Source organism: Geotrypetes seraphini, chromosome 6, assembly GCF_902459505.1.
Source record: "Geotrypetes seraphini chromosome 6, aGeoSer1.1, whole genome shotgun sequence".
NCBI lineage: Eukaryota > Metazoa > Chordata > Amphibia > Gymnophiona > Dermophiidae > Geotrypetes > Geotrypetes seraphini.
Window position 1 is genome coordinate 225,158,946 of NC_047089.1, and position 144,179 is coordinate 225,303,124.

The 144,179-nt window shown below is 43.2% G+C and overlaps 2 protein-coding genes across 11 annotated transcripts in view; both read right to left on the reverse strand.

The window, feature by feature from the left end:
* Window positions 1-29,729: 29,729 nt before the first annotated feature.
* Window positions 29,730-110,182, reverse strand: GYG2 (glycogenin 2). 3 transcript variants are annotated; one of them, XM_033949969.1, is made up of 10 exons: window positions 109,866-110,182; window positions 73,822-73,963; window positions 70,073-70,247; window positions 63,272-63,434; window positions 59,507-59,633; window positions 56,190-56,406; window positions 50,759-50,890; window positions 38,982-39,104; window positions 34,449-34,565; window positions 29,730-30,336 (listed from the first exon to the last, which is right to left on the reverse strand). In XM_033949969.1, the coding sequence occupies exons 1-10, from the start codon at window positions 110,167-110,169 to the stop codon at window positions 30,172-30,174; spliced, it is 1,665 nt and encodes a 554-aa protein (XP_033805860.1). In that variant the 5' UTR covers window positions 110,170-110,182; the 3' UTR covers window positions 29,730-30,171. The 3 variants fall into 3 exon arrangements, with proteins under 3 accessions (XP_033805860.1, XP_033805862.1, XP_033805861.1); XM_033949971.1 differs by lacking the exon at window positions 109,866-110,182 and adding an exon at window positions 109,588-109,837; XM_033949970.1 differs by lacking the exon at window positions 34,449-34,565.
* An 8,635-nt stretch (window positions 110,183-118,817) lies between these two features.
* LOC117362176 (CD99 antigen-like) overlaps window positions 118,818-144,179 on the reverse strand; it is a 161,698-nt gene continuing 136,336 nt past the window's right edge. For 5 of the 8 annotated variants that reach the window (XM_033948126.1, XM_033948124.1, XM_033948122.1 and 2 more), the window contains 3 exons: window positions 141,431-141,550; window positions 132,889-132,939; window positions 118,818-119,257 (listed from right to left, as the gene is read on the reverse strand). In XM_033948126.1, coding sequence (XP_033804017.1) covers window positions 119,235-119,257; window positions 132,889-132,939; window positions 141,431-141,550 — 194 coding nt within the window. In that variant the 3' untranslated portion in view covers window positions 118,818-119,234. Of the gene's footprint in view, window positions 119,258-132,888; window positions 132,940-136,327; window positions 137,138-141,430; window positions 141,551-144,179 lie in introns of those variants that run through there. The other 3 variants (XM_033948127.1, XM_033948123.1, XM_033948121.1) reach the window with 2 other exon arrangements.

The following is a 144,179-nucleotide window of genomic DNA, read 5'->3' on the forward strand; positions in this document are numbered from 1 at the left end:
TAATTCCTTCTTCTACTAAACCGCGCTAGCGGTTTTAGCGCGGGGAGCCGCGCTGAATGGCCCGCGCTGCTCCCGACGCTCACAGAGTTCTTATGAGCATAGGGAGCAGCGTGGGTCATTCAGCGCAGCTCCCCCATAGAAGAGGCCCTACGTGGTTAACTTTTTTTTTTTTTTTTTTTTTTTTCTAACGATAAAAGATCAGAAGGTGGAATTTTCTATGCAATGGGAGGTTTTCGCTTAACTCCACTGACTTTTTAGGCAGGAAGCTCCTTGAGGCTTTTTTTCTTCCATTTTTTTGTGTGTTTCATGTAGCTGCTTATTTGTTTCATTACAGAGAACAGATGTTGAGTTATGTAGTGATAAACTTTCTATCCTAGTTTGAAAAGCAAAAGGGGAAACACCAGGTAAAACAGTGGCTCTCAAATACATCCTCAGAGCAAAGACAGCCGGGAAACAGAGGAATCAGTGGCGTAGTAAGGGAGGGGCGGTTCTCCCCACTGCCTCTCCCCCCGCTCCTTCTCAACCCCTATGCCGCATGCGTGCACCACTTCCCTTCCCTCCTACCTCTTTAATTTTCCCTGTGCAAGTAACATTACCAACTTGCTGCCCATGTCGGTGTCACCTCCCTCTGAGGTCACTTCCTGGCCCCGCTCCCAGGAAGTGACGTCAGAGGGATAGGTGACATGACTTAGGAAGCAAGTTCGTAATGTTGCTTGCAACGGGAAAATTAAAAAGGTATGGGGGGAGGGAAGGAGTGGGGAGGGAGGGGCCACTGCCCTGGGCATCGCTCACCCTTGCTACACCACTGTGGCTCACAGGGGCATTCACTGGGTTTTGAGAGAAGGCCCTGTGCAGTCCCGTAACCACTTGGAAACAGTTCTATAATTAGGCACCTATGATTTTGCCCCACCTGTGCAGAAAATGCAGCACTGTTGCAGCTAAGAAAGTGGCAGCAGAGCAGCCAAGTACCATTTGGCTGATTAACTTAACTGGTTAAAACCTGAATATTGGCACTTATCTGGTTAAGTGCCAACTCCACCCTAAGTCACACACAATAGCCAGTTTCGTCTTTAGGGATTAGAAGGCGTATTTAGTGGCACTATCCAGGTAATTAATATTTAATAAGATTTTATAAACCGCTTTTCAAAAAAAATATCAAGGCAGTTTACAATTAATCAGTTAGCAAGAAAAGAAGTACAAATCAATTAGAGAAAGGGAAAAACAGGGGAAGGGACAGCAAGAAAGGGGGGAAAAGGGAGAGAAACCACCAGAGTAATTAAGAACATAAGAATAGCCTTACTGGGTCAGACCAATGGTCCATCAAGCCTAGTAACCTGTTCTCATGGTGGCCAATTCAGGTCACTAGTACCTGGTCAAAACCCAAGGCGTAGCAACATTCCATGCAACCGATACAGGGCAAGCAGTGGCTTCCCCCATGTTTTTCTCAATAACAGACTATGGACTTTTCCTCCAGGAACTTGTCCAAACCTTTCTTAAAACCAGCTACAATATCCGCTCTTACCATATCCTCTGGCAACGCGTTCCAGAGCTTAACTATTCTCTTTGTGAAAAAAAATTTCCTCCTATTGGTTTTAAAAGTATTTCCCTGTAACTTCATTGAGTGTCCCCTAGTCTTTGTAATTTTTGACGGAGTGAAAACTCGATCCACTTGTACCCGTTCTACTCCGCTCAGGATTTTGTAGATTTCAATCATATCTCCCCTCAGCCGTCTCTTTTCCAAGCTTAAGAACCCTAACCGTTTTAGTCTTTCTTCATACGAGAGGAGTTGCATCCCCTATACCATCTTGGTCGCTCTTCTTTGAACCTTTTCTAGCACCACTATATCTTTCTTGAGATAAGGAGACCCGAATTGAACGCAATTAAAGTGTCTAACCCACAGACTCAGCTCTCCATGCCAAACGCCAGTGTAAACAGAAGGGTTTGACATTTTGGATAGGAGAGCTCAGTACAAAGTTCAAGTGGAAGAGAGTTCCAAAGCGAGGGGACGATTGCAGAATGCCGTGAGAAATTTAGCGTACTGCTGAATATCTCCTTGGAGCCCATTCAATGCCAGTTAAGTGGGCATGAAACTCTCTTACACAGTTAACTAGCTTTGAATATCAACCTCCTGGATTTAAGTTTGGGTTTTTTTTGTTGTTGTTTTTTTAGTTAGCATGTCTAATTGGGGGTAAATAGTTTGATGGGATTAGGACAGAAGGAGTTGGGTGGATTGAGTCAGTAGGAGGGGTCAGAGTAGAAGGCTTTTCCAATGTTTTATTGATACTTGTAACACACTTTGAAGGCTTTTGATGAGGTAGGCCCTAAATATATAAATAAATCAATTCCATTCCATTAAGACCCCAATGCTTTATAGGAGTCAGTCCAAAGATCCAAAATTTTGTTCTTCATGAGTGAAAATAGCCAGTCTGTCACTCACTCTCTTTGGGGTAAGGACATGTTCTGTGATAACTTATACAAGTCTTTGAAGGAGTAAAACTTCTCCAGATAGGCATTTTTGATTCATACAAATAGACCAAGCAGCAAGAATGGTCTATATGGGACATCAGGCATCTATGTGCCTTAAATTACATTTCTTTCCCTTCTTTTGTCCTGAACTTTTCACTCTCCTTACCACCTCTTCTTACTCTCCCTTTACCACATCTCTCTGTTTCCATCCTGTGCTGATCCTGACCCCATCTCTCCAATAAGGGATTCAATAAATGTGCTGAACAAGAGGGACTCAATGGCACCAACATAGCCTCTTCCACCTCTACAAAAACAAGTGGGGCTCTGCAGCCCCTAACAATAGAGGTGACAATCCTTATTTTTCAATTTAAGGGTGACATAAACATTTGGGAAGAACATTCTGTTATGGGCTGACCTAAACAAGGCATTTTTTTTTTTAGAGGCCCTTTTACAAATCCACAGAAGTGATTAACCCATGGCAAATGTTCCAAAGCCCATAGGAGCCCGTGGCTTTGTAAAAGGGGCCTTTGGTTTTTACAATCCTATACGTGCAAGGGAGCAGATATATATCCCAATACTGGAATCAAATAATAAAGTTAGTTGATTGCTTATAATCTATAAATATAAGTGAAAAGTGCTCAGATATAGTGTTGTCACATGCAAACAGATATTACTTACATGACTTCCATATGCATCACCGCACTTGTCACACAACTAATGCGGCAAAAGGAGTCAGATTTTACTTGTTCAATGAGCAGTGCAAAACACTCGCGCACCAAGTTACTCGCAATCTATGGTTTTACTGTACTTATCTTTAGAAACATTGTTACACTGGGACACATGCATGCATTTCCTTTTCTGACCCTGGGCCTACACGTGTAGATTTTAGTTCTACCCAAGACCCACAAAAAAAAAATTACCCCCCCCCCCCTTGAAGCTACACAAGTATTTCAGGAATAGATGTGTTTTCAGGCGTTTCCTGAATTCTCCATAGGCACAAGCAATTGTTCAAGGTCTTTACCCCATAGCTGCTTGATGTGCGAGAAGATGTCGATGATGACTTTTAAATTTACAACCTCTAACCGGTGGAGAAACGAAGTTCAGGTGTGAGCTTCGCTTGTGTCTGTTGGTTGAGAAAGAGAAAAGGTCTGTTATGTATTTAGGGCCTAAGCCAGAGAGTACCTTGAAGCAAAAACAACCAAACTTGAATTTCACACGTGCCTCCATCGGTAGCCAGTGTAAAAGTCGATAGGAAGGTGTCATGTGATCAAACTTCTTCAGTTCACAAAGTAGTCTAACCGCTGTATTTTAAACTAGTTGCAATCGCCGCATGTACTTCTGGGAGAGTGCCAAGTAGGTGATGCTACAATAATCGAGTTGACTCAGAATAAGGGATTGTACTAGAATTCAAAATGATAAGGCATCGGAGTAAGCTCTGATGGACCGAAGTTTCCAGAGGGTGTGAAGGATTTTTCTGAACAAGGAGTCTACCTGGTCTTTCATGGTCAGGTTTTGGCTTATGGGAGACATGCACTGGCATCCCACAGTGCATCTGTCTTTTTGCGCAGGTATAACACGCAATAAAATTTTTATTTTTATTTTTTCCCTCGAAGGGGACGTGTTAGGGGTGGAGAATAGGCGTGACAACACTAATCAGCTAGCCCAGGGGTGTCAAACTCAATCACATAAGCAGCCAAAATCTAAAACACAGGCTAAGTCGCGGGCTGAATTTTTTATTAAGATACTAAGGGCTTTTTTTACTAAGTCGCGTTAGGGCTTTAAGGCGTGGAACAGTGCGCGCTAAATTGCCACCCACACTAGACCTTAATGCCAGCATTGAGCTGGCGTCAGCTCTAGCCATGTAGCGTGGGTTTAGCGCGGGCTAAAATGCTGCGTGCGCTAAAAATGCTAATACGGCTTAGTAAAAGGAGCCCTTAGTCTTAGTAAAAGTATAGATCCTTCCTCACCCTCAGACACCTGTGGCGCGGTCGGGCCCTCGTGTGGCATGCCCTGCTCCAACCTAGGTTTTACACTGGGACTGGGTCCTTCTGCCTGCAAATGAGTACTGAGGCAGCGCGGTGGGGAGCTTGGAGCATCGCTGGGACCGGGGCTGCATGGTCAGGCGCTTAGATGCGGCACAGTCACTGCGGGCTACAAAAAACAGCCAGGCGGGCCGGATTCGGCCCCCAGGCCTTCTGTTTGACATGTGTGAGCTAGCGTATGAGGCATTGGCGCATGCTAATTGGTTAGCTTGGGGTTAGTGCAGGGACCCTTCCCACCTACAAAATAGGTGGCAGTAGAGGCTCATGGGAAAATCTGCCATTTTCCATCCTCAGTACAAGTAGCCAGAGCCATCAAGGCCACTTTTGCCATGGCTTTAGTAAAGGGGCCCCCATGTGCCTTTATAACGTGCTAGCAAAAGTCCTGCAGAAATCGGTCGAACTATGAGTGTAATAAGTGAATGAACATAGGAACATAAGTATTGGCGCTGCTGGGTCAGACCAGTGGTCCTTCGTGCCCAGCAGTCCGCTCACGCGGCGGCCCTCTGGTCAAAGACCAGCACCCTAACTGAGACTAGCCCTACCTAAGTATGTTCTGGTTCAGCAGGAAGTTGTCTAACTTTGTCTTGAATCCCTGGAGGGTGTTTCCCCCCTATGACATACTGCGGAAGAGCGTTCCAGCTTTCTACCACTCTCTGGGTGAAGAAGAACTTCCTTACGTTTGTACGGCATCTATCCCCTTTCAACTTTAGAGAGTGCCCTCTCGTTCTCCCTACTTTGGAGAGGGTGAACAACCTGTCTTTATCCCTTCAGTACCTTGAATGTTTCGATCATGTCCCCTCTCAATCTCCTCTGTTCGAGGGAGAAAAGGCCCAGTTTCTCTGATCTTTCACTGTACGGCAACTCCTCCAGCCCCTTAACCATCTTAGTCGCTCTTCTCTGGACCCTTATGAGTAGGATTAGTAGATGGATGGATATGAATGGGCTTGTGTTGAACGTACCAAAGGTAGATTTTTATGATTGTGGGAAAAGTGAGTGAACATTTTTGGCCCAAGAGTTTGTGTGTGAATGATCATCTAATCACAGTTAAAAAGGAAATCACTCTATTGGGGGTTATACTTGATGCAAAACTGACACTGAGTGCGCAGGTGGTGAGGGTAATTCGGGTGGCATATTTTGCACTAAGAATCTTATGTCTGCTGAGGGCAGTTCTTACTGGATGGGATTTTTGACAAATGCTGCAGAGTAATGATGCTGTTAAAACTGGATTATATTTAGGCATTACGACTACTCGTGTGCGTGCATTGCAGGTTTTTCAGAATTATGCTGCTCGAATGTCGATGGGTGTGTCACGTTTTCACCATATCTCACCTATACTGACGAAGCTTCACTGGCTTCCAGTCCAATTCTGCGTAAAATATGAGATAATAAAATTGGTAAATCAGGGGATATATGTTAAATTGCCCAGATACTTTAATGAAATCTTACACATACAGTAAACATACCAGGATGAACATTGAGATCTGAAAGTCGAATGTTGTTAGATGTGGGAAGACGCAAAGAAGTGCATTATGTAGATACAGTAAAATCGTCCTTTTCAGTGGCTGATCCAGTTATGTGGAATGATATGCCTGGGAATTTATGTTAATGTGATAATGTTTTGAGGTTTAGGAAACTGTTAAAAGCTTTTTTTTTTTTTTTTGTCCAGGCATTTAATTGAAAAGAAGAACTATGGCCTTGGTGAGCTTTTCTACCATTATTACAGCTTATGGATGATGTAAACAATGTGGTATTTGTTTAATGTTCATTTGTTCCACTGATTATGAATGTTTTATCATAAGCCGCCTAGGATTTAGGCGGATAATAAATATTTTAAATAAATAAGTGCATGCACTTCTAATAAAATAATCATTTAAATTGTGATGCTGACAAATTCTTTCCAAACTCCTCCCCTGAGCATGCCTACCTGTGTACTATATGTGCCTATTTGCTCATGCACACTTTTAAGTTTGAGGTAATTGTATAAAAGACCTTTTATGCATGCAAATCAGTGTTTTACATACAAAAAGAGGCTCATAATATTACCTGCATATCAGCAATAAAAAGTCATTTTGCCTATTCAAAACTGGGTCCAACTTTGGAGGCTATATCCTGGTCAAATATCAGTACGAATAATCCATGTATAATCCTTCTCCACCCTCTGGTGGCCAAAATATTATTTACATTACATTACATTAGGGACTTCTATTCCGCCTATACCTTGCAGTTCAAGGCGGATTACAAAAGAGCTAACTGGACATTTCCAGTGAAGTTACAACAGTTTTGGGTTTTTTGGGTTTTTTTTTGGTTATTTCAGAAAATAACTAGCAAACCAAGGGCTCCTTTTACTAAAGTGCGCTAGCGTTTTTAGCGCACGGAGGATATTAACACGTGCTACACGGCTAGAACTAACGCCAGCATTTTTTGCCTCTCTCTTCCCATCTCTGTGCAGCATCTCTTCCCTCTCTATCCCCTTTCTTTCAATCCCTGTGCAGCATCTCCTCCCTCTCTCTCCCCTCTCCTTTCCACAGTCTGGCATCTCTCCCCTCCTTCCCTTCCTTCCTTCCTTCTATCCTCTTCCCCTCTCACCTACTCTTTGGATTTCTGCCAGGTACTTGGGACCTGGGTTGACCACTGTTGGAAACAGAATACCGGGCTTGATGAACCTTCAGTCTGTCCCAGTAGGGCAATTCTTATGTTCTTTTATGCTGGTGATTAAAATTGGACCAAGGTTAGAAACCTGAAGATCTCCGAGGTTTTTTTTTTTCCTTCTTGGCCATATGGGTGCTCTAATAGTAGTGTTTCTCAAGGAATGCAAAGCAAAAAAGTAGGGAAGGGACACCACACATCAGCCACAGAGACAATCAATTTATTTCAAACATATAAGTAATAAAAGCATATGCATATAAATGGCTAAAACGTAAGGCAAGCTTCATAGAGAGTTTTAGCCATTTATATGCATACTAGTCTTTAAGCCCGTTAAATTAACGGGTGCTAGAATAGATGTCTGTCTGTCTTTCTTTCTGTCTGTCTCTCTGGCCCCCTGTCTGTCATTCTTTCTCTCTCTCTATCCTTGGCTAGTGTTTATCTGGGGAGGGGGAGGTTTCTTTCTCTCTTTCTCTGCTGTCTGTCTGTGTAATGTAATGTAATGTAATGTAATTTATTTCTTATATACCGCTACATCCGTTAGGTTCTAAGCGGTTTGTTGAAAATATACATTAAGATTATAAATGAGAAGTAAGAAGGTACTTAAAAAAATTCCCTTACTGTCCCGAAGGCTCACAATCTAACTAAAGTACCGGTACCTGGAAATTAATAAAGAAGAGAAAATAAAGATGGTTGAAAAAAGAAAAATTCTATGTGAACTTATAGGATGGAAATTAAACTGACAGTGAAGAACTGTATGAAAAAATACATATGGAAGGCAGTTAGAGAGGGTAGGTTACAATCTATTTATGGTATTTGTTTAATTGGAAGGTGTTAAGGTGGGTAATTTGGGGGAAGGTTATCTGAAGGTAGGTGAATCTTCTGGAGGTAAAAGAGGAGGGGTTAAGATATTTGGATGAATTTTTTGAAAAGCAGGGTTTTGATTTCTTTTCTGAATGTTTTGAAGTTGTCTGATATTGTCATAAGATTGGAGATGGAATGGTTGATTTTTGCTGCTTGTGTTGCCAGAAGGTTGTCAAACATTTTCTTGCGTTGTGTGCCTTTGAGTGGGGGGAAGGCGAAAGGGTTCGAGGTTCTTCTGTGTCTTGAGGTGGAGATTTGGTTTAAGCGGTTGTTTAGATAGGAGGGGGAAGAGCCGTGTAATGCTTTGAATATCAGGCAGTGGAATTTGAATTGGATTTGTGCTTGTATGGGTAGCCAGTGAGAATCTAAGAAGGCAGTTGTTATGTGTTTATTCTATCTGTCTCCCTGGCCCCCTGTCTTTCTTTCTGTATGTCTCTCTGTCTTTCTCCCTGGCGCTCCTGCCTACCTGTATTTATCTGTTGTTCCATGCCTGACTGTCTCTCCGTGGCCCCCTTCTGACTCCCTACCCCCTCTCGAAAGCAAGCCCGTTACATTAATGGGTGCCCTGTGCAGCAGCATTAGCGTTTCCTCTACCCCCTTTCCCTTCCCGCGGTCCCGACTACAAAGCTGTTGATTCCAGCAGCGTGTGCAGCAGTCTTCACACGCTGCTTCGGGCCCTTCTACTGGCCTGATTTACTCTGGCACGTCCCTGATGACATCATCAGAGACGCGGCAGAGCAAATCAGGGCAGTAGAAGGGCCCGAAGCAGCATGTGAAGACTGCTGCACACGCTGGAATCGCAAGGTTGGTAGTCGGGTCCGCGGGAAGGGAAGGGTGGGGTGGCAAAGGACTTGGGTCCCGGGCGGCGGGGTCAGTTTTTCGGTTCGTCCTGGGGAGGGGGGAGGCGCTCTTTGTACCCCAGTCCTGGCTTGTGGAGGCGATCATCAGCGTGTAAAGAAACTTCCGTATTGTGAGGTGGAGAGCAGGGAAGCTTGTCTGGCACGCATGCGTAGTCGTGTTTCCGCGACGGATCAGGGAACGACTTTTGAGTGCGCATGCGCGACCTAGCATTTTATTATATTAGATGCTTTTATCACTTATATGTTTGAAATAAATGGATTGTCTCTACAGCTGATGTGTGGTGTCCCTTCCCCACTTTTTTTGCATTGCATTGCTACACATGGGGTTGTACTTTCTATTTCAACCATTTAAACATGGATTTTGTTCAGATTTCAGCACCAAAACCTTGCTGATCTCCCTACTTTCAAAAATTCAACACTTACATTACATTAGAGATTTCTATTCTGCTATTACCTTGCGGTTCAAGGCAGATTACGAAAGATTTATGGTTGGTCTGTTACAAAAAGAGATCAGTGGTCATGACTAGTGAAGGTAAATAATAGGGCAGGTAGTTTCGGAGAGACAGGAAGGAGATAGGAGGAAGGAGGAATTCGTGATGTTAAGACGTATTCAGGGATTTCTTGAAGAGTATGGTTTTTATTTCTTTTCTGAATAGCTTGTAGTCTGTGATTGTTATCGAAAACCCAAACTGCCAAGTTTTGAAAATCCCTCCAGGCTCCCAGACTGTCCTCTAAAAAGAGGACATGTCCGGGTTTTCTTGGATATCTTGTAACTAGGATACACTATCCAGTTAATGTGTTCTGCTATACTGTACAGTAGCTGGCTTAGTGTTTTCGTAAGATGGGAGCTCTTAGTCACAACTAAATGAAAGGTGTAAGCGTGGCTCACTCATTTCATTTGAGGTTATGTTCGTTAATGGTATTTATATGATTTTACTTAAGAGTATGCTTTTTGTAAGAGTGAATGTTTCTTAGTATGTTTGCTGTTTTTATGGGTAGGTCTACACTATCTAATAATGGAGTTCTTTTTTATATATGTTTTATTTTATTTTACTTTTATTGTATTTTGTAAAATGAACGAGCGGTACAACAAGTTTAATAAACCATAAATTGTGCAAAAAAAATATTGCACTAGTTTGAGTGTTCCAGAAATGGGTGGGAATGCTTGGATACACTCATATTTCACCTATTCTGAAAAGCTTTCCACAAACAGAGGATAACATAACAAAATCAATTTCTAGACCGCATAATCGTTAAGTTCTATGCGGTTAATAAAAGATTAAATAATAAAGCTACAATTGAATAAGAAACAACCTGAAAGTTAACGGTTAATTGCCCAAAAATCTGAAAAAAAAAATAAGTTTTTTAGTTGTTTCCTGAAATGTAAATGAGAAATCCTTATCCCAAATGGCTGCTTGATAAGAAAGAATGCGCTCATGTTATTTTTTAAATCTGCAGCTCGAAGCAAGTAGAAATGTGAAAACAGCATTAGTTTTACAAGAAAACCTTTGTGTCGAAATATAGAAAGAGTATGCCAGATATTGCGGGACTGGACCTAAAGATACTCTATAATAGATACAGCCCAATTTGAAGTTGATACATGCAACCAATGCAAATCCCAGTAGAAAGGGGTAATGTGATCAAATTTCTTTAGACCAAAAATGAGTCTGACCACAAAAGGCAGCTTATGACTCTTGCCACAGTCTCAGATATCCTCCATTCAGGGTGCCTCTCCTTTAGCTGAGGAGAGACCAATCTTCACCGTTCTAGTGCTCACCAGCTATAGAGTCTGAGCTTGGATCCCTCTGTCCAGTCAGGGTGAGTTACTCAATGTACAAAGAACATCCAGGGTCACCCTACAGTCCTGGAGAGCTCTAGAACACCACCCCAAAGACCCACCCCTTTCAGGCCTAAAAGGGTCCTTACTCCGTTTTGGAGGGAGAGTGTAGTTTAGTGGTTAGAGCTACAGTCTAAACCCCATGCTGCTCCCTGTGACCCTAGGCAAGTCACTTAATCCTCCACTGCCACAGCCGCATTAGACTGTGAGACTACCCTGCCAAATAAAGAAAATGCTTAAAGTGCCTGTGTGTAAACTACTTTGTGGCTATAAGACTACAGAAAGGCAGTATACAAGTCCCAATACCTTTCTGCAAAGGCTAATTCTCAAGGTCGCTCTCTTATGCAAAGCAGTTTGCAAATGATATTGTCAACACCTCTATTGGGCACTAGTAAGTCATTCCCAATCTTCAGGGCAAATTGGTCACCCGGCATTTGAAGGTTAGCCTATCCCATAGCCTTCCCTGTTCAGCTACCGCCTCCCACAGCAGGGTCTTGCGAGAATTTGCGGGAGCTAGTAAGGAAGCTGCTGAGCAGCACCGCCAAATTGCACTGCTGCTTGTGCCGCTCAGTGGCTGAAGAAACTCAATCTTGCAGCAGCAGGGCAGGAGCCGCCTGCAATAATTTTGGGAGGGGGGCTCAAATATAAACCAGGACCCCCATTAAAAATCCCTGTTTATATTAGAGTATATACGGTAGCCAATTCCTGGGGGACTTTCTCCTGTAGGAGCCCCTCACTGTATGTCATTATATAAGCCACCTAGAATTTTTGGGTGAAGCAGGATATAAAATTTGAAAAATAAAGACCACTATTAGCATAGATCAGGGTGTCAAAGTCCCTCCTTGAGGGATGCAATCCAGTCAGTTTTTCAGGACTTCCCCAATGAATATGCATGAGATCTATTTGCATGCGCTGCTTTCATTGTATGCTAAGATATCTCATGCATATTCATTGGGGAAATCCTGAAAACCCAACTGGATTCCGGTCCTCGAGGAGGAACTTTGAGACCCCTGAGCTAAACTAAGTGCTACACAGCCTCCCTTATAAAACACAGTAAAGAAATATCAAATATTAATATCTTATTTGACATACTATCATTGAGTTCTTTAATTGTATGAAGTCAGATTAAAACCTACTTAACTAAAAAAAAAAAAAAAAAAGCACTGTTGGCATCTGTGAAAGCTTTTAAGTCATAGTCCTACTTGCAGACCGGTGTATAAAGCTTAAAATGCAACTTGTCAGCAGATTTATTGAAACCGAAGGACATCTTAATTGCAAGGCGAAAACAAATGTTTTCTCTCACTTTGCCAAGGCTTTTCCTTATAAAAACCAACAGAATTGCTTAGTTAATCATAAGCTGACTACAACAGTTTACAAAGTCAATACTTAACCCCCACCCCAGTCAGCCTTTATTTCAACTAGTCACAACAGTTAAATGTTTTACATGCGGTTACCAGTACCAATATCCATACAAGTAGTACTATTGAATATACGTAGCGTTGCGGCCATGAGCCATATAGCCAAGCTGTTTAATTTAGGAGAGGCTACTGTGAAACAACTCTACAGATACAAGAGGTTGAAAGGTCCATATTCTACACCGCCTCCTGCTATCTGGTTAGAATTTTCAGTGGCTCACTCAGTACTTTTGAATATCCACTGTCATCTTGAAATAGGGACACTGGATCATTCATTGTTCTATTGTCCTTTGATACTTAACTTTTGGAAATCGATATGGGGACATATTAATTTGATTCTGGAGACTGTGGCTCCGCTGTCGTATGAAGTGGTAATAATCTGTGGGACATTGTTATCTCCTACACCTCCAATGGATAGGCATAAAGCAGATTACTTGGTATAACGACTGGGGTAGCCATGCAAATGGTCACTAAAAATTGGAAGAATTTTGACAGATTAAATTTCACTTTTTGGTGGAATTCATTATATTTGTGTTATAAATACGAGAAAATGAATTCTGAACAAATGGGTAATAAGTTGTTCGAACTGACATGGGGTCCATTGACCAATTTTATTAATTTTAATTAAATGGATTATTCCCCTATTACCGGTTTGATTTGCACATTTAGGGAAGGGGGGAGAGAGAGAGGGATATTACATTGGGACTTATTAATTACATTTATGTACTATTGTATGGTTTTATTATATACATTTGAATTAGAGAGGGTGGGAGGGAGGAGAAAATGGTTTCGCATGTATTTATTGATGGATATAAGTACTGTTTTTCAAATTATTTGTATGTATTCCTTTATGCAGTGTTTAGAATGAAAAATTAATCAAGATATATAAACAAATTTTTTTTTTTTTTTAAATCTACGTTTCAGACAGACAAGCATTCTCCATTTCAGTCAATATACTGTATATTTATATGGGGCCCTTTCTTCAAAGCAATTGAAATGGGTAGAAAAGGAAGTGCCTCAGCGTACGCTGTTCTGTGCCACCATGGAAGTTGTGTCAGTACCCATCCTGACCTCATTTCCCTGAAGTAGCTGTTATTCTTCGGTGAAACTTGGTTTCTTGTTGGAGATATGTTTTTAGCATTATGTAAGCTGTTTGAGAGCTATTCCAAGGGATGGCCGGTCCATTAAGTCGCAAGCCACTTCTCCACCGTGTTTTCAACAAAAGTACAGATACGTGACAGGCATGCATGCAAGGATGGTTTCTGTTTTGCATAGTGACAGTTTGAAGAAACAATTAGTGCAGGGGTAGGGAACTCCGGTCCTCGAGAGCCGTATTCCAGTCGGGTTTTCAGGATTACCAAATGAATATGCATTGAAAGCAGTGCATGCAAATAGATCTCATGCATATTCATTGGGGAAATCCTGAAAACCCGACTGGAATATGGCTCTTGAGGACCGGAGTTCCCTACCCCTGAATTAGTGGAATATTTTTGCCTATGAGAAGGCAACAGCTATAGCAGGGGTGTCCAATGTCGGTCCTCAAGGGCCGCAATCCAGTCGGGTTTTCAGGATTTCCCCAATGAATATGCATGAGATCTATTAGCATACAATGAAAGCAGTGCATGCAAATAGACCTCATGTATATTCATTGGGGAAATCCTGAAAATCCGACTGGACTGCGGCCCTCGAGGACCGACATTGGACACCCCTGAGCTATAGTTTTGGGCTGTATTCAGCAGCACTACCTGACTTACCCCCTCTTCAGTGCTGGTAGTGGCAGTTTCAAGTTTATTTATTTTTGATATATCGTCTATCACAGGGGTAGGGAACTCCGGTCCTCGAGAGCCATATTCCAGTCGGGTTTTCAGGATTTCCCCAATGAATATGCATGAGATCTATTTGCATGCACTGCTTTCAATGCATATTCATTGGGGAAATCCTGAAAACCCGACTGGAATTCGGCTCTCGAGGACCGGAGTTCCCTACCCCTGGTCTATCAAAACAAATGTCTAGATGGTGTACAATATAAAAAAAATTGTACGAAACAATTAAAATAGGTAAATAAAAGCAATATTTTATCAAATGTTAAAAATACTGGACAAATTCAGATTAACTTACATGAAATGGAAGGAAAGGAGGGAAAGGTTGTTTAAAACAGTGATTCCCAACCCTGTCCTGGAGGAACACCAGGCCAATCGGGTTTTCAGGCTAGCCCTAATGAATATGCATGAGAGAGATTTGCATATGATGGAAGTGATAGGCATGCAAATTTGCTTCATGCATATTCATTAGGGCTAGCCTGAAAACCCAATTGGCCTGGTGTTCCTCCAGGACAGGGTTGGGAACCACTGGTTTAAAATACATAGAAGTAAAATTAATTTTAAAAAAAAAGGGACGGTAAATGGGGAGTGGAAAACACATTAGGAGGGGAATCATTTAAAAAAAAAGTATTAGATGCTTCAAAGCTTCACATAAATCAAGAAATTAAGAGGCGGAAGCTGATACTAAGAAATAAAGGCATCTTAGCATCAGAGCATTTACCACCACCGCAGGAGCTAAAACCTGCACTATGTGTTCATAAAAGTGGGTGTTAGTGCTGCTGAGTATTAGTGTCTAGCCCAGGGGTGGGCAACTCCAGTCTGCGAGGGCCAGAATCCAATCGGGTTTTCAGGATTTCCGCCATGAACATGCATGAGATCTATTTGCATGCACTGCTTTCAGTGCATATTCATGAGGGAAATCCTGAAAACCCAACTGGATTCCAGCCCTCGAGGACCGGAGTTGCCCATGTCCGAGCCAGAGCCTCTCTGGCCTGCTTCCATCACTCTGCATATCAGGCCTAAAGTGCTGCAAATTTCAGAAGAAAAGCAATGTTACTCTCGCTACCCATTACCAACTATGTTAAGTGCTTTTTGATACTGAAGCCAATAGCTCCTACAATGAGTTGAACAGTCACATCCAAAAATATCCCAGGAGTTGGAGGTAGGAGAAATAGCTTCTATAGCAGTGGTTTGCATCCCTGTCCTGGAGACCACCCAGCCAGTCGGGTTTTCAAGATATCCCTAATGAATATGCATGAGAGAGATTTGCATACCTGTCGCTTCTATTATATGCAAAATCTCATGCATATTCATTAGGGATATCTTGAAAACCCGACTGGCTGGGGGGGTCCCCAGGACAGGGTTGAAAACCACTGTTCTATAGGAAATGACAGCACCTAAAGACCATGGTCCATCCAGTCTGCCCCAACAGTCATACTCATTATATATTCATCTTTAATAGTTCTAGGCAATACACCACAGAAGATCACCCGGTACCATCTTTAGGTTCCCACTGCAGCTTACTCCAGCCTAGCCTAATCATCATCCCATCACTGGAGCTCCTATCAAAGCCCTCCCAAGCTCATCCTAAACCAGGGGTCTCAAAGTCCCTCCTTGAGGGCCGCAATCCAGTCGGGTTTTCAGGATTTCCCCAATGAATATGCATGAGCTCTATGTGCATGCACTGCTTTCAATGCATATTCATTGGGGGAAATCCTGAAAACCCGACTGGATGGCGGCCCTCAAAGAGGGACTTTGAAGACCTCTGTCCTAAACCAAATCACCATATATGGGATCCACACTTTTAAAAAATTCTGTCACCGTTTTCATCTCCACCATCTCCCTCAGGAGGGCAATCAGGCATCCCCCCACCCTCTCCATGAAAAAGAATTTCCTAATATTACTCCTATGTCTGCCACCTCGCAACCTCAATTCATGTTAGATTCTTAGAAAGATTCCATTCCTTAAACACCTGGCCCACCTATCTACAGCCGCCCCTGAAGCCATGTGCTAAAAAGTTGAGTTGCTCCGACCTGCAGGAAAATCAGAGTTTACCATTGGGCGCTATGATGTATTCTATTTACCAATAAAGAGAACTTAAAAAAAAAAAAAAAAAGCAGCCACATGAATTTACAGCTGAAGGCTTATGATACTGAATTCCAGCACCTATTCTGATTCGGCTGACTAGTAAGAAACTGCTGAGCTATGCCCCCTACTGAAAACAAAAGGGCTGAAGTGGGGGAGAATCTCAAAGACTCTGAAAAACTTTAAGCTGATGCTGCTAGTGCATTACTAAAAAAAACTTAAACTAAACCTTCAGCTTATATACTGCCATCTTCTCTGTAAATATAGAGCTCGACACAGTTTACAAAAATTAAAATGGAAGTACAGTGGGAGTTGGTGGTAGGAGGCGGAAATTTACATTTTTGAAAACATACTAACATTTCTGCTCATACCACTGCAATTAAGAGAATGGCATCAGTAGTCTTCATGTCATGGCTGTAAATCTTTCCTGGATAAAAGTTGATCAGGCTATGTATTCAGTGATACATGTAAAACGTTTTGTTAACATTCTAACGTTGGAAAATTTTTTTTTTAATGAACCAAAATTCTTTTCAATGTACACCCATACAACTTAATATATAAAATTTCCTACCTCGATCACTTATGTTCAAGTATTTGCTGCCAGACTTTTGCACCTTTCCATGCATGCTGCAAAGTTTGCAAATACGGTAACATGTCTTTTCCCTGGGGGAAGGGGGGAGGAGAAGGACAAACCCGATATTTTGCCTAAATATATTTTAAAAATTGGAACACACAAGCATGCAGGTCAGATACCTATAACACTAAAGATAAAAATTCAGCTACAAAACACACAATCACACAGAAGATTGAGTTCACTAAATAAAATCTGTTTTAAAAATAAACCACCACACACAGGTATCTAGGTACAGGCAAAAAATCTTTATTTGGTTAAGAAATGGTACAAGTAACCTTCCTAAGGCCCTTCTTCTGAACTTTCAGCAGCCACTTAAAACTTTTTTTTTTTTTAATTTCCTGAGTGCAAAAAAATATTCATCTGCCACCTTAGATACTCGTATGCTTTTATTTGGGCTACATTTTCTTCTGTTCCAAGTCATGCTAGTTCTGAATAACCAATAACCACTGTTTTGAGTAAGCTCAAGTTCAAGGGCTAGAAAGAAAGAAGGAAAAAACCCCCCCAAAAAACGAACATGCTTGAAGGATAATGGGGTCTACTATCTGCTGCTTCAAAGTATAGCTTTATCACAAATCACAAACAGACAGCAGGTTCCTATAAAGACTTTGGGATCCTTTTACTAAGCACTAATGCATGCTTACCACAGCTTAAGAAGGCAGCCCAAGGTAAATCTGCAATTTGCGCTTGTACATCATGTGCTAAAAAGCACAGTTACTTACCGTAACAGGTGTTATCCAGGGACAGCAGGCAGATATTCTTGACTGATGGGTGACGGCACCGACGGAGCCCCGGTACGGACAATTTTAGAGTGATTGCACTCTAAGAACTTGGAAAGTTCTAGTAGGCCGCATCGCGCACGCGCGAGTGCCTTCCCGCCCGACAGAGGCGCGCGGTCCCCAGTTAAGATAAGCCAGCTAAGAAGCCAACCCGGGGAGGTGGGTGGGACGCAAGAATATCTGCCTGCTGTCCCTGGATAACACCTGTTACGGTAAGTAACTGTGCTTTATCCCAGGACAAGCAGGCAGCATATTCTTGACTGATGGGTGACCTCCAAGCTAACAAAAAAGAGGGATGGAGGGAAGGTTGGCTATTAGGAAAACAAATTTTGCAAAACAGATTGGCCGAAGTGTCCATCCCGTCTGGAGAATGCATCCAGACAATAGTGAGATGTAAAAGTATGAACTGAGGACCAAGCAGCAGCCTTGCAGATTTCCTCAATAGGAGTGGAACGGAGGAAAGCTACAGATGCTGCCATAGCTCGAACTCTGTGGGCCGTGACAGAACCTTCCAGTGTCAGTCCGGTCTGAGCATAACAGAATGAAATGCAAGCTGCAAGCCAATTAGACAACGTACGTTTAGAAACAGGACGTCCCAATTTATTCGGATCAAAGGACAGAAAGAGTTGGGGAGTTGATCTGTGGGGCTTAGTACGCTCTAAATAGTAAGCTAAAGCCCGCTTACAGTCCAAAGTATGCAAAGCCTGTTCTCCAGAATGAGAGTGAGGTTTCGGGAAGAAGACAGGCAGAACAATGGATTGGTTGAGATGGAATTCAGAGACAACCTTAGGGAGAAACTTTGGATGTGTACGCAGAACCATCTTGTCATGATGAAAGACTGTAAAAGGAGGATCCGCAACTAGTGCATGTAGCTCACTGACCCTCCTGGCAGAGGTTAGAGCAATCAGGAAGACCACTTTCCAAGTGAGAAACTTGAAAGGAGTCATAGTCAAAGGTTCAAACGGAGGCTTCATTAAAGCAGAGAGAACCACATTGAGATCCCAGACTACAGGGGGTGATTTAATAGGTGGTTTCACATTGAAAAGACCTCGCATGAATCTGGAAACTAAGGGATGAGCTGAAAGGAGTTTCCCATGGACTGGCTCATGAAAAGCAGCAATAGCACTGAGGTGGACTCTGATGGAAGTAGACTTGAGGCCAGAGTCAGACAAAAAAAGAAGATAATCCAACAATGTCTCCACTGCAAGGGAAGTGGGATCAAGATGATGAAGAAGACACCAGGTTTCCTGGATGCGTCCAGAATGGAACGAACGGGCTGAGACAAAAGAGTATCATTCGAAGTCAGCCCGAGAGATACCAAGCTGTCAGGTGCAGAGACTGGAGGTTGGGATGTAGAAGGGTCTCCTGATGCTGTGTAAGCAGAGAAGGAAACAGTGGAAGAAGAAAGGGTTCCCTGGAACTGAGTTGAAGTAGAAGGGAGAACCAATGTTGCCTGGGCCACCGTGGAGCAATCAGAATCATGGTGGCTCGTTCCCTCTTGAGCTTGAACAAGATTCTTAACATGAGAGGCAGAGGAGGGAAAACATACAGGAACAGATTGGACCAGTCGAGGAGAAATGCATCCACTGCCAGACGGTGAGGAGAGTAGAGTCTGGAGCAGAATAGGGGCAGCTGGTGATTGTGAGGAGCTGCAAAGAGGTCTATCTGAGGAGTGCCCCACTGAGCGAAGATGGATTGTAGAGTGAAAGGATCGAGTGTCCACTCGTGAGGCTGGAGAATTCTGCTGAGCTTGTCCGCCAAGGAATTCTGTTCTCCCTGAATGTAGATAGCTTTCAGGAATAGATGGTGATCTATGGCCCAAGCCCAAATCTTCTGGGCTTCCTGGCACAAGAGGCGAGAGCCTGTCCCACCCTGCTTGTTGATGTAGTACATCGCAACTTGATTGTCTGTGCACAGCAAGAGGACTTGAGGAAAGAGAAGATGTTGGAAGGCCTTGAGGGCATAAAACATCGCTCTGAGTTCCAGGAAATTGATGTGATGCTTCATTTCCTGGGCAGTCCAAAGTCCTTGAGTTTGGAACTCGTTCAAATGAGCTCCCCAGGCATAAGGGGAGGCGTCGGTGGTGATGATAAGTTGATGAGGAGGTAGATGGAACAGAAGACCTCTGGAGAGATTTGAGGATATCAACCACCATTGTAGAGACTGACGAAGAGATGATGTCACAGATATGTGACGTGAGCAAGGATCCATCGCTTGGGACCACTGGGTAGCTAGGGTCCATTGAGGAGTGCGCAGGTGAAGACGTGCGAAGGGTGTGACATGAACTGTGGAAGCCATGTGACCCAAGAGTATCATCATTTGCTTGGCAGATATGGAACGTTGTGGAAGCACCTGCTGACAGAGATTGAAGCTTTTGAAGACGGTTGGATGGCAGGAACGCTCTCGTGAGGACTGTGTCCAAGACTGCTCCAATGAATTGAAGTCTCTGAGTGGGGATGAGATGAGATTTGGGTAGATTGATCTCGAACCCCAGAAATTGCAGAAACAGGATGGTCTGGTTGGTGGCCTGAAGAACTGTCTGAGATGAATTGGCCTTTATCAACCAATCGTCCAGGTAAGGAAACACCTGAAGGTGGTGGGAGCGTAGAAAGGCAGCCACCACAATCAGACATTTGGTAAACACTCTTGGAGAGGAGGCAAGACCGAAGGGTAGCACCTTGTACTGGTAATGACAACGATTGATCATGAAGCGTAGGTACTGTCTGGAGGCCAGATTGACCGGTATGTGAGTGTATGCTTCTTTGAGATCGAGGGAACATAGCCAGTCGCCTTGATTGAGAAGAGGATAAAGAGTGGCCAGAGAAAGCATTCTGAATTTTTCTTTGACCAAGCATTTGTTGAGATCGCGAAAATCTAAAATGGGTCTGAGATCTCCTGTTTTTTTGGGGACTAGAAAGTAACGGGAGTAGAATCCCTGCCCCTTTTGATCTAGAGGAACTTCCTCTATGGCGTTCAGAAGGAGGAGGGATTGAACCTCTTGAAGAAGGAGGGAAGACTGGGGAGTGTTCAAAGCAGACTCTCTTGGTAGACCTTGGGCAGGAAGAGTCTGAAAGTTGAGAGAGTAGCCATGGCGGATGATGTTGAGGACCCACTGATGTCGAGGTGATGGTTTCCCAACGGCTTATAAATTGAGTAAAGCGTCCTCCTATAGGCAGCGGAAGATGGGTAGATGGAGGGATACTGGCTATGTCCTGGAAAACCAAGTCAAAAGGGTTGTGAGGATTTTTGTGGAGGAGGAGGCTTCACCTGTTGTTGCTGCTGTGCCGGTCTATTGTTTTGCCTCTGCTGTTGCCTCTGACGCCTGGGTTGTTGAGGTGCCGGTGGCAAAGGACGAGCCACAAATCGACGTTGGTATGCCGATTGCTGACGAAAGGGCCTGGTAGGTGGGGTCTTCTTTTTTGTTTTGAGGAGAGTATCCCACCTAGTCTCATGAGCTGAGAGCTTTTGGGTAGTGGAGTCCATGGATTCTCCAAACAGCTCATCCCCCAGGCAAGGTGCATTAGCCAGTCGATCCTGATGATTGACATCAAGTTCTGAAACTCTGAGCCAGGCCAGTTGACGCATGACCACCGACATAGCCGTGGCCCGAGAGGTCAGCTCAAAGGTGTCATAGATCGATCTGACCATGAACTTACGAAGTTGTAAGAGCGATGAAAAAGTTTGGCGAAAGGCAAATCTTTTACGGTCAGGGAGGTATTTTTCAAAAGATGACAAAGTCTGAATGAGATGCTTAAGGTAGAAAGAAAAATGGAAAGCATAGTTCCCTGATCTATTAGCAAGCATCGCATTCTGATATAACCTCTTGCCAAACTTATCCATGGCTTTACCTTCTCTGCCAGGAGGGACAGAGGCGTACACACTAGCCCCCGTAGATTTCTTTAAAGTGGATTCCACCAATAAAGATTCATGAGGGAGTTGCGGTTTGTCAAAACCTGGAATAGGTATGATCTTATATAAGGAGTCCAGTTTGCGAGGAGCTCCTGGGATGGTCAAGGGCGTCTCTAGATTTTTGTAGAAAGTTTCTCGCAAAATATCATGGAGAGGCAATTTTAGGAATTCCCTTGGAGGCTGGTCAAAGTCCAGTGCATCGAGAAATGCCTTGGATTTTTTAGATTCAGCCTCCAAGGGAATAGAGAGAGAGTCACACATCTCTTTGAGAAAAGAGGTGAAAGAAGTTGCATCAGGTTTGGAGGACGGATCTAAACCAGAAGGATCCTCGTCCCCTGACGAACACTCTCCTTCAGAGAGGAAAGGCTCCTCTGAATCACCCCACAGATCAGGGTCCCTCACTTGAAAGCTACAGTCCCGTGACTCCGGTGTGGAGGGTTCCAGGTGTCGAGTTTTATGAGTCGACTTACCAGATCTCTGTGAAACGGTACCGGGAGATGTTATAGGGTGTGCCGGTGCCGAAGTTTGTACGGCCTGGTGTAAGGACCTCGGTTCCGGCGCTAAGATCGGCATGGATGCTGATGAAGCCGTATGTACCGGTACCGACAAAGTGGATACCGATAAAAGAGGCTGCTCCACTGCTGGTACTGGTGGCTCAGACCGGACTGGGACTGGAAGGCTCGGTGTCAAAAGAGCAGGAAGGAGCTGTTGTAATTGCTCCTTGAGCTGCACTTGCAGGATGGCAGTAATTCGCTCGTCCAGCGAAGGCACCGGTACCGCTTTTTTCTTCTGCGGTACCTTTGGTGCCGCTCTACACTCCGAAAAGGAACCCGAGGTCGAGGGGCTCACCTCAATCGGAGCGGAGCGCTTCCGTGGGCGCCTTGAGGTCGGCAGGATTGGGCTCGCTGCCACTGAGACCGGAGGGCGCTCCAACGGGGAAGGCTTCTTAACCGGCTTACTTGAGGGATGCGACGCCGGCGCGGTGTCGCGTGGCGTCGATGAGGTATGTGCCGACTGCGTCGGGGCTGGTGTCGCCGAATCCGACATTTCGGTACCAAATAATAACCGCTGTTGGATCTGGCGGTTTTTTAAAGTTCTCTTTTTTAGAGTGGCACAGCGGGTGCAGGTGGACGCCCGATGGTCAGGACCCAGGCACTGTAAGCACAAGTTGTGGGGGTCGGTGAGGGAAATGGGCCTTGCGCACCGCTGGCACTTCTTAAAACCGGGTTGGGGGGGCATGAACGTGAAAACGGCTTCTGCCAAATCGAAGGCTGAGGCCTCGATGGTGGCAGCAGGCCCTGCCGGGGTGAACCCGAAAAAAGAAGAAAAAAAGAAAAGAAAATTATTTTTTTTTTTTTTAGAAAATAAGAAAAAGAAGGGAATACAATTCCGAAAAGGTTTACGCGAGCGGGAAGGCGTTTGAGAAAAAATTTTCAACAGCCGTTGAAAGTGCGTCTTCTTAGCTCCGCGGAAACTAAGAAACTGGGGACCGCGCGCCTCTGTCGGGCGGGAAGGCACTCGCATGTGCGCGGTGCGGCCTACTAGAACTTTCCAAGTTCTTAGAGTGCAATCACTCTAAAATTGTCCGTACCGGGGCTTCGTCGGTGCCGTCACCCATCAGTCAAGAATATGCTGCCTGCTTGTCCTGGGATAAAAATATTTTCCGGGGTGTGTTTGGGGATAAGAATGGGTGCTACAACGCAAATTCGCATGTAGGCCACTGCCGCACACCGATTAGTACGGTTTAGCGCAAGCCTTTACTGCCTACAAAATGAGTGGCAGGAAGAGTCATGCAGTAATATTTTTAATGGCCCTGTGTTAATTCCACAATTAAGACTAAGGGCTCCTTTTACTAAGCTGCGTTAGGGCCCCACGCGTCAGACCTTAACGCCAGAGTTGAACTGGCGTTAGTTCTAGCCACGTAGCGCGCGGTAATATCTTGCGTGCGCTAAAAACGCCAACGCACCTTAGTAAAAGGAGCCCTATAATTGGCCTATTTCCAGCCACAATGCAGCAATGGTGTACTAAATCCATTTTTGCCATGGTTTTAGTGAAAGGACCTAAAAATTGTCCCGCTCCAAAGCAATGAGCAGCACCCACTACTGAAATTGTTATATGGCATTAGAACACATAATCAAGTGTATTTATATCTTGGACAAACAAGAGCTTAACCAGAGGGAAGGAAAAGCCTCAGATTTTTAACAGGAGTAATTTGGAGAAATTCTCCAAACTCGGTGCTCCAAACAATTTTTCTTCAATTAAACAAATCTTCATACTGTGAAAAAACAATTTTTAACTTTTTCATTTGTTTACTATTTTCTTCTCTGCTTTTTCTTTTTTCTATTAACCATATAGAAGTTTCAAAACATTACTTTGGCTATCAGACATGCAGCAAACATTGTATTTCACAAAGCTTTTATACTTGTTACTAGTGTTTAAGCCCGTTACATTAACGGGTGCTAGAGTAGATGTCTGGTTTTTGGGGTTTTTTTTTCTTTGGTCTCTCTCTCCTTGGACGCTGTCATTCTTTCTGTCTCTCTCCCTGGCCCCCTGCCTGCCTGTATTTCTCTGATGCGCCATGCCTGCCTGTCTCTCTGTGGCCCCCTTCCTATGTCCTTACTGCCCCCAGTGCCGCCTTCCTATGTCCTTAGCGTCCCATCCTATGTCCTTAGTGCCCTCAGTGCCTCCTATGTCCTTAGTGCCCCCAGTGCCTTCTTCCCATGTCTTTGGTACCCTTTCCTACGTCCTTAGTGCACCCAGTAGAACCCTTGAGCAGCATCTTTCCATGTCTACCCCCCATCCCCCTCATAGTAGAACCCGGCATTTTTTTTATTCCTCCCTCCCATCCCCCTGTGCAGTAGCACCGTTGAGCAGCATGTTTCCATCCCCCCCTCGCCACTACCACCACCGTGCAGCCGACCCCACTGACCCTCCCATCCAACCCTCCCACCGCGAGACGACTAAACCTTCCGGCTCCAGCAGCGTCCACAGGACTCTAAACACGCTGCTTCGAGGCCTTCAACTGCCCTGATTTCCTCTGCCGCGTCTCTGATGATGTCATCAGTGACACGGCAGAGGAAATCAGGGCAGTAGAGGCCCGCGAAGCAGAGTGTTCAGCGTGTTTTAGAGTCCTGCGGACACTGCTGGAGCCAGGAGGTTTGTGATCATCTTGCGGTGGGAGGATCGGATGGGAGGGTCAACAGGGATTCGGGTGCGCCGGGGAATGGTGCCCCGTGGGGGGGGGGGGGGAAGACGATACGCATGCGCACTCCTACCTGCCACGGACATACAGATCACGGAACATGCAGATAAGAGTGTGCAGGCGCGCTTAGGATCTTATTATTATAGATAAGCACTTTCACCCAGAGCTTCCCAATAAATCTAACAGGCTTTCTGCTCTCCAATGCTGACAGTGTTTCACGGTTACTCACGCCACTACATCAGGGAAATAACCACTTCAAAACATTAATAATGGTCTCAGTACATTTTTACATCGAGTTCAAGACTTAAAAAAAAAAAAAAAAAACACAAAAAGAAACACACAACTAACTGATCGGATGGGGCTTTACGTCAAGGAATTATTGTCTGGATGGGAACTTCTGGAAGGAGGGGAAATGTAGTGGGCAAAACTGAAAGGAACGATTGTAAGGGTGACAAACCTTTTTGTGAGGCAAGTAACTAAGAGGAAAAGAAGGCCACTTTGGTTCTCAAAAGTAGTAGCTGAGAAAGTAAGGAATAAGAGGTTAGCTTTCATAAACTACCAAAGATCGCAGAAAGAGGAAGACAGGCAAAAATATCTGGAAAAGTTAAGAGAGGCTGGTCGTGTAGTCAGGAAAGCAATGATGCAAATGGAAGAAAAAATAGCTGACAGTAAAACAGGGAGACAAGATATTTTTTAGATACATTAGTGATAGGAAGAAGTGCAAAAGTAGCATTGTGAGACTCGAAGGGGAGGAATATGTAGAAGCTGACAAAGAAAAGGCCGAATTGCTTAACAAATTTTTATGTTCTGTGTTCACAGCTGAAGCACCAGGAGCTGGCAGAAGACAAAACATGAATAGGGATGGAGGAGTAATAGACCTCGATTGATTATCAGAGGGTTGTGTTATGAGGAGCTAGCTAAAATAAAGGTAGACAAAGCGATGGGGCCGGATGGTGTACCTCCGAGGGTGCTGAATGAACTTAGGGAAGTTCTGGTAGCTCCGCTGACTGACCTTTTCAACGAGTCTCTAGATTCGGGAGTGGTATCAGAGGACTGGAGAAGGGCAGATGTGGTTCCTCTCCACAAAAGTGGAAGTAAGGAAGAAGTAGGGAATTACAGGCCAGTAAGTCCGACTTTGTGGTAAGCAAATTAATAGAAACATTTTTTAAAACAGAGAATGGTCAAGTTTATGGAATACCATGGATTACAGGACTGGAGGCAACATGGATTCACTAGAGGTAGGTCTTGTCAGACAAATCTGATAAATTTCTTTGACTGGGTGACAAGAGAATTGGATAGAGGATGTGCGCTAGATGTGGTGTATTTAGATTTTAGCAAAGCCTTTGACAGTGTTCCACACAGACATCTAATAAATAAACTGAGTGCCCTTGGGATGGGTCCCAAAGTGAAGGACTGGGTCAAGAACTGGTTGAGCGGAAGACGACAGAGGTTAGTGATCAATGGAGATCACTCTGAGGAAAGGAATGTTAGCAGTGGTGTGCCTCAAGGTTCTGTTCTTGGGCTTGTTCTTTAACATTTTTATAAACGATATTGCTGAAGGATTGTCACCAAAATCTGCAATAGAGTAGACACGCCGGATGGTGTGAATAACATGAAGAAAAGCCTGGCGAAGCTTGAAGAATGGTCTGAAATTTGGCAGCTAAAGTTTAATGCTAAGAAATGCAAGCCCATGCAAAAACCCGAGGGAATAATAATAATAATTTTATTTTTATATACCGCCTTACCACATAGTTCTAGGCGGTTCACATACAGTAAAAATTATACAATCAATGAATAAAATACAATTTGCTAAAATACATTAAAATCTACTAAAATGTGGGGTGAAGTACTTATGTGCACGACGGAAGAGCGGGACTTGGGTGTGATTGTATGTGATGATCTTAAGGTGGCCAAACAGGTTGAAAAGATGACAGCAAAAGCTAGAAGGATGCTGGGTTGCATAGGGAGGGGTATGGCCAGTAGGAAAAAGGAGGAAATGATGTCCCTGTATAAGATTTTGGAGAGACCTCATTTAGAATATTGTATACAATTCTGGAGGCCGCACCTTCCAAAAAATATGAAAAGGATGGAGTCGATCTAGAGGAAGGCTACTAAAATGGTGTGTTGACTTCGTGATAAGGTGTATGGAGACAGACTTAAAGAAGGAAAGGCAGGAGAGAGGAGATATTAAGACACATTTAAATACCTACATAATGTAAATGCGCATGAGTCAAGTCTCTTTCATTTGAAAGGAAACTCTGCAATGAGAGAGCATAGGTTGAAGTTAAGAGGTGATAGACTCCGGAGTAATCTAAGGAAATACTTTTTTACAGAAAGGGTGATAAGATGAGTGGAATACTCTCCCGGACAAGGTGGTTGAGAGAGAGACTGTCTGAATTCAAGAGGGCCTGGGAAAGGCACGTGGGATCTCAGAGAGAGGAAGCGATAATGATTACTGCGGATGGGCAGACTAGATGGGCCACTTGGCCTTTATCTGCCATCATGTTTCTATGTTTTTATGAGTCCTCAAGCCCCAAGTAAAATGAACAGCTATTAGCATCTTCCACCCATAAATGCTCCATTTCCATTCTTAGGCTTCACCTTCTCAAACCTTCGATTGACAGACTGCCTGTTCTGATGTTGTCATTGAGTGGAACAAACAGGTGGTGACGTCAGGACAGGCAGTCTGTCAATTGAAGGTTTGAGGAGGTGAAGCCTGTAAATGGAGACAAGAGTATTTATAATACTGGCTATAATATTTTATAACATTATAAGAATAAAATGATAATGATTTTTTATTACATTAAAAGAGAGAAGGTTAGTGAAAAATAATACAATGAAGAGCGGAATTGATCGGGTATATATTCACCGAAAAAAACACCCCCCCAAAAAAAATATTCTTATGATTGAGTCTGCTGAGGATCAAAGAAAACCAAAGAAAAAAATAAAAGAAATTATACTACGGGATTGTTATACAGTTGATAATACACGATGGCATACGTTGTTCTAACACAATATGCATCAACATAGTATGTATCAAAGACTACAATCAGGTGGTAAGGAGTGACTGAGTGGTAACGCTGCTACCTCAGCACCCCGAGGTTGTAGGATCAAATCCCAGCGCTGCTCTTTGTGACCCTGGGCAAGCCAAGTCATCCTCTATTGCCCCGGATAGAAAATAAGTCCCTGTATATGTAAACCCCTCTAAATATGTAACCACAAAAAGGCAGTATGTAAGTCCCATTCCTTTTCACCCCCGTTTGTTCAGGGGTGACATCACTTAAGGAGTATGAAATGTTAAACCATAGATCCCCATGCTGAAGTTTCATCCTTGTATCTGTAAGCAGCATCAAAATGTGGATAAATACTTGTTTCTCGTCTACCAGTGGGCATTATTCTGTACATGGACGATTCTTCAAATTACAGACAGCATCACCCTTCCTCGTCTTTGTCTATTCACCTGGAAAGCCTCCACAGTTTATCTTCCAGCATGTGGCTCCCATCACCAACAACTGCAGCACAGTAGATGCACTAGGCTGGAAGAGATCTCTCAGTCTGCATTCACCAGTCACCAGCAGTTGTTAGTGAACAATTTTTAAAATGCTGATGCATTCAACAAAAACAGAATAGAAAAAGCTATGTAATGTTGCCCCCCCTCCCCCAGGCCTTTGAAATGGTTCTGGGCATCATACGGGCCGGCTTGGGCCAGTTTTGCATTTTGTTCTTTTGCATCATCGGACTTGTATTTTTAAGAAAACTGGGCACCACAAAGGCATAGATGGAGGCCAGATCCAAACCCTGTTCATATGACCTGAAGCCATTAAATAACTCCAAAAGTAGGAAAACAATGCCATTGGTCAACAGAAATTGAACCAATCCCATGCTGGGATCAAAGCTATTTTGCTGTATACCAAGAAGCATTTTTAAAATGAGCAAATGAAATAGGAGAGGTGAGGGGGTTCCCCTCTTCCCTAGGGTTCTTGGCTAGAGAAAGAGGTGTTGCTTACCTGTTAATAGGGTTTCTCTAAATACGGAAAGGGAATACAGCCACACTCCCTGATGATATCTTTAGAAGCAGAAAAGACGGACACAGTGGCCCTTAGCTTGGAACTCACCGGAAGTGTCCTTGCATATTTCCTGCTTTTCCGCAGAAGAAAAAAAATAAAAAAAACAAACAGATTATGAATGGTGGGGTATTTGGTCTTGACTAGAAGGCGAATGCAGTTTTGCTTAGAACGAGCAAAAGTGGAGGACTAACAGTTTGGCGTCCTTGTTGTCTCATGTACATTCATCGTTGGTTGACCACCTTGTGTCAGCAAGTCTTCCAGTGGAATCAGAACTGAGCTCATGGGAGAAAGACGCTATTGGCAGTGGCATAGCAAGGGTTGAGTGGCGCCCGGGGTGGTGGCACCCCTACTTCTTCCTGAACACCCCCCCCCCCCCCACTGCACATCCTTCCCTCTAATTTTCCCTGTGCAAGCAGAATTACAAGCCTGATGCCCGCGTTGTGTTGACTATCCCTCCTAGGAGCAGGGCCCCGGAAGTGACAGGCGACACCGACATGGGCAGCAAGTTCGTAATGCTGCTTGCGCAGAAAAAATTTGAGGTACGAGGGAAGGGACATGCACGGTGGGGGTGGGTGGGAGGGTCAGGAAGAAGCGGGGAGGCAGAGAGGATGATGGGTGCCTGCACCCTTTACAAAGGCCGTATCCGGGGCAGATCCCACCCCCCCCCCACCAACACCCTTTAAGACACCACTGGCTATTGGTGCTGTCAGGAGAAGTCTGTCTTGTCCCAAGAGGTGTTGCTTCATTTCCTTTTTATTGTGAACATTGAAGAATTATGTAGTAGTGTTTTTTTGGGTATAACTGTGTGGTGCCTACTACAAGGGAGAGGAGGGGAGCTGCAACCCATGCTGGAGTGCAGAAAGAAGCAGACTGTGGTGGGGTGGGGAGGAGCACTGCCTAAGCAGGAATCCCATGCCTGCTCAGGACAAACTAAAAGAGGACAAGCTTCAGTAGGCTGGATCTGTCCAAGGACATCACCAGGATGTGCCTACAACATCCCCCGCTTGTCTGTGGAGAACACGGTGTGACAGATCAGCTCAGAACTCAAAGTTCTGCCTCCCAGGACCCTACCGAGTATTTGCAGAAAAACTACATTTACAAGAAAAATATGCTTTGCATAAATTAATATTTATTATACACACAGTGCTAAAGTAGCACTTTTCCTTGGTGAGTAGAAGCCAATCCATGAGCGGCATTAGCTGGCAGCCAACTGATAATTCAGATACTGATAAACAGCATGTCTGATCCAGAGACACTTAGCAATGGCCTGCTCTGTAAAAGAGGCACAACATTTTAATAGAATACAATCTGCCCAGTACGTGTGCACTGAGGAAAGAATGGTCTATGCACTTCAGAGGTGTAATAAAGCTAGATTAGTTTCTCAACGAAACACGTCTCTTCATAGTCTAAACACAGTGGGTATACACTCGTCTCAGATGACCAGAGCACCCCTTTGCAAAAACAGAATGGATGCAGTTCAACCCACCCACTGTGGGATGTGCCATACATGCCCAGTGACTCACGTACACCCTGCAACTGAAAAAGGAAAGGCTACTGCAAAAAACGATCCAGCCTTTTCTTAATATTCTCAAAAGCGTCCTTTCCCATGTAGTCCATCTGGCCTTCCTCCCACTTCTTGCGCTCCTCTTCGGTCCTGGGTTCTATTTCTTCAGCAGCTTGAATGGACAGCTCTGTTACAGAAGCAGCAAGGATGCCCTAAGGAAGCAGCAAAAACACAGAGGAAGTGTTACTTCCTGCAGGCTGAAGATATTAAGGATCAAGACCTTATGAGGAAAATCTTTTTGGGATAATTTTTTTTTTTTTAACTGGAAAGTATGTGCATGTTTCTCCAGATTTTGCTGAACAAAACAGCATGTGTTCCTATGCTTTGAAAACTATCATACAAAAACTGTGCTTATGTTTATACCTGCTTTTGGGTGTGGACACTTCCTGGGTTACAATAACATCTCAGGGGAAAGCAGAGAAGCAGACCAGGATGTAGTCTCATTAAAAAGTACTCCCAGGAACACAAGGCTGTACCAGATGTGGCCGTGTTTCACCTATATGGCTGCATCAGGGGCAAGACAGACAAGGAAAACAGTGGAAACTGACAATGGACAATCCACAGGAGCCAGCGGGATAAACAATGCTTATTTATTTCAGTCCAAGATATACAGTAAAGTGGACCCGACACAGTACTGTGTTTCAGCGAGCCAAACCGCCTGCATCAGGGGTCACTATGTTAGGACTTGAATGAAAATAACATCACTTGTGAACGATGAGATTTCAATCCAAAAACGAGCAAGAAGTCGGGACAGGCAGTGTGCGTAAATGTTGCTGTCAAAGCAATAAAGGCATCGGGGGTAAACCATCTGGTGAGACGCGCTAAAAAAACACCAAAGCTGTCAAGTATAAATGTGCCTGGGTCCATGAAGAGTACTTTTAATAAAAGGACTTTACATCTGGATTTTGTTTGGTCTGCTTCTTTGTTTTTTCCTATGGTAGATCTAGTGGACTGGCTGCCTTCTTGCTTTCTTACCCTTACAATGCATCTCTATTTTTTAAAATATATGCATGAGACAAAAAAACGATGTGGTCAAAATACATGCATGTGTACAACCTATGTGTGCCTTCAATTACATGTCAAATAGAAGCTTTGTAAAAAGTCATACTTGGAGATTAAATTTAACCATGAAAATAGCTTTGGAAAAACCAAACAAACCACCATCTAATTGGTTCTAGACCAGTGGTCTCAAACTCGCAGCCCGGGGGCCACGTGTGGCCCGCCAAGTACTATTTTGCGGCCCGCAGTCTGTACTAGTGCTGCCTGCTCTTTGCAGTGTCCTCTGGCTTCCCCCCTGGCTTCCCGCTCTTACCTTCAGATAATTACCGCAGCCTGCAGAGAGGATCGCCGGTGCTGTAGTGATCCTTGCAGGCTGCCGTCGTCCTCAGCAGCAGGTTCCCTCTGCCGTGATCCTGCCTCTGACATCAGAGGAGGGGCAGGACTGCGGCAGAGGGAACATGCTGCGGAGGACGATGGCAGCCTACAAGGAACGCTACAGCACCGGCGATCCTCTCTGCAAGCTGTGGTAATTAGCTGAAACTAAGACCGGGAGGCCAGGGGGAAGCTGGAGAACGCTGCAAAGAAGGGGGAACATGCAGAACTTCGGTGCTGGGGGGAAGATTTATAAACTATAAAGAGTTTCACCTCATGCAAAAATGTCATTTCTTTAATAAGACATTAACTATTTTTTTTCTGCGGCTCTCCAAGTACCTACAAATGCAAAATGTGGCCCTGCAAAGGGTTTGAGTTTGAGACCACTGTTCTAGAATGACCCTGCTCCTCTTCCTTTGCTACCCATTTCAGTTGCTAACCAAGACCACACTGGTTTAAAGGGAGCCATTGTCTTAGCTAGAAAATAAAGATGATCTGTCAGGGCAAAGATGAACCAGGCCTGTACTTCAGAAAATACCTAAGCAATGTGCCTCAATATAAGAATACTCCCAAAAGAAAACAGCCAAGTAAAACTTGGTTAAAGCTTTAAGTGACCATTGATATCTGATCAAACCGCCACAATCATCCCTTGTTTAGAAGTTTTAATCCTAGGCTAATTCACTAAGGAACACACCCAGTGACATTCTATGGGAATAATGACATTATAGAAGGCCTCAGGACACTATTTATACTGCTGTCCAGACAAGACTGTACCGTATTTTCACTCATATACCGCGCACCCGTGTAAAACGCGCACACGGGTATAGCGCGCGGGGAACACAAATTTATGTAAAGAAATTTTTATATACCGCGCACACCGCCCCGACTCTCCTTTCCCCCTTGAAGTCCTGTTCCCACCCTGAAAGCCTGATGCCCCCCAGGACGTCCGATTCACACCCCCCCATAAGACCGCTCGCACCCCCACCCCGAAGGACCGCTCTCACCCCCACAGCCTCCCCCCCCCCATCATGGAGGAGCTCCTACCGTTGTCCTGATGCTTCCTCTGCCGGCGGTCCCGGCCCTTCTGTGAGCCCTGCGCCTGCTGCTTCCTCTTCCGGCGGTCCCGGCCCTTCTGTGAGCCCTGCATCTGCTGCTTCCTCTTCCGGCGGTCCCGCCCTTTCTCTGACATCAGAGAAAGGGCGACACCGCCGGAAGAGGAAGCAGCAGGACAACGGTAGGAGCTTCTCCATGATGGGGGGGGGAGGCTGGGGGGGTGTGAGCGGTCCTTCGGGGTGGGGGTGCGAGCGGTCCTGCGGGGTGAATCGGACGTCGGGGGGGGGGGGGGTGAACTATGTAAAAAAAATGTTGTAAAACGCACTCACGCCTATAACGCGCATGGTTATGCACGGTTTGTAAAATCGTGTATAACACGCGCGTTATATGCGTGAAAATACAGTAGATGGTTCCGCAATAATGGAGGTCACCATGAAAATCTATCCCGTCATTCTGTGGGAAATGTCATCATGCAAGCCTTAAGTAATGATCAAGTCTGTAGCAGAAACTATCACATGGCCCAGGTGTGTAGTAGAAGCTGAAGCAGAGAATCTTCCGAAAAATGTTATAAAGATCAGGGCAGTCCTTTCACCTGATAAAATCCTGGCCGTCTTATTGCAAACTATAGCCAGATGTGTTATATGAAAATTGGGCAGCAGGATTTCCCACAATAGTGTAAGTGAAACCTTTCAAGATCATGTGATCTCACCTGACCAATCCCTGCACTCATCTCAAGCTATCTCCTATCTTCAACAGGATTTTGGTTTCATTTCATTAGAACAGGAGCTTATTGTATCATGACAGGTTCTTATATACCGCAGCTACTTTACAATTCTGTGTGGTTCACAAACCAAGAGATACTGAAGAAACATAGTATGATCACAGCAAATTAATCAAAATTATCTGCCAAACAAGTATATTTTCAACATTCTTCTGAAGGCCAAATAAGAAGTGGAAAATGATAGCACTGTTTAGGCCGATCAGTGGCTTAGTAAGGCAGTAGCAGAAGTCTGCTCCAGGCGCCATCTTGATGAGAGTTCAGGCACCCAGCCTCCTCTGTGCCCCCCCACCCCGCTGCCTCCGCAACATTCCTGGCAAAAGCAGCAAAACCCCCCCCCCCTTCTTTCCGTCATGCTAGCTTTTCCTCGGACATCACTTCCCGGACCCATGCCTAGGAAATGACAGAGGAAGACCAGATGCTGGTGCAGCAGCAGCTTGGGGGGGGTTGATGCTCATGCCAGGAATGTTAGAGGTATCAGGGGGGGAGGGGCGGCGGCACTGCTCCAGGCGCCTCTTACCCTTACTGCGCCACCGAGGCTGATCAACAATGAATCTGATCAAGGAAAGACTTAAGTCTATGAAGTGCTACTTAACACTCTACTGGTTAGAGGTGCTACAGCCAACCTGGCAATAGGTCTCGGCCAACTCCAGAACCACAAATCAAAATTGTGTTAATGTATGAATGGAGGGAGGGAGAGTCAGAACCACATGAACAGCACAATATGAAACCAAGGATTGATCACCCCTGTCCCCGGTAAAAGTTCTTAATAAAAAAGGGGCCAGTCCGGCCCTGAAGGTATGCGAGTCACTCATGTGATGCTGGATTTCCCCTCCCCCCACGCAGCACAAATGTCAAAAAGAACGAGGAAAATTTAGCTGAAATAAAACATTGCGATGCAATAAGCAAACAAAGGTTAGAGAGAAAAAGGAATTACACAGCTGAACAAAGGTTATGATTAGCAAAGGTGGAAGAGCTCGCAACATTAAAACGTCAATAAGGCAGACGGATGGTACATGAATGCAAGCCAATGCGTTTAAAAAGGCAGCAAGAGTCATGTACCAGTTCCGGGGATTTCTGAGGGACGGGATTAAGGCTGGAAAATGGCCACATCTGGGAGTCTGAAGCTGGCTCAGAGAGACTGGAATCAGGGCTGAACATAGTGTCACAATCAGATTGCTAAAACAGAAGTGTTCAATCAGATTATTTCTTAGCCATTGTGCTTTAATATAATAATAATAATAATAAAGATATTTTAAAGACGCATCTAAAAATTAGTTTATGAGTAAATACTAGAGAAGAGGAGAAATGCTCTTTTCAGGCTGTATGCATCACTAGCCATGAAATCCATGCAGTGGGTACATGAGAGAGACCTAAGTGGTTCTACGAGTCACTTCCTCTGGATATACATAAATGGGACACTTTGACCTGGGGGAGGGGCATGTTAATTTAAGCAGTGAAGTGCTGTCTTTGGGGTATTTTAATCATTTATGTGTGAATGTGACAAAATAACTATTAGCACCAGAAAAAAAACAAAACCCTCAATGAGTTCCTTTAAAGTACACAGCAGGAAAATTTGACATCAGACAGAACCCCAATAGTATGAAGATAGAGAAATCCCTATATACAATTAGAGAATGACAAGATGACAGAATTTTTCCCCGTCCCTGCCAATAAGAAAAAAATTTGATCACGTAACCCCTCTGTTAAAATCTGCTCACTGGCTACCAATTCCAAATCATATTACTTATAAAATAGCACTTTTTTCCTTTTAAATCTCTAGATTCCGAAGAACTGGCCTTTATTCATAAATTTATTATCCCACATGAACCAACTTGAGTCTTTAAGATCCTCATTACAACACCTTCTTCATATACCATCATTAAAAATTATCGGCTTACGTCGGGCCACCTCTTTCGCGGTTCTTGCTCCTGCGATATGGAACTCTTTGCTTCAGTATATCAGGGCAGAAAATAACATCCAAATTTAAGGGAAATTTAAAGACTTATTTATTTCAAGATGCATACGACTCTTAATCTGACTTTAAACATAGCTAGAACAGCTCCCTACTGCTACCTACCTCCCCTCCTATTGTGCCCTCCCTTTTTATATATTCTTTACTTTTAAATTGTAGTTCTCCAAACTGTTCTTGTTAGTCAGGTGTTGTTAAGTGGATATTTGTCACTCGTTTCCCTACTTTTAATCAATTTTTTTAAACGCTTAGAAATTTTGATTTGTGTTTAATCAAAAAATTTAATAAACTTGAAATTCATTTTCCCGTCCCATCCCGGCGAGTTCTTTTCCTGTCCCTGCCAACTCTGTCCTCATCTGCACAAGCCTCAAACACTTTAAAGTCATAAGTATCCGAGGCTTGTGCAGTTAAGGCAGAGCTTACATGAATGGGACAGTGATAAGGAGAGCGACAAAACTTGTGGGGACGGGGGGGGGGGGGGGGGAAAATTTGTCCCCATGTCATTCTCTATATCCAACCAACCAGAATACACAGAGAATGACACAGGGACAGAATTTGTCCCAGTTCCCGTCCCCGTGGTTAAACGTGGGAAACCAACCCTGTCATTCTTTAAGAAGAGAGGGAAGAATCAGCGTGTGAATGGGCTCAACCACTGACCCTCAAGCCTTGCATTGAAGAAGGCTCAAGCGGAAGGACTGAAGTTTGAGACAGACCAAAGAATGAAACAGGACGGTTTCTCAAAGTTATCTGCGGAGATGAGAACAAATTCTGTCCCCATTGTCATTCTCTGATCTAGAGCTCGCCAGTGACCTGGAATAAAAGAACAATTTTAAATCTATCCTATCTGCTAAATGGAGTTCTTCTCATCATACGCTTTATACTAATAGCTTGGAAACCGCTTTTGACATGCGATTTGATTTTGATTCCTTTTTGAGCGACTTCAAATCATTTCGAAAAGGAATCAAAACTCTGCTATTCAAAAAATGTATCCAGATATCTTAACTCTTCCCCTTTCCCCTCCCTTGTAAATCCCCCCTCAAAGTCTCACCCTCTCTTGTAATTTTTTCTCTCCAAAGTATCAACCATGTATACAGCTCCCTAAATTGTAATTCTCCTGGTAATGTCGTTAGCTTCTTTTGTAATCCACCTAGAACTGCAAGGTATGAGCAGAATAAAAGTCACTAATGTAATGTAATTTATTAGTTAAAGGCAGTATAGAAAGTTCCTCAAAAGTGGAAAATACTAAAAGTAGGCAGAGAACATGAAAGCAATACCTAGAACCTTTTATAAAACTAAATCTTGGTACTTTTATTCCCTCATTTGAACATAATATGGACCACTTTTCAATGTATCAGGATGGTGCTAGCTAGTATTGATTTGAACTGGGATTCTGCTTTTACTCTTGTCACCTGTTAGTTCCATAACAGAACTAAGCAGAGAAAAATTTTCAGTTTAATATTGTGAATGCATTTCTGAAGCCAGCTTGAACAATATTCCAAAAGGTTTTAACCAGGTAGGAGAGGCCCCCCCCCCCCCATCCCATTTAAACCAGGCTGAGCAGGTCAGCCACTGTTACTCAGTGGCACTTAACCAAGCAATGCTGCAAGATCAACAGCACAAACTGGCCATCTCAAATAGAGAATGACACAGGGACAAATTTTTCCATCCCATCCCCTTGAGTTCTTTTCCCGTCCATGCCCCTTTCCTGCAAGCTCTGTCCTCATCTGCACAAGCCTCAAACCCTTTAAAATCCTAAGTAGCAACATTCTAGAGCTCAGACTGTGATGTCACAATGCCTCATTCCACCAATGCCTAAGCTCTGACCTCACCTGCACAAGCCTCAAACCCTTTAAAAATCATAAGTAGCAACATTCTAGAGCTCAGACTGTGATGTCACAATGCTTCATTCCACCAATGCCTAAGCTCTGTCCTCTTCTGCACAAGCCTCAAACCCTTTAAAATCATAAGTAGCAACATTCTAAAGCTCAGCTCGTGATGTCATAATGTCTCATTCCACCAATGCCTAAGCTCTGTCCTCTTCTGCACAAGCCTCAAACCCTTTAAAATCATAAGTAGCAACATTCTAAAGCTCAGCTCGTGATGTCATGTCTCATTCCACCAATGCCTAAGCTCTGTCCTCTTCTGCACAAGCCTCAAACCCTTTAAAATCATAAGTAGCAACATTCTAGAGCTCAGCTCGTGATGTCATAATGTCTCATTCCACCAATGCCTAAGCTCTGTCCTCTTCTGCACAAGCCTCAAACTTTAAAATCATAAGTAGCAACATTCTAGAGCTCAGCTCGTGATGTCATAATGCCTCATTCCACCAGTGCCTAAGCTCTGCCCTCATAAGTGTCCGAGGCTTGTGCAGTAAAGGCAGAGCTTACAGGAATGGGGCAGGGACAGGGATAGCGACAACTCACGGGGACAAATTTGTCCCCTTATCATTCTTTAATCTCAAATCCAGGCAGTGAAAGGGTGGTCCAGAGAGATAGTGGAAATGGAGCCGGGGAATTATGAAGATGCTGGCAATATGCAATGCCAATGCCCACCCAGCAATCCACAGTAAAAATCAATCCGATAAAAAGAAAAAAAAAAGATTGTGGATAAGATGTTCTGAAAATGATTTATTTCTCTTCACAATAAAATCATAAAAATACAAATGTAATAGTCCAACCGGACCCTACACGGTCTGTGTTTCGGCAAACACACTTTCCTCAGGGGTCCAGTAGATGTCAACATATAAATAAAATAATAAAAAAGGACTAAAGGCAAAATAGTTGTTTTTGAGCTATAAAACATAAAACAGTTATTCTCGGCTATCTGTTATGTGTTTTTTTTGCCTTTAGTCCTTTTTTTATTATTTTTATTGTGTTTTAACATCAACTGGACCCCTGAGGAAGGCGCGTTTATTACATTTGTATTTTTATGATTTTATTGTGAAGAAAAATAAATCATTCTCAGAACATCTTATCCACAGTCTTTTTTGTTTTTATCGTCATATAGCTAAGCAACCAGATAGGATTGCCCTAAAAGTTGGGTTGTTACAGTTGTCCAGGTCCTGCCGCTTCTGAATAAGTGGAACTGAAGTTTCAGCCATCAGGCTGTGGCTTTCTCCATAGAAAGTCAAAGCGTGATGGCTGAAACTTTGGTTCCACTGTAGACGCAGCAAGATCTGGAACAACTGCAATCGATCATGATGCCAACCTCAGAAGCCCAAGAACACATTTACAAAAGGCTGTTCTGACTCTGCATCCTGTCACCGATTGTCAACCAAGACCCAAACAACCATCAAGTAGCGACATGCTTCTGATTTCCCCTTCTTTCCAATCCCCCCTATTTGACCCTCTCAAACATATTCAGTCCATCCTCACCAGGCCTACTTTCATCTCTAGTGATCTAGGAGCAGTGCTGCTCAACCCAGTCCTCAAGGCACACCTAGCCAGATGGGTTTTCAAGATATCCACGTCCCCCGTCCCCCCCTCCCCCCATATCTAGTACGAGGCACCAAGCCCAGCCCATTCACCCACCCAGTTCTGTATGGTCAACTGTGTTCTCTGTCACTTAAGCACCAACTGATAAACACTGGCACCAAGGACTACTGCAGCTGTAACTAAATTTACCGGGGAAGTTGGAGGTGCTGGTTCTGACGCTAGGATGTCTACAAAGGTGGCTGAAGGTGGGGGCACTGGATCTGGCTCACAGTCTGGAACTTCAGGACTTCCAACCTCAGATGAGACGGACTGCTATAAATAAAACCAAAAACAAGAAAGGTTGAAATATGATATTCAACTTCTGTCTTTCATTCTCCATCACAAGAGAATACTTCTCATCCATCAGGAATTCAGAACAGTCAAGTTTTAAGCACATAGTACAAAAATGGATTGCTCTCTCAGGCCCATTTTCCCTCCTTCCCCCCCAAAGACACACAAAACACACTTAAACAAGATCAATATATAGCTGTTGTGATCAATGAGCTTTCCTACCAAAATTCAAAAATTTGTGACTTGCCTCCCTTCCTGAGGAAACAACCCACCCTCAAACCTCAGCCAATCAGGTTGTGAGAACCCACAATATATAAAGAAACTGTAGACCTCAACAGCATAAGGGGAGAGAGTGTGGCACAGTGGTTAAAGCTACAGCCTCAGCATCCTGAGGTTGTGGGTTCAAATCCCATGCTGCTCCTTGTGACCCTGGCCAAGTCACTTAACCCCCCCACCTCATTGCCCCAGGTACATCAGATAGATTGTGAGCCCGCAGGGACAGATGGGGAAAAATGCTTGAGTCCCTGAATAAATTCATGTAAACCGTTCTGATCTCCCTTGGGAGAACGGTATAGAAAAATACCCTGAAGAAAGCTACAGCATAATGGCCGAAAAATTGGTTCCACTTAGATGCAGCATGACCCGCACACTGCAAAGATCATGATGCCTGCTCCAGAAGCCTGCGAGAGCATGTACAGCTGTGGTTTCTGCAAATCTGACAGATTCCTTGCTCGGCCAAGCAAGAGCACATTAATAGCAGCAGAGGTGAATATATAATGCACCAAGATGTACTGGGGAGAAAGGTACTACTGTGAGCATCCATGATCAATGATCAACTAAATTAAAAGGGAAGGAAGAATCAGTCACATCCAAGACAATTACTGGCTCACAATTCAAATCTTTTCCACATCTGTACACCAAATTATAAAGTTCCTCGTGAAAAGGGAGGTCAGAGAAAGCACCCATCGGCTCTGAAAAAACACAGAACCCCATCTGTTTTGTCACATGCCCAGAATGGACCAAATGACAACAAATGGAACCTTACATTTGTGTTTTAGGTAATAAACTGCTAAAATTAAAAATTAAAATTACAAATCCTTTTGAAATATAGGAGTGTGGTATAACAAGGAGGAATGGGCAGGCAAAGGCAGTTCAATGCCCTTTTGCTTTCTATGTGATGAGCTTTTCCTGAAGTCTGGAGCGTTACTGTAAAGCTACCATATAATAGGAAAAACAAAATGCATCTCACCTGGACTTAAGAGGCTCCTCTCACCTTGCATTAGAAAAGCATCCTTGGCTCAGTGTCAAAATAATTACAACCATTTTACATTTTCTTACAAATATCCATTCATGAGCATGGAAGTGCAATTAGAAAAAGGAATTCATTAAATGGACACTAGATGGTGCTAATTCACAATAGTACATTAAAGTCATGCCTAACACAAGTCTATTTTGCCTTGGCCATTGCGTAGGCCACTAGAAACTCAGCCTTATGCCCCTGCCAAATGTGATCTAATATGAATTATTTCTCCACAAAATTAAAAAAATGACCACGATCATTAAAAAAAAAAAGAAGAAGTCTCATTTGCAAATGCATTCAAAGTAGCTCATTTACAGACAATGGATAAAAGTTTGCTACGGTAGATAGTTTTTGACTTTCCATCCCCAAAAGGTACTTAACCAGGCTAATACTGAGAAACTCTTCCCCCCCCACCTCTTTTCAGATTCTTCCCCCCCAGCATCTACAAGGTGTGGGGGGGTTCTCCCTAGTAGGAGGCGGCGGCAGCAGCAATCCCAAAGTGTTCCACTTCCTACCACATCAATGGCCTCATTCAAAATGGCAGCATCAGCCCTATAACAGTCTCATAGTACTAGTGTACTAGTGCTAGGGGGCAAGATTTGGTTGAATACCACTGTACAAATTTATCTGCTGTACAACAGCACACACAATGTGCGATTGTACTGCAAGTTAGTAACTTGGCTTTTTTAACTGAAGACTAGAAAGCTTAAAAAAAAAAAAGTAGCCAACAAAAAATTTTGTAAAATTACATTTGCTGTCAGGACTCACATTAGCGGGATAGTAAAAATGTGTCTACAATTTTTCTATGGGAAATTTCACAAAAGATATATCTGAGGTGCTATTAAATTTTAGGCCCAACACAGTCTGTGAAAGCAAATACAATTTCATTATGCATCAATAGTCATTGAACTGCTTTGCATGGATTTGCATTCCAGCAACTATATTTAAACTTAATTTCATACACGCCAAAGCATGTGCAAAATACTGCTCTTTGTGAAGGAGAGAAATTATATTTGCAAAACAAACTTTAAAAAACCTATTCCACCTTCTCATCCACGAACAGCACAAGGCAGATTGCAAAAAAATATAACAAAGCAAGCAGAAAACTGCATAAACACGGTGTGTATATTATCTGCAGTATACATTTATACTTTCACTTTTTTAAAAGTTTTCCCATCTTAGCCTCAAGGTGTGTTGTATACCATACATACTTGAATATAAACTGAGATTTTTGAGCCAACAAAATGGCCAAAAAATGAGGATCTCCGTTTATATTTGAGCCACCACCCGACCACTGCTGCTGCTGTCCTCTCTTCAAGTCCTCTATGACCACCGCCAGTGCTGTAGTCACACGCCTACCCCCACAGAAGAACACCAGTACCACTATCCTACCACCCCTAAAATAACCCACACTGTTGCCCTCCATGTGTTCCCCCACCAGTGCTGTAGCCACACGCCCTCCCTAAAGAACACCGACGCTGCTATCCTGCCACCCCTAAGATGACTCGTGCTGTTGTCCTCCATGTGCACTCCACCCCCCCAGCCGAAATTGTGCTTACCCATCAGCTGTTGAAGAAAAAAAAAGCCGAAGCCGCCAATGCTAGGTGTTGATCCGGTGCAGGGCCTCGAGCATCTGCGCATGTTCAAGATATGCGAGCTCTCACCCCCTCTCCAAGCATCTCAGAGGGGTCGGGAACCAGCAGGCTTTGAGCATAGTATAGTTTCAAGATCTTATTGGTGACCTACAAGTGTGTTCATTCTGCTGCCCCTCAATCTCTCCTTGCTTCTCTCTCCTTATACACCTCCCAGAGAACTCCGTTTCTCAGATAAGTCACTCTACGTTACCCTTCTCCTCCACTGCCAGTTCGACTTTGTTCCTTTCATCCAGCTGCCCCCTATGCCTGGAATAAATTACCCGAGTTTGTCCGTCAAGCCCCTTCCCTTGTTTAAAAGCAGACTGAAACACCACCTTTTTGATTTAGCTTTCAATCTTTAACCCTACTCCTCTTCCACAGCCAACTGATTAACTGTTCCCCTTAACTATATCCATGACATCCTGTTTGTCTTTGGGAAGCAGAGCTGAGCTTCTGATGTCATAATGGCTCTTCCACCAATAAGAGCCAACCTCATCAGTGATGTCACAATGGCTTGATTGTCCTGAACTCCTCTCAGCCCTCCAACCCAGCCAGCTGATTAACCATTCCCCTTAACTGTATCCATAACATCTTGTTTGTCTGTCTTGCCTGTTTAGACTGTAAGCTCTTTCGAGCAGGGACCGTTTTCTTACTCTTTGTGACTCTGTACAGCGCTGCGTGCGTCTGGTAGCGCTATAGGAATAATTAATAGTAACAGTAATATGATAAAGAGATGTTTCAATTGAAAGGAATGTTTAAATGTTTCAATTGAAAGGAAACTCTGGAATGAAGGCATAAGATGAAGATGAAGGTGAAAGGAGACTCAGAAGTTACCTCAGAAAATACCTTTTCACAGAGAAGATGGTAAATGTTTGGAATGGCAAGTGCTGGGATGTGTTAGTGCAATCTGAATGGTTTTGGTTTTAGAAGCGAGCTTTAAAATTAGACTGCAGAAGATGCAGGGTTTTTGCAATGCACAGGTTAATTTGGCAGAAAAAGAGCCCTACATTTGAAGATTATGCACTTAACCCCAGATTCTATATATGGCACTGAAAGTTTAACATGTGCGTGCAACTAAATTATTTATTTTTAAAATTTATATACCGTCTATATCTAGACGGTTTTCACATAAAGCATACATAAAGTCAACATTACAAAGAGCTAAGTCTTCATGACCGCTCTTGCCCACTTCCATCTATTAGATAAAGAGCCGCCAAGTACAAATGAATACAACTTGAGCTTAATTGGCACCAACTTGGATTTGCGCTCTATTCCAGGACACCGAGCGCTTAAATCCTATAGCGTGCAATTCAAAAGGTTGCATGGCCAGTGGAGGGGCACTCAAAATATTTCTGTGCAGTGTTATAGAAAAGGGTCATTTCCATGCCATGAGTTAGGTGCCAGCATTTATACTAGGTTTCAGCTGACATATAAGCCTGAGAACGACCTCTAAGCATTATTCTATAAAGGGCATCCTTTATGAACACCATTTGGCATTGATTTTTGAGCAGCATTTATAGACGTTCCTCCTTACTAACTTACAGACAAAGCTTAAAAAAAAACAAAAAAAAAAACCCCACCAGTAATCGGGACCCTACCAGTAATTTAGGGATTTCTGGCAGAGTACGGTTTTGTTGCTCAAGTTTATAGATAATGCAACAGAAGCTAGTGTAAACTCATGAATCTGGAATGTAGTATTTGTCAAAGGTATGGTCTGCAATCAGATTAAATGATTAACCTGCCAAAAGGATTGGCAATCAATTACTAAGCTTTCTAGATTCCTAGCGTCTGCTGTAATTGCTCCATACAGTAACAGCTGGGTTCATCAGTCCCAGTCCAGAGAATTCATTTTATTTTTGCACTCTGAAAGACAGGAGAGAACCTCCCCCCCAAAAAGTGGGTGCACCAAAGTAACATAAAATTGTATTTATATACCGCTATACACTGTTTGCATATTTATTTTATCATGTCTATTTCATCATGTATTTGTTTTTATCACGTATTTATTTTAAATACTATGGAGCTCACAATCGAAAGAGAAAAATGTCCAAAAACCGTCCTAAGTCAGCACTTGGACGAGCATTTCTCAAAAACGTCCAAGCGCCGATAATAAAAACGGGTTTTGGACGTATTTCTAAACGACCTAGGCCTTCATAGTGCCGCTGAACGACCAACGCTAAACGGGGCGTTTCGGGAGGCGTGTTGAGGGCGGGAGTTGGGCAGGACATGGGCCGGCTTAGACTTAGTCCTACAGCATGTATAACCGAAAGTTTAACAACAGAGCCTAGACGGAACTTTGACGTTGTGACTTAGACCATGTTTTACATGGTCTAAGTCAAACACCCACCTAAACTCACCAGATAAGCACTGCAAACACAAAACACAGACCCCCACACACTACCCCAGTGATCACCAACCCCCCCCACCCCCATAAAAATTTTATTCACAACTTTAAATTTCAGCCTCCAGACCATCATCACCTGGCCACCTGGCATAGGAAAGCCTAGTCGCCCAGCCCAAAGGCAGCTTAAGTCGTCTTGGGGGTGGGTTAGGGACCCATAGAGAGGGGGACCCATGTCCATAAGCCCCTGCAATCACTGCATTGATCCTTAAACATGTGCACACCCCTATACACCCCCAACACCCTTTTTTACTGGCATATAAGTGGCTCCTGCAGCCATAAGGGCTATTGGGGTGGTAGATAAGTGGGTCTAGGGGATTCTGGAGGTGGCTTGGGGGGCTCATCGTCACCTATAAGGGAGCTGTAGTGAGGAGAAGCCATGGCACCCTTTTTGTGAAGTTCATGGCAGTGCCCTGTAAGGTACCCCACTATTTAGGTGGCATGTCTGGGTATGCAGTCCATCACTTTGCAGACTCCTCCCACATCCAACAGGGCTTGTTCTAGGCGTTTTGGACTTGGACGGAAAGTAGGACGGAAATGTGGTATAAAGATGGACGATTTAGCGGCTTGGACGATCAGATCGGCAGGACGTATAATTAGACGATTTTCAAAAGTAAAAAAAAGTTGGACGTATCTTTCGAAAATGTGTCTTAGACTCTTTTTAACTTTGGACGACTTGCGAGATGGACGTAAATGGACTTAGGCGTCCATTTCGATTATACCCCTCCACGTATGTAAATTATGTAAACCGTTTAGTTTTAAATGGTATATAAATTTTTAAAATAAATCTAAATGGTGAACAAAGGCAGAGCATGGCACCAAGAACAGGGTCTAGAGGCTGGGCGGAGTTGGAGAAGTATACAGATACATAGATCAGTGTTTTATCAAGGACTTATTGTACAAATGGATTTTTAGGTTATGTCTGAAGTACTATTAGAACTGAACTTCCTGAGGTATTGCTAAAAACCCCTTATCCATTTCTTGTCTATATTTCTTCTACCAGAGATTTCAGCAGTTGGAACCCAAGCATAGTACCGGGTAAAGCTTTGGATTCTCGCCCAGAAATAGCTAAGAAGAAAAAAAATAAAATAAAAAATAAAATATAATAAAATAAAATAAAATAAAAAATTTAAATTGAATCAGGTTGGGCAGACTGGATGGTCCATTCGGGTCTTTATCTGCCGTCATCTACTATGTTACTATGTTACCTACAAGTAGAACTAATCAAAAACAGTTTTCTCTTCCTACTAAAACTGTCTCATTATTTAGCTTCTTTTCATGCATAGTTTCTATTACTCAAAAGTTCATCTCAGCAATCTTAAAGGGATTGATCCCAGCAAAGGTGATATACATTTGAATTTTTTTTTAAAAAGTATCCTTGAATACATTAATGGTCCAACATGTCCAGCCAAAGACCAGAAATACACAGATAGCAAACACAAATCTGGGGTTTTACCATTTTCTCTTCAAATCCAGTCTCATTCTGCTAGATCAGGGGTGTCAAAGTCCCTCCTCGAGGGCCCAATCAAGTCGGGTTTTCAGGATTTCCCCAATGAATATGCATGAGATCTATTTGCATGCACTGCTTTCATTGTATGCTAATAGATCTCATGCATATTCATTGGGGAAATCCTGAAAACTCGACTGGATTGCGGCCCTCGAGGAGACTTTGACACCCCTGTGCTAGATCCTTCTGTTTTAGAGTGACAGCCCCTACCCATGGATTTATACACAGAACCATCTAAAAAAAAACAAAAAAAACAAAAACTACTTAAAAACTTACTACCTTCCAAGGCTTACTCCAAGGTTTCTCCAAACTTATTACTTTCCCTATCTTAGTTGAAACACTTATTTTATCTGGAGTGTAGCGTCTTATTACTCAACCCAAACCTAATTCTTACCCTTACTCAACCCTAAACCTGACCATAACTTGGATTTATGTCTCATCAATCCTTCCCTAAATATTGTGTCTTGGTAATTTTAACCCATCACTTCTAACAATAGATTGTAATTTAGGATCCCCTCATGTCTTTCCTTTTTCCATTCCTATCCATTTTATTATAAATCACTTAGAGGGGCAATTTCGATTGGATAGCCAAGCCTTCAACTATGGATGTTTCTCGCAAGATGTCCAAAATCAGGGGTGGAGAAACAGCCATTTTCAAAACAAGAGAAACCACTAGACGTCCAACTTTTTTTTTCCCCAAAAAAAATCACCTAGTTGAACATCTTGGCCGTCAGGACTTCCAACCTTAGGACGTTTTAACTTTTTTGCCCATTTGACTACAAAAACGTCCCACGTACAAAACATCCAAATCCAGACCATTTGGACATGGGAGGGGCCAGCATTGTAATGGACTGGCCACAAAGGACATGCCAACAGAGTAGTGGAATCCAAACTTAAGGTGCCATAAACACTTCTTGATATTAATAAAGTACTAACAACACACCTCTTATTTTCATATTCTATTATTATTTCATCTTCTGTTGTAAAAAGAATAATAAAAAAATAATAGAATAATAAAGAAATAGAATATGAGAAAAAAAAAAAGGTTAGGTGTGTGGGATAACTATAGTTGCAGGATCAATGAGAAGGGCTGCCACCACAGGCTAGACAGCTTGGGTGGCGTTCTGAAGATCCCATCCTAGTGTGGTTACCATTAGAATTAGTTCAGCGCTGATGTACATTGTGTGTGGCCCCATATTATTATTTTTATTTTTTAAATTTTAAGTGCTGGTGTGTATATTTGGTCATGATTCCTTTATTTCAGATCTCTTAGAATCATTTTCCATCTTTTCCTTGGCCTGCAAGTCGGTCATCTCTTCCATTTGAACTCTTGTCAAGGTCAGTGAAGTGGATTACAAGTCTTCATCAAGCTTTGCCACCTCTTTTGAGCCAACTTTTAGGATTATGAAATCAAAATCTCTGGCTATCTACTCTTGAGAAATCTGTATAATTGCCCCTTTCCAGAGAATGGAACTTGAAATGCATTCAGCTTCTCTGCATCTATAATTGGTTTGATTCAGGAGTCTGATGCAACATTTAGATGATATCAAATGAGAAAAAAAAGTATAATTCACAACTTTTCCCGGTACTAGTTTTGAGGGGTTTTGTGGTTGGGGTTTTTTTTTTTTTTGGGGGGGGGGAATAAAATTACCGTCTGAAGTTCCATGAGCCAAGTGACAGCATGACCTCAATGCAAACAACAAATGTGTGTGATGTATGGAATGACATTGTGCTCTTGAGTCGTAGCAGAAAATTTTGAAGAGATAATCTGTGGCACAGAATCTTGTCTGCATAGCATGGTCATGACATCGTGGACATTTTGGGGCAGCATTTCCTGTTGGAGGCATATGTGTCTGCAGGACGTGGCAACTGAATTGTTGTAATCCACCTTGAAGCTACTCTGCAAATGTAGAGGAGCAGTACAGAATGTATTAAAATCGATTTACCGACGGCAACATTTGGAAGATCTGGTTTTTGTTTCTGAGCATTGTGGCAGCTCAGCAATGCAAATCATTCTCGGCCTCTTGCTTCAATCAACAAAACCCACAATTTGCAAAAAAAAAAAAAAAAAACCCAAATAAACCCTTTTTATGAGATTCAACACATCCAGTGTCTTGTGATGGTTATGAGCAGCATATCGAACAAACAAAAACAAAACGGCATCTGACTGGCCTGAGTCATATCAGTGATTCATCCAACTGCATGCTGGTTTCAATTCCCCTTTTTCCTTGTTGACTAACTGAAGATGTCTTACATTCATGTATGAATTACACACTTGATGACAATATATATTTTTTTCAGTCTCCTTTCCATACAGGCTGCCATGCATGAACTCAAAATTTCTAGAATACACTCGTGAGCTAATCAGGGTTTCTCCAGTTGTGCCATGTGGCTTCTTGATTTTGGAAGTCGGGTGTGCCACTTTTTATGGCACGTCAAAGCTTGTTTTCAGTTGGAGAAAATCCAAAACTTGAGTGAACAAACAAACAAACATAAAATCTATACCCCATGTCAATCATTTAGCCTTTCCCCCAGATTCTATAAACAACTAAATTTGCTTGCACAAATCTGTGCATTTCTGATTTGTGCACACAACTTTGTTAACAAGCCAATCTGCACTGGTAATTGCCAATTAATAAGTAATTATTGGCACTAATTAGAATTTCTAAGTATATTCTATGAAGTAATGTGTGTAAATTCTACAGCACAGATCTCAAAAGGGGCATGGCCAGGGGAGAGGGCATGACGTCTATGGAAGAAACGTTGTTCACTCGACCTTGACCAAGGTGACAAACATGAATTCATGTCAGAAGCAGCCAGTATGACGAAGGTAAGTTAACTGTTTTGATAAAAATTGAATACTGAAACATTGAGCATCAAAAAGTTTTTGAAACATCTACCTAAGAAAAAATTGAAGTTTAATAGAAAAAAAAATATCTTAAAAACAAATAATGAACCAATGAGGATACTGGCTTCATACAGACTAAACAGCAGCTCCAAGCACTGTTATACTTTTAAAGCATTTATATGCTTATCTTGATCCACTAAAAAAAAAAAAAAAAAAGATATTCACTAGTGTTATTTGGTATTAGTGTTTACAGGAGAAAAGCCCAGGCTTTTCCCAAGAGATAGGCACGCTGTTACAGAATTGTAATCCGCTTCGATATTCGTGTTACTGGAGGCAGTATATAAAGTTTTAAACAAACTATAAACTATAAACTAAACTATAATATATCAAACTGCAAACTGTGCCAATACATTTTAGGGGAACCCACAGTCACTCGCATGGAAAAAAAAACATTCAGCATAAGAGGATCCTACACATGCTAGTCTCCCAATGTGGTATATCATTCAATGCATACGAACATAAGAATACGTCAGACCAATAATCCATCTAGCCCAGTATCTCATCTTCACAGAGGCCAATACAAGTCACAAGTAGCTGGCAAAAACCCAAATAAGTAGCAACATTCAATACCACTGATCCAGGGAAAGAAATGGCTTCCCCCATGTCTGTCTCAACAGCAGACTATGGACTTTTTCCTCCAGGAACTGGTCCCCCAAATTTTTAAAACCAGCTACATTGGGCGCTCTTACCACTTCCTCTGGCAACGCTCTGCTCTGAACGTTTTCTAGGGCCGCTATATCTTTTTTGAGATAAGTAGACCAGAACTGAATGCGTTACTCAAGGTGAGGTCTCACCATCGAGTGATATGGAGGCATTATAAACATTCTTACTCTTGTTAACCATTCCTTTTAAATAATTCCTAGCATCTTGTTTGCTTTTTTTTGGCCACCGCCGCACATTGGGCGAAGATCTCAGCGTATTGTCCATGACGACACCCGGATCTTTTTCCCAAGCTCCGACTCCCAAGGTCAACCCTAGCATACGGTAACTATGATTTGGATTATTCTTCTAAAATGGGCATCACACTGCATTTGTCCAAATTTAGCCCCAAATTTAGCCTAATCTGGCTGTGAAATTTCAATGTCATTCCCAGCAAAGATGCGAGGTCTTTCTGCCATCCAGATAAATGTTGATCACAATACAATCATTTCAGACTGAAAAATAAATCAAGCCTGAAAAACAATCCGACTGCCTACTAGTTTTAATAGTTGCTGAAAAAAAAAAAGGTAAGCGCCAGCCCACAAAACCCAGAGAATGAACTTAAATGGAAAATGCACTCAACTGAATAAGGTCTCTTACTGGTATGACATTAATCTCAAATTTTTTAGCATTGGAGGAATCAATTACATCGCTTATTTTTATTTGAGAGTTGGGAGGTTTGAGGTTCACCTAAAAAAACTTGTCTTTTTATGGAGGTTTGGGATCCTTATATTCAGAATCTTTCACTAAAAATACGAAGTTTGGTTATCAATGATTTATTATTAAAATTAGGTTTACTAATTACATTCCAGTTATTTATTTATTTTAATTCTTTATAACTTTCATCCAGGGTGAGGGATTTCATTTAGGGGAAAATAGTGGGTAGGGGATGGAATTAAGGGGGGTGTAGATAAGATTGAATTAATTCATATGGAAATTAAATTTGGAAGAATGATTTAAATTTGTATGAAATATTATTGCGATTCTTATTGTGTCGAATGTATTTTTGTATTATCCTATTGTACCGATTTGATTCTTTCAATAAAAATTGTTATACATAATCTCAAAATTAATTCTGAATGGTAGAACCAGATCTCATAAATCAATTTTTCAGGATCCCTGAGCAGTAGTAACAAGCAGCCAGCCCCCAACCCAAAAAAAAAGTGTTCTGTGCATGTTAAACTCACAGTTTCGTTAGTAGGGCAGCAGTCAAGACAGTCTGGAATGGTATGTTGTGTAGGAGGCAGGGAATGCACATTGGCTGGAGCTGGAGCTGGATTCTCCCTCTTCATCACAACTTCAATTCCCCCAAAACGATGCTAGGGAAATTAAAACAAAAACACAAAATACACATTCCATAAGGCAAGGAAATAATAAATTTTTTTAAAAAGCACTCAAGGCATTGACCTTGGACAGGGGTAGGCAATTCCGATCCTCGAGAGCCAGAGCCAGGTCAGGTTTTCATGATCTCCACAATAAATATGCACGAGATAGATTTGCATCTCAAGGAGGCAGTGCATGCAAATCCATCTCGTACATATTCATGGTGGAGATCAGGACACAATCATGCAGGAAGAAAATTGCCTAACAGGATGCCTATGTGAAATGCAAGCAAAAAGTTTTACTATTTTCGACAATATAGGTACCCATGCATAGATATAAAATATGGCATCCAAAGGCAGTCCTAGGTGTACACAAATGCTCATGTGTAAACTTGTACATGCTCCAAAAAGGTGCAAGTTTGTGTCTGTCTTTGTGCACATCACAAATCCTCTTGGCTGAGCTTAAAACGAAGCCTCTGGGAATGTCTATACACAGATCAATCATGCCATCTGCCACTCTACTTCAATCTCCCAAACTGATCAGCAGAGGAATGTAACTTTATACCACTTAAAAATTGTCCTATTAAAAAAAACAAACAAAAAAAAAAAGTTACTGAACACATGGAGACTAGAGAATTAAAACCAGGGTCAATACAATATATAAAACTACCTTATATACTCAAATATAAAATGGCCCAAAAATGGGGGGGGTACAGTTTATATTTAAGCCACCTTTCGATGACGGTGCTTTTTTCCACTCCTCCCGATGTCTGGCACTGCTATCCTCCACCCTCTTCGATAACCGGCACTGCTCTCTCTTCCTGCCCCCCCCCCTAATGACCGGCACTCCTATTCTCCATTACCCGCTCCCCCCGGTTCATAGACAACAACGCGGAAGACAAAGGTGCGTGCCGACAACTGAGCGCAAGACGGAGGTGCGCGCCAAAGAAAATTACCGTATTTTTTCACATATAACGCGCGCGTTATACGTGGTTTTTACGTACTGCGCATATCCTTGCACGTTATACGCGTGAGCGCGTTGTACAAATTTTTTTTTACACAGTTCCCCCCACCCCGAAGGACCGCTCGCACGCACCCGCACCCCCACCCCGAAGGACCGCTCGCACGCACTCCCACCCGCACCCCCACCCTGAAGGATCTCTCGCACCCCCACAGCCTCCCGACCCCCCCCCCCCATCATGTAGAAACTCCTACCAGTGTCCTGCTGCTTCCTCTTGGCGGTCCCGACACCCGACACGATCGGGGCAAGAGGGAGCTCAAGCCCTCTCGCCCCAGCCAACCGCGGCACCCCTGACATGATCGGGGCAAGAGGGAGCTCAAGCCCTCTTGCCCCCCCGACTCCCCGACACGATTGTGGCAAAAGGGAGCCCAAGCCCTCTTGCCCCGCCGACTCCCCAACAATATCGGGCCAGGAGGGAGCCCAAGTCCTCCTAGCCATGGCGACCCCCCCCCCCTAGTTGTTCGGGCCAGGAGGGAGCCCAAACCCTCCTGGCCACGGTGACCCCCTACCCCACCCTGCACTACATTACGGGCAGGAGGGATCCCAGGCCCTCCTGCCCTCCCGCCCCCCTCCAAGAACCTCCGACCGCCCCCCCCAGCCGACCCGAGACCCCCCTGGCCGACCCCCCCCACCCCCCTTCCCCGTACCTTTGTGTAGTTGGCCGGACAGACGGGAATCAAACTCGCCTGTCCGGCAGGCAATCAACGACAGAATGAGGCCGGATTGGCCCATCCGTCCCAAAGCTCCGCCTACTGGTGGAGCCTAAGGCGCCTGGGCCAATCAGAATAGGCCCGGGAGCCTTAGGTCCCACCTGGGGGCGGGGCCTGAGGCACATGGGCCCAACTCGACCCGAGGTCAGCTCTAGGCACAGCTAAAAGTTAGGTGCCCATGCGAGCGCTTAAGCCCGCTTAAGAGCAGCGATTCTGTAAGAAGGCGCCCAACACGTAGCCACATCCATGCCCAACATGCATAGCGCCTATTTTTTTTGGAAGGCCGCCTAAATTTTTAGAGGCGCCTAGTTACAGAATCCCACTTTCTTGCTAGGCACCTATGTTTCAATTATTGCTGATTAAAAAGCTTAATTCTGCTTGTTATTCAATTTACATAGGTGCCTATCTAGTTGGGCACCTCCGAAATAGGTGCTGGTTACAGAATTTGGGCCTCAAGGCCCTTCAGCCCAGCACAGAGCATCAACTTCCACAGCATCGGGACTGTAAGTGCGAGGTCGGGTCTGGGGCAGCGGAGGATAAGAGTGCCTAAGCCACTGTTCTTTGATTCTCCAGCGCTGCCAGTGGCCTCCTCTGTACTTTTCTTTTGCCACGGTCCACCCACCGCTGGAGCAACTTCCTGTTTCCGCTTGGGCAGACCGCGGCAGAGGAATGGTGCAGAGGTGGCCACCAGCAACGCAACAGAATCACTCCTGTGGCAGCGACCTTTGTAGTTTTCTTGGCGAGTGGGGGCTTCGGAACCTGGTGGGGAGAACATTTGGTGGGAGCGGGAGGATGAAGGGAGAGATGCTGAATGGGAGGGACAGAGAGAAGAGAGGGGATACATGGATGGAGGGGAGGAAGCAGAAGAGAAGAAAGAAGAGAAGAGAAGGTGCACTTGGACGGAGGGAAGCGGAAGTGTTGGAAAAAAGAAATTTGAGATGGAAGCAGAAAAATGGAAGAAAACTGAATATGAAAACATCAGTGCCAAAGAAGGATGCAGTACAAAAAGTGAAGGAGAGGAAAGAAACAGCAAATGCATAAGGAGGCCTTGGAAAAAAAAGAATTAAGAGCACAGATGGAACAAGATGATCAGAAAAATTAAGTTACCAGATAAAGGTAGGAAAAATGTTTTTAATTTTCAATTTAGTGATTGAAATACATCACTTTTGAAAATTTACATCTGTTGCTTTTATATTTTGGACTGTTCAGGAAGAAATGCATTTCTTTCTATTTCTCGTGTGATGTACTGTGTGCAGAGTCTGGCATATTAGGGTTGCGTTTGTGCACAATAGTACTTTTAATTTGTGGGTTTGTATTTGAAAAGGGTTTTTTCCTGCCTGAGTGACTGAGGCCAGGTGTTCTGGTGGGAATAGAAGTCCAGAAACTTTGCACCCCCCCCCCCCCCCCAAGTAGGAAAATATTTGTTGGCTCTCCTTCAGCCCCACTTGAAACATTAGTGATTACTTATGGCATAATCCCTGACAAATGACAACTCGCATAACCCAAATTTCTAACCTCGGTTGATATTCAAGTCAACCTTTTTCCCCTCCTTTTTTTTTTTTTTTTTTTTGGGGGGGGAAGGTTACCTCTGTTTATATTCGAGTATATATGGTATTCTTCCGTGACGCACCCTCATTCTCTACCTCCAACCTTAAGTGCTAGTTCCAAAGATAAAATTTACTTGAATTAAAACGTCATTAATGTTATACCACATCCCTATACAGTAGTATCTCAAACTTTTTAGCTCCGGCATACTAAACCAGGTTCAAATCCCACTGCTACTCCTTGTGCTCTTTGGCAAATCATTTGACCCTCCATTGCCCCAACACAGATTATATTGAGGCCTCTCCAGGGACAGGGAAATAGCTACTGTACTGTTGCTAACATCAGAGTTACTACTGAATAAAGCTGTGAGTGAAAGCCAAATCTAAAACATTGAATTCTTCCACTACCCACATTTCTCCTATCTTCTATCCCTTACCTTTCCTTAAGGGTGTGCTCTGTATCGGACCAAAAACACTCTTAAAATTATGTTACAATACTTATTGCTATTCCAGACATTCACCATTTGCTCAGGAAATAGTTGCTCCTAAACCTACCAAAATAAAAACACACATACACAAAAATGAGAGTCTGGGAACCAATGAGTGGGTTCATTTCTCTTCCGACAGGCTTTCCTATGCAATCAGAATCTTCCCTATTGGTTTTTGGGGAGATGCCCAAGGCCTTACCCCTCCAGGATGAGGCTTTACTGGCACAGAAGCGCCGGGAAGAGTCTCAGAATGTTTATGGGCAATTAATACTAGAGTGGAGGGCTATTGAAGTCGGTGGTAAATCGGAATATAAAATTTTCTGAAGTAGTACATAAATTAGAAAATGCTGATAATTTACAACTTTATAAGCAGTTTCTTCTTCTTCAACTGTTAAGGATTCACATATTATTCATACTCTATTTGAACTCGTGGAAAACATGTTGAGGGCAAAGAATATGCGCCTAGTCAACTTTCCAAAAACTCATCTGTTAACATCAGAAATTGCGTTACGTAAATACTTCAAAGAAGTTTTGAAATCGACTCGACACAGAGACCATGCCCATAACAAATTCTTACTATATCCCACAGAAGAAAAAAAAGTTTCTGCTGATCTGGGAACAGATCAATTAGAACCAATAGAGTTTGATCTGACGGGTTTCCTTGAAGATTCTCAAGATACGATTTATTCTAGATCAACCTTATTGGTGACATGTGCAAGGGAGATAGATAAATCTTTAATTATGAAAGCTTATTTTCAAAACAAACATGTAAAATTCTGTGGAGATAGTTTTAATTTTTCCAGATGTCACCAGGGCAACCCAGTTGAAAAGAAAGGCATTCTTGGATTTGAAATCTAGAGTATTGGCCCTGGAAGCCACATTCTAACTTAGGTTTCCATGTAAAATGTATCTTGAAATTTAAAGATTTTGAATACATATTTTGGGATTCAGTACAGCTTGAACAATTTTTGCAATTGCATGAAACTAAGATTGATAATTGATTTGTTCAATCATGATTATTTTTTTTTATTTCCTTGCTGATCAGATTACTCCCCCACAATGTGGACTAGAGGTTATAGTGTAATTATGAATTTTATTTTTTTGATTGATTTGTCTGTAAAATCCTTTCCTTGTCATTGTGGGCTCCTTTTACTAAGGCGCGCTAGCGTTTTTAGCGCACACAGGAAATTACTGCACGCTACGCTTCTAGAACTAACGCCAGCTCAATGCTATTCCGCGCGTTAAAGCCCTAACGCGGCTTAGTAAAAAGGAGCCCAATGTGTAATAATAAATGTTTAAACTCCAATTTTTTTTTTTTAAAAAAGAAAGTCTCATGCCACATCTCAACAAATCTTACAAATTTAGGCATCTGTGATCAAACTTCATTTGGAATCGTTTCCCTGAAAGATAATCTACAATTTTTTTCCAGAATATTGGAGGCTATTTTGCCTTCTCCCCTTTTGTGCAGTCCGTAGCTGAAAACAAGAGTAGAAGCTCGAGCAAACTAAGATGCTGGATTGTTATCCGTCTCACCTTCTCTTGATCTTCTGCGTCCGCCATCTCTCCCTGTCCCGTCAACAGAGGTAACACGCTGGAAGTGTAAATCTCCCACCAGAGGGTAGTAAAAGTCAAGTGCTGGTGTCTCGAGGGCGATCCGTCCTCCGTTACTGTTTTGGTCCGAGGGTTGTACTTGCAGTGCCAGGGCTTGGATGAACCCAGAAAATGAACCACCTTAGCATCCGCCCCAAATCTACACAAAGAGGAGGAAGGGTGTGGATTAAAAGCCACACACAAGAACTGTATATAGGACCACATCCCAAATATCACCTTAGCATAGGTCAGGCAACAAGACTCAATCATACTTGCATGTAAATGTGCTTAATTTGCATATCATTTGCTTGTTATAAACTAGTACTAATTGCACAAGGGTATACCTATGTATATTAAGTTCCATTACTGAAATTTTTATAACATTATTGCTACATGTATTAGAAAAGTTTGCTGCATTCTACCAGCAATACGAGAGCCCTCTGTTATTCTCTTTCAGAGCTAGAGCACCTTAGATTTTGGAGATTCATAACAGCAAATTTACCTACTTCAGAAGTCAACCCAAACAGATCATTTTTCAATTTATTTTTACTTCAAGTCCTTGAATAGTGCTTTAAAGCTAGAAAATTAAAATGCATTATTCTTTAACTAGTCTGCAAATGTGCCTGGCAAGAACAAAACAAAACAAAAACCCTCTCACTCTGGAATGATTCACAAAACCAATTTTTTTTTGTTTGAAGACGATTATTTAAAGCATTCCTTTTCTGACCATAAGTTTCCTATAAAAAAACAAACAAACAACTTTGTTTTCCATTGCAACCCATTCCCAAATTAAAAAAAAAAATTAAAAAAAAAAAAAGTCAGTCCTCTGTACATAACACATAACAGATACAGAAAAAGCAGCTGGATCAGTAGCATGGAATGTTGCTACTCCTTGGGTTTTGGCCAGGTACTAGTGGACCTGGAATGACTACCATAAGAATGGGCTATTGGGCTTAATGGACCGTTGTTCTGACCCAGTAAGGCTATTCTTATGTTCTTATGTGTGCCAAGTATACGACAATCAAGCCATTATAACATCACTGAGGTTGGCTCTGAGGCACTGTGGAATGAGGCATTATGACATCACAGTCTCAGCTCTGGAATGTTGCTCTCATTGGGGTTCTGGAATCTTGCTATACTTTGAGATGCTGGAATGTTGCTACTCCTTGGGTTTTGGCCAGGTACTAGTGGACCTGGATTGGCTACTGTGAGAACGGACTACTGGACTTGATGAACCATTGGTCTGACCCAGTAAGGCTATTCTTATGTTCAACTGCAGCAACAACGTTTGCCCTAGAACGTTTGGCTTGCTAGACCCCACATATCTAGCAGTACATTGCAGATCCAGCCAAGTCTACCGCGAGTCATGGGGGACGGGGACGGGGGGGGGTCTGAGAGGACGATACGATCGACATTGATGGATTTTTCGAAAGCACACTGACAACATAAGAACATCTGCTTTCTCTTTAGCAGGAGTGACCTTATGGAATAATCTAATTGGATCATTAAGAGCCCTCTCGGGATTTTCAAAAAAAAAAAAACAACCCACTTCTTTAAGAGGGTATCACAAAAGCATTTAAGTGAAGCTTGAAAACAAGAGTAGAAGCTTGGAGTAGAGCAAACTAAGGTGCTGGATTGTTATCTGTGGTGATCATAGCTTATACCTCCCCTCCTCAGCCAAGCCATGCTGTCTCACCTTCTCTTTATCTTCTGTATCTTCCATCTCTTCCTGTCCCAGAGGTAACATGCTGGAATATTTCCACTGATATGTGGGTGGCAATGTCAGATAATTGTTTTCCTGAAGAAACTGATGTCTTTTTTATGCTTGTACATGCCTGCATTTTATGACTATTTTGTAAACCGCCTAGGACTGGGCAGATAATACATTTTCTATTTCTTCACTTTTCTATGTGTTATGTTTGATATTCAGCTGTATTTTAGTGCCCATTGCACTTGTAGTTCTTCATGATGGCTGTCAACACACTGTAAAACATTTTACTTGTGCATGACTACAAAGTATATGTATTTTTATTCACTGATATTATAAAACCAATAAAACATATTAAACTTAAAATAAATAAAAGAACAATATGGTAACAGAATTTGTCACCATCTCCGTCCCTGCTGATAATCGCAGGATACCATCTGGTGTCATTCTCTAGTTTCTATCTCATCCTCAGTCCTATACCAGCATTCTTCAATGCAAGGCTTGAGGGTCATTATTCCAATTCTTATGTGAGCCAAGTATAATGAAGCCGTTGCGACATCACTGATGAGTTTGGCTGCAAGGCATTGGTGGAATGAGGCTTTATCACATCACAATCTCAGCTCTGGAATGTTGCTACTCTTTGGGGTCTGCCAGGTACTTATGACTTGGTTTGGCCATTACTGGAAACAGGATATTGGGCTTGATGGACCTTCAGTCTGTCCCAGTATGGCAATGCTTATGGTCTTATGTTCTAACCATCCAGTGTCATTCTTTAGTGCCTTGCATTCTTCAATGCAAGGCTTGAAGGTCAGTGGCGGTGCCCATTGATTCTTCCCTCTCTCCTTAAAGAATGATATAGGGATGGTTTTCCATTGTTATCTGCAGGGATGGAGATGGCAACAAATTCTGTCACCATGTCATTCTTTACAAGAAATTCTATACTCATTTCATGTCAATGAATAATGAATATATTATTTTATCATCAGATGTACCAGGGTGATACTACCTCATTATAGACAAATATTCTGAGATTTTATTATGTTGAATTCTAGAAGTGGGACCTTAAGAAGGATAGAGAGATAATACATAAAGACAGTCCAGAGAAGAGCTACCAAAAATGCTATAGACCTGCACCAAAAACCTTATGAGGCAAAGTAAGAACATAAGAATAGCCTTACTGGGTCAGACCAAAGGTTCATCAAGCCCAGTAGCCAATACAGGTCACTAGTACCTGGCCAAAATCCAAAAAGTAGCAACATTCCATGCTACTGATCTAGGACAAGCAGTGGCTTCCCCCATGTCTCTCTCAATAACAGACTATGGACTTTTCCTCCAAGAAATTGTCTAAACCTTTTTTAAAACCAGCTGTGCAATAATACAATTGCATAAGCCTAAATCCATATGGGGGAAGACACACTGATATTCCGACCATGCTAGTGCTCCTTTAAAATGTCATCATAGGGCATTCATCATCAATATGTATGCTAACAATGCAAGTCCAGAACATTGAATAAAAAGAATTTGATATGTGAATATGGACAATAATACTTACTGTCTGAAAGCTGGGCTGAAGGTATAGAGAGAGCTGATACTCAAGTTATATATGAAGGGCAGATGCTTGCTGATATCTGTTGTTGCCCAGTCACTGAAGAAACTGTTTAGAAGGCCTTGGTCTCCCCCTTCATAGGAACAAAGGAATAAAAGGATCAACTACAGGTATGCGTTGCATAATGTCCACATTACATTCTGTGAAAGCGAACGTTATGTGATTTGGAACCAAACAAGAAATGGAAGAGATTTTGCCTCAATAAATAGCAAAACAAAGAAAGGCAAGCGAGATGTTTACATCAACCAACAGTGTTATTTAGTGGCATAAAAAGTCTCCGTATAGTTACTTGGCTACTTGGTAACAGAGCATGAAAGCTAACGTCCTAACTAGGACCCCAGTTTTGGAAATCCGGAATGCCTTCTTCAGGGGACAGAAAAATGACAATAACTCGCTGGTTTTAAAAATACTATTTAAAAAAATAAATCTAGACACAAATTGTATTGGCATCTTCAGAATCTCTGCACACCAAAGAGATTTGGACTTTTTTAAAAAAAAATCTTTAAACCCCCAACTCCACCCCACAGACCACTGGCGCTGCTATCCTCCATTGAAACCCCACCCCCAAGGACACTGGTGCGGTTACCCTCTACTCTAAACCCCTTGAAGGTTACCGGTGCTGCTCTTCTCCCGTCCCACACCCAAGATGAATGGTGCTGCTGTCCACCTCCTTCTCCTCCAACCGGCACTTCACTTACCATACGTTTGACGCTGCTGTTCAAAGAGAATCTCGGAGAAGACTGAATCGGGAAGGCCTTGAGCACGCGCAGATGCTCAAGGCCCTGCACTGGCCCAGCGCAGAACAGCGCCATCAGCCTCTTTCAGCACCAGCATACATATGATAAGTAAAGTGCCAGTTGGTTGGGGAGGGGGGGGGGGAAGAGGCAAGGAGGTAGACAGCAGCACTGTTCACCTTATGTGTGAAGGGGAGGAGAGCAGCGCCAGTGGCCTTGGCACCATGGGCATTAATGTGAATGGATATTGGCCGGAATGACGGTATATGGCACATATTTCAAGAGCCATAGCACGCATGGCCAAATAAAGTCTTAATATAGGGGTGGACAGCCTTTATGCATAGAGGGCTACATTAATGTCAGTATTATCCCTAGTGGGCCACAACATTATACAATGTTAGAACTGGAAATACAGAGCTCAAACCCACGCTGCTCCTTGTGACCCTGGGCAAGTCACTTAATCCCCCCCCCCCATTGCCCCAGGTACATTAGATAGATTGTGAGCCCATCAGGACAGACAGAGAAAAATTCTTCAGTACCTGAATAAACTCATGTAAACTGTTCTGAGCTCTCCTGGGAGAAAGGTATAGAAAATTGAATAAATAAGTAAAAACATTAAACATAATGGAAACTACTAGAATGGCTATTCTTTTTTTTCTTTTTTTTATTATTTATTTATAAATTTTCTCCCTTGAAAAAAGAGGGGACATGATCGAAACATTCAAGATAATGAAGGGAATAGACTTGGTAGATAAAGACAGGTTGTTCGCCCTCTCCAAGGTAGGGAGAACGAGAGGGCACTCAAGTTAAGAAGATCGATTCTGTACAAACGTAAGGAAGTTCTTCTTCACCCAGAGTGTGGTAGAAAACTGGAACGCTCTTCCGGAGGCTGTTGTAGGGGAAAAACACCCTCCAGGGATTCAAGACGAAGTTAGACACGTTCCTGCTGAACCAGAACGTACGCAGGTAAGGCTGGTCTCAGTTAGGGCACTGGTCTTTGACCTAAGGGCCGCCACGTGAGCGGACCACTGGTCTGACCCAGCAGCGGCAATTCTTATGTTTCCCAGCAGGCTCACAGTTTAATGTACCTTGAGCAATGGAGGATTAGGTGACTTACCCAGGGTCACAAGGTTCAGTGCGGGGTTTGAACCTAGCTCTAACCACTATGCAACACCTCCTCCTAAAGGTTTACTCAGGAGAGCCTCAATGTTTAAAAAAAAAAAAAAAAAAAAATTCAATTAGTGAAGCCCACAAAGTAGAACTCAATGTCTGTAACTTGGGAAAGTACACACACACACTTCTTGTGTCTATGCCGACAAACTTTGTTTTCCATAATGAAGTATTAATACCTTGCTGCAAACCCCATGTCAAGAGATCACAAGCTACGCTTTCAGCATGCTAACCCCATTCCTTGGCAATGAAACATGGTGCCAGGGTGCCACACATAAATAATTGCAGAGCACCACTAACAGGTGCAGCTCTCAGAGCCAGAGGTAAGACTATTCAAGTTTGTTTGTGCCGTATGACTATTCACGAGCACTTTCAGGAATGTAAAGGTCAAGTCAGCCCTTCAGCCACAACTTCCAGGAGGCGGCAAGTGCTCTCCGAGAACAAAAGATAGCAGGAGCTTTGCAGTTTGAATGGAAACTTGGAGGACAAACATCAAAACATAGTAAATGACATCCGATAAAGACCAGCATGGCCCATCCAGCCTGCCCAGAAAAGGTGGCCAGGGTTGTAGCTGCGTCTCCATTCAATTACATCCTTTTTGTCTTTAGGGTTGTTAATATTTTGCATTTTTTTCAAGTGTAAAAATGCTCTATACTTTCCAATGTCATGCCTGATCGTGACAGAATACAAAAATAAAGACGACGACATGGGATAACCTATCTGCAATTGCCCTTCCCCCAGCCCCACTCTCCATGAAGAACATTCTAGGCATCCACCCTAACTGTGAAAATCTGTTACCTCCTGATGTTGCTTTTAACTTTATTTCATATCCTTAGTCCTAGAGCCTCAGTTTTAGGGGGGGGAAAAAAAGGTTGTTTTGTTCCTTACAGACATGTAAATTTTTGATATCATCATCTCTTTCCCATTTCTCCTCTCCCCCCATATACATATATTCAAGTCTTCCTCCTCTTCATCTTCCAGCAGAGACCCTATACCAACATATACCCATATGTAACCCCTCTTCCATTTAATATTTTCTAAAAACATTAGTTCCTGGTTTGAACAGCTATCTAGGGTACACCTATGGAGACAGATTTTATCCCATTGCATCAATGGACTTGTAGTTCCTTTCCATAAGCAAATTGCAACTTCGAGCCAATAGTTTTGAACCTTTTGCATAAGACAGCCATCCTGTAAAATGGTCAGTTTTCCTATGTTTAGTATTAATGGCCACACACTAATTTTCTCATTAGCATGCGAACCCCTTTGGCCCCTTTTATTTTGTAGATGGTAGGGATTCACGCATTAAACCAGTGCCAACTGATTAGTGAGCAGCAAAGTCCACACGCTAACTGATTAGCGCAGAAAATGGTCACTCTCCATGATAAAAAGTTTTGAGCGTTCACAACAAGAAATCGTGGGATACCTCAGTGCACCCTACAGTAAGCCATCCTTTTTGCAGCATTCACTTTTTGTCCTGCACTAAATATGTTACAGACTGCACCCTCAACCATATGTTTTTCTATAGCATTCCCTTGATCCTTCAAATTAGATTTTCTTATTTCTCAGAAATGATTTCAGGCCATTTTCGTCTCTTTTCCTCCCTTCCTGCTGGCTGACAAAGATACAGACATAAAAAAAAAAAACCAAGAGAGAAAAGAAACTACCACTCGACAGGCAAGACTGGTTTTAATGAGCTCCCAGGAGGAAGACCCCCAACTCCAGCTCTTAACACAAGAAAAACCAGGGAGAGACAGAATAAAAGTTACTTCTTGCCCTAACTTCTCGCCGGTATCAAAAGACTTACCATCAAAGCTGCCATGCTCTACAGCAAACTGTTTCAAACCAACATATGTTGCCAGGGAAGGCCTGAAGACAAAGACTCCGCTATTAAAGCAGTCAGGCCAGCCAGAATCAGGGGCAGCCGACAACTCATCCCTGTCAAACAGTTCGTCAACATTACACAGCACCTTGAAAAGGCAAACCAGAGAAAGGCTATTTAGTATTAAATGACATTTAGAAATGGGTAGCACACCCTAGAATCTTTGATAATTTTCAACTACAAAAAAAAAAAACCCACAGGGAGCAATCAGCAAAGCGGTCACTTCATTGCAAACTGTGAATCTATAAAACAGGCTAGAAAGCAAGGAGTACTATTATCCTCTTGTTTCCACCTGTTATGTTTTATTTCTCCAAAAAGTCTTTGTCGCCCCCCTGTCTTCTTAAATTTGTATTTTTACTATTGTTTGCTTTTAAGATTTTGTACACCGCCTAGAAGGCTATTAGGCGGTATAAGAAATTTTAATTAAAACTTGAAACTCAATATTATTTAAAAAACAAATAAAAAATATCTATTCACGAAAACATGTAAAGCAGTTACGATATGTGCAGTTTCAAGAGCCAAAATTACTGCACAACAAGTTAACTGCAAAAATAATGCATTTTAGAAAAAAGGGTGCTTAAGAAAAACTCAAAAACCATTCACTGTTCTTGGCTATCGTGGCTACAGCAGTGTAAAGAACTTTGAAAGTAATTCATACATACATGATAAGAGGCCTAAAAAGCACATACACAATGCAATTAAAAAGCAGGCGTATAGTCCTATAACTAGAACTTTACTGGTCAATGATATCAATGCTGCAAATGTGTCAAACATAACATTGCAGATCACACATGAAACAAACACGTCTGCTTTTTAGCCTTGTCTCTGTATGAACTCAGGTTTATCGAATCTGTTTGCACGACCCTCCGCCCCACTCCCTTAAAAAGCTAGACGGAGTAGAAAGTTTGTGTTCAGGAAGCGAGCGAGATCAAAATTTTGGAGTAATTTGGCAGAGCAGATGGAGGGGGATAAAGTAAATATAGAATCTCAGTTATGCGGCATCCATGGAGACCGGTAAATGCTGGATAATTGTAGTTTCTGCTTGCTTAATTAGTTACTGCAAAAATAAGCTTGGTTTCCTTTCCCACCTCAAGTCATCCTCTATCCCTCACATGCAGGACCTAGCATCTGTTCTTTACCCTCCCTCCCGTTTCAAAAGCAGTAGAGCCTAGTGGCGACAACCCTCCCTCCCTCCATTCCTGAAGCAGCAGAGCACCCCTGACATAAACCCCCCTTCCCTCAGTTAGCAGCAGCCAGCGAGCAGAGGATGTGCCGGTAAAAACGGCTGCTTCTGGCAAGGCCTTTACTCCGTTGCATCACTTCAGACAAAAAAGAGGAAGGCCCTACCTGGGCTGGCCAGAAGCTGCCTGTTTTTAACCCGAGTGCATCCTCTGCGTCGCTGGCTGCCGCTACAGCTCAGGTGAATGATGGAGAGAGGAAAGGGGGGGTGTCTGTCTGGACCAGATGCCTGCTGCTTCAGGAACATAGAAAGGGAGGAGATTTGTGGTTGCCACAATGCTTTGGGAGGGAGATTTGTAGCTGCTGCTGATGCCTTCTGGGGCTGGAGGGAGAGCGGTTGTTGGGTCAGGAGCACCACTTTGGACATTGTCTGAGGAGCACAGGAGACAATTTTTTTTTTTTTGTTGGGTTGGTTGGGAGTGTCGGTTAACCAGTATTCAATTAACTAAGATGCTACTGTATTTTGTCATAGGAAATGAGGAGGTAATTCATGTATTTAAGTCTCCAGAACCAGTGGGCAGAATTAAATTTAATATTTGGACAGAGGTTATGAGGATATTCGGGTACTCCCATGGTATGAATTGTCTTTGTTTTAGAAACAAAGTAGAGGTGGGTGTGCGAGTTCAGCGATTTGACCAATCTGTCCAGAGAAAAAATTCATATATTGGGGGGTAAATGGAATTCAAATGCCTAAGTTCTTCAGAAACATTGGGCTGATCTGACAAAACTTGATACCGGGATGGAGAGCATGGGATGCACAGGATGACAAGGAGGCGGAGGAAGAGGAAGTGGACAATTTGAGGCAAGCAGGAGGAGTTCTCAACTCAGTCCTCAAAGCATACCCAGCTGGTCATACTCTCAGGATACTCATATGAATATGCTTGAGGTTAACTTGCACATACATTAAGAGTATGTAAAATCTCACATGCATATGCATTGTGGATATTTTGAAAAACCGACTGGCTGGGTGTGTCCTGAAGACAGGGCTGAAAGCCCCCGATTTAGGAGAAAATAAGCATTCTGGGGTAGATGTGCAATTTTAAATACACCTTAACACATGTATTAAGTTACCTATTTGTTGGCAACAGAGAAAGGAAACCAATGCACCTTAAAAAAAGTTATAAATAGGATGAGTCGGTCCAGATTGCTACTACAAAACTGATTTGTGGTCTTTTCATAAAGCATATGGGGACAGACTTGGAGAACTTTATTTATTTATTTAGATTTTTATGCCGTCCTCCCAGTAGCTCAGAACGGTCTACAAGTGAACATACACAATGGAGTGTAATTGGACATATAAGATATACAATAGGTTTAAATGTTTGGACATACAAGACTGTGCAGTAGTTTAAATACAGGGAGTATATAGCAAATTAAGAGTAGAGTTTCAAGTATAAGTAATTTAGTTCAAATACAAGTTATTTGAGTTTAGATACAATTTATGAGAGAACAGACTAAGAGAGGACTATACTGAAATTTAGGGAGAAGATAGACAGGAGAGAGAAGAGAGAGGTGGGGCTTAAGGGGGGGTGTAGACTGAGGGTGACCTTTAGTTGAAGAGGAGGGTCTTTACCATTTTACGGAACGTCAATAATGAGTTCTGTAGTCTGAGTTGAGGGGGGAGTTGGTTCCAGAGATGTGGAATGAAGTGGCTGTAGGATCGTTTGCGGGCAGTTTCTGAGAGGAGGGACCTTCCGGGGGGAATGCATAGGCGTATCTCCGATTTTGAGCAGAGGGTGCGAGTGGGGGTGTAGATGGGAAGCTTGGATTTTATGTAGGAGGGGGTGGTGGTATAAATTCTCTTATGCGCTATTGCCAGGGCCTTGAAAGCACAGCGCTGGCTAATTGGGAGCCAGTGTTCAGCGTGGAGTGCTGGGGAGATGGGATCATGGTAGTTGAGGTTGTGTAGGAGGCGGATAGATACATTTTGGACCTGTTGGAGGCGCTTGTTTGTATTCCTGTATACTCTGGAAGAAAGGTGGGGAGAGAGGTGGGGATTATGACATATCATCATAAGAATAGCCTCACTGGGTCAGACCAATGGTCCATCAAGCCCAGTAGCCCGTTCTCAAGGTGGCCAATCCAGGTCACCAGTATCTGGCCAAAACCCAAAGAGTAGCAATATTCCATGCTACTGATCCTGGGCAAGAAGTAGCTTTCCCCATGTCTCTCTCAATAACAAGACTTTTCCTCCAGGAAATTGTCCAAACATTTCTTAAAACCAGCTACACTCTCCATTCTTACTACAACCTCTGGCAAATGCATTCCAGAGCTTAACTATTCTCTGAATGGGAAAAAAAAAATTTCCTCCTATTGGTTTTAAAAGTAATTCCCTGTAACTTCGAGTGTCTCCTAGTCTTTATAATTTTTGACGGAGTGAAAAATCAATCCACTTATACCTGTTCTACTCCACTCAGGATTTTGTAGACTTCAATCATATCTCCCCTCAGCCGTCACTTTTCCAAGCTGAAGAACCTTAACCGTTTTAGTCTTTCTTCATACGAGGGGAGGTCCATCCCCTTTATCATCTTAGTTGCTCTTCTTTAACCTTTTTTAGCACCACTATATCTTTCTTGAGATAAGGAGACCAGAATTGAACACAATACTCCAGATGAGGTGACATAATGGAGCAATACAAGGGCATTATAATATTCTTAGTCTTGCTAACCGACCCTTTTATAATAATTCCTAGCATCCCGTTTGCTTTTTTGGTCGCTGCCTCACATTGGGTGGTAGTTTTCATTGTATTGACTATGATGACACCCATATCTCCATGGCGATAACGTACAAGAAGCGAGTCTTTTACAAATGAAGGAGAACTCTGAAATGAGAGGGCACAGGATGACGTTAAGAGGCGACAGGCTCAGGAGTAATCTAAATAAATTATTTTTTACAGAGAGGGTGGTAGATGCATGAAAGTCTCCTGGTAGAAGAGGTGGAGACAAAAACTGTCTGAATTCAAGAAAGCGAGGGACAAGCACGTGGGATCTCTTTAAGAGGCGGAGACAGCGGATGCTGCAGATGGGCAGACTGGATGGACCATTTGGTCTTTATCCGCGGTCTTGTTTCTACGTTTCTAAGGCAGAAAGAGGGAGCAGGGGCTACCAGTTTCAGCCAACACGCTTGCATTGTCAACCAAAATGAGACTGAACTTGGCTTTCGGATCGGTTTTGGTACTGAAACCGAAACTCAGTTGGCCTCTATTATCCACGAAGGTGAGCGTGTTTTGCACATTTAACTGTACGCACTGTTACAGAACTGCTCTTTGGACAGACACGTGCTGCAGCGGTCAGAGCATATATTTAGCAGCACTAGCTAATCGGCATTGAATGTGTGCTCTGGGTTCAGCCAAAGAGGATTCATCTGGGTAGATGAATCCTTTTGAATATCTATCCCTCAGCTTTTTGAAAACATCAATTTTGTACTTCTGGTTCCAACTAAATGCAAAAAATGTGCAACAGTCTAGGAATAATTTTACGAGGAACAGCTTATTTATACTGCTAATAATAAAGTGTCATTTATGCACAATGCTGAACAATTAGAACACAAAAAGAATACAGATGATTGTCTAGACTATTTTCCTGCTTCGTTAAATATGAAACAGTACACTTAAATTTTAATAAATACAGTGTGTTCTCTGGGGCTGGGTCCTAGAAAATTCCATGAATACCAAAAACTTAAATATGGAACCATGGATCCTATAGGGGGGGAAAGGGGGTTAGGTTCCTTTGTGACCCTGTTCACTGTACACTTAGCTTCCCAGCACCATGAACTCATCAATTCGTGTACCCTTCTTGTAAAAGAACAGCTTACTATATTGTGCATTTTATACACTGTTTTCTTTGTAAAAATACTATTATGTACAGTCTTTTGATGTAACAATACTTGCACACAACTATAGATACCCTTCATCCTCATGTGGACACACTCATATGCACTATTGTTGTACATGCTCGTGAATAAGTGAAAATGAGTTACTCTATTTTGACTGAATAAGCAAATCTGTGAATACAGAAAACACTGATAGTAAACACACACTACTATTGTAGGGGCGATTCCTTATTTACACCTGAAGGTTAGGCCTCTCTGACATCATAAAGCCTGAACCATTGTATGCAAGAAATCATTCCAGCTTAAACCTTGCAAGAAGAGAAAGAAGAAAACATCTTTGTTGTTTATGCCTGATGCATTCTGGGTATGTACCAGAACAGTATTCTAGTCAAGGACATCCAGCTATGCCTACATGCTCAGCCTGTGTGAATCTTGGGGGAGGTATTGCTCCTATGCTTTTCTTATCTAATGAAGGCTCCTCTGATACACAGCCTGTGTGAGACTCTATACAGAAAGGCTATTCATCTAAGTCCTGTTTCTGGATTGGTCCGGAGAGGTCATCCGACGAGAACCGAATAGAAGGTGCCTAATTATTAATTATTCTGTGTTGGGATGTGAGGGAGCTTACATCTTAACATTGGATTCTCTGCACATCTTCTATAATAATTAAGACCTGAAATGTTACCTCTTGTGATTAGCTCTCTTCCAGGGAGTGAAGGAACATGACTTTTATCCAGACCTGGTTTTCATATCACTTAAGGAACTCTTGCTGACAGACTTTACAGCTCACTGCAGTAAATTACGGACTCTTACTGACCAGAAGTAATTCTATCACGTGCTACGCCGAGGAAAATTTCCATCTCCTTGATCAAAAGAGGCTTTACCTTAGGGATGGTAAGCAAGGAATTATATTTTCTTATCAGTGGGGCAAGGTAGATCTCTAATTGGCTTTCAGGAAAGGTGTTAATTACTCTGGGTGATATACTGTAATAGATTGCTGCTAATCAGGAATTGTTATTATAAGGAATTATCTAGTGTGTAAGAAATAGTTATATTCACTCATTTACTTAGGGATTATTATGTAATAATTATGTAATGATATGTATGTACAGAGACATTGTGAACAATAATTAGTTTATTATTTACTGCTGGCTTGTGAATTATATTTTTATATTTCTAATAAAATTCTTCATATAGCCTTGGTCTCTAGTCTTAGTATAAACTGGCAAAATAACGAACCTTGGGTAAGTAGATTATGGTTTTCCCTAGCATCTGACTAAAACAGGCACGTATTTGTTTATGTAACTGATTAGTCATCCATAAATCTTACTACACTATCATGCTGCATACTTCTGGTAGCCCTATATATTTAATATTTATAAATCTTTTCAATGTATATTTCGACTTAAAAAAACCAAACAAACAAACAAAAAAAACAACCACCCACAATAAACATGCACGCTTATGATATAGCAAATACATAAGCAAAACTACTAATTTTTTTGTCACATACCATAAGTTTGTTTCATCCACAGAAATTGCTATTAATATGAAGCCTCAAACCGTCTCTCTTTTTAATGGCATGTTTAAGCACGGATTCACCATTAGCCCATGAAACTCAAGACTCTTCCTAAAAAGTTGTTCCAATTGACTCACCAAGGTGTCGGCATCCATGAAAACACATTTGCTGTACTGAGTGAGTGCCCAGCAATGCAGCTTAGTGAAGGTTACACCCAGGTCTGGTCGCCTAATCAAAGACAAGTGTTCCAAATCTGCACTGTCCAATGAGCTTACTTCGATGATCTCATCGTACACTTTGCCGAGGACCGTTCTGAAATATCAAAGACAGCACATCATGGAGTGACAGTGGAACCTATTTGCAGAAGCAACAGACACAAGCGTATGGGATAGGATCGGAAATGATAGGTTGCTGGTGACTTAATACATACTTTGAAGGCTGGTTTGAAAAACAGGAGAAAAGTTATTGCAGAATATACTACAGAAGGCATTTCAAGATTTAGTAGTGATAAAAGGAGTGGATTCTAAGGATTCTTCCAGGAAAAATGCAGGTAAACTGTTAGATAATTCGATCAACAGATGGAGAGCAGAACCAGGTGCAACAAAAGGGGGGGGGGGAACAAAACACCCAAAGAATAAAATGATCAATTTTAAGCAGCAATGAGCAAAGCCCAGAACTTAATACATGCGATCAGCTTTATATATATCTATATAGTCAGGAGTGCTAAATGTACACATTGTGCCATCACTGCTGCTGGTTAGTTTAGACCTTTTATTCAAGTTAATCAGCTGTCTTTGGCATATCAGAGTATGAGCTGTAATGGGGAATGGTTCATGTTTAACCATTTTTTTTTTCTTCCTGAAAGGGAAAGGCGATGGACAATATACTGCCTTTCTGTGGTTACAGTCAAAGCAGTTTACATATTATATACTGGCACTTATTTTGTACATGGGGCAACAGAGGGTTAAAGCGACTTACTTGCCCAGAGTTACAAGGAATTGAACCTGGATCTTCAGGTTCTCAGGCTGCTACACTATCCCTCCACTCCGAGTAGATTTAAAGCATAAATTAGGTATGATTTGTGTGATGCATTCATGCAAAACAAAAGGGCATTACATAAGAAACACTCTACCACCACCTGCTCTCAAGTCTTCATCCTAGGCTTCATACACCATGTTTAATACAGACTATAACAATAGTAATTAGCAAGGTAAAATCCAAGGCATAGCTATGAAGCATTATGATTAAAAAAAAAAAGGGACCAACTCTATACCAATCCCTAAAAACAAAATAGGTTATCAGCAATAGATTATAAATAGAGTGCTTATGTTATCGTAGCTCTGTGCTACAATTATGTGAGTTGTGAACCATATGAAAAAAGGTTTTTAATAAATTAAATGAAGATACTGTATACAGAGACAGAGACCAATTCACAACGGAAAAGGTGGGAGCGATCCCCCCCCACCCCCAACAGCTGATGCCCAGCACGGATAACATGCAAAATTATATGCACGCTATTCATGTGGAGCAGTGCCGGTAAAAGAAGGGGGTGGGGGGGGGGGAAGAACTGTGGCTGCTCTGAAGAGCAGTCTCTCCTGTCAAACTTTTTTTGCTTCCCTCCCTGCCTGCCGACAAGGAAAGCTCCAAACAGCCGAGTGGCAGGGGAAGCCCCAAAGCTGCCAACCAGTGGCTTTGGGGAGTCCCTGTCGGCTCAGCTTTTCAACCAGCAGGGAGAGCAGCAAATAAAGCGATGCCTTCCTCCTCCCCCCCAGAGCCCCCTCTATTAAAAAAAAAAAAAAAAAAAGGCACCCCTGGTAGTCCAGTGGGCCACCACCCCCTCCTTCAATATCACCCATCCCCCAATCCCTTTTAAGTTGCAAAAGATCCCAATTTTGGGACTTTTTTGGATCAAAAATTTCAGCTTATATTATATGCAATATTAATGGCTTGTGCTGACCAAAGTACCAGAGTTATTGGGCAGATCCCTCCCAGAGGAAAAATTCCTTTCCATCCCAACATGTTGCCTCCATCTTGTCCCTCTTCCCATATTTCCTCAGATTCTTGTAGAACTAACAGAAATTACACAACGCTGGAAGCATAGATTCACTTATATTTTGTTTGTTTGGTTTAAGTCTTTGTACCACGCCCTTCAGTTATGCTCTCTCTCCCTCTTTGCTCCAGGGCAACACCTCCTCCTCCTCCGTACCATGAGCATGAAGCAGAATCCTGCCCCAATTAACCGCAGCTATTGCTTCCTCCCAGCAATACCTTTATTCTGCCCACAAAATCGTTAAGGCTGCTAGCATTTAGCAAGTTTTGAGAGTTCAAGTACATAGCAAAATTTCTAGAACACTGTGATGGGAGGGGGGGGTGGGGGGGGGAGAGGAAGAATTTTCAAAATTTACGAGTTTAGTTTGTTCTACAGCACACAATTCACACATTGGCGAGATCTCCAGGACACAGGGTTAGGGAAGAAATAAGGAAAGCAAATCCAACCTATAATTAAACTTGTCTCGTTTTTCAATTAGGATAAAACTTGTACTGTAGAATAACCAGGGTAAATTATAACCAGTAAACTGTATATTAGTATTAGACCCTAAATATGTCCTAGTTAGAAAAAACTTGTATCTGAAACATGTACTGAAATGATGGCTAATCTAAAATTGTAGCCTGTGAACTATATACAATGTCTGTTAAACCTATAACCCGTTCTGGGCTCTTTGGGGACAACGAGATAGTCATTTTATTTAATTTATTTTGATTTCTAAAAATGTGCATTTATTTAGTTTTATTTCTGAAGTGGAAAGGTGGGGGGGGGAGGAGGAAGAGACAGCAACTTCGAATTCAACTCAGTTTTACACTCGTTTAAGGGCTCCTTTTACGAATCGGCTTTAGCGTGCGAGACTTTTAACCACGCGCTAACCCCCGCGCTAGCCAAAAACTACCAAGAGGAGGTGGTAGCGGCTAGCGCGGCCGGCAGTTTAGCGTGCGCTATTACGCACGTTAAACCGCTAACGTGCCTTCGTAAAAGGAGCCCTAAGTTTTCTACTGCACCTGAACATATACAGGAGACGTAACTGGAACTCAAGCAACCAGCAAAAATTGGAAAAAAAAAACAAAAAACATTTCTGGCAGAAATTTAAGTGTAAACTTGGCATGCCACAAGCAAGTGCGCCCATGTTTTTCCTACTACCTGTCCGGTAGTTTGTCTGGAACAGTTTATGGCATGGCATAGTATGGGGTACAATATTAGTTAGGCCTATTTTTAATAGTAACTCTCAAGCAACCAGAAACTACAGTTATCCGGCATCTATCAAACCCCATGGGTATCAGTTAACTGAGAGTCTACTGTATTTCCCTAACCCCAGACGACTTACAGTCTAAGGGACAGATTTACTAAACTGTACTCTGGAGGGACCAGGAAGTAACATCAGAGGGAAATCAAACACCGGCACGAGTAGCAGGCCGGAGAACCTGCTCCTGCTGGTGAAGATTTAAAGAAGTATTTGGGGGGAGGGAAGAAGAGGACATGGGGGGTGCCATTGCCCCAGGTGCCTCCTATCCTCACTACATGACTAATGAGGAGCCATTGGTAACATCTGTGTCCATCGGTCTACATAGGATTTGTAATGTACGCATCTCCAAGGACTAGAAAAATTTCAAGAGCAAAGTCACCTATGTGAAACGTTTTTTGCTAGTTAGGGTACATTCGAGTACATAAAAATATAAAACTCTGGACCCCCCCCCCCCAAAAAAAAAAGGTTCCGATTGTGTCAAGTTTTTAGAAAATATTTTATCCTATTTATTTTTAATGAAGGATATTATTCTGGTCAGATTTAGAAAGCCTTAATATAGTGAACTGGAATATAATACTCAGACGTCTTACCGTATTCCATGAGAGACCTGCTCAGTGACCAACACTACCAATCTCCTGGATGTCCCATGATTCCTTAAAGACTGTCCGAGAACTAATGCTCCTTGGCAGTAAATATCGTTTGTGGCGAGTGTCACAAATGCCTGGTCCTTCACTGTGAAAAAAATACCCAGTCATTAATTGTCTGCATAGACCCAGTGTTGTGTATCATTACTCACAGAAGTTGTTTACCAGCTGGGACAAAAATAGTGTCAAATAAGGTTATAAAAGGCACACTAAGAGACCAGCAACGCCAACTCTGCTCCCTGAGAATACCTTGGCTTGTTACAGGTGAAAATATACATGAAATGACAATGTGGACATGCTTTTATCTACATATGAACCAGACAAATCACTTTCATGCATACATGCAACATGCTAAAACTCCAGGTCCAATTTGCTCCATTGAGAAACATTAGTCCACACACACAAAAAAAGGCAAACTGGATGAGTGAGGGATATTTGTGTTTCTGAATATGCACATTTTCTTGACTGAGCACTGAATGCTCCCTGACTCAGGTACTACTTGGAGTTGCCAAACCACTAGATGCTGGGCATTTTTCATAGAAAACAAACTAACTAATAATGGTAATTGCACTGCAAGATTAAGTACATCCATTCGTAACTTTCTTAAAAGCACATTTTTCCTGTCCAAAGTTATAAAGCAGGGCACGACACAATGGTCCATAGCACTGCTTCTGACCAACTTTTGGACTCTAGTCATTGCAGTTGGGTTTTTTTAGAACAATTGATAAGGTACGATTCAATTGTACTTGCTGTAGGCCACCTTGGGTGTATCTCTTCATAAAGGCGGTTAATATATCCGATAATGGGCTTGCAGCTAAATTCAAGTAGCCACATTACTATAGCTTTGACAGGCAAGTGAGTGTTAAGCCACTCATACAATAACTTCAACAAAAATGTAAAATAATTTTTTAAAAATTCAGTTTTTGTGGGGTTTTTTTATGTTCATTAAGTTTTTTTTTTATTATAATTTGAATAATATATTATCCAATAATACAAAGGAAAAAAAGAGAATCTCCAAACAAAGTACATAAAGCACAGTTACTTACCGTAACAGGTGTTATCCAGGGACAGCAGGCATATATTCTCACATGTGGGTGACGTCATCTACGGAGCCCCGATGCGGAAGCATTTTCAAGCAAACTTGATTGAAGATTTAAGTTTGCTCTGCTGCTCCACGCATGCGTGCCTTCCTGCTCCACTAGGGGGTGCATCCCCTCGTGGTCTCCAGTTCACTTAACTAGCCAAGAAGCCAACCTCGGGGAGGTGGGTGGGTTGTGAGAATATATGCCTGCTGTCCCTGGATAACACCTGTTACGGTAAGTAACTGTGCTTTATCCCAGGACAAGCAGGCATGATATTCTCACATGTGGGTGACCTCCAAGCTTACTGCAGAGGGATGGAGGGAAGTTGGCAATTTAAGCAAATAGATTTCGTAACACCGATTGGCCGAACCGGCCATCGCTTCTGGACAGGGAGTCCAGACAGTAGTGGGAGGTGAAGGTATGAACCGAAGACCACGTGGCAGCCTTGCAGATTTCCTCAATAGGTGTGGACCTGAGGAACGCTACGGAGGCTGCCATCGCTCGGACTTTGTGTCCCGTTACTCTCGACCATGCAGCGCGAGACCAGCCTGAGCGTAGCAAAAGGAGATGCAATCGGCCAACCAGTTGGACAAGGTGCGTTTGGAAACTGGGTGACCTAACCGGTTTGGGTCGAAGGACAAAAACAGTTGTGGGACTTTCGGTGGTGGCCTGAGTGCGTTGGAGGTAAAAGGCCAACGCTCTTTTGCAGTCAAGAGTGTGGAGCGCCACTTCTCCGGGGTGAGAGTGGGGCTTGGGGAAAAACACAGGTAAGACAATGGACTGATTGAGATGGAAAATCAGACACTACTTTAGGTAGGAACTTTGGATGGGTGCGGAGTACCACCTTGTCGTGATGGAATACCGTGAAGGGTGGGTCCGCTACCAGGGCTTGTAGCTCACTAACCCGCCGTGCGGACGTGAGTGCAAGTAGGAAAATTACCTTCCAAGTGAGGAATTTTGGATGGCATTTGTCTAGGGGCTCAAATGGAGGTTTCATTAGTTGAGCCAGAACCACGTTAAGGTCCCAAACCACCGGGGGAGGTTTGAGAGGGGGGTGGACGTTCAGCAGGCCCTTACATGAAGCGAGTGACTAAGGGATGGAGCGAGAGGGCTTTCCCTTCCAGGGGCTGATGAAAGGCCGCAATCGCACTGAGGTGTACTCGAATGGAGTTGGTCTTTAGGCCGCAATGAGATAGTTGAAGTAGATAGTCAAGGACCAGGGGGACGGGGACCGACACCGGGTCCTGGCTGTGGGAGGAGCACCAGGTTGAGAATCTGGTCCACTTTTGGGAGTAGCAGGTTCTCGTCGAGGTTTTTCTAGAGGCCTCCAATATCTCCTTGACTGATTGAGACACGGGGAGAGCAGTCAGGGGGAGAGAAACCAAGCATTCAGATGAAGAGATTGAAGATTGGGATGTAACAGTGAACCCTGACCCTGTGACAGTAGAGAGGGAAACAGAGGCAGAGGCAGTGGATCTCTGACACTGAGTTGAAGTAGAAGGGAAAACCACGGCTGGCGTGGCCAGCGAGGGGCAATCAGGATCAGGGTGGCTTGTACCGTTTTCAGGTGGACAAGCGTCCGCAGTATCAGAGGGAACGGCGGGAACGCGTACAGGAACCTTCCCTCCCAATCGAGGAGGAAGGCGTCGGCCTCGAGCCGGTCCGGGGAGTATATCCGGGAGCAGAAGAGAGGCAGCTTGTGGTGTGAGGGGACGCGAACAGGTCTATTTGAGGGCGTCCCCCACCGTTCGAACACTCCTCGTAGGGCCTGAGAGTGTAGTGACCACTCGTGTGGCTGGAGGAGGCGGCTGAGTCTGTCCCGCCAGGCAGTTTTGTTCTCCTTGTATGTACACCGCCCGAAGGAAGGTGTTGTTGGGGATTGCCCATTTCCAGAGGCGCAGGGCTTCTCGGCAAAGGGGCCAAGATCCTGTGCCCCCTTGTTTGTTTACGTAGTACATCGCTACTTGATTGTCGGTTCGGATGAGAACCACTCGGTCGCGGAGCAGATGTTGGAAGGCTACTGCTGCGAGGTAGATGGCCCGAAGTTCTAGCACGTTGATGTGGCAGCGGCGGTCTTGTGCTGACCACATTCCTTGGGTGCGCAGGCCGTCCAGATGGGCTCCCCAAGCGTACTCCGACGAATCCGGGTGAGTACCTTGCTGTGGGGTGGGGTGAAGGAAGAGCAAACCTTTGAAAGATTTGAAGAGTCGGCCCACCAGCGGAGCGATCGTTGCAATGAAGGAGTCACTGTCACTGAGTGGTCGATCGGGTCCCGGTCTTGACGGCCATTGAGACGCCCAGGGTCCATTGAGGATTCTCAGATGGAGGCGGGCGAAGGGTGTGACATGGACGGTGGAAGCCAATGTGGCCCAGGAGGATCATCATCTGTCGGGCTGATACTGAGGTCAGCCGAGAGATCCTTCGGCTCAGATTTACTAACGCCTCCAGGCGCGGAGGGGGGAGGAAGGAGCGGAGGCGAACCGTGTCCAGCGTGGCCCCGATGAACTGTAGGGATTGTGAGGGGCGTAGTTGAGATTTTGGGAAGTTTATTTCGAACCCCAGACTTTGTAGATAGGTAATAGTCTGTTGGGTCGCTGAGATAGCCCCTTCTTTGGACGGGGCTTTGATTAGCCAGTCGTCCAGGTAGGGGAATACCTGGAGGCCCTGGGAGCGTAAGGTTGCTGCTACCACCACGAGGCACTTGGTGAAGACCCGAGGTGATGATGCTAGTCCGAAGGGGAGGACTCGGTATTGTAGGTGCCAGTCCCCTACTTGGAAACGCAAAAACTTGCGGTGAGCGGGGTTGCACTGGGACATGTGTGTACGCCTCCTTGAGATCGAGGGAGCAGAGCCAGTCGCCCTCGTCGATCATGGGGGTAGAGTGTTGGTAGTGAGAGCATCCGAAACTTTTCCCGTACCAGGAATTTGTTGAGGCGTCTCAAGTCTAGTATTGGGCGTAGGTCTCCCGTTTTTTTCGGTACCAGAAAGTAACGGGAGTAGAAGCCCTTCCCCCGTTGGTCGGGGGGACCTTCTCCACTGCTCTCAGGCGAAGCAGGTCTCGAGCTTCGGAGAGGAGTAGAGGTAGCTGAGTCCTGTTGGGAGGGCAATTCCTTGGGGGGTTGTCCGGGGGAATGGCCCGAAAGTTGAGAGAGTACCCTGATGAGATCACGCCAAGGACCCATGCGTCCGTCGTGAGTTGTTCCCAGCGAGGGTAAAAGGCTTTGAGTCGACCTCCGATGGGAAGGTGGTCTGGGACTATGGCGGAGGGGGGCCCGCCCCCTTCCGCGTGTCCCGTCAAAAGGGACGGGGATGGTTTGGTGGTCGCGGGCGGTTGGGACTTGGGCATGGCCCTGTGATGGGCTTGCGGACGTCTGGGTGGGGGCCGCGAGAAAGCAGGGGTGGACTTTGTGGGTAGCGGCGCGGAGGGGCCCTGTATGGCACTGGGCGCTGGCGGTTTGGGCTTTTGCCGGACAAGGGAGGCAAATGAGCGTTCATGTTCGGAGAGGCGTTGTTGTCGCCGCCTCGATAGTGTCATCGAACAATTCCTTTCCCACGCAGGGGAGGTTTGCTAACCGGTCCTGTAAGTTGGGGTTCCATGTCGACCAGGCGCAGCCAAGCTAGTCGGCGCATGGCGATAGCGAAGGCTGCTTCTCTGGAGGAGAGTTCGAAGCCATCGTAGGCCGCGTGGAATAGATGAAGGCGCAGGTTGGAGAGGGACTCTAAAAGCAGGCCGAACGTTCCTGTCGGGAGGCCGTAGGTCAGTCTCAAAGGCTCTCAATAGTCCAATGAGGTGTTTGAGGTATGATGTGAAGGTGAAAGTGTAGCTTTGCACCCTAGAGGCCATCATTGCGTTTTGGTATAGTCTCCTGTCGAACTTGTCCAGGGTTCGGCCTTCCCGGCCTGGGGGTACCGATGCTGAGACACGGGACGGGTGAGAGCCTTTTTCAAGGAGGATTCCACCAGCAGCGATTGGTGGGAGAGCTGTGGTTGCTCGAATCCCGGATAAGGTACTGTGCGGTACTTGGCCTCCATTTTGGAGGGTACGGCCGTGACCATGTAGGGGGTCTCCAGGTTCCTGAAGAAGCCTGTTGGAGTACCGGGTTAGGTGGTAAGCGGAGGGACTCTCTGGGCAGTGATGGCATATCCAGCTCCGCCAGGTACTCCTTAGAGTATCTGGAGTCGGACTGGAGATCTAAGTCCAATGCTTGGCCCATGTCTTGGACAAAGCGAGTGAAGGATGGGCGAGATGTCCCCGGAGCCCCGTGCGGGGTCAGGGAACGAGACCTTCGCCGGGTGGAGAAGGATAAGGAGGCTTCCCTCGAGTATCGAGGTTCGTGCTCTGATCCATGCTCCGAGGTTGGGGAAGCACTGTGAGAGTGTTCTGGGGTTGTCGAATCTTCGGCGTCTCGAGGAGCCCCTCGAGACGATGCCGGGGTTAGGGGGTACCGATCGATGTCGGTTTGGTGACCTCGATCCGGACTCCCTCGGAGAATGCGTCCGAGGGGGAGTTCGGAGGATACCGCGGGTTGGAGAGTGATAACTCAGCCACCCTTAGTGGTCCCTGTACGAGGTGTTGGGGGAACGGCCTCGTTAGGGTTGGTGAACCTCGGGCCTTCTTGGAGGTACGGCGGTTCGAGGTTTCTGTCATTCTAGCCCGACGTTTTGCCCCTCGGCGTGTCCGCAGAGGGGGAATGTCTCGGGCGTCTCGGCGAGGAGTCCCGAGGAGGATGGGATGCGGCGAGGATTGCGCACCCTTTCCTCGAGGTTGTTCGGTGTGAGGCTCAGGTTGGTACTGGCGCATTCGAAGGTCGAGGGCCGATTGAAACTGGCTATTGCAGCGGACAGCTCCGACGTGATCAATCGCTCGGAGTAGGTCCTGGAAGACGGCACGGACATGCATCGAAGGCATGTCCCCTGCCTCTGTGCGCTCCACCGGGGGCGACCTCGTATCAGAGTATTCCCGTGTGGTGGAGGCACGGCCCGAAGGCTTGGAGGGCTTAGACGGGGCTGTAAGCATGGGGCTTCCGCCATGCGTCGCCGTTGTCCCCGAGGCTGGCTTCTTCGTTGCTACAGAACCTGAAGAGGGAAGAGGGGACTTACCCGGAGCCGAGGCTTTCTGTTGTCCCGAGGACTTCGGGGTCGAGTCTCGAGGCGATGCCGAGGTTTCCGGGGCCGAGGTCAAGGCCGGGGCCCGAGGCCAGGGCCGACCTCGAGGCCGAAGTAGGGGGTTGGTCGGGGTGAAGAGATCCGCCATGCGGGCTTTTCTTCGGCGGAGGGCCCGGTTTTGGAAAATAGCGCACTGGGGGCAGGAGTCGGTTGGATGAGTTCGCCCCCAGACAAAGGATGCACCGGCGATGCGGGTCTGTGAGAGAAAGAAGCCGCTCGCCACGGGTGCACTTTTTAAAGCCGGTCAAAGGCCGGGACATTAAATCGAAAGTAGCCGCGGCTCGATTAGCCACGCGGCCACGGGGACCCGGAAGCCTCCGGGTCGTTGAAAACGAAGCAGGAATCAAGTAAAAAGGTAAGGAATTCGCGCACAGCGACTTAATCGTGAAAAAAAACAAGAAAAAATTGCGGTGCTAGAAGGCAGTTGGGGCAGAGCCTGAAAAACGCGTCTTCTAGGCTCGCGGAAAATTTTGAACTGGAGACCACGAGGGGATGCACCCCCTAGTGGAGCAGGAAGGCACGCATGCGTGGAGCAGCAGAGCAAACTTAAATCTTCAATCAAGTTTGCTTGAAAATGCTTCCGCATCGGGGCTCCGTAGATGACGTCACCCACATGTGAGAATATCATGCCTGCTTGTCCTGGGATAATACATCATACATAAATTATTTTTAAGCCCACTAAAAGGGGAGACAGGATACTATATTCAACAAAAAGGTAGAAGAAAGATAAAGGAAATAATTCTCAGTTCACCTTCGCGAACCTTGTATCATTCCTTACTATAATAGGGATGCTTTCCTCCTCTATATCTTAGCGATGAAATATACAAATAAGAAAATTATACTTATTTCTGCTCACGAGCAACTAAGAATTGTTGTAATTGAATGGGATCCCAAAAAACATTCAACCTCATGTAACTTAACTAAGCATTTACAAGGAAATTTCAAATAAAAAGATGTCTCTAGAGCCAGAACTCTAAGTTTTAACCTCAAAAACTCTTTCCTTCTGAATTGAGTAGCTCTAGAGACATCAGGAAAAATCCTGACTAAATCACCAACAAAACTTGGGTTAGTCTGTTTTTAAAGTAAAGTTTCATGATTAACATTTTCTCTCTCTCACTCATGCATGTTATTACCAGGGTGGACCGACTCTGAATCACATCTTGAGTATCTTCCAAAAATTCAGTTAAATTAATTTCTGTTGTGACCAGATGGTCCACCTCTTGGGCAGGTTCTTTTTTTTTTTGAGGAACATAATAATAATTATTTATTGGAAAATTCTCCGCATTGGGCAACTCCAATATTTCTTTAAAAAAAATTTTTTAACAAAATATCAGGTGATAAGTGAGTTACAGGGAAATTGACCAAGTGGAGATTTCTCACTCTATGGAGAATTCCATGGATTCTATTTTAGCATGTATCACAGTAGAATCTTTAACAGCAGAGACTGAGACAGCTTGCAATGTATTACATTGAGCTTCCATTACATTTAGACGTTTGTCCAAACAACTTAAATTGGAATCCACACTTTCTAATTTATAAGAAACAGATTGTGAAAAGTCCCCCATTTGTTTCATCATTGACCTAAGAAACCTTTCAACCCTAGTAATACCTAACCACAAGTCCTTAAGGGTAATATCTTGTGCTTCCACCGTAGGTGAATGTTCCTCCACTAGATCTGTAAAATCCAAAGCTTTAGGTATTTCTGTGTAAGCCAGCTTAATCTGAATGGAGGTTACCCCCTGTTCGGTGGATATAGCAGGAACAATATTCCTGCTTTCACCAGATACTGGATGAAGGGGAGGAGATCGTTCGAGGGGACTCATAGAAGCACCAGACAAGGACGAGTTCCTATTAATTGGTGCTACTACAGATTTTCCAGTTGCTAATGTTAGATGCCTATTCATGGGGCCAGAAATAGCTGGAGTAGAACTCTTCGGTTTAATTTTCCTTTTCCCTATGTTTAATCTAACCTCCTTATATAATTAATACCAACGTTCAATTCCAGCTCCTCGTGGCTTCCAAGGGGCTTGGCGTGCCCCTTTGGGCATGCCCCTTCGGCCATGCCCTGCGGCCGCAACCGCGGCGGCTGCTTCATTAAATCTGATTAGAGATGGACCCAGTGATGTCAGGGGTCCGTCTCAGTCAATGCCTGCCGGTAATTTGCAGCAAGAAGAAAACCGCTACTGCGGGAGACTCGGGGGCAGCCACAGGAATCACCTCGTATCCCTCAGGTAATTAGATCTCCAGCTCCCAGTCTGTCCGCGGCGGTGGCTTCGTTAAATACGATTAGAGACGGACCCAGTAACATCAGAGGTCCATCTCAGTCAATGCCTGCCGGTAATTTGCAGCAAGAAGAAAACCGCTACTGCGGGAGACTCGGGGGCAGCCACAGGAATCACCTCATATCCCTCAGGTAATTAGATCTCCAGCTCCCCTGTGTTTTGTTGGTTTTTTTTTAAGTTTAAACTGTTATAAAGAGTCACCAAGAAAACATAATGTTTAGAGAATGACACGGTGAAAAAATTGGTCCCCGTCACCGCCCCGTCCCCGTCTCACCATCCCCGTCACCGCCCCGTCCCCGTCTCACCATCCCCGTCACCGCCCCGTCCCCGTCTCACCATCCTCTTCACCGCCCCGTCACCGCCACTGCCACCCCATTCACCGCCCCGTCACCGCCACTGCAATCCCATTCACTTTTCTTTATTTACGTATAAAGGAAACATTCTTTAAAACTTTAAAACTTAGTTAAATATTAGTTAATAACTATACAAAAACAAAACACGCAGAGAAAAAATTAATTAATATAAATTCTCAAAACTGACACATTTTGATCACTAAATTTAAAATAGTTATTTTTCATACAGTTTTTCAATCACTAATCTTCCACCACCCCTGGGGCTAGCAATGCAAAAACAAACACGACATGTACTTTAAATGCTTACAATGTTAGCCTATATGGTAAGTAGACGCGGCCGCTGTACCTAATCGCGGCAAAGATCTCCCTGCCGTGATTAGCATAGTGACCGCGGCTACGGCTGCAAGTCTCCCCTCCCCCCAGCGATCACGGCAGGAGGGCACCCAACCCCTCCTGTAGACCCACCCCAACGGCCCTCCCGACAATCGCAGCAGAAGGGTACCCAACCCCTCCTGCCGGTCCTCCCAATGTCCTCCCCTAAGATCGCCGGCAGGAGGGTACCCAACCCCTCCTGCTGGACCCCCCCCCAACGAACCCTCCCACCCCGGAACCCCCTAAGTCTTACTTTCCAAGTTGGACCGGACGGCTCCTCACACGTGTGGCCAGCAGGCTTGCCTCCGTCCAAATGAGGCGGGCCCGCCCCTACCCTGCCCAACCCACAGGATCCTAGGGCCTGATTGGTCTAGGCACCTAAAGCCACTCCCGCTATAGGAGGGGCCTTAGGTGCTTGGGCCAATCAGGCCCTAGGATCCTGTGGGTTAGGCAGGGGAGGGGAGGGGCGGGCCCGCCTCATTTGGACGGAGGCAGGCCTGCTGGCCAGACGAGCGAGGAGCTATCCGGTCCAACTTGGAAAGTAAGACTAAGGGTGGTGTTTCGGGATGGCGGGGTTTGTTGGGGGAGGGACCGGCAGGAGGGGTTGGGTACCCTCCTGCCGGCGATCTTAGGGGAGGCCATTGGGAGGACCGGCAGGAGGGGTTGGGTACCCTTCTGCTGCGATTGTCGGGAGGGCCGTTGGGGGGGGTCTACAGGAGGGGTTGGGTGCCCTCCTGCCGTGATCGCTGGGGGGAGGGGAGACTTGCAGCCGTAGCCGCGATATAGGGGGCCGTTGGGGGTGCCGGCAGGAGGGGTTGGGCACCCTCCTACCAGTGAGGGCGATCGTCGGGGGGGGGGGCGGGTTCTATTGGCAGGAAGGGTTGATCTGACAAATGAGGAGCACGGTGAAAACACAGGTAAATTGCGGTTCCTAGAGGGGGGGGACATTGGCCTGCGGGGACAAAATCTATTCACCGTTTTTGCGGTCGGTGAAAGGATTTGTCCCCGCGTCTGCGGCGATTTGCTAATGAGGTCACCATAACCCGCAGCCAAACCGCAGCCACGCAGCGGTTCGCTGCGGGGATCGCTCCCCGTGTCATTCTCTAATAATGTTCACTCCTGTTTTTTGTTAGCCCATATAATTGAGAACCATTCTATTAAAAATGAAATATAGAGGAACCAAGGTGGTCCACATAGCTGGGCTGCAATTTTTGAGCCTTATTCTTGAAGTAGGAGAGAAGAAGATGGAAAGACAGACTGGTTTAAACTGGTAAATCAAGAGGGAATTCAGGGCAGCAGTTGTCTAGATCACCCCATCTTCCCAAAGCGCTCAGTATCTCTTCCCTTTCCTTACCCTTTAGAACACAAGAGTTGCTGTATCGAGACGGACCAAAGGTCCATCAAGCTAGGTATCCTGTTTCCAACAGCGGCCAACCTAGGTCACAAGTATCCTAAGGATAAGCAGAGAATTTTTCCCAAGTCCTCAATAATGGCTTATGGGCTTTTTGAAATATTATCCAAATCATTTTTAAACCCTACTAAGCTAACTACTTTCACTGCATTCTATGCCAATGAATTCCAGAGTTTAATTACACGTTGAGTGAAGAAATATTCCCCCCCCCCCATTTGTCTTAAATTTACTACTTAGTAACTTCATCGAATGCCCCCTAGTCCTTTCCGCAGCAAGGCCAGCATATATCAGTCAGCTTACCAAGAACACAGAGCACATGCTCAAGGTTTGCCAGGTCCCACCCCTTCTGAAAACAGAAGTTCAGAGGAAGGGGGAATCCAGCAGGCCTTGAACACGCACACAAGCTCAAAAGCCCCGCAACAGATGCAGCAAGCGTATCAAGCTGACCTACGTGCTGGTGCTGCCATTACAAGAGTAAGGAAGGGAAACAAAGTCACTCAACACCTTGGGAGAGGGATGGAGGATGAGGAGATGCTGAACACAGACATTGGTTCCTTCAACTGTGTCACCCCCTCCCCCCTGCCACCAAGTACACCTAGTTATCAGGCCTGTCCTGTCCCCAGTCAATCAATGAAGTAAAACAACCACTTGGAACACCTAGGAAATCGAACACAGATCCTTACACATTGCAATCCACAGTCATGTAGTCACTGAGCCATCCTACAAATCTATTCTCAGTGTGTGTGTATTTTTTTTTTCACCTACTATGCGCCAACCTCCCTGTACACACACCCCACATAAGCTCTAGCCATTAAAAATATGTCTCCACATTAGGTCATTAGTAAGGCAATGAGACATGCATCACTGTTATATCTGTGTTCTACATTGTATGGACTCTCTACCCCTTTCACCTTTATCATCCAGAGGGAGAACAATTGAGGACAGAGGTCACTGCTGACTGTTCTATTGCCAAATACCATGGCAGCTTCTGTCAGCACTTCAGGACCATGAAATTCAAGATGCACCATTTTACATTCTATAAATGACTGCCTCTAACCCAGGCTGCTTGTTTCATGTCACACACATATACCCCCACATCCTACTATTGTTATAAAGCACTTTTGCTGCTGTTTTGTGCTTTGATTACCAATGTATTTGATCTTTATGGCAGTTATATTTGCACTAAACTTTACTCATACTCAGAAATTTATACTAAAAAAACTATAAAAATCACCATTATTTTGAAATTACAATCTTGTTAACAGGTCAGCCTTTCCAACAGTAAACATATGAAATCTAAATTCAAAAATATTTAGCAACCTGAATCAAAAATTTTACCAAAAAATTTGAAAATCGTGCACACAATTTTCCAAATTCAACCTTACACTCACTAAGTCAGGGGTAGGCAATTCCGGTCCTCGAGAGCCAGAGCCAGGTCAGGTTTTCAGGACATCCACAATAAATATGCATGAGATAGATTTGCATCTCAAGAAGGTAGTGCATGCAAATCCATCTCATACATAGTCATTGTGGATGTCCTGAAAACCTGGCCTGGCTCCGGCTCTCGAGGACCGGAATTGCCTACCCCTGCACTAAGCTAAAGAAAGTAACATATTGTATCCGCAGCCACTTGTGGAAACACAGGTAGTGTCCCTATATGAGAAAATTCCGGTGCAGGCTATTTCATCTCTCACCAGACTTATCAACCCTGCCTTACTATCAGGCCTATTTTCTGAAGAAATGGGACACATTGCCCTGACCCCATTACTGAAAAAAAGCTTATCTTGACCCATCCTCCCCTTCTAGCTATCGTCCTAAAGCAAATATTTCTCTCCTGACCAAAATGCTCGAGGCTATTATATCCACTCAGCTCTCATCTTACTTAGAGAGATTCTCCATTCCATAACCTTGCCATTATGGCTTCAGACCCAATTTCAGCACCGAATCCCTACTGGCCTCATTAATCTCAAAGGTTTAACAACTTCAATCTTAGAATAAGTTTGCTATCCTATTACAATTCAATCTATCTGCGGCCTTTGATGTTGTCTACCACGATATCCTAATTTACCAACTTTCTGAGATAGGCATTGATTCCACAGTCTTAGATTGGTTCTTGAAATTTTTACGATCCCGCTCTTACACTTTTAACATGAATGGCACCATGTCTTTTCCATGGAGACCGTTATGTGGTGTCCCATAGGGATCACCTCTGTCCACTATTCTTTTCAACATCTATATGTCTTTTTTGAAACTCTTCCATCTATCTCCTTTTAAAACACTATATACATATGCAGATGACATCCTTGTCCTTCTTGAGATAGATTCGAACCTCACTAACCTCACCAAGAAGATAACAGCTTGCATAACAAAACTCCAATCCTGGACCCTAACTTTACAAATGAAGCTGAATGAGTCCAAAACAAAACTACTTTGGCTTGGCCCAAAATTAGATCAGCTAACCTTCTGGTCCCACACTGCAGATTGAATTCTCAAGCAAAGTTTTGGGCATCATTATTGACTCTACACTTTCCTTTAATGACCATCACAACTCTCTGGTAAAAAAATTGGTTTTTTTTAGTCTTCACATGTTGAGAAGAGTAAGATCCTGCTTCCGCCAACATTTTGCTGTCCTTGTACAATCAATCATTCTTTCCAGACTGGACTATTGTAACTCCATCTATCTAAGTCTAACCAAGGAAAGTCTTCCAAGACTTCAGCGGATCCAGAACACTGCTGTCACTGAGCTTTGGAATAACCTTCCTGCCCTGCTGCGGAATCTGGGCTCCTTCCAATTATTCCAAAAGCATCTGAAAACCTGGCTTTTCTCAAAAATGTAAAGCTCACTACCTTCTTTATAACCACTAATTCTTATTATGTTTTCCCCTCATTTATTAAAGTACCTATAAACCATGACGAGCTCTATCTTTATGGAAAGGATGCAGTATATAAACTTAAGGTTTGGTTTAGTCTCCCTCATCTGGGGCAGCTACAACTCCCTTGTGCCGACTACAAACTTCCCCTTCTGACAGCAGCGACAATAGCAGGCTTCACCTAGTATTGGGCCTTCCTCTGCTGGGTCCTGCTTTTGCGGAAACAGGAAGTAGGCGGTACTAGCTCAGAGGAAGGTCCAACACCTGCAGAGCAGTAAGTTATGAAGGTTGCCAACAAAGAAAGAGGTGGCCATTGAGGGGGTAGAGAAAAGCTGCACCTGATTTGGTGGGGGGGGAGAGGAGGGGTAAGAAAAGCCATTGGGGGATAATGAAGGGAAGGGAGAAGAGAGTTATGCCAAACATGGTGGGCGTGGGCTGGAGGGAAGGGAAAAGAGAGAAGGTGATGGCCACATGGAGAGGGGGTGCTGAAGGGAAGAGAGAGTGCTGGCCCCATATGGTGGAAGGGGGCTGGAGGGAAAAGGAGAGAAACAGTGGAATGAAGGCTGGAGCTGAAGGGGAAGGGAGAGAGGGTGTAGACACTTGTGGGGTGCTGCACCTACAGGGAGGAGGAGAGAGAAGCGAAGGCATGGTACAGAAATGGATGGTGAGCATGGAGAAAGAACAAAATGTCAAATGGGCAGAGACCCTGGTGAGCGAGTTAACAGAAGATAGAGCCTGGAACAAACATGATTTAAATAATAAAAATGAACACTCAACAACAAAAAGGTAGAAAAAAATATATATATATATATTTTCTATTTTGTGATTACAATACATCAGATTTGAAATGCGTAGCCTGCCAGAGCTGGTGTTGGAGAACATGAGCTCTGGGACCTTAGTGTTTGTTTCGTTTATATACAAAAGCACTGGCATGGAGTTGGAGAGGGCAGAGAGGTGGGTGGGGTGGGTGAAGAGGCAAAATAAACCAACCAGCTAATTTTAAAGATCATGAAGGGCATAGAAAAAGTAGATAAGGACAGATTTTTCAAATTATGGGGAACCACAAGTACAAGGGGGCACTCAGAGAAATTGAAAGGGGGAAGGTTTAGAACAAATGCCAGGAAGTTCTTTTTCACCCAGAGGATGGTGGATACATGGAACGCGCTACCGGAGGATGTGATAAGCAGGAGCACGCTACAGGGCTTCAAAGAAGGTTTGGATAGGTACCTGGAAGACCAAGGGATTGAGGGGTATAGATAGGGGTAGAGGTAGGTTATAGGGATAGGATTAGAGACAGTACAAAATTAGTCAGGGACACTATTCAGGCAATTAAGCCTGATAGGCCGCCGCGGGAGCGGACCGCTGAGCGAGATGGACCTCTGGTCTGACTCGGCGGAGGCAACTTCTTATGTTCTTATATCATAGAAAGCAAATCGAAATCGTATTGAATTGAAAAATCAATTCAATTGGCAAAAATTGAAATTGAAAAATCAATTCAATTGGCAAAAATCTAATAGAATTTTTTTCCCTGAACTGGACAGCTCTAGTGCCGACTTCTTGCTTGTGGAAGGGGCCCACCTCTAATAGCATTGATGATGCTATACTGCCCTGGTTGGCAGCTAGCCCAGCATGGGGGGGGGGGGTCAAAGAGCTTAGATGCCCATGAAAGCTCAAATAAAAAAAGGAACAGTATTAAGTACACTGTTGCCTCTTAGTTTTGGTACGCTTGATTAGAGAATGACACAGGGACACATTTTTCCCGTCCATATGAGAACTCATTTTTCCCGTACCTGCAAATTCTTTTCCTGTCCCTGCCCCATTCCTGCAAGCTCGGTCCTCATCTGCACAAGCCTCAAACACTTTAAAATCATAAGCATTTGAGGCTTGTGCAGTTAAGGCAAAGCTTACAGGAATGGGGCAGGGACGGGGACAGCAACAAACCTCGTGGGGATGGGACAGGGAAATTGAGTTACTGCAGGGATGGGGAAAAAAATTTGTCCCCGTATCATTCTCTACTCCTGATCTCCATGTCCTTTCAAGAGGTTTAAGAGCATCTGAGCAGCAGACATTGTAGGTCCGAGAGGGCTTTTGAAGTTTACTTATGTTATGGGGGAACCCAGAGCATGCTTAGGTGCCCTGGTAAGTGGTGGGAGCACCGAGCCAAGCAGTATCCTTGTAGCAGTTTGTACAAAAGGCAGTTTTGCACCCATCTTGGGAAAGGATTTTGGGCCTAGAGCAGGTGCTTTGATGCTATGGAAACATCTAGTTGGGGGGCAAGATATGTGTAGACTCAAAACTATCCTGCAGAAATGCACATCTGAAGGACAAAGTAGAAACATAGAAACATAGAAAGATAGAAAGATGACGGCAGATAAGGGCTACAGCCCATCAAGTCTGCCCACACTATTTACCCACCCTCTTAAGTCTACTGTCCCCTAAAGTATAATTGTATTTATATTGTCACTCTACTGACCCGCTCATTCAAGTCCATACCCTAGTGATCCTATCCCTTGGCATGACCCTCGTAGGGATCCCACATAAGTATCCCATTTGTTCTTGAAGTCTGGGATGCTGCGTTCTTCGACCACCTGCACTGGAAGCTTGTTCCAATGCTCGATCACTCTCTCCGTGAAGAAGTACTTCCTTGTGTCTCCACGAAACTTCCCTCCCCTGAGTTTGAGCGGATTGTCCTGCCATTAAAAATTATTGAAAATGCTGTATGCCTGGAACAGGCTGCCCGAATCAATACATCATGCTCCGTCTCTAGCAGTAATCAAACCCAAGCTAAAAGCCCACTTTTTTTTGAAGCTGCTTTCAACTCCAACTCACTATAAGACACCTATACCCATTCCTTCTGCTAGAAGCTCCCCAAATCCTGAGATATTGTAAGCTCTTCCGAGAAGGGACTACTGAATGTTAAAAAGTACAGCGTGGTGCACGCCTTTCAGCACTATAGACATACTACTTGAAAAGTGGAAAGATATTGAGAAACCAAGCACACTAAAGGCATTGTGAGGGAATTCTCGCTGAAGTAAATAATGTCAAAATGCTCCTGGCAGCCAGTTCTTAGAATGTGGCCTGCTGAAGGAATACTGTATGAATTTCCCCACCCCACCCCACCCCCCAACAGTGATTCTGTACAGGAAAAAACCCGTTAGATTAGCTTGTGTGCTGAAGGAGTAACCAAATAGTTAACAGACACTTTACAGAAGGCCTGGAAAAGATAACGCACTGCCTACAAGAACAGGCAAATACTATATATTCAACTTGTGAATAACCTGGCATGGGAACTAGGAGGTAAATAGGTATCGACAAGGGGTAGTTCATTCGGCTCCTCTGCTTTATCCCATATGTAAAAAGTCTGACAAGGGAGGCAGTATAGCCAGAAAACAAAAACAAAACAAAACAACCTGGTAAGGATTCTAAGAAAAGATCATGTTTATTGCCGAGTACAATTATCTCGTCATTGTACTCCTACTAGGGTATAATGGTCATATTGGGAACAGCATACCAAATTGACATATGGGAAAGAGGGAACTTCAAGAACAATGCTTCAAACTTAAGAGTTTGATATACTGCTCTTAAGGCAGCTTTTAGAGCTGTTTACCAATTGCATAATTTCAGAGAAAGAAAAAAAAGGAACAATTCATACAGGAAAAACAGAAAAGAGAAGGAGAGATTCAGAGTTAGAAGCAGGCTCTTCCCCGGCCAGCATTCAGTAGGGTAGGGTAAGCTCTGGAATTTGTTGCCAGAGAATGTGATGAAATCCGTTAGCTCAGCAGGATTCAAAAAAAAAGGCTTTCCTGCAAGAGAAGTCCATAGGGCATTATTGAGATGGCTTGGGGAAATCCACTGCTTATTCCTAGGACAAGTAGAATAAAATCCATTTTACTACTTGGGACCTGGGTTGGCTACTGTTGGAAACAGGATATTGAGTTTGATGGACCTTCGGTCTGTCCCAGTATGGCAATTCTTACGTTCTTACACAGAAAGATTTTAAGGTCCATTCTGAATTTAGTAAGTAAACGGTCAACATGAAATAGTGGAGGTACAGTTCCACTATACTAAATATTCAAGATCAACCAAAGTCATGATATATGGCACTGAGAGGGGAAATAAGTAGGTTTGCCATCATTGACCAAAGCAATCTGGTTGACGAGTATGGAAAAGAGATGGGAGAGATAAGAGGATACCAGAGGTCTGGATCTTGTAGACGAGCACGAGGCATTTAAAGTTGATTCTGCGAGATTGGTAACCAATGATCCAATTTTTTTTGAGAATTGGTATTAGTTTTAGAGCCACATTATGAATAAGTTGGAGACGGAGAAGGTCTCGTTGCTTAACCCTTTCAGGACCATAAGGATCGTAGGCCAATTTTTGTGGTTTTGACGACATTTTTATGGTAAAAAGGGCTTGCAGATGCCAAAAAATTGATTTTTTTTGTGAAATATCATTTTTATTTAAAAAAATCACACTTCTGGCTTATGGACAGTGTGGCAAGTGAATCTTCTCGTCAATCTAGCAACGACGCTAATGAATGAATGTCGGAACCAGTTTGTTTACATAAAGGCAGTATCATATGGAATCCGTACATATCAAATTTAGAACTGTAGATTATCCCAATCAAAATTTATAGGATTTTAAAGTTATGGGACAAATATGTCCCTTGGTCCTGAAAGGGTTAATGGCAAGGACCAAGGAGTTATAGGGCTCCTTTTACGAAGGCACGCTAGCAGTTTAACGTGCATAATAGCGCACGGTAAACTGCCGGATGCACTAGCCGCTACCGCCTCCTCTTGAGCAGGCGGTATTTTCTGGCCAGCGCAGTGGGTTAGCGCGTGATGAAAAGTCACACGCGTTAACCCCCCTAGCGCGCCTTTATAAAAGGAATCCATAGTCTTATAAAAGGTGAACACAAATGCAGAGGGTAGTTTGTCAAGTAGATGGGAATGAATAGATCTGTTCGATTTTAAAGAAATCGTAAAGAGGAAAGAAACATCAGGGTAGTGATCCTACATCGATTTCCCCCCCCCATCCATTTTGAAGACAAACACTCCAATAATTCTCAGTTTTCTAATACCCACTAAAAGTGGTTATAAGGGTTCAATATTCATGGCTGTTTTTCCAATTTCCCTTAGAAAGAGGATTTTTCTGAGTGGGTTTCTTTAAGTTGGAATTACTCAAATATCCTAATACTAGCCAGAGAGAGATCATCAGAAATCTCTACTTGGGACAAGGATCATGCCTATTCAAGCACCCGCTTCACCAGTACCAGTTTTTAATCATTTGTTCCTCCCCCCAACCTCCCTATTTTTACACTTTTTTTTTGTATATATTGCACTTTTTTTGATAAATTGTGCCTAACATTTCTTTTAAATATCAAAATCCAAACACACTAAAGGCGTGTGAAACTGTACTTTCATAACCAATAGAATTCCAGCACTATTCAAATTCTCTCACTCCCGACGCCCATGAACACTGTTCCGTAATGGCGTTTCGGTTAGTACAACCTTCATTGGGGGGATTCTCCAGCACACACGTTTGTCGGCGTCTCACTCAGAAGAGCTGAAAACCTTTTTTTACTACCATCACTAGATGATATGCGAATGGGGTAGATATACATTAGTTTGTTCTCTATGAATCTCCTAATTAATGTTTATAGATTGAATTTATAGAAATAGCATCTAATCTGTGGTCTGAAGGTCATGGTTTGAAGACCATTACCAAGGACTGAACTAAATTTGTTTGTCCCCTATAGGACCGATTACGGTAATAGTATGGAGAGAAGGCTGTTCCCTGGTGGCTGTTCCCTTTGATTTTCTTTGGGGTTTGAGTCTAAATTTGTGGATTGTAGCTATTCAGCAATACCATCAAGGCAGCGATTTAGTTTATGGATCTCCTGTTAGCCAATATTTTGAATATTGTCAGTGTAGATCAGTGGTTCCCCCAGCCAGTCAGGTTTTCAAGATATCCCTAATGAATATGCATGAGAGAGATTTGCATACCTGTCACTTCCATTATATGCAAATCTCTCTCATGCATATTCATTAGGGATATCTTGAAAACCTGACTGGCTGGGGGTCCCCCAGGACAGGTTTGGGAACCACTGGTGTAGATGAATTAAAACCAGGCTGTTCAAGAAATATGTCAAGACAAACTCCTGATATAACCAATTATCCTCACTCCATCACCAGACTCCAAATGTTACAACCAATAGCTTCCCTGTAATCTTCAGGAAATGACCAGAATCTCTTCCTTTTGTAATTCGCCTAGAACCGCAAGGTATTGGCAGAATAAAAGAAAACTAATGTAATGTAATGAAAGGGTCCGCAAAGGTGACAGAAATATGTCAAAGAGGGTGGGGGCTAAGATGGATCCCTGCAGGATTCCACAGGGCAGAAAGTACAAGCGAGAGGTGGACATCCAATTGAAAAAGTTAGAGTTAGGAGTCCAACAAAGCCTACGGAACTGATCTATAAAAAGAGATACAAATGGCAGAATTGTATAAGAAAGAAAAATGACCAACATGAAGGGGCAAAACTAGAGGAAGTCAAAACACCAAAGACGACTGTTGCCATTCCAACCAGGAAATGAGCACTTTAGTTGGCCTTCCCTTCCCTCCTTTGATTTTGGCATTTCCGACTACCTAGCTCATCTTTTTGCATATGTAGCTGCAAACTGTATTCACCGGGCTGCCCACCCCATAGTACAGAGGATCCAGCTGCTCGAATCTGAGCTTGGCACACAGGGTCTGAGGATATCTTGGCTGGGCAAGAACGGTATGCAGTGGCGACAGTTGCTGACCTTGATGCATCAGTTGTGGTCCAACCTAACCAACCACATCCTTTAATTATACACCTGGGAAGGAATGATGTAGATAATGGGTCTGGAAAGCAGATTGTTGATACGATCAGATTTAAAACAGATTCTGGCATGGTACCCAAGGTCTCAGGCGACATGGTTAGATATCCTGCCCAACTGACGGCTGGAGAGCAGGAAATGGGCCAGAGAATTGATGAAAGTTAATACAGGACTCAGATTGGGATGTGGTTACTGTTGAAAAAAAAAAAAATTGGGGGGGGGGGGGGGAGGAGACAGTTTCCAATTGTGACATGATCGGGTTGATCCAAAATGTGGTGTTTGTAGAGGAGGGAGTCTTGATTTATTTCTGAATGATTTCCAGGAGGCTGTTGAAAGATTGTTATATACAGGGGTCATTTAAGGCCTCAGCTTCTGATTTGAGGGAGGGGAGGGAGGGTCAGCAGTCATCCTCTTGGGATCAGGACAAGCCATATGTTAACTAAGGGGGTCAGGTGACCTAAGTCGACAAATCCATGCTGGCTCCTATGGCCCCGTTTGTTAAGGCAGGGTTAGGGCAGAAAATCTAGGATGTTGCTGCTTAAGCTGCCAGGGCTAGCAGTGAAAGAAAGGGGCAATTTCTTCTATGAAAATTGATGTTTGTAGCTCAGGTTGAACATGTTGATATAATTAATAAATGAAGCTGCGGCCTTTATGCATTCCATGCTGGTGGCTGGTAACATTATTGGGCGTTTGAATGTGGAGTAGTAAGGTGGGATGGGGGTGGAGTGGGAGGGGAGGGCGAGGCGAGTCCCGGCTCCAATGGATGGTCGCTTCACACTAGTACTAAGGAGTGCAAACACTGAAAAACACAAATCTGTATCCTGCCTTGTTTTCCTTCCTTTGTATCAGCCACTGATAATTAACTCTAGGTATGTGAGAGGACAGTCGGGAGAAAGCAGGTGCTGCTTGCCAAGTAATGTCCTTTATGGCACATTCAGCCAAGGCTGCCAAACAGTGTTAAATTCCAGCATGCAGAGCCAGATCCAGGCGTTAACTGCGTCACTGCTGAAATGAAAAGCAAAAAAAACAAGAACAGTACTACTACTCTCACCCCCCCCCCCCCCAGAAAAAAAGTGAATATTTCCCGGGATGCCTTTAGTACCTAACAACATTTGGAGAAATTATTTTGAATTAGCAGGAAAATATTTTTTTTTTTTTAATCTTCAAAATCAGACACCCCAGAAAGTTTTATCTACAATGACCCTCCAAAATAAATGGGGACAGTGGATTAGTAGATACTGGACAACTGTTTTTCTGGTTCATTAAGAGTGTGTTAGAAACCTCAAAGCTCTCCTCCCCTCAAACCCCAAAGTGGCAGAAGCAGGCAGGGGTCCCAAGATGCAAACCCCCTCACTCCCTTCCTCACACGAAGCACAGTGGTCAGCAGGAAGCAGGCTCAAAACAGGCTGCTCGCGGACAGCCCTGGCAGGGCCTTTCCTTTGATGCATTGGTAGTGACGCATCAGAGGAAAAGCTCCGCTGGAGCTGGCCACCAGCAGCCTGTACCTCCTGCTGACCGCTGCGCTTCAGGAAAGAAGGGAGGGAGAGAGCAAATCATTCTCGGCTCGGGACCGCCACCTGCTTCTGCCACTTCGGGGCTTGATGGAGGGAGGATTTTCGGCTCAGGACGCTGCCACTTTGAGGAATTTTTTTTTTTTTAACACACCGGTTATTTTTTGCCATTTGTATGAGAGTCCCAATTAACCAAGACTCTACTGTACAAAGAAAAATCAACCATTATAAAAATAAATTAAATAATGTCACCACAATTCCTTTTTACACTCTGAAAAAAATTGAAATACTTTAACAACCGAGGCTTTTCCTACTCCTTAGTATAATTGGAGAGCTCTTACTTGGTGCAAAACTGTACTCCCAACGTCCCCTCCTTTTCAGTCCTTGGCAAAAAGAACCTCCCCACTGCATTCATTTTTCAATATCAAAAGTGAGGGAAACTCAAAAGCAAAAAATAGAATATTCACTTATGTTCCTCATCAGTGAATTTGGTAGTCAACAAATCCTTTTATACTTCTACAATCAGCAGTCCATCAGATCCATCCAACGCCACAATGTTTTGCTGTCCTTTTAAAACTGTTGCATCAAGCTCATTCTGCTATATCTTGGTGTCAAACATTTCATAGATTTTTCGTCTCATCATTCCCTGACTCAGCAGTTTTAAAAGAACCGTGAAATTCTATAGTGTCGGATGGACTGCCGATTTGTAGAAGTATATAAGGATTCGTGAACTACCACATTCAAATGATGAGACACAAGTTAAGTGGAAATTCTACTTTCTGTTTCTGGAGTTTCCTCATTTTTTAGTACTGAAAATTAAAAAATGCAATGGAGAGATTTTTTTTTTTACGATGACTGAAAGAGAGGGGGGTGTTGTAATGCAGCTTTGCACCAAGTAAGAGCTCCTCAATATACTCCTACCCCTGTTGGCTAAAAAATTAAAAAAAGGAATGGTGCTAACAATATTGGGTTTTTTAGAGTGGTCAATTTCTTTGTATTATCTACAATAGCACCAAATGCAATACTTGGCAATCCGCAACCGAGTTTTCAGATACTTGCAATGGCTATTCATCCCTATATCAGATTAAATTGTACAAAATGCATCACCCAGAAAGTAAGGTCTGTTGGGGCCAACGGAAGATAGATTAGAAGAAACACAAGAGAAACCCTGGATGCTGTGTTTCACTACCTGGAAGTTATTTCAAGCAAGCCTCAGTCTTAGCTTCTGTTTTAAATACTCCTGGTCTACTAGTCATTTAGGTCCAGATTCTATAAAGTCCGACTAAATGTTATGCACCAGCATCGGCGCCCATCTTAATTGAATAATAGGTTTAATTGGTGCAGATATTGGCACTCAAATACCTAACTGGACGTTAGGCACCCAACTCAAATTCGATTCTATAAAAAAAACCAAAAACAAAAAGGCACCTAGCCCAAAGCGCCTATACTGGTTAGGGGGCAGATCATGGGTGCGTTTTTGAGTTAGGCGCCTCTTTGTGAATTAGGTGCCATTAGGTTCCGATATCGGCACCTAAATTTAGGCAAAGAAAACCCTGGCATAAATTGGGAATGCTTAAATGTTAAACACACTGAGCGCCACCTAAGCATACTTAGGTGATGCCAACTGCGATTCTGTAATTCAAGCCTCGGTTTTATAGATCGGTGCAGATATCAGCACACAACTTTAGGCAAAGAAAACCCTGGCATAAATTGGGGATGCCTATACAGTATGTTAACACACCAAGTGCCACCTAAGCATCCTATAAGACAGAGCGCTGAGCTCTATCGCCACCTACTGGTGGATGGACACAACCCACTCATCTCTGGATTCATCTGCTGATCATGACAAGAAAAGGTAGAATCCATGCCTATGAAGCATCTGGTCCAAAGAGTCCCCCATGGCCATCCCAGATGCTCAGGTATACCCAAAATACGTAGTATAACTAAAATTCTGCTCCCTACACGAAGTGTGTCTCCTTTCCCCAACTCTTCTCTCTCACATGTTCCCCAACCCCATCCCAGCTAGACTAAATCCTCTCCTACCAGTCATCTGCCCTCCCCATTCCCCCAATGCCAAGTTGGCTATTTTCTTAAAATTTGTTAACCCTTCCTCCTGACATCTTGCTACAGGTAGTGCCATCAAAACAGTTCTGTTTGCTTACAGCACTTGACCCATTGCATAAACTTTTACATTTGTATTCATAGTCATATGACTATAGCATAGGAATTAGTGCTCAACTCACTGGAAACTAGAGAATGACACGGTGACGTAATTTGTCCCCATCCCCGCAGATAACTGCAGGAAACCATCCCATGTCATTTTTTAGTGTCCGTCTCAACCTCAGTCCTTCTATACCAGCATTCTTCAATGCAAGGCTTGAGTCGGTGGTTGTGATTCTTCCCTCTCTCCTTAAAGAACACCACGGGGATGGGGACTAACAAATTCTATCACCGTGTCATGCTCTACTGGGAGCCACGTAGTGAACAGCTGTAACAGATACAGTGCTCATTGCAAGTAGAGAAGGGGGGGGGGGGGTAACATGTACTGCGGGAAGAGAATTTTTTAATACATGTAAACACTGATGAGTCATCACTGGCCTCAGAACTTAAAGTCTACAGTAAGGGTATCAAACTATATTTCTAGAGGACCACAAACCAGGTAGATAGTCAGGTCACATAAGGGAGATCCTGAATACCTGGCTGGATTTATAGCCTGACCAATTTACACCTTTGATGTATCTTGGGATTTATCATATGCCCCTATCCAGTAGGTGATTGGTTTTAGGTCAATATGACATGCATGACATTTTCTAAACTTGCTTGTTTTTCCCCCTGTTGCAGGCCTTGCCAGCCCTGACCTGGTACCACTAGCCATGTGTTCTCAAACTGGTCTGCAACCAAAAGATGACCGAGATCTAATTATATGCACAGAGTACCATAGGAATATATCTGTTTGCATGCATACGGCCTGCATTGCCCATATGAGGCCTATGAACCAAACTTTGACTAGGCCAGGAACTTTTTTAGAATATCATGACTGTAGCAAGACTTCCTGCAGCACTGAACATAGACATTCCAAGGGACATCTGCATTTTCTCTCAATAGTGTGAGGCTGCAGGAATGTTATTTATACACTAGTATGTGGTAATCTTTGCTGACCATCTTGTAATACAACAGCAATACCAGCTCTGATAGATGACCCATCACCAAAGCCAGGGTCCTCATTATCAGCTACAAGATGGGCAATTCCTGTACCAAGCTAATGACAATTACCATCTGGTTAGCTCACCAATACTAGTGGGCCAAAGCTTTACCATCCACGAGCACCCTTCATGCCAGTAGTCTGTCTGCCTGCCCAACTCATCCAATCAGAGAACTGTTCTACACATGATATCATGTGCACTATATGAGGGACACCAACAGAGAAGCAGGCAATTAAAATTGTTAGACCAAGGAGACGGCCATCTTTTTTCTGATGGATGTTATTTCACTAGCCAACATGTAGTTCCTGTGGGTTCCACCGAGTGCCTTGTAGTTCAGGGTCATATATGAGCAATGAGTGCACCTTACTAAGAACCAGTACTGGGTAATAGCCATACCAAGTAAGAAACAGCAAAACTAACTGAAAAGGTAGTCCTAAATCAATTAACTGACTTTGTAGAGAAGACTAATGTGATTCACCTGAGATAATCAGGGTTCAAGAAAGGCCATAGCACAGAGACTATGCTAACATCTGTCCTTAGTGATATCTGGAAAATTGTAGATAGAGACCACTTGGTGCATGAAAGTGTCACTCGACCTTACTGCAGCATTTGTCCTGGTTGATCATGACGTTGTTAACAAGGCTATCCGAGATTGGAATAGTAGGTAAAGCCTTATCAAGGTTTAGCTCATTCTTAACAGAGATAGCTTCTGTGGTACAGCAAGGTTCTGAAACTTCAAGAGAAACTCCAGTGATCTGTGGCGTCCCACAGGATTCAGCGCTATCACCAGTTCTTTTCAATTTATCTTCCCGAGCCCCTTGATCTCATTGATTCAAAGAACAGGGCTTAAACTTCTATTGCTACATGAATGATATTCTAATCTTAGCAAGAATTTCTCCCTTAACTCTAAATCTGACAGACTTCCAAAAGGCACTTCAGATGATCGACATGGATCTCCAAATCATAAGTGTAATTATTAATACTAATAAATCAATAGCATACTGGTTCTGCGGATCTAATGGCCACCTGAATTTACCATCTACATTATTAGGAGAGCCTCTTCAGTTAGTTACTAGTTTTAAATATTTAGGGAGTACTCCTTGATCCAGCCTTAACCTTTCAAAATCAGGGAACAGCTGTAGTTATGAGAGGCTTTTATATTCTCAGACAGACAATTACACTCCATTAAAAAATATTATTAAAACATCTGCACTGCAAACTCTATTGCATGCATTTTTTATGTCCAATAGGGGGAAATATTTTTTCACTCAGAATAGTTTAACCTCTGGAACGCATTGCTAGAGGTTGTGGTAAGAGCAGATAGCGTAGCTAATTTTAAAAAAAAGGTTTGGACAATTTCCTGGAGGAAAAGTCCATAGTCTGTTATTGAGAAAGACATGAGGGAAGCCACTGCTTGCCCTAGATCTGTATCATGGAATATTGCAACGCCTAGTGACCTGGATTGGCCAGTGTGATAATGGGCTACTGGGCTTGATAGACCATTGGTCTGACCCAGTAAGGCTATTCTTATGTTATGTTCTGACATGCATACCCTGTACATACAGATGATTCAACTGGACACTACAGACCTATATTCTCACTTGTGTATGCTGGACACGACAGACCTATATTTTCCCATAGCCAGGCCCAGCCTGTACCTTGCTGTCTGTAAACATCTGCAGCCTTTGCAATGCTAACAATGTTTTTGTTTCCATTCCCTGCTGGGAGGATATCTATCCAAGGTTCTGCTGAACTGTTATCAGTGCTGTATGACTTCATATGCCAGGCACCCTGGAAAGCCATAAAACCTTTATAATGAGCAAGGATCCCTGCTCATGTGGGTGTAGCGAGATGAAAGAACTTGGTACCAAAACATTTGCTCCCTATCTCTGAACCAAGCTATGGGAACCAAGCAGCTGGATTGTTGAGAGGTCACCTTTGCCTACTTTCATCATACAAGGACGCCATCCCGAATATGCACAGAATTGTAAAACCACTAATTAGCATCTACATGTCTCAGTGCTGAAAAAAGAAAGTTCACCAAGAGTTCTCTGTTTCTGCAAGGCCCCCCCCCCCCACTGGAAGGGGGGGGTTGGAGGTGAGAGAGGCGTGGACTGAGAGGAGGAGTTAGCTATACATTATTTTATGTACCAATAGGGAATTACATAACCAGAATTTGGGGGATGGACTTTCTTGGAACAAAGGAAGAATTGCTCTGTATAAAAAACACGTGTATTTTAGGTAGAGCCAGAGAGATTCACTTACTTATGCTACGGGGAACTGCTAGCCCCCTGCTAAGCATATGGGTGCAAATTCTTCTCTCCATTGCATATTCTGAACTGCCAATACATTGTACTGATATGCCTTTGCTGCTGTAATACTGTAAGTTTTTATACTAACAATAAACGAATATTGTCTGTTTCAGAAGATACAATGCCATCTTGTAGTTATTCCAATGAGGTAAACAAAGCAGCCTTTACTTCAGTTCTTATGTAGATTATGCAAAATGTGATTTACCTGGGTTTAATTAATAACTTGACTGCAAACACTTCAAAAAATGCTGGAAGACTTTTAGGGAATGCCAGACTATACTAGTACCCATGCCTCTATATAAGAGAGATTCCATTAGTTGCCTGTTCAGTTTAGATGTAAATTTAAACTGTTATGTCTAGTCCACAAAGCATTATGGGAACACGAACCAGACTATCTGAACAAATGAACTACTTTGTATACACCTATGAGATGTTTTAAAGATCATTGCAAAATTTTAATTTTTAATTCAAACATTTTATTAAAATTTTATAAGAGGCAAAATTCAGAACCAACTTCAGTACTAAGATACTACTAGGCTCCCTTCTGGATACAGCTAGACAACACCTCAGCACAAGCAAAATAATGCCTATTAGTCAACTAGATCTTACCGCAGCATTTGACCTGGTAGACCACAACATCCTGCTACAAAATACTAGATACAATAGGAATCGCAGGCAAAGTACACACATGGTTTCGAGGATTCCTACAATCCAGGACCTACAGAGTCAAGACAAACAAAGAAAAATCAGAACCATGGTCCAACCTCTGTGGCATACCCCAAGGATCGCCATTATCCCCAACACTCTTCAATCTCTACATTGCATAGACAAAATAGGCTTAACCTCCTATAGCTAAGCAGACGATATCATTCTCCTTCCTTTTGATCAGCCAACGCCCACCATGACAGACACTACACAGAACTCTAGAAACAGTGGCAACATGAATGAAAGACTACAAACTAAAACTGAACCCAGACAAAACAAAATTCATACTTCTCGAAAAAAATAAAACCCCCAACTATAAAAACCAAGTAATAAACTCAATCACATACCCCATTCAACCCACAACTTCTGGGAATGACGATAGACAGATGCTGCACCATGCAACCACAAATCAACAAAATACAGAAATCATTTGTGGTCATGAGAAACTTAAGGCAAGTTCGAAAATTCTTTGACAGAAAACAATTCCAGCTCATGGTCCAGTCCCTAGTCCTAGGTCTCCTTGACTACTGCAATCTCCCCTGCCCTGCAACAATGATAAAACAGTTACAAACAGTACAAAACACAGCCCTGAGACTAATCTATTCACTAAGAAAACACGACCACATCACCGAGTCATACCTCGACTCACACTGGCTTCCAATTCAAGCAAGAATACTATTTAAATTCTGTCTATTATTTAAATCCATAAATGGTGACAGCCCAGCCTATTTGAACAACCGCCTAATCCAAACTACCACAACCAAACACAGGAGAACCTAGACACTATTCACATACCCTCCAATCAGAGACAAACGGAAAAAAACTGTACGATGGCCTTCTAGCCACACAGGCAGCAAAACTAGTCCACCAACTCTCCAATCTACTCATCGCGACCCCAGACTACAAAACTTTCAGAAAAGAAATAAAAACCCTACTATTCAAGAAATCCATGAAGACTAACACTGTATGAAACATTTCAATCCTCTGAAGCAACCCGCTCTACTCTAACACCTCTGGACATGTCCAGAAATCCTCTTCTGTAATCTGCCTTGACCCGCAAGGTAATGGCGGAATAAAAATCACGAATATAATAAAACATAACATACAAAGTAAACATAGTGATACTGTCATTGTCAGAAGAGAAGAAATAATTATGAGTTTATAATTAACAGAAACACAATCATAATACCCATTGATGAGATAGTTTACTAAATCCGCGAAAGGTTAAGTTTCAATAGGTTTCTAAATCTTACAAATTTTATGGTTATCTATTGGGGTTTTTTTCTGCAGCTTTAAGTTCATATTTATAGATGAGGCAAATTGTATTCCACCAAAAGATATCATTTAGCTATGTGGCAGTCTTCCCAACAGTCAAGAATCATTTGGATTGCAAGCGCTATTAATACATCAAATAAAGATCGCTGTGCATCAATCTAGTTGTAAAGAAGGACATGCTGAATGTAAGATGATGGATAATGAAATCAAATTATTGATTTTCTGAATTTTTTGAATAGTTGGCCATATCTTTTGCTAGAAAATATTAATGCATAGGTATTCAAAGATCATATGTGTTTAAAGTGGAGTCCACATTGCCCTGTAGGCTAGAACAGGGGTAGGCAATTCCAGTCCTCGAGAGCCGGAGCCAGGTCAGGTCTTCAGGATATCCACAATGAATATGTACGAGATGGATCTGCATGCACTGCCTCCTTGAGAGGCCAATCTATCTCATGCATATTTATTGTGGATATCCTGAAAACCTGACCTGGCTCCGGCTCTCGAGGACCGGAATTGCCTACCCCTAGGCTAGAAAATACAGAGATTGATAGGCTAACCCAGGGGTGGGCAACTCCGGTCCTCGAGGGCTGGAATCCAGTCGGGTTTTCAGGATTTCCTCCAGTGAATATGCATTGAAAGCAGTGAATGCAAATAGATCTCGTACATGTTCATTGGGGAAATTGTAGGAAGATTGCTCCTGCCCCGAAAGCCCGTTAGACCACCAGGTAAGGTCTGGGGGTGGGTCAGAGCCGGCACAAAGTTATTCACGATTTTTCACACTTCGTGGTCCGGCTCTGCCCCTAACCCCCGAGAAAACCGAGGGAGAAGTGTACTGGAACAAATGGGAAGGGAGTAGAACTATAAACGTAATAGGAGAGAAAGACGAAGAGGGGCAGTCATAGGTCATATGCATCACTAAATAGTAATAGGAGTATGAATGGATTACTGATTGAATGTCTTTCTTTGGATGTGGTTAGGTTTTTACTATTATTTTAATGGAGTTTCTTTATGTCTTAAATTTGGTTTCTGAAAACTGATCCAATAAGGCTAGGCGGTATATCAAGCTTTTAAATTTAAGAAAAGCAAACACATCTGGTAACATTTTGACTTCAACTTGGATAATGCCAAAGAGCCATGTCAATTCTAGCTTCATTGCTGATGGCCCAACACACTGACCCAACAGTGGAACAGAGGCAGCCTTGTCCAGGCACCGGCTGTGAAACATCAGGATGGAGTTTGAGAGATAAAAGGAGAGACCTGCCACACAGGAGCCAAAGGACTTTTCCGGATAGCCTATAGCAGGGGTGTCCAATGTCGGTCCTCAAGGGCCGCAATCCAGTCGGGTTTTCAGGATTTCCCCAATGAATATGTATGAGATCTATTAGCATACAATGAAAGCAGTGCATGCAAATAGATCTCATGCATATTCATTGGGGAAATCCTGAAAACCCGACTGGATTGCGGCCCTCGAGGACCGACATTGGACACCCCTGGCCTATAGAGATGTCAGTTTTATCCTTTCTATGGTTCAGGTGCGTGATGAGACAGAAAGCACTACCAAGTTCTAAGCGAGTCAGGACCTTTTGGCATGTGGTTTATTAGGTTAGCACCATTAAGTTACTGTATGTTTCAGGAATAATTAATTATTAGTTGCACTGATATAGCTCAGCATGCACTGATAAACTTTGCCATATTAAGGATATTTATCCTTCATTTTCTATTGTAATTATATAACCAAGAAATTGTAATATATATTCCAAATCATGGTTCTTGCCTGATCTTTATGACCAGCGTTATAAATTATCTGAGGGCCACATATAGATGTTAAAAGTACAAAAAGAGGGGGGGGTCCCCACAAGGAGCATCAGTGGTGATGAAAGATATACACTGCAACCTTTAGAGAAAAGTGGAACAAAGGTTTTTTCAAACAAGAGGTTTTTATTCTTAAATGCATCAGATGACTCAACACGGTCGCGTTTCAGCTATGTAGCCTGCAAGCAATGATGCTGAATTACACTTTAAACGATAAGAACTTCAAAAAAAAAAATGTTATCGGGGGGGTTCCTGATGCTGAAGTCAGTGCCTATATTGAGCTATAACCCCAGATGCATTTTCCGAATGCTCGTTGTTGTTGAAAGTGTAATACAGCATCATTGCCTGAAGGTCGATCGGCTCCTGATGCAGGCTACATAGTAGCTGAAACACGACCGTGTTGAAGCCATCCAATGCATTTATGAATAAATAAAAAAACTCTGTTTTAGATAACCTTTGTGCCCACTTGTCTTCTCTGACAATTGCAATGTACAGTACACTTCTCATCACCACTGAAGCTCCTTGTGGGACCCCCCCACTCCTTTTCTACTTTCTGTGTCCAACATGGGAGTCCTCTTCTCCTTTGCTGATTTTTTTCCCCTCCACATAGAGGTGCAGTCATACTCCTAACAAATGTGCCCAGAGGAATTACTAATTTAAGTGATTTTCTGACTACAAATGCATACATAAGTTCCAATTTGGGAATCTTTAGATCTTCATAGGTAAAAACTAGAGAATGACACAGTGACAAAATTCATCACCGTTCCCGTCCCCGCAGATAACCGCGGGAAACCATCTTCATGTCATTCTTTAAGGAGAGAGGAAAGAATCAGAGTATAATTGGGCACAACCACTGACCTGCAAGCTTTGCTTTGAAGAATGCTGGTGTAGAAGGACTGAGGTTGAAATAGACACTACAGAATGACAGTCTCTGGTATCCAGAGCAGATATTGTGATGTCATAATGCCTCATTCCACCAGTGCCTAAGAGCCAATCACATCAGTGATGTCACAATGGCTTCATTATCCTTGGCTCACATAAGAATCAGAGTATGAATGGCCACAACCACTGACCCGCAAGCTTTGCTTTGAAGAATGCTGGTGTAGAAGGACTGAGGTTGAAATAGACACTAGAAAATGACATGGAATTATTTCCCACGGTTATCCGCGGGGAAGGGAACGGTGATGAATTTTGTCACCGTGTCATTCTCTAGTAAAAACCACTAGAGTACCCATAATGAAAATGCATACGAGATTTGCATAACAGATGTTATAAAGATGCAGAGCTTCCTCGTGAATATTCATTGAAGATATAGTGAAAGCTTACATACGAACACCCATACTGGCAATTATCCACTTAGTCCAGTATCCTGTTTCCAAAAGTGGCCAATCCAGGTCACAAGTGCCTGCCAGGAACCTAAATAGAAGCAACATTCCATGCGTATAAATCTATTGGCTCCCCCTTCAAAGGCTGGGAGTGAAGATGAAAGCACCTAGAGCAGCATTTCCCAAGTCAGTCCTGGAGTAGCTCCTTGCCAGTAAAGTTTTCAGGATATGCACAATGAATATGCACGAGATTCATTTTTATACCCTACCTCCATCGTATACAAATCTTTCATGCATATTTATTGTGAATATCCTGAAAACCTTAGTGACAAGGGGGCTACTCCAAGACTGCCTTGGGAAGCAGTGCCCTAATTCAATGGTTCTCAACCTAGTCTTCAGGTCACACCTAGCCAGTTGGGTTTTCAAGGTAACGACCATGAATATATTTGAGATGGTTTTGCATGCATTAATTGTGCACATTCACTACAGATATGAAACCCATTTTGCTGGTGGAAGGCCAGGTTTGCTTAGCCATCTGGCAACTAGATGGGCTCCCAGGACAGCAGCAAGGAGCCAGCAAAGCAAAACTATACTGTAGTTCCTTTGAGCCACGCAAACTCAAGAGCCATTACAGTACTTTTACCAGCAGGAAGAATGAGTAATTTTCAACCTGAGTAAAAGGCTTTTGGACTGTTCTCATTATATATGTAAAGAAATGTCTGAGCCATTCTGTCCAGTTCTTTATCATTCACTGCAAAAGCAAATACAGCTGTTCATTGATACTTAATTTTTGGAAGTCGATATGGGGGCCAAATTAATGTAGTACTTGGGTCATTGATACCACTGACTGAAGCCATAATTTGTGGTACTCTATTACATGTTAAATCTTCTTTGGATCGCTATAAAAGCCGGTTTTTCTTAATAATGACGGGAATAGCCATCCAGATGATAACATGCAATTGGAAGAGTTATGTTCGACTTAATTATACTTTCTGGTGGGCAAACTTATGTTCTAGCTACAAATATGAAAGAATAAATGCTGAAATTTTAGGATATAGGAGTGCATTTAAAAGGATGTGGAGCCCATTGACATCATTTATTGAGTCATAATAGCTGTCATGTACCTTTTCTTTTTATCTGACTTCTTTACACATCCTTGGAGGGAGGAAGATGGGAAAACATTATAATCATTATTCATTATATCTATTCTATTGAAATTATACATATGGTTCTATTTTCATTGGTTAAGGGGAGGCGGGTGTGAAAATGTTTGTTTTTGAAATATTTGTATATTTAAAGTGCTTTTGTTTGATTCGTTTATGTTCAAATTCACTGTATTGCACTGTTAATTGAAAGCTAATAAAGATTTACAAAAAATATATATTTTATTTTTTTGTTTAAATCTTTATTGATTTTCAAACTTTGATAGTGCAATACAATTGGTAAATCATAAAATACTGCATAGAATGCACTAATAACTAAACAATTATTACATTAAATAGAACCAACCTCCCATCCTCATCTTAATTATTAATACATATTTTTTAAAAGTGTGAGGTTCATCTATGTATTTTAAATGATTGTTCTGGGATGGGTGATGCTGAAGTAATCGAGACTACCGAGTTTAAATTACCAGGAGGCCTAGGTCTTGAAAAATAGTTGAGGGGATGGAGGGTGCAACGCTGAAAGTTTGCTTAGGGCACTTAATGCCCGTGCATAAGCCTAGTTTTAATTTTTCTGCAGGAGATCACTTGTTTCATACAGAAAGTTCTCATCTGCACTCTAGGAGTTTAGATATGTCATCCAGCTAAGTTACTTGAATACTTTTTTTTTTTTCCTTATTATTAGCGCTAAACTTCAGCAGCGTTAAAATGTCCCTAATATTCACAAGTTACCATTCAAAAGTTGCAGATTTGAGAAACTTTGTTGTGAGGAGAGAATACTGTGTAATGCATACACACATTGTAACCCTACAAGAAGGATGGTCGACTGGACGATCCCCAATTTTTTTTTTCCTGCTTTTGCGCCACTGCAGATACACATTCCTAGCCCAAGTCTACAAAGAAAAACGTGAGATAAAACCAGGAGTGGATCACCTACAACAATGAAACCAGCCAGTAGCGGATTCTCATGACAGAGCATTAATTCTCCTAGTAAGGTCACACGACAGTCGATTAACTGTTGGAATTCCTACATAGTTTGTAACAATTTTTATTGAAAGAATCAAATAAGAAATACAATACGATAATACAATAAGAATCACAATAATAATATTTCATACATATTTATATCATCCCTTCAAATTAAATTTCCACATGAACTAATCCAATCTTATCTACACCCCCCCCCCCCTACCTTTCCCCTCAAATGAAATCACCCACCCCGGATGAAAGTTGACAAAAATAAATTCCTACATAAACTTGATTCTCACCTACCAGGAACCCTTTACGTTTCTTTTTTTTTCTCCCACCACTTGTAATACTTTGCTCTGGAATAGTATCTTTCTTATCAAATGGTTTCATTAGGCATATTCAAGTAATAAAACTATTTTTTTTTTTAAATCCCAGTAACAGTTTCTGAAGACAACCAAACATATGGCTTGATAAAACATTAACAGAACCCTTTCTATTTCTCAAATTAAAACCACGGCAGCGCGCTCTCTCTGAAGTTGACCGCTCGTCGTATAGGTCGCGGCAAACATCTTTCTACATAAGCGCCTTCGGAGTTACGCCGCGTAAAGCAGAAACGCATCTCGTACCCGCCAACTGCGTCGCCGAGACGTTACGGCGTCAGAAGTCACTAAAAGCTGAGCTTCGTGCTGGTTTCTTGAGCAAATGCCGGGCTCCAGCCAAGGAAGCCTTTCACGTTCAGAAGTTTAACAGAAAGGCAAATTCTCCCTCCTCCCCCCCCCCCCCCAAAGGAAAGGGGTGCGAGCAAACTCATTGCAGCTCGTTATCCTGCTAATTAACAGATACGGCTGCAAATAGCGTAAAAAAAAAAAAAATTCTTACCTAGGGCTTCTATTTCCAGTACAGATACTGAGGCTCAAAGAACCTTCAAATATTGGAGCATCAACTTATCACTTGCTGGGGGGGGGGAGAGAATTTTAATTCTCCCCATCCCTTTCAGCTTTCAGATATTACCGAGGCGAGGGGGGGAATAAAGCACTTACCGGGCATACTGGCATACGGTGCCTCTGTACTTGCTAAATGAGACGCGCTGGAGGGAGGGTGGAATGAGGTCCCGGCAGGCCTGGGAGGGAGGCAGCGACCGAACGAATCCCTTTCTCTCTCCGCCACCGCCTCCTCCTGAAATGCAGGTTAATGATTACGCCAGCGGCTAGTAGACTGACTCTTCCCCTCCCCCCACCCCCTTCGGTACTGTGATGCTGGCGACAGGGGCCCAGCGTCTCGTTTGGATTTTTAGGGGCTGGGATTCATTTGAACTGACCTTCACCACCTGCTGCCGCTGCAGAGCTGCGACCCGCCCCCCTCCCTCCCCCCTCAGAGTAAACCTGGGGCGCGCGCTGCGTCTCTCTCTCCTCCGCTGAGCCACCAATGTGCGCTGCGTGGCGCGAGACCTGCTGCAGCCTGGCAATGATGATTGAGGGAGGGGGGGGGGGCGGATCGGGCCCGTGACTCTCTCTATCCTTCTGGACTTGCAGTCCCCGAACCCTCCTCCCTCGCAATGTGAGAATCCTGCTCCTTCCACTACGCTGCTTGGCACAGGTAGCAGCCCTCCCCTCCCCCCCCATTCCTCCCTCTCTGGCTCCCTTTGCTAGTTTACGTGCACGCGACCGAGGCTGTCTTTATTTTCTCGTGAGGTGGCAGAGTTCTCATAAATTATTTCTGCTCTTTCACCAGCCAGTTTTTGGTTTTGTTTTAACACTCGGCCCCTCTGCTAGCAGATAACTTTAATTGGCTCCACAAGCCTGAAAGCTGTCAGCTTTGCTGCATTATAGGCAAGGCCTCGACTCTGCCGCTGCCCCCCCCCCCCCCCCCCAGTGACGTTGTAGCCCTGAGGCTGGGACCATTGGAGGCAGCCCCCGTGCTTGCTGAGCATCCCCAGCGCCGGGCAAGCTCTTTCATGATGCCCAGGAAAGGATAAATGATCGTGTTTGATTGATTCCCCTTTTCATTATGAAATGTTGATGCCTATGTCTGGCGTTTCAATGATTTCATTAGACACTACTGTGTTGCTGTATTAGTCCATTTTAGATGCCTAAACAAAGGTCAGTACATAAGTTATTTTTGTGGCAGTCACCAAGCCTGTTCCAAAAGTTTAGGGGCATGTTTCACAAAAAATTGTGTGCTGACTTTTATCGTTTAGGAGCTATCGCGGAAATAGTCTTCCTAAATTTTGAAGCCTGCTTTCTGAAAGAAAAAAAAAGGCTTATACAATCACCCCTCCCTTCTGACCACTGGGGTAGCTTGCCACATCGTAATGAGCCTCATTCCTAAACTTGGGTATGTGTATAATCTCTGTCTCTCGCACATTTACTCTACTCTGTCTCTGGAATAAATTTGATTCAGGTATTCAAACCTTTATGTTGCCTTCCTCTAGACCGCTTCAAGTTTTCTTATGTCCTTAGCAAGGCATGGCCTCCAGAATTTAATACAACATTCGAAGTGGGACCTCACCAGTGACTTGTACAAATGCATCAACACTTATCTTTTTCTGTTGGCAATTCCTCTCTTGGTACAGCCCAGCATTCTTCTGTGTCTCAATTCATGTGAAAGTGTGGGATCTCATAAAGAGAGGAGGCGATAGTGGATCCTGCAGATGGGCCATTTGGCCTTTATCTTCCATCATTTTGTCACCAGGGCAGGATTAATTAATCAAAGGCCCCTAGGCACACAAGTCCACTAGGCCCCCTACCCCATTCCCTTCTCTTCCCTCATGCTGTAACGAGAAGGGAAGCCGGCACGTGCAGTGTTAGAACGAACTGAACCCAGGCGGGGGGGGGGGAGGCCTCAATACTGCGTGCGCTGGCTTCCCTTCTCCTCTGAAATAGGAATGACATAACTTCCTGTTGTGGGCAAGAAGGGAAGCTGGCATGCGCAGTGTTAGAGCCTCGTGGCCTGGGTTCAGTTCACTTGCTGGTAATGGGCAAGAGGGAGGGAAGCTGACCTCACTGGGCAGTTGGGGGGCTCCCTAATCTTTTGCTCCTGCCATAACACTGGCCCTGGGGCGCCCCTGATATTTTCTGGCCCGAGTCATGTGCCTACTGGGCCTACCCTTTAATCCAGCCCTGTTTGTCATACAAATCAAACTGTCATTCCTCTCCTAAAGTGTCTAGCATCAAAGCTCCGATATGCCATGTGCACAAAAAGTCTTTCTACCAACTCATCAAAAGAAAACAGTCGCTTATCTCAACTGCAGCCCCACTTGCACTTTTCACATGAGAAATCCCAACAGGATTTGAAGGATGAGTTTTGTGTGGCAACATCTGAAACTTGGTTCACAGACTCACATGGGTGGGATATGGCTATACCGGGCTACAATCTACCTCGTCAGGACAGAGAGGGCAGGTTAGGAGGGGGGTAGCTCTATACATTAAAAAGGACATCAAACCCATCAGGATCACAGATGTCAAGTACACCGGGGAGTCCATCTGGGTAAACCTGGCAAGAGGCAGAGAAAAATGCCTGTATCTAGGTGTGGTATACAGACCCCCCAAGACAACTGAAAGACATGGACGCAGAATTAATTGAAGACAGAGAATATCACTCTACGAGGAGAAGCTGTATTGCTAGGGGACTTCAATATGCCTGATGCAGACTGGAACTCATTTTCAGCGACAACCAGCAGTAGCAGGAGGCTCTTAACCGCCATAAAGGGAGCACGTCTCAAACAAATGGTAACGGAGCCCACTAGGGCCCAGGCGATCCTCGACCTGGTACTCATCAACGGGGAAAGCGTCTCAGAGGTCTCAGTAGGAGATACGCTAGCCTCCAGCGACCACAACATAGTATGGTTCAACCTTAGGAAAGGCTTCCCTAGATCAAACACGAAAACAAAGGTACTCAATTTCCAGGGCACAGACTTCGCACGCATGGGAGATTTCGTCCATCAGACTCTGCAGGACCAAGCGGAGACCGATGATGTAGAAGCTAAGTGGTTAACACTGAAATCAACCATACATGAAGCAACTAGCCACTTCATAAAATCAGTAAATAAACGACAAAGAAACAATAAACCCCAATGGTTCACCGCGGAGATCTCGCACCTCATTAAGGAGAAGAAAAAAGCATTTCTCTCCTACAAGCGCACGGAGAAAAGAGAGGCAAAAGTAGAATATAGGACCAGGTCTACAGCGGTCAAAATGGCAGTTAGGGAGGCAAAACTTCGAGTGGAAGAAATTCTGGCAAAAAACATTAAAAAGGGGGACAAATCCTTCTTCAGGTATATTAGTGACAGAAAAAGGAACACAGGCAGGATAGTACGCCTTAGAAGACCGGACGGAAGTTACGTGGAAGCAGATTCCGATAAAGCCGAAGTACTGAATGAATTCTTCTGCTCAGTCTTCACCTGTGAGGCACCGGGACACGGTCCGCAGTTGAAGGCAACACAAAGCACAGAAGACCCGTTTCAGAATTTTGAGTTCACACCAGGTGAAGTTTACAGTGAACTGGCAAGACTCAAGGTGAACAAAGCCATGGGACCAGAAAATTTGCACCCAAGAGTGCTCAGAGAATTGAGCGATGTCCTGGCGAAACCGTTGGCTGAGCTATTCAATCTCTCCCTAAGTAAGGGGAAAGTTCCCCTGGACTGGAAATTAGCTAATGTCGTTCCTCTGCATAAAAAGGGTTGCAGGGCAGAGGCTGCGAATTATAGACCGGTGAGTCTCACATCAATAGTGTGCAAACTCATGGAAACACTAATTAAAAGCAAATTGGACACGATCTTGAATGAAGGGAATCTTCGGGATCCCAGTCAGCATGGATTCACCAAGGGTAGGTCCTGCCAATCCAATCTCATCAGCTTCTTTGACTGGGTAACAAGAAAATAGCTATTCTATAAGCTGCACTTGAAGTTTGGCACTGTTTATAGAATAGTGCTTATGCCTGAGAAATGCAACTAATGAAAACGTGGTGCAGTCTACAAATAAATATAGGTGGAGGCCCTAATTCTGTAATTATGCGTGTAATTTAAAGGAACCACCCTCTCCATCTGCCTATTCCCACGCCCCCTTTTTATCTTGCATGTAAAATTTAGATGCGGATCCACCGCCTAAATTTACGTGCATAACCCTTGATTCTAATCAATGTCAATAATTGTTAAAATGCCAATTAGTGCTAATTTGTTATTCAATTAAATTACACAAGCAATGAGACCAAAATTTTATGCACAATTTTTATACGATTAAGGGATAAATGAGGTCTCACTAGACGCAGGGATCTCAAAGTCCCTCCTTGAGGGCCGCAATCCAGTCAGGTTTTCAGGATTCCCCCAATGAATATGCATGAGATCTATGTGCATGCACTGCTTTCAATGCATATTCATTGGGGAAATCCCGAAAACTTGACTAGATTGCGGCCCTCAAGGAGGGACTTTGAGAACCCTGCACTAGAGACTTACACTGAGGGTTTGTCACTTCCTTTTCCTGCTTAGCCGTTCCTCTCCCTTTCCATGTATCCTTCTGGCTTTTATTGTCATCTTTCCTACCTGCTTGGCCACATTAAGGTCATCATCACCCCCAAGTCCTGTTCCTATTTCATACACAAAAGAGTATTCACCTCTTATGCCAGGGGTCTCCAAAGTTCCTCCTTGAGGGCCGAATCCAGTCGGGTTTCCAGGATTTCGCCAATGACTATGCATTGAAAGCAATGCATGCACATAGATCTCATGCATATTCATTGGGGAAATCGTGAAAACCCGACTGGATTTGGCCCTCAAGGAGGGACTTTGGAGACCCCTGCCTTATGCTGTACTGCTCTCTCAGGTTTTTCTAGCCCTAAATATACAACCCTGCATTTTTTTAGCATTAAATCTTAGCTGCCAAATTCTGGACCATTCAAGTTTTGCCAGATCCCTTTTTATGCCATCAGGAATGTCTCTACCTTATTGCAAATTTTGGTATCATCCACAGAGACAAACCTTACCAGATAGCCCTTCCATAATAATAATATATATATATATATATATATATATATAAAATCGGAGGTATGTATGTGTGTATGTGCCGCGATCACGCAAAAACGGCTTGACCGATTTGAACGAAACTTGGTATGCAGATCCCTCACTACCTGGGATGATATGTTCTGGGGGTCTCGCGGCCCACCTGCACACGTGGGCAGAGCTACAAACAAAATCAGATTTCACCCATTCATGTCAATGGAAAAAATGGAAAAAGCTGCCATTCTCACAGTAATTCAAAAACGGCTTGACCGATTTGAACAAAACTTGGTATGCAGGTCCCTCACTACCTGGGTTGAGATGTTCTGGGGGTCTCGCGGCCCACCTGCATACGTGGGCGGTGCTACAAACAGAAAATCTGATTTCACCCATTCATGTCAATGGAAAAAATGTAAAAAGCTGCCATTCTCACTGTAATTCAAAAACGGCTTGACCGATTTGAACGAAACTTGGTATGCAGATCCCTCACTACCTGGGGTGATATGTTCTGGGGGTCTCGTGGCCCACCTGCACACGATTTCACCCATTCATGTCAATGGAAAAAATGTAAAAAGCTGCCATTCTCACAGTAATTCAAAAACGGCTTGACCGATTTGAATGAAACTTGGTATGCAGATCCCTCACTACCTGGGGTGATATGTTCTGGGGGTCTCGCGGCCCACAACTCTATGTTGCTTGCTCAAGGGTGGGTTCACCCAAGAATTTATATGTTCTTGCTCCAGGAGGTGAAACTAAAATTGTTGTTTATAATCACGTTTTGCGTTAGTTGTATTGTATTCATTTTGTCAAATATTTCACATTATAATTTGAATATTGTACTTTTTATTAAGCTGTAAAAAATAATTTCATTCACCACTATAAAGTATCTTTATTTGAATCCATTTACAGTGTTATTGCTATAATTAAATACCCGTGCAACGCCAGGGCATCAGCTAGTCACTTATAAAAACAAGACTAAGCATAGACCCTTGCGGTACAAGTTGTAATATTCCCTTTCTCAGAGTGAGATCCATTTACCCTTTGTTGCTTTCCATTCAACCTGTTTCTAACCCAGTTACTTTAGGTCCATACCAAGGGCACTTTATTAGCTAAATAAAACTGAGCCAATGGCTTTGCTAAAATCATAGTTAAGAGTAAAAGCCCCACCCCTCTCCTAATAAATCTTGACTGATTTCTGCACACATTATATCAACTGTAACAGAAAAATAGCTAGTGGCTGCCAAGATCCAACAATTAACACAAGCATAAGTTACATTATAAAGCACGTTTATTGGATGCAAGATATAAAATACAAACAGGAAAATGGCCTGAAGAAACATTTTGGGAATCGCTGAATATTTTTTTTTCTAAGCTTATACATTCTCTAGAGAACAACCAGTCGTACAAATAAATGTTTGAAAAAAACTAACAACCTGATTTTACCTACAATTGTCATCATTCTGTTTTATACATTACATGAAAATAAAGCTGCTTTATTAAAATGAATAACCAAACACTTCATTATTACAATTAAACAGCTAAGGGTTAGGTTACCATATTGCTCCAGAAAAAGGAGGACGGATCGAGACATCTGGGTTTTACTTCCATTGAAGTAAAACCCAGATGTCTCGATCCATCCTCCTTACTTCCCATTGCTTTCAATGCAAGTAAAACATGGACATCTCAATCCATCCTGCTTTTAATGGAGCCATATGGTAACCCTAAGGGTGGAACAACAGAACAAGAGCTTTGGCCCTGCAAAATATATAGCCTTATGCAATCCAGTACTGTTTCTCTTGCCCCATGCATTTTTAGATTTTGTGTCAGATTTGTGACATTTCATAATATAATTTTCATAATATAATTTATTATGAAATTCTATAATGAAATGCCCATCCACTGAAATAATTCAAGATGCCTCAGCTGACAGTCTTCATGTAAACTTTTTCTTGTGCATGTTTTTCTTTGGCTAAGCTGCAAATGCAGGGTCTGAGCTGTGTGCAGAGGATGTCCTTTCTCAGGCTTTGGCTGAAATTTAAGACCTTTAAAAAAAATAGTAGTAATTGCCCTGTCATCCAACCCCATTCATAGGGCGCAATAATATGACCACTGATAGCGCAAGAGAGTTAAGTCTTTAAAATCCTATACTAGTTTGATGCCTTACAATACCAGCGTTTATTGATTGCATCTTCCTTATATCTTCTTTTAAATCCTCATCATGCTCTTCATGTGCTATTACACATTTCTGAAAGGAAGCAAAAAGTGTGTGGCTTTCTTTTTGCAAGGCCAAGTTGCCTATGGTTTTTTTTTTTGTTAAATTTAAAAAGAAATCCTGGGTCGGTGCAGTAGCTAATGCTATATCTATACTTTAAATCAGGGGTGTCCAAACCTGCGGCCCCGGTCGAGGGCAATGCAGTGCTTTCCTCTGCTGCCCCCAGGTGTTTACCGTCTTGCCGGCTCCCTCCTCTGTCTTGCTGCAGCGTTTGTGCGGCCCCAGAAACATTTTTTTCAGCCAATGCAGCCCAGGGAAGCCAAAAGGTTGGACACCCCTGCATGTAACAGTTTGAAACTTGAATACTACTCAGAAAAGCATCAATTGAGCAGTCCCTCTCTCCCTTTTTCCTCCTTCTAATTTATAGTCCATCATGCTAAAAATACTGAAAAGCTTAGAAAAACTTCAAAAATACCTACATAGAATGTAACAGTCTTTTGGGCTAACACCAAATTATTCTGTACATGAGCTTCTGGGCCTACACAGGTCCATTTTTCAAAATGTGTCATGTTTTCTCCAGAACCAAGATGGCCACTATGATTCTGTGCCTCTGAAATTAATCTAAACTGAATGGAATTGAAATAAGATGACTGATGGCTGAATATAATCTGTACAAAGGACACAGTATCTATTTGGTGGCTTCAATTGACAACTTTATTTCTAGGATTATAATAGTTCACGCTGGGATGTCCCAATAGTTCAAGTGTGTAATGCTTTGCAGTGCCATGCAGAAGGCCCCTTGTTGGAGACTATATGGAGGCAGCACTCGCAGCCCTGGGAAGGGAGGCTAGTTGTGTTTTTTGGTTAAGGATGATATTTATTGGTTATATTGAGAGGTTGTGATTATAGGGCTCCACAAGGAACCCTGGTACTTGGCCACCTAGCTGAAGATGCCACTACAATCAGCAGATTTGATATGTGGAGAAGGGGCACAGTAGGAGGGGGGTGGGAACTCCAGGTAATTACAAATCAAAGCTCAGGGCACCAGATTCCAGCCCTGGCTCCAACTGAGCTGGAAATACAGAGGAAGAGGAAACTCTGCCCTCCTTCTCAAAAAAGAGGTAAAAATATCTCCTGCCTCTCTTGCATGGCTGTAAGAGAGTTGCCCAAGATCTCACAAATCATGGAGCAGGAACAGGAAATGGGGATCTCCAAGGTCAAAACTTTGGGTGGCAAGTGCGATGGTACAGGGCCAAAATAAGTAAAGGCCACCTAACCCTAGCAAAATCTACACCGAGACTGCACCAGAGGTGTGCTTGCCAGGGGGTGACTCATCTAATTCAGTATACAGTGGAACCTTGGTTTACGAGCATAATTCGTTCCCGAAGCATACTCGTAAACCAAAATACTCATATATCAAAGCGAGTTTCCCCATAGGAAATAATGGAAACTCGCTTTGATACGTTCCCCCCCCCCCCCCGAGGCCAGCAGTGCTGCTCCCCCCCCCCCCCCCCGGCGAGAGGGAGAATTAGAAGGCCTTGAGCATGTGCTGATGCTTGCTCAATGCCCGGCAGAGGCAGGAAGATCTTCAAGTGGCACCGGCATGTCCTGTGGGCTGTGTGCTGGTGCCAGACAGGGGGGGGGGGTAAGTTCAAGTTGTTCGGGGGGGGAGGGGGGGTGCAGGTTCACATGGGGAGAGGGGCTTTGCGAGCGGGGGAGCGATGCCGGTTCTCAGGGGGGGCTTGCAAATCGAGTCAACACTCGGTTTGCGAGACATGTTTTGTGAGAATGTTTTGCTCGTCTTGCAAAACACTCGCAAACAGGTTTGACTATATATATATATATATATATATATATAAATTTTTTTTTTTAAACCACCACCTATGTTTTGAGTTTGTTTTTATACTATGCTATAACAATCAATAGATTAAATGTAAAATTTTTCCTTCCTACTGCCTACTGATCCAAAATATTTTTAAAATGCTTTAGAATGATTAGCTCTCAAAAAAGTTAACATTTGAATGTTGCATCCCATTCAAATGTCTGCTCATACGACTGCATTGCAGTATAGACTGGGTTGTTTTGGGGTTTTTTTTGGCTCCTTCTAAGTTAAGAGAAAAGATGGTAATGTCGAAACACGTGTACACTGCAGACATTTTACTTCATGGTACTTAAAGCTGCATCGGTTATTCACATTTAGGGCAATTAATGGAATATGGAAAAGGAGATTTAATTAAAATTTCATGTCTAGTATGCTTAGAGATTTCAAAACCCTATTAGTGTGCAAAATTGATATTACACAGCAACCCCCCCCCCCCCAAAAAAAAAACCCTTAAGAAAACTATAAATCACACTTGTCTTAAAACCATCCTGATTCTTCCTCTCCCACCCCTCTTGTATGTTTGCAAAACTCTCTTAGTATGCTAAGGTTGGTTCAGATAGATTTGCAAGTCATCTTCATTGAGCTTCTTCACCTTCCTCGACTTAGATTAATAATCTGGATCATTCGTGACTGTAATGGAAAGAAAAGAACATCAACAAAATAGTTATACATCAAATAAAAGATTTTCTTTAGACTGGGATAACTTTCCATGTTTGCTACCTTAAAAGAAAGAAGAAAAATTCACTCTAGCCAGATATTTAGGAATAAATTTTGCAAAATAGCATAAGTGATGTTTTCAGAAATGGCTCTATTATATTAGAGGTGAGCAGCCAGAAAATGTTTATTTCCTGGCTTTTCCCATATTATTTATTTAAAAATTTATATACCGTATATTAACTATACGGTTTACAAAGATTGCAATCATAACAGGTTAAACACCACATATAAACGCAATTGCAAAACAGCACTCGTAAAAAACGGAAAAAAAAAACCCAACCCTAACACAACGGGAAAGCTCTAACAATTGAGTTTTCAGAATTTTCTTAAAATTCATCCTCCCAGCACAGTATCGCAAAATTCTAGGCAACGCATTCCAAAGTTTAGCACCTGACAGACAGCATCGCTGCACCAATCCTAACATGAGAGATTGACATCTTACCCTCTAATAAGCTCAGTTTCAAATTATTTTCTGATCTCAGACACTTTCTAGGCTGATAAATTTCAAAAAATCCTAGTAAAACAGCCAGGGAAATATGATATAAAATCTGAAAATGTTCATTTTTTTCCCTCAAATATCTTTATATTTCTGTAACAAATTTCAGTAAGACAAAACCACTTACAGACCAAGTACTTAAAGCATTGCATCAGATCCGGTATTACGGTACTGTCTCCCAGGCTCTATTGTCGGCTCACTGTCCCATAGCCAAACATTGCGTCTTCAAGGGCCTGATGCTAGCGTTCAAATCCTTGGTGCCGGGCTACATGACAACCAAGCTTCCTCTGTATGTGCCAAACAGGTCCCTTCACTCCCAGGTTGAACTAAGCCTCAAAATGCTATCTGGTCGTGCCCTTCAACTGCAAACCGCCAAACGACATTCCTACTCCCCCTTCATACCAAACCACTGGAATGTGTGGTGCAGTGCTTGGATCTACAGCCTCAGCACCCTGGGGTTGTGGGTTCAAACCCCGCGCTGCTCCTTGTGACCCTGGGCAAGTCACTCAGTCCTCCATAGCCCTAGGTACGTTAGATAGATTGTGAGCCCACCGGGACAGATAGGGAAACTGCTTGAGTACTTGATTGTAAAAACCGCTTAGATAACCTTGAAAGGCGGTATATAAAATCCTAATAAATTTGAACTGCCCCCCACAAATCGGATCCCTTGGACTATTCTTCACCTAACTCTTCTACCCACGACTGTTGGATTCCAAAGAAATGTATATTGGTACTAGGATCATCACTATGGGCTCCTTTTAAAAAGGTGCGTTAGGGCCTTAACGCACAGAATAGTGCGCACTAACCGCTACCGCCTCCTTTTAAGCAGGTGGTAATTTTTCAGCTAGCGCATGCTATTCTGGTGCGTGCGCTAAAAATGCTAGCGCATCTTTCTAAAAGGAGCCCTACGCTTGAGATCTTGGACGAATTCCATCTTTTTTCTGGTCTTACCTTGAACAGGCAAAAATCCCTAGTTCTCCCTCTGCAAGGGAAGGTCCGAAGCTCTTGGATTGGGCCCTTCCCTCTAGAATGGGCTTCTGCACCTTTACGTTACCTTGGGGTGCTGATCCCGCAAGACCTATCTGTTATATACACTTAACGTTTCACCGTTACTTACGCGCACGGGACAGAGGCTCCGGGCCTGGCGCTCCTATCCTTTAACTCTCTTGGGTAGAATAGCCTTATACAATATGATGATTATCCCCCAGTGGTTGTACCTTTTACAGACTTTACCTTTGCTACTGCAGCGCCGATACCTTCGGGTGTTACATAAAATACTCTCAAGCTACTTATGGGGTGGTAAACGTTCCCGGATTCCCCTTAAAACTCTTTCTTTGCCCATAGCTCAGGGGGTTCTGGGGTTGTTACATTTGGGACGAATGAATGTTGCTTGTCAACTCCGTCATCTGAACGATTGGTTTTGCGGGACTTCTCATTTTTCAGCAGCCGAGGTGGAATGCCTTGCATATGCCCCATTTCACTTTAGTTATCTTATACATGTCCCCCGCTTACCTTTGCGTACTCGCTATGGGGATTTCCTTTTATTTCCGGTGCGTAAAATCTGGAAACAAATATGCACATAATTGCACATTCGGTTTGATGCGACACCGTGTTTACCTATTTTTGGTAATGGGGATTTCTCTCCAGGTTTAAGTTGGGGCGCCTCTTCCTCATAGAGGCGGAATGGTGTGTTTTATGTCTCAAATTTTGACACCCGATGGTACGTTGCAACCTTTCCAGTGGCTGATGGACTCCCACCTATTATCTACCAAAGATTGGTTAAGCTATGGTCAACTCTTACATTATGTGCAGTCTCTTCCTCAACAAGCTTTAACAGAGGATGTGCAGGACAAACTAACCAAATCTTTTGGCTTAACCACTCAGGAGCCCATCTCGCTTCGATTTCACCATCGTTTTCTTCAAGAACTGGCCGGGGAGCTGGACTATGCTGCCTTAGCACGTTCTTGGACTCTGGATTTACAAGTTTCGGTGACCGCAACTATGTTAAAATGGAGTTTTAAATTGAGATCCACTGTTTCGGTTGCTGCGGTGGAGAGGGAACGATATTACAAGTTTCTGGTGCGAGCCTACTTTGCCCCTGTACGCGCCTATAGAGCACGTCTTAGCTCCTCTACGTGCTGTCCTAAGTGTCATGCTCCTAGGGCTACCCTTGGGCACATGTTTTGGCTATGCCCTGGTATTAGGGCCTACTGGCGGCGCATTGGTCTCCTGATTCAGTCTCTTTGGAATTGCTCATGGACTCCCACAGTTACTTTTCTTTTTACCTTGAAGTTTTCTTTAGTCCCGGTTCGGCTGGGCATGTCTGCCTTTGTACGACGAGCCATCTTTATAGGTATAAAAACTATCTTACAATGCTGGTTATCTCCGCAAACACCAACTGTTTCTCACTGGCGGATTCAGATGATTCATTTGGTGGGTTAAGAGCGTCAAGCCATTCCTGATCTTCACTCTAAGCGGGGTACTTTATTTCTTCATTGTTGGAGGCCTTTTTGCTCTACTATGTCACTCACAGTTCGGGCACGTTTCCTGGACTGATATTGACTTGTTGTTTATTGCAGTGATTGTTTCTTCCTTTGGGAGGGGTGAGGGGAAGGGGGAGGGGGGGCTGATTTGGGGGGGGGGGGAGGTTTGTGCATTGCATATTGTTTAGCTTCTGTATTGTACGCAGGTGTATTTTGAAAAATTTAATAAAACAGATTTAAACATAAAAGGAGCCCTATGCGTTGCATTAGGATAAAAACTTGTACTGAAAAATCTTGGACTGTAACTATGGCAAATCTAACCTGTAAACTGCATATTATGTATATTGGTATTAGATCCCTAGTATGTGTTGAGTTAGGATAAAAATTTGTTATTGAAAACCCTTGCACTGTAACTACGGCAAATTGTAACCTGTAAACTGTATATTATATATGTTTAACCTGTAACCCATTCTGAGCTCTGGGGAAAACGGGATAGAAATTAAATAAAATGCAATAAAAAAGCATTAGGTATTATTACAATATTTGTTTGATGCTTTATAGGAAATATTTCATTACAGGTCTCTTTTGAGCTGTGAACTCCTTAGTACCCAGAGTGATTTTTCCTTTGCCATGTAATTTTGCATAAGTTTTTTGTGGGTGGTGTTTTGTTTATTCTGCTGAAAGATAAGAAAATATTTTTGGGTACAAACAGCTATGGGGCTTATAAAAATTAAAAAAAAAAAGTTCAAAAGTGGCCTAAATCGGGGAGATATACCTACAGGGCATAAATGAAAGGAAGCTCTGGAATGAGAGGGTATAGGATGAAGTTAAGAGGTGATAGGCTCAGGAGTAATCTAAGGAAATACTGTACTTTTTTACAAAAAGGGTGGTAGATGCATGGAATAGTCTCCCAGTAGAGGTGGTGGAGACAAAGACTGTGTCTGAATTCAAGAAAGCATGGAACAGGCATGTGGGGTCTCTTAGAGAGGAAGAGATAATGGTTACTGTGGATGGGCAGACTAGATGGGCCATCTGGCCTTTATCTGCCATCATGTTTCTTTCTATGCGACATAAAATGACATGGGACTTGGCTTTGACATTTCCTAAGTTTCTTCATGAAAACACATCCCTACTACATATATGTGCAGATGACAGCATACAGTATTTAAAATGCACAGAAAAAGGGTGTGTTCCGAGTATGATTTGGGTGATTTTTCAAATTATATTTAAAAAGAATGCATGCTCCCCCCCCCCAAAAAAAAAAAAAAAAAAGAAGAAGAAATCAGAAATCTGGCCAAAATAGCAAAGCCAAAGAAAGCAACGGAGTCCAAAAACAGACAGTAAAGAATAAATATCATAAGAACATAATAGCCTTACTGGATCAGACCTTTGGTCCATCTAGTCCAGCATCTAATCTTCATGGAGGCCAATCCAAGTCACACAAGTACCAGGCAAAAACCCAAATAGTAGTAGCATTCCATGCCACTGATCCAGGGCAAGTAGTGGCTTCTCCCATGTCTGTCTCAACAGCAGTATATGCACTTTTCCTCCAGGAACTTCTCCAAACTTTTTATTTAGACCAGCTACATTAACTGCTCTTACTAGAGAGTTGTGCGGGGACAGTAATCTCACCCGCCAAAGTCCCACCGCAGGATTCCCGTCGTCCCCGTTCAGCTCTCTAGCTCTTACCACATCTTCTGGCAAAGCATTCCAGAGCTCAACTATTCTGAGTGAAAAAATATTTCCTCCTTTTGGCTTTAAAAGTATTACTCTGTAATTTAATTGAGTGTCCCCTAGTCTTTGTAAATCTTGATGCAGGAAAAAAAAACATTATTATTATTTTTTTTTTTTTTTTAAATCAATCCACTCAGGATTTTGTAGACTTCGATCATATCTCCCCTCAGCGTTTCTTTTCCAAGCTGAAGATCCCTAACCTCTTTAGTCTTTCCTCATACGAGATGAGTTCCATCATCTTGGTCGCTCTTCTTTGAACCTTTTCTCGTGCCGCTATATCTTTTTTGAGATAACGAGACTAGAACTGAATGCAATACTCAAGGTGATGTCTCAGTCTTACCATCCCTTTTCTAATAATTCCTAGCATCTTGTTTGTTTTCTTGGCCGCCACCACAACACAATGTTACACAGAAAAAGTATGTCTGCCCCAGCTCTTAGAAATTTTGTCTACCACCCTTCTACATATTTTCAACCCATGGAATCATAAATAATTTTCTCCAAGAGCACTTCAGACTATTTTTCAGAAATGGCACTGCAGTTTTTAAAGGGAAGAGACACTATAAAACAGCCACATTTCTCTCTACTTAAAATCCCTACAGTACACCTATGCTATAAAAATATGGAACAAAAAACCCACCCAAGATGCTTGTTGCAAGTTTCTGGGACTCAAGTCTTGTCAAGTTAGAAACTGACATTTCAGCCACCATGCTGTAGCTTTCTTCAGGGTATACTGTGAAGTCTGCAGTTTGTCTTTGTAAACAGTGGGCTCACTGACCTGATTGGGAACAGAGCAGTCCATCAATTTGAATTTTTATGGGAAAGTCAGCTGGTCAGAAATTTGAATTTTGTAGTGAAAGTCAGTTGGCCTCTTTTTCCATAGAATAGAAAAGTCTCTGGTGGCAGCTTTATATTTCTGAAGTCTGAAGTGTTTATAGAATCTACTGATGTGAAAGGTATTGTGTGGAGAAGCATTTTCCTAACCCAATACAATTCCATATGGTAAAGAAAGTATTCATTTAAAAGATTATTCTTATTAACAGGCCATCTTATCTGTGCATTTTACACTTAGATGCCTTGGAAGTATGTTTTGTTTCATCACTGAGATATTGTTAATGTTAATGTGGTTTCATAAATATAACCAATTTATAATAGCACCATTCAGTCAATTAGGATTCCAATTCCCACCCACTTAAGCAGAGAATTTCAGTAATGCACACTGCCACTTCATAGCTCAGCCTTTGCGGTGGGGAATAGAAAAATCATAACAATAGCAAGATGCCAACATAACCAGAAAGATATTATTAGTTTTGTTTTATTAATAAAGTGTGATTTTCACAAAGTAAGTCATTTTAAAATTAATATTGGATTGTTTGGCTCTAGCTTTTTCCTTTCATAGGTTCTGTTACTGAACTATTTGCCTTAAATTAGCCCCATGAAGAGTCTAGGATCTCTTGCCTTCCAAATAATTCCACAGATGGAATACTCCTATCAACATCTGCCATACTTAAAATATCCTACTAGTAACACACACTGTGCTCACGTTTTACAGCTTTGCTACATAAAATTCCTATCAATAGTGGTTGAGCGGATATATAGATACGGAATTCGTGAATACGGAGGGGGAAGTGTACTCTGTAAGGCAGTATCTCTCAAACTTTTTTTTTTTTTTTTTAGCTCTAGCACACTAAACAGAGCAAATGTTTTTTGAAACATTTTATAACCGAAATTATAAAATCGCAAAACCAACCAAAAATTAAATTTGAAAGTGGTTCCCAACCCTGTCCTAGAGGAACACCAGGCCAATTGGGTTTTCAGGCTAGCCCTAATGAATATGCATGAAGCAAATTTGCATGCCTATCACTTCCATCATATGCAAATCTATCTCATGCATATTCATTAGGGCTAGCCTGAAAACCCGATTGGCCTGGTGTTCCTCCAGGACAGGGTTGGGAATCACTGATTTAAAGGATGTGCTTGTTTTTGAGTGCAAATTAACTCAAAATGTGGCTCGATAGTCGACAAGCAAACATGGAGTCGTTCTTTTTTTTTTCAATTTAATTTCTGTCAGGGTTGAAAATCCAAGTTCGTAAAGATAAGAAGATCTAAACAGTAACAAAGCCTCAATGCCTTTGTAGCTCAAGTTAGGAAAACTACTGCATAAAAAATAAAAATTACTTGCCATTAGTTTTCATGGACCAAATCACGTCAAAGAATGCTGCTTGTCTGGGCGGTTGTATCCTTATGCACAGACTCTCACAACATTGACAGACTCATGTGTACGTGATGTACATGTCATCTATTCTAATATTCACTTTTGAGTACATCTCACCAGCACAGAGATAATCGTTTTTATTACTTAATCCACAAGCCTGCTTATAGGACCTATAAGGACCCCTGAGGAAGACAACTGTCGAAACACGGACCATGTTGGGTCCACATGTTTCCAGTGGTTCAGGTCCTAGACATTTTTATGTGGATTATTTACTTGTTCTAATAAAGCCTTCATCTTGGCCATCAACTCTCCACAATTTTTTTTTTGTTTTGATCTACACTTTCCTCTCCCCATTTGCGGTTTCCGCACTCGCGATTTCACATATTTGCAATTTTGGGGGGAGGGGGAAAAAAAAGAAAAAAAACCCAAAACCATATTTTAGCTTTCACCCCGGCATCCCGGCCTTACCTGGTGGTCTAGCAGGCTTTCGGGGCAGGAGCGATCTTCCTACGCTCCTGCCCCGTGTAGATCGCCAATAGGAAATGGCTGCCGTGAGCTCCCGTCATAGTCTCGAGAGACTAAGGGAACTCATGGCAGCCATTTCCTATTGGTGATCTGCATGGGGCAGGAGCGTAGGAAGATCGCTCCTGCCCCTAAAGCCCGCTAGGCCACCAGGTAAGGCCAGGATGCCGAGGAGAAGGCGGGAGGGAGGCGGGGTGGGTCAAAGCCGGACGTGAAGATATTCATGGTTTTTCACTATTCACAGTCCAGCTCTGCCCCTATCCCCCGCAAATCCGGAGGGAGAAGTGTATTCTAGTATGCACTTAAGGGAATTTTTAAAAATAAAGTAAAATTCTGGAATCCCTCGTGGCACACCCAGAATCGCTTCGGGGCACACAGTTTGAGAGACAGTGCTGTAAAGGGTGCTATGCAAAGAGCAACTTTTATAGAATACTAGCTTAGCGTGCATTTTTGGCCCAGATTCATGAAACAGCATCTAACTTCTAGGCGCCATTTATAGAATCACGTCTAGCAGTGCAAAAGCATTCTTAGGCACCAGTAGACATTGAATCCTTAGTTACACTGCCATTTAGGCCAGGGTTTTCTTGGCCTACATGAGTGCGTCAAAGATAGGCACTTAAGTCAATTCACATCCAAACACCGTCCCAAATCTGCTCCTAAACATGCTTACTTGCCGGTAGGCGCCTACCAGAAAATACATTTTTAAAAGTTGTTTTTAATGGCGTTCTCAATTATCAGCGCTCAGTAAGCCGATTTTAAAAATCAAGTTAGGCGTCTAGATTGGCTAGGCATGCCGATCTCGGCGCCTCAGTGGCACAGTAAGGGGCGGGGCAGTCTTCCCAGGGCTCCATCTTGGTGGGGGTGCTGGCACCCATCCTCCTCTCCGCCGCCTCCGTTCCTTCACCACCCATTACCGTGAGCGCATGCTTTTTCCCTTCCCCCCACCTCTTTAATGTTCCCAGCATGCGCAACAAACCCAGCCCGCTGCTCGTGCCAGCGTTGGCTCTTCCTCTGATGTCACTTCCTGGACCCGTGCCTAGGAAGTGATATCAGAGGAAGAGCCGACACTGGCGCACGCAGCGGGCTGGGGTTGCTGCTCACACCGGGAACATTAAAGAGGTATAGGGAAAAGAAGGGGCGGGGAAGGAGCAGATGGGAGTTTAGAAGATGGCAGTGAGGAGGCGCCACCACCCTGGGTGCCCCTCACCATGCCACTGGCCTAACTGTAGGCATATTTTACAGAATCAGGGCCTAACATTGGGTGTGAGCAATTATAGCTTCTAAAAGCTGGCATAAATGCTTGTGCCCAACCAATGGCAGTTAGGCACACAAATGCAGGTATTCTATAACATGGAGCCTAATTTCTGACCCACTCCCCTTTTGAGTTATCCATAGCCACTATGAACTTACAGAATACAGCATAGGGCAGATTCATGTGTAATTCCTAATTACTGTCCAGTGTTTGATAATGCCAATTACTGATTGTTCGTGGTTAATTGGGTAATTAGTTTTCACTTGAACCAGGGTTCTGCACCCAGCTTTGGGCGACCTATACAGAATTCGGGGGCATATGTTTAGCATTAAACCCATGGGGGAAGAGTGTGGTGCAATGATTAAAGTTACAGCCTCAGCACTCTGAGGTTGTGAGTTCCAACCCACACTGCTTCCCCTCCCTCCCCATTGCCCCAGGCACATTAGATAGACTGTGAGCCTGCCAGGACAGACAGGGAAATATACAGAATTCATGCAAACCATTCTGAGCTCCCCTAGGTGAACGGTATAGAAAATTGAACGAATGAATGAAATATTTTGATTTGTATTCTAAAGTCACTTTGGTAAAATAATCGAATGAATGAAATATTTTGATTTGTATTCTAAAGTCACTTTGGTAAAATAATCGAATGAATGAAATATTTTGATTTGTATTCTAAAGTCACTTTGGTAAAATAATAAGACACAACCCATAGTTCTAAGAGAGTTTGTTCAAAATGGATAATAGGAGGGTTTGTTCGTTTGGGGTTGGTTTTTTTTAACACTTTTTCTTGATTTACAGGTAGCTTTTTTTGGTTTCAGACGTTCATATTTAAAAAATTTTTAATGCACCTTAGAACTCTTACACCAAATCAATTTTTTACACAATCCTTCATAAATGAATATGCTTTCAATTGATTTTATGTACACTAAATTGAAGGTGCACTTACAAACCAAATACTTGTCAACAAACGCATATGCCTGGTTTATAAGAATGGAAACGAGTTTTTTGAGAGAACAGTAAATTAGTGATAGGCAATGTCTCTTTTCAAAATGATATAAACAGCTGCTTTCATCAAGATAGCCAAATATATAATTAATTGGGATCATAAATCAAATGTGCGTAAGCATATCTTATGAATATTCAGTTTGTGCAATGCTGTCGAGAACCAGAGTTACTTCACCCCGAATCACTTGATTAACACATGTAGCTTTGGTAAATTATTCTATAAGCCACGCAATCTCTCTTTAAAACTTAGGGGAAGACCCGCCACATAAAAACCATCCAATATGTTCATATCAAAAGAAATGAAAGACAGAAAAAGAAACACACTGTACTCTCTATGGGTTAAGTAATGTCTGTTTTCAAGTGTGACCTGCATTTGCAGTAAAAGCAGTTGGGTCAATATGCTTACATGGTTAAGTGCTTTATATTTTAACTTCCCCCCAGAAGGTCAATATGGGGGTGTGAGGGAATGGTGCTACATGACTGGGTTTCTATAGGATCACTCCTTCATCAAAGCTGAAGTTGAACCACCTTATGGCAGGTGGCACTAACCTGCTGAGTCAGAGGAACTCCTTGCAATTGAGCCATCTTACAGTAAACTTCCTAATTTCAAACCGTAAAACAAACTCTCACAGCAACAGATTCAGTCCAAATACCGTAGCCAGAATTTCATTTATACCGGCTGAAAGGTTTTATAGAGGACCTAAGGGATATCAGACAGCCCTCCAAACAGCATAGTTTGGATGGGTAAATTCCTCATTTGTCCCAAGGTACCTCCTCCACCTTATTTTATATATATATATCTTTTGCTTAATTTCTTATATGAATATTTATTCTTATTTTCAATCTTATAACTTATTTTTCTTATGCATATTGGATGTACTTAGCTTTTTTTGCATTCAGCTGCAAGCTATTTCCCCAAACGCCAACGCGTTTCGAGATCTTTGTCAAGGCGACAAGGGGAACTTAATATTAACAAAGAACAGCATACCGTCTACCCATATCCAAAAAAACATTTGGATATGGGTAGACGGTATGCTGTTCTTTGTTAATATTAAGTTCCCCTTGTCGCCTTGACAAAGATCTCGAAACGCGTTGGCGTTTGGGGAAATAGCTTGCAGCTGAATGCAAAAAAAGCTAAGTACATCCAATATGCTTAAGAAAAATAAGTTATAAGATTGAAAATAAGAATAAATATACATATAAGAAATTAAGCAAAAGATATATATATATAAAATAAGGTGGAGGAGGTACCTTGGGACAAATGAGGAATTTACCCATCCAAACTATGCTGTTTGGAGGGCTGTCTGATATCCCTTAGGTCCTCTATAAAACCTTTCAGCCGGTATAAATGAAATTCTGGCTACGATATTTGGACTGAATCTGTTGCTGTGAGAGTTTGAGTCAGAGGAACAGCACTGAAGCAGGGAGGTGGTTACATGCCCTAAAATAGAACAGTTTAGGGAGGCCCAGAGTCAAGAGGTCGCTAAGGGAGCGGCAACTGAGGGAATGCCAGGAAAGAGAAGTAGCCAGAGCTAAGTATTTCCCTGGGGTGGGAATCTGTAAGCAGTCAAGTCAACCTCCAATGATATGTGGACAGAAGACTTCCAAGGTAGGACAGAACCTTGCAGAGTATTCCTACAATCTATAGATTTCACACATGTCCGGGAGGGAACAGAGGTTACATTAGCTGCCAGCCCCATGAATACCGACTAAGCCTATGTATATTGTGATGAATAGGTCACCATGTCCAATGGGGAAGGGGATCAATCCAGTCTTAGCTGGTGTCTTAGGTTTAGAGGTCTGCATGGGAACGGGGATCGCAGGAATCCCACGGGTGTCCTGCAGGAATCCCCCCTAACCCACGGGACTCCCCTCTGGCTCACGGGACTCCCACGGGGACCCCCCTCTAGCCAACGGGACTCCCACGGGGATGGAAGGCTTTGGAAGCAGGGTTCGTCCATATAATATAATGGACACGTCAGCCTTAGTAAAAAAGGGGGTTTATAAGTTAATTACCTGAACAGAAAACAAAAAAAAGGGTTCCACCAAAGAGATTCCACAAGGAAAACAGCAGCGCAAACACAAAAGAAACTGTGGAATTGATGATCCTGTCAGAAGTAATTGCTGCTTTTTATGGGGACGGGCTGGGATGGAAGTAATTCTTTGCGGGGATGGGTGGGGACGGAGAGGATCCTGGTGGGGACGGAGAGGATCCTGGCGGGGACGGGTGGGATTTCTGTCCCCGTGCAACTCTCTACTCAGGTACTCTGCCACTCCGGAACAAAATGCTTGAGTCCACAAGCAAGGTTATCCTTCTTGCCCCTCTCCTCTTGAGTCTCTAAAAGCTTTTAACCAAAGATCTAAAAGATTTTAACCAAATCAAAGTAGAAAATAAAATAAATCTCAGCAGTTCAGTCCAGGGCTTCAAACTGAGCCAGTCCGGGCTTTCTGTCTTTAAACCAGCCCACAGGAGTTTCAGGTTATTATCCACTTTATACAACTGTGTTCCTCCCAAACCACATAGGAGCCATCCTGCACTTGTATAGCTAAGGAATCTCACTCACGTTATAGTTTTCTAGTGGTTTGTTCAAAAGAGAAAACCAAAAAGCATCACAAAAGGAAAAGAAACATATGTTCCTGATTTCTTCTCGCAGTTTCAGTAATCAGCCCTTCTCTAACTTCCCAAAGAATTGGAGGCAGCTACCTCCCTCTTATAGCACACACTGTTCACTGTAACCACCCCAAATCTGGCTGCCTTTATCTTGGGTAGATTCAGTGTGTGTTTGCTAGTTCAAGCAAAGTTGTATTGCTTACTCGTTTTACAAGCCCTGGCTTCCAAGTCCTCTCCAGCTGGGAAGTCAGTTTCAGCCCACTCCATACTCTCCAGGATAGGCTCCTCCTTTTCTACTTTAGAGTGACTGTTCCCTCCCACTTCTGCCCCATAGGGTGATGGGATACTCTCTGTGACTGGCCCTTCCCCCACACTACCTTTTGCAGGTATGACATATAGGTTCTTTAACCAGGGGAATTCATCCGTCTCCTGCTCTCTCTGGTACTTACATGGAAAAAAAATTGGCTCATAAAATTACATAGGTATAAAAGTATTTCTACCACAAGGTTACACCTACTTCTATATCTGTATGTAGGCATTCGAGGAAGGGTAGTTTGTGCAGAGCTAGGACTCGCATCAGTCTCTTAAAAATAAGTATTTAGATGCACAGAGTACATACACATATTTACATCTTTGGAGCAGGTATAGATCTGTGTAAGAAAAAACCATGTACTACTGGGGCTCACTGTAAGAGCCAATTTTTATAAAGGTACATAAGCACCTATTTTGCTCTCACATAGACACCCTGTAATGAAATTACTCACCCCAGCCAAAATTTATTTAGCAGGGACCAGGGGAGTTCTGGGGAAGGGCCAGATCCTTGTTTTATCAATTTAGGTGGACATAAATAGCAGTTCTAATTTCAAAAGGACAGCATATCCATTTAAGTTTAGGACTGCATGTGTAGCCAGGTAAACTGGCTGAACTGATATACTAACTCCAATGGTTTCTAAATCTTGGTCCATAGAATCCTCCATCAGGTCTGGATTCATAGGACATCTTTATTAAATTGCTGCGTTATCTGCATAGATCTGGTATAATAACCAGGTTATTCAGCATATTTTGATTTATCTGATAACTAATTTTGATTGACAATGCTGAGGAAAGAGTTTGGGAACCACTACATATTACCAAAGAAAGTGCACTTATGGACCATCGCTACTGTTTGCGAGAGGTGATGGTAGGGGAGGGGGGGGGGAAATCAGGTTAGATCCTCTGTTAATAACCTCGTCTCCATCGTTCATTGAGCACCTCCTTCTTTGGGTCTACTGGCTGATCTAAAAAACAAAACACAGAATTAAATAAAAATGACTAATTATTTTTTTGAGTTTTTCCACCATAGAGTTAAAACACTCTGCTCAAATTAAAATAAGTATTTCTCAGATAGTCTACAGGTTTCAATAGCACATTTAACAAACTTCATCCTTTAAGACAGGGGTGTCAAAGTCCCTCCTTGAGGGCCGCAATCCAGTTGGGTTTTCAGGATTTCCCCAATGAATATGCATGAGACCTATTAGCATACAATGAAAGCAGTGCATGCAAATAGATCTCATGCATTATTCATTGGGGAAATCCTGAAAACCCAACTGGATTGCAGCCCTCGAGGAGGGGCTTTGACATCCCTGCTTTAAGAGCTTTGGTACTGAAATTTTTAAAATCTATTAATTTTGTTTTGAAATTTAAAATACTTCTCTGTAGTTAAAATAAGGAACACACAAACATGGCATGTGCCTTTTTTGCTGCAGGCCCTGTATTTTGAAATAGCCTGCCCAACTGAGGTAAGGGCAGACACCGACTATATGAAATTTTGTAAACTGGCGAGAACTTATACATCTTACCCATTTCCAAAAGGCTGGGGAAACAATCATAAGCAGGATTTTAAGACTTATCTGTCTTATCATAAACCATTTAGAAAATCAAACACATGTGTGAGTTACCTATATTTAAAATGTTGTATAAGGGTTTTTTTAAAAGGACATTTTACTCTCAGATTTGCTGGGGGGGGGGGGAGAAAAGGATTTTAAGATTTAAGTCTGGCAACAGTTTGACAGCTACTGAAGCAAAACAAGGGCCTGTTCCTTCTCTACTGAGATAGTACTCCAAAAGACAGAGACAGCTTTTACCACCATCTGTTCAACCAAATGATACTAGGATTCAAATACACATTAGAACAAAACAAAAACCCCTCAAATTTCCACATTATTGCACTCCTTGGGGGGGGAGAGATATTCATCACTCCCTGTCCCGTCCCCCCCCCCCCCTCCATTATTGGGAGGGAATGTTTCTACTGAGGATATGATAAGCTGTGTTCACATAATACAAATCAAACAGCAAAAGGTAGTATCTCAGTCCTAGATTCTTTTGAAGTCATGATACCTTATACCAACAGTAAAATGATCCTAAAACATTACACAAGAACTTACCAAGCACACATTTCCCTCCCTCTCTCTTCTTTTGATATTTGCTGTTCTCAGAAAAAGAGGGCAATTAATTCAACAGGCTACCTAGGTTGGAAGTGCAAGTGGGCACCTGTTTTGAGGCTATTTTATATAAAGACAGACACACTGCCTCTCCAGACCTGCACAAAATGCACCTCCGTACATTTATTATGTGCTCAAGAGCAAGCATACTTGCGTGCAGATGAAGAACATGTTATGTGTGAATTTAATCTACACACTTACTTCATGAGTCTACCACAGGGGTAGGCAATTCCGGTCCTCAAGAGCCGGAGCCAGGCCAGGTTTTCAGGATATCCACAATGAATATGTATGTGATGGATTTGCATGCACTGCCTCCTTGAGATGCAAATCTATCTCATGCATATTTATTGTGGATATCCTGAAAACCTGACCTGGCTCTGGCTCTCGAGGACCGGAAATGCCTACCCCTGGTCTACCATATCCAACTAGACTATGCTTTCATGTACATATGAGTTGGGCAAAGGTATGCATTATCTCGTTAGCTGTTAAAGAGGCCTTTTGTGTGTGAAAAGCAAAGATACTTACCTGTAGCAGTTGTTCTCCGAGTACAGCAGGCATATATTTTCACATAAAGGTGATGTCATCCATGGAACCCAGTATGGACACTATCGCATGCGCTGTTACTTTAAATTTTTAGGCAGCACCCATTCCCAATGTATGCCAGTGCATTCCTGCCCGACGTCGACTCACGGGACCATCAGTTCTCAGTTTCCTGTGGAACCGAGAAGCTGGCCACTTAAATTGCTTTGAATATTGCCCCCCTAAGACTCCTCCTGTCCCTTGGCTGTCTCCATTCATTTCTGTCCCTTTGAAAATGCACATGCAAACACACAGAACACATGCTCACATTTATATGTCTTTAGAACAGGTGCGATTCTGCGTGTCGGCATTTGTGCACAACTGGGGCTGGATCTGGGAGCCTTTTATAAAAGCATATAAAGGCCCGGATTCTCTATATGGTGCCAATAATTGGCGGTCGCCGATCGCATGTCAATCGCACGACAGCACCAAATAGTGAATCGCGCCTCTGGAAAACATAGGCCCCAGAAATATAGGCCAGGGTTTGCCAAGCATACCTTTGTCGTGAATTGCACCTATTAGAGAATGACACGAGGACAAATTTATCCTCATCCCCATGGGACATCCTGCATGCAATTGTTTTATTTTGGGGGGGAGGGGTATAGCAGTAAAAAAGGATGGATTTTTTTAACATTAAAACAGTAATAAAACTTGGAAGAATGTATTAAATTCAATTATTATAATAATAATAAACAATTTTATTCTTGGATACCACCATACAATTTAGTTCTAGGCGGTTCACATTCAAGAGAGACTGAATAGTTCAGTGACAATACATTCTTAGAAAATGCAGACTATAATTGACGTTTAATTTACAAATTTTTCAAAAAGATACATTTTCATAGATTTTCGAAAGGTGTAATAAGACTGAGTCTGGGAAATTATTATACTTAACCAATTGTTCAATTTGCCTGCCCAAAATGCAAAATTTTATCAAGAAATCTTTTATAACGGCAATGTTTTAGTGTAGGATAGCCAAGTCGAAGTCTGAAATTATTAAGCTGCTCTATAATAGTTCAGAGTTGTCCTGGCACCAAGATAAACAATGCACCACGTAATTATTGGAAAGTCCGACACCTCTCGGAGATTACTTACCTGTAAGTGCTGCATGATCTTTAAAACTTAAAAAAAGAGGTTTTCTTGCTCTTTCAGTTGATCGTGCCTAGAGCTGGTTTGTAAACAGAATCATACTGAGCTTTCAAAAGCCATGTTTCAAAAAGAAACAAATGTGGAATTCAGGTTTGTTTCCGGCAAACTGCAAAGCCCACCAGCTCATGAGACTACAGAGCTAACTTTTTCTCCTCAATAACTGCCATGCGTGTTATATAGTACATTACAGCAGAAAACAAATCCCAACCCTACTCATATTAAGTGAAAATTGTATTTAACATCTCTGCTGCAAATCTGACATTTGTTCTAGGCTATAGGATCCCAGAATTGGGGGAGTGGGGAGATGGTGGAAGATAGGTGAAGTGCCCATACCATATGCTAAATTTAGATGGACAACTGAAAAACAAGGATAAAATGAGACTTGTGGGGAGTAAACAGGTACTACAAGAACAGAAATTAAGTAACAAACATAAGAGACAAGAAAAGAGAAATGTTAACAAAAAGTTTAGAAAATATTTTATTTTGATCTGAAATACAATTGCAACATTACTTATGATTTTTGGTCTACATCACTTTTTAAAATACATCCTAGCTTTCTCCAGTTAATCTCCACTTTTAGCTAATTGAAGCACTGTTCCATTTTTGATGGCAGGATTTAGGGCTGATCCCGTTGCGAGCACTGCCTACTGCCGCGCCAAGAACCTAGGTTCAAATCCATGGAGGCAGTTGTAAATGAATACTGATAGTGTCAAAGCCCAGTGGAGGCCGGTTACTACAATTAAGCTGGGTGCACAAAAGATGCAGAACTGCTAGTCCAAAAATTGTTTCATAAAAAAAGTGCTAAGTTCATTTCAGGAATAGATGGGTTGATTGAAGCCATTAATACTGGTGCATATGCTCCATTTCTTTAGACACAACTCAAATGTACACTTTTTTTTTTGCATGATACTATTACTTTTTTTTTTTTTTTAAAGAATATATGTCTCAAAAGCAAAGGCTATACAAATACGATTCCTGGGGTGGTTGTTTTTTTCATCTTATATCCGTAGATACAGAACACAGTGCAAGACAGCTGCTCAGAACGTACAAGTTGTCAGATTATGATGAGATCAGCAGCAGTCGTAAGAGATTCCCGCCGAGATTCACACATGAAGCTGAACAGAGTTCACGGTGTAGGCTGTGTTATGCAGTTCCTGGGCAACTGGTCAGGTTGGCATTTTATTTTATTTTTCGGTACATCAAACCCTACTTGCAGCTTGTTGGCCTCTAAAGTTTATGAACTGCGAAAGGAGGTTACTTGCCGAACCTAAATGTGAGAAAGAAGGCTGGAGCGAGTTGTTCCACACAATATATTTCTCTTTGCTATTAATGGGTATTGACATGCAGCAGTGTTGCAGCCCGGCAACTATTATCAGGAAACACAAAGGAATGAAAGCGAAGATGGATCTATGCCAGGCTCTTTGTGTTCACAGCACTTTGTTTCACCCACACAGAGCAGTTATGGGCAGAATAAAAGATCACAGCATCTTAGCAACATCCATTTGTTAAAAAAAACAACTAAATGGATTATCGAGCAAAGCAGGATGTCAAGCAACATTCACCAGCCATGGAGATTATAAATATTGCCTACAGAGACTGATATCGCTAAAGCAGAAAATACCACATTCATAAAGTCTTAAATGAGACCATATCCTGTTTGTTCAAGGAAAAGTAAGCCATATTAGTTGCCTTTTTATCAAAGTGTTGCAAACGGCCATAATTTTTGGTGCTTCATATAAATTGTGAAGCCTGAGACTTAGTTGGGAGTAGTCTTGTTTGAATGGAAGCAGCCTGTTTTGTAGCTATGCGTGTCACAGACATCATTCCTTGTAATGTTTGATTGAGAAAAGCAACTCCTCCAATAACGAGTGGAATGCCCTGAATGTCCAGAAATGCATTATCTTTATGTACTATCATTCATAAAACTTTTCAATCTGTCCCTCATTTCAGTAAATGGACTCCTCTTCACAAAAAAAAAACCCAAAAAAAACAACCACAACAATAATCACCACCCATGATGCTACAGGGCCGTGAAGGGTAATTCTATAGGGCGTCTAAACAAAGGTGTCAATGGTGCACATAGTTTCTCCCCCTCGCACTAAACATGGTGATGTGCAAAGCACTTCAGAGTACAATTAGGTGACAATACCGTGTTTCCTGGGTATTATATTAATTTGTGTTCAACACACTAAGGCTTATTTTCGGGGAATGTCTATTTTTTTTCATGTACAACAATCATCCCTTCCTTTCCTCCACCCCAATTCTTCCTCTTTCTCCCCCTACCCCATATGCAGTATCTTTCCTCATCTCTCACCCATCCCCTTGTGCAGCAGCTCCCGAGGCCTCCAAAAACAGTGGCTGTTTTGCAGCCTTCCCTGTCGGGGCCGAGCCTTCCCTATGCAGTGTCTTTCTATTCCTCCCTTCCATCCCTCTGTGCAGCGGAATCCCACCGACCCTCCCACCGTGAGCCTGACATACCTCCAACTCCAAAAGCCTCCAAAACAGCAGCGATGGCAGCACTCTGAAGGGGCTGCTTTGCTGTCTTACCCACCGGGGCCTTCCCTCTTCCGCGTCAGGGAAGGCTGCAAAACAGCCTGTTTAGAGCGCAGCCGCTGCTGCACAAGGGGATGGGTGAGAGGTGAGGAAAAATGCTGCACATGGGGGGGGGGAGAGAAAGGAAAGAGGAAGAATTGGGGTGGAGGAGAGGAAGGGAGAGATTATTGACAAATCAGGCAGACCTAGTTTCAAGGATGGAATTGGGGAATATCGGGATGGCTTTGTGGGTCAATCTTAACTAGGGCTTATTTTTGGGGTAGGGCTTATATTAGGAGCATCTTTAAAAATCATGCTAGATCTTATTTTCAGTGAAACACGGTATTTATAAATGTCACTGACTTGGCGTTAACTGATGTCACTAAATTTAGATGCGCCAATGCCGGCTTACACTAGTATTCTATAACTCAATCTTGCTGCTAAGATGTCATTACAGTATTGGTGCTCGGTGTATGGCATCAAGGTACCTAAATCTCTGTGCCAATTTATAGAATTGCTTACCACATGTCTCATGTGACTACAAACAAAATCACATAATACTGATATATTAAACAAAAAAAAAAAAAGAAGAGAATTCTGCTTCTGTGCTCCTGGGATTCATCTGTCTGTCCTTTGAAAGGTACACAAAGGGAACCCACTCACATCTGAGAGATGAGCTACAAATGGGCATTTCACTTAACATATAACTGCACACTGAGCTGACCTGTTAACATGTTGCCCACACAGTACCACTTGACATCTTAAAAGAAAATAGCATGCAATTTTTTTTTTTTAAGTATTTTTCCTTCTCTTATCTCGGAATGTGGCCTCTGCCAGGTATGCTACATTCCCACCCCAGTAAATGTTTAACTCTGCAGCTCAGCACTCAATAGATTTGTTGGAAAGCAAATGAATTGTAGCAGGACCTGGAAATTACAGAAAAGACGTTTATGTTACTCCTTTTCATGTCTGTAAAGTACTAAGGGGCCCTTCGTCTAAGCTGTGCTAGTACATTGGCTTACAGTGCCTTTATGCAGGCCTTTTCCTGTAAGCTAAGCCTATTTCTAGCATGGCCATAAAATAGCTTTTTTTCCCTATTTGTTTCATTTCTGGCCATGTGCTAATGTTACCAGTAGTGTGTGGCCATTTAGGAGGCTAATTTATAAAGGCACACATATTTATGGCTCTTTACAAAATAACCTCAAAATAGGTGCCGCCTCTTGTGTAAAAACGCCCCCTTATAAACTTAGGTTATGCCAGTGTATTGCAAACTATGTGTCTCCTGAGATTTCGGGTGTGCCTCTCGCTGTAAGCAGTTTCTTTTTGAAGTTGGCTTTGTTGGAACGCTGGGCAGCAAGTGCGAGGGAGGAGGGTAGCTGGCAGAGGTTCCAGGATGTTTGGGAGGTGTGCTGGAACTCTCTTCCGCAAAGAGCGAGAAGTCTGCTGCTGAATTCTCGAGTGTTCCAAGGGTATTAAGGGACTGTTTTTGTGTTCTCATTAGCTTCATTGTTTAGGTTCTGCTTTTCTCTTTACTTTGAGCGGCCATTCCTACTGATCATGCTGAATCCACACAAGGAGGGTTGGGTGGGGGGACAGGGGTTCACTTTTTCTGGTTTGGCTGGTTTTCTATGGTTTGGCTGCTTTGATATATGATTGTTAGGGTTGGTACAGGGGGAGGGTATACTTACCCCCCTTAAAAAAATTTATATATATAAATTTATATATATATAATTTTTTTTAGCCTTACACAATACTTGTTTGTTTCCCTGTTATTTCAATTATGTTTGTTTTTTTAGGTACACCACTTTGTACATTTCTGGGGGTTGTTTCACTGTTCTTCTGTATGGGACGGTGATTTTGCAGCATCTTGTTGTCTGTGAACTTTATGAAACTTGTTTTTGTCTTTTTGACATGTCGATCTTGCCTGTATATGGTGTTTGCCTAATAAAGAGATTAGGCAAAAAAAAATAGGGAAGAAGGGGAAAGAGGCAGAGCAGTGGAGAGGAGAAAGAAGAGGAGAAGAGGATAAGGTATGAAAAGCTTCTGAGAACAAGAAAGATTTTAAGTGATTTCTTAAAGTGGTTGATTCTTAACAGAAATGTTCCAAAGCATAGGGCCAATTTAACTGAAAGCAGTTTTGTGGGAAATGGCTAGAAGTAAAGCTATTCTTATGTTCTTGAATGCAGTGGTAACAATCACATATGTAAGTGTTCCCTATAACTTAAATGTGCAATTGGTACCTAACTTTAGGCCAGCCTGTAATAAAATAAGGGGGGAATAGTGTATTTTAAAGTATGCAGAAAAGTAATGGTATCCACACCACGTAAAATGAACATGGCGCAGCCATAATAAATATATTAGCAAGAGAACTCAAAGAACCTGGTATAAGCGAAGAGGATGTCTAGTGGGGCAGAAATTACCAGTAGTAGAAATCCAGAAATAATTGGGATCTGTTGCACCCCCATCCCCAGGAATAAAACCAGACAGTGCGGGACAAGCCTTAAGAAATTTTATATAACTGCAAATTTCCCTATTTAGGAGGTAAGTCATCATTTGTCTTAGTAATGAACATTTATTTATTTTTGTTCTTCTTGCTCAAAGTTCCCTTAGCTGCAATGAGTTTTCAGATGGGACAGGGACTGACCATATTTTCCCCTCATCTCTTCCCCTAACTTTCAAGTGCTAGCAATGTGCTGTGGCCACCAATTAGGACAGCGCCACCCTGCATAAACCAAATCAGATAGTAGTGCGATTGTTCCTGGGATGGGCGACAGTGGCAGAAAATCTTTACATTTTTCTGCCCACCATCAGCATTTCTTAGCTTTAAAAATTTTAATCACTAGGATGGAAAGGTACCAAAATTTGACCAGTTTGCAACAATTGGATGAAAAAGTTCATCTGTAGTTGAGATCCTCTTAAAAAGCATTCACTGTTTTTGCTCCCCAATCTACCACAAGAAGCAAAAAGGAAAAAAAAAATAATAAGAAAAATGCAAAGAAAAATGTTTTCTGAAGAAAACAAAGCTTACCATTTGCTCCTTCTCTGAAACAAAGTTTCTTCTTCTGGTAAGCAATGAAGCTTCCAATTGCAGCAACCACCATCGCAGCAATACCACCAACAATTCCACCTATTTTGCTACCTTCACCATCTGTAATAGGTAAAATAAGTTTAGACATTCACAAGTATCACCACATGGGTACAGTTATGGTTTTAATCATTTATATTCTGCCTAAAATTTAAGGTGGATTGCAATAAACATACATACATTTAAATTAAAACATAAAACAAAAATCAATCATAAAAAATACATAGCAGTTAAAAACCTAATCCAATATAGCACAGTTACTTACCGTAACAGGTGTTATCCAGGGACAGCAGGCAGATATTCTTAACACATGGGTGACGTCACCGACGGAGCCCTCGGTACGGACCTTTTTAACTAGAAGTTTCTAGTTGGCCGCACCGCGCGTGCGCGAGTGCCTTCCCGCCCGACGGAGGAGTGCGTGGTCCCCAGTTAGGATAAGCCAGCTAAGAAGCCAACCCGGGGAGGTGGGTGGGACGTAAGAATATCTGCCTGCTGTCCCTGGATAACACCTGTTACGGTAAGTAACTGTGCTTTATCCCAGGACAAGCAGGCAGCATATTCTTAACACATGGGTGACCTCCAAGCTAACAAAGAGGGAGGTGGGATGGTTGGCCATTAGGAAAATAAATTTTGTAACACAGATTGGCCGAAGTGTCCATCCCGTCTGGAGAACGCATCCAGACAGTAGTGAGTAGTGAACGTGTGAACTGAGGACCAAGTGGCCGCCTTGCAGATTTCCTCGATGGGCGTGGAACGGAGGAAAGCTACAGAAGCAGCCATAGCTCGGACTCTGTGGGCCGTGACAGCTCCTTCCAGTGAGAGACCGGCCCGAGCATAGCAGAATGCAATACAGGCAGCAAGCCAATTTGAAAGTGTCCGTTTGGAGACAGGGCGACCCAAACGGTTGGGATCGAAAGACAAAAATAGCTGAGGGGATGTTCGGTGAGCTCTGGTACGATCAAGATAGTAAGCAAGGGCACGCTTACAATCCAGTGTGTGCAACGCCTGTTCCCCAGGATGCGAGTGAGGCTTAGGGAAGAAGACGGGCAGCACAATGGACTGGTTAAGGTGAAAAGCCGAGACCACCTTGGGAAGGAATTTAGGGTGGGTACGCAGAACAACCTTGTCATGGTGAAAAACAGTGAAAGGTGGGTCGGCAACCAGTGCATGCAGTTCGCTAACCCTCCTGGCAGAGGTGATGGCAATTAGGAAAAGCACCTTCCAGGTAAGAAGCCTGAGCGAAGTTGTGGCAAGAGGCTCAAACGGAGGTTTCATGAGAGCTGAGAGAACCACATTCAGGTCCCAGACGACAGGAGGAGGCTTGAGAGGCGGTTTGATATTGAAGAGCCCTCTCATAAATCTGGAAACCAGAGGATGAGCCGTGAGGGGTTTTCCGAGAATAGGCTCATGAAACGCAGTGATGGCACTGAGGTGGACTCTGATGGAGGTAGTTTTGAGGCCAGCATTGGACAGTGAGAGCAAATATTCCAAGACAGTTTCCACCGCTAAGGAGGTGGGTTCCTGATGATGCCGGAGACACCACGAGGAGAATCTGGTCCACTTCTGATGGTAACATTGGAGAGTGGCCGGTTTCCTGGAGGCGTCCAAAATGAGGCGGACCGGTTGAGATAGATTCTCCGGAGAGGTCAGCCCGAGAGAAACCAAGCTGTCAGGTGGAGTGAAGACAGATTGGGATGCAGTAGAGACTGATGCTGCTGCGTAAGTAGAGTAGGAAACACAGGAAGAGGAATGGGCTCCCTGGAGCTGAGTTGAAGCAGGAGGGAGAACCAGTGTTGACGAGGCCACCGAGGGGCGATGAGAATCATGGTGGCGTTGTCCTTGCGGAGTTTGGACAAGGTCCGCAACATCAGAGGAAGTGGAGGGAAGGCATAGAGGAACCGATCCCTCCAGTCGAGCAGGAATGCATCCGGAGCCAGACGGTGAGGAGAGAAGAGTCTGGAACAGAATTGGGGCAGCTGATGGTTGTGAGGTGCTGCAAAGAGGTCCACCTGCGGAGTGCCCCATCGAGCAAAGATGGAGAGCAGAGTCGGAGGGTCCAACGTCCACTCGTGAGGTTGAAGGATGCGGCTGAGATTGTCGGCCAGAGAGTTCTGTTCGCCCTGGATATAGACCGCCCTGAGAAAGAGATTGCGGTCCGTGGCCCAGGTCCAGATGCGCAGAGATCCGAGAGGGGGCGAGATCCGGTGCCGCCTTGCTTGTTTATGTAGTACATGGCGACTTGATTGTCTGTGCACAGGAGGAGGACTTGAGGGCAGAGAAGGTGTTGGAAAGCCTTGAGGGCGTAGAACATGGCTCTGAGTTCCAGGAAATTTATGTGATGACGACGCTCCTGTGGGGTCCAAAGTCCCTGGGTGCGTAGATCTCCTAGGTGAGCTCCCCACGCGTAGGGGGACGCATCGGTGGTGATGATCATAGAGTGGGGGGGCAGATGAAAAAGTAGACCCCTGGAAAGATTTGAGGAGTTCAACCACCATTGGAGAGATTGCTGAAGAGATGATGTCACAGAGATGGGATGAGAAAGAAGATCTGTAGTCTGTGACCATTGGTTGGCGAGAGTCCACTGAGGCGTACGAAGGTGGAGACGTGCCAGAGGAAGGACATGCACCGTCGAGGCCATGTGACCCAGGAGGACCATCATCTGTCAGGCAGGAATGGAGGGATGCATGAGTAC

Excerpts from the sequence above, each read along its gene's own strand:
- GYG2 (XM_033949969.1), bottom strand. The coding sequence starts at position 110,169 with ATGGGGGGGGAGGGGAGGGCTGCTACCTGTGCCAAGCAGCGTAGTGGA. Across the intron at positions 63,435-70,072 it reads TCATGGATGCCGACACCTTG|GTGCTGTGTAATGTTGACGA; the intron begins GTGAGTCAATTG and ends TGCCTTTTCAAG. Across the intron at positions 30,337-34,448 it reads CTCAGAAATCCCCGGAACTG|GGCATCCTTGCTGCTTCTGT; the intron begins GTACATGACTCT and ends CTGCTTCCTTAG.